This window comes from Mytilus trossulus, chromosome 2, assembly GCF_036588685.1.
Source record: "Mytilus trossulus isolate FHL-02 chromosome 2, PNRI_Mtr1.1.1.hap1, whole genome shotgun sequence".
Lineage (NCBI taxonomy): Eukaryota > Metazoa > Mollusca > Bivalvia > Mytilida > Mytilidae > Mytilus > Mytilus trossulus.
The window spans coordinates 39,944,734-40,062,524 of NC_086374.1; the positions used below are offsets into that span (position 1 = coordinate 39,944,734).

Consider the following 117,791-nt stretch of genomic DNA (forward strand, 5'->3'; position numbering starts at 1 on the left):
CAATAATGTTCAGCAAAGTAAGATTTACAAGTAAGTCAACATGACCAAAATGGTCAGTTGACCTCTTTAGGAGTTATTGCCCTTTATAGTCAATTTTTAACAATTTTCATTAAAATTTGTAAATTTTTACTAACATTTTCTACTGAAACTACTGGACCAAGTTCATTATAGATAAAAATAGTTGTAAGCAGCAAGAATGTTCAATAAAGTAAGATGAACAAACATATCACCATCACCAAAACACAATTTTGTCATGTAATGATTCCATCTGCGTCCTTTGTTTAATATTCACATAGACCAAGGTGAGCGACACAGGCTCTTTGGAGCCTCTAGTTTATTATGGGCCCAGTTTTGAAGTTGGTCCAAATCGGGGTCCATAATTAAATTTTGTTTGATTTCAACAAAATTGAATATATGGGGTTCTTCAATATGCTGAATCTAACCATGTATTTCGTTTTTTAATATTTAGGACCGGTTATCAAATTGGTCCAAATTGAGGTCTTAAGGGTCTAAAATTGAAAATTATTTGATTTCTGACATCAGAAAGTTGAATTCTTGGGGTTCTATGATATCCTGAATATAACCATGCATTTAGATTTTGGATATTGGACCATAATAGGTAAATGTTTAATTATTTTTTTTTTATTTTTTAAGTTTAAGTTCTTAGACCACACTCATTGTTTTGTGTCAACTATTTAATCCCAATCCAAATTCAGAGCTGTTTCAAGCTTAAATGTTCTGTCCATACTTACCCCAAATGTTCAGGGTTCAATCTCTGCGGTCGTATAAAGCTGCGCCCTGCGGAGTATCTGGTTATTACATGTGGTTATGAAATACATTTTATTGCAATTTGAAATATTTGTGTTTGTCTCAGCTGGTAGTAATAGGCTAACTATATTTTACATGTGTTATTCCCAAGCCTCAAATTGCTAGAGATTACATTCTAGGAGGAAACTTAACATTACTGTTATGTCCACTGTTCTCCCAAAATTGACATAGGGATAACTAACTGGTTCATGTCAGCCTCACAAAATTTCAGTTGCAGTTTTATCAGGAACTTCTAGGAGTAGTCTCTTTATATTTGGCATAAAGCTGTATCATAATATAAAAAATATAGCCCTTTTCTAGGTAAGAGGCACAATTCTATGAAATTCACAAAACTATTAAAGCTTCCTCTTTTCTGGAAATAGATTACATGAATGTACAAGGCTTTCATATTTATGAATCATTATCAAATACAACATGTTTTAAAAATTTAAGACTGAACTCAATTGTGGCCCCTTTGAATTTAGACAAAAAGCGTCTAAAAACTAGACTATTATAAAATGCTAAATTTGTGAAGAACTCATGGTGATATTACCTGATGAGTGTGCATAGTATTGTAAATAAAACAGCCCATTTTTAAGTTACTAAAGTTATTTTCTTTGGAATAGGTTAATATTTTAAACATATTGTAAAAATGATCAGTTAAGGGGCAAAAAAATGCAAAAAAGCGGTCTCCCTGGGTTTACTCCTTTAGTATATTTTCTAATTTAAACTTAGTTGAACTTGGTTTATTCAATTAATATAACCAGTTAACATTAGTTCAGTCATTATTTTTCTTATATTTTGACTATCACATACTTTTGAAAAGTTCTATTGAAACAGGTCAAAAAATCAAAAAATCGGCAAAATGGCCATCACGCCTATCTTTAATTGTTATTTTATCGGAATAAGGTATCATTTGCCGAGCACCATTTTCTAGCATTTTGTAGATGCATATATAAGCTTCATGAAATATTACATTTTATTGAAAATAAAACATGATCTTACAAGATTCAAGCCTTTAAAAATATACAAATTTTGCTGAATCTGCACTTTTTCAAAACCATGCAATTTCAACCTGTCAGTAGGGGTATTGAGAAATCTCACAACTTTTTGAATTATCATAATTTCCTTTCATTTCAAGTTGTTTGTTAAGATATGTGTTATCATTAAGCTAAACAATTTCTATAAAACAAAACAAAAATCAGGTCAAAATACCCTAAAATAGGCTTAAAATTGCCATTTGTCAGTACAGAAATGGACTATTTTCGAATGTTCGGCATACACAAATAATGGCTGAATATTTTTTCAAAATATTTTGCACAAATAGTTATTACATATAAGGTATCTAAAATACAAAATATCAGCCTGATTGGAATATTTGGGATTTGGACCATTTTGCATGATTTTATCACAGACTGGCTCTTAATATAAAGACATGTGTCAGATTTATGAAGAATAGAGAGTAAAATACAAAACCTCTACTGTGTGTACTTTAAAGTAATTAAGACTATTGGAAAATGTGTATATGCATTAAAGTTTACATGGATGTTTTGGTCACATCACAGTGAAACTTAGTAACCATAAATCAAATGATGTACACATTTTATGGTTGTGACTGAGTTCACTATATTTATTGACACATGTAAGCGTCGAGCGGGCATATTGGCATATCAAGTTTGCATCTTCTTGTTCCCACAATCGTTCAAAATATTCTTTGGAATGTTAGGAGAAGCATCTGAGGATGTTTTGCACAACACACTGGGTTTTATCAACAATAGTGTGTTATTGTACCACTCAGTCTATATCGCCCATATATTGTTTATATTTTGTTTGGTTTTAACTGTGCAACTTTTTATCTTTTTTTATTAGTCGCATGTTGGTTGTTGGTCCGGTATGACGTGCGGTCCATCATTTTTATCATACCAGTTAAATTGTTTTTTTTATATACACTTCAAGCTTTTTAACATTAAGCTTATCAATGTATTCTAAGAGCCACATATTTGGAAAACTGAAGATCGACAAAAAAGTATGAACTCTATTCACACTGAACTTGTATACATGTACATTTTTGTTTAAGGGCCAGCTAAAGCTCGCCACAGGGTGCGGGATGTTCTCGCTGTGTTGAAGGTCCATTTGTGGTCTTGTCTGTTTTCTGTTCTGTGGTCTGGTTGTTGCCTTTTTTACCAATTCCCCATTTTTATTCTCAATTGTATCTGTTCTTGAGGTTTTCTTCGAAGATAGAGTGCTTGGTTCTAGGCAAATAGTGCAATCTTAGATGATTAAGCCGCATAAGATAAGTTTCCACCATAAGGCTTGTCGTTTACCCATCTAGATTACGCCAAAAAGTCTAACACTGTATAAATTATATCTTATATGAAATTACGATAAGGTCGATGTTAACTGTTGTAATATTGATCAACAGAATTGTTATCAAACCTTATGACACACACATATTGTTTCCAAAAATAACATAAATTAAAGTGGCAAATACTGCACTTTTGCAATTTTAAAACATGTCAGAAAATTTTCACAACAATTTTAAGAAATGAAACAGGTTAAATAATCATTACCATCTTACGCTTTATAGTTGTATTTGTATTGATATTCGTAGTTTCGTAAAGTACAACAGAATGGTCATATCTGTAAGTTTGTTAAGAGATTCAGAATAAACCAAAGGCATAAAGCACAAGTCGAAAATGAATTGATAACCTCTTGGATATGGTCTGTAGGTATTTAGTAAAATCTCAATTATATACAAAATTTGGTCCTGGTATCTATGATGAGTTTATTTACAACCACTGGGTCGATGCCACTGCGGGTGGAGATTTATTTCCCCGAGGGTATCACCAGCCAAGTAGTCAGCACTTTTTTGTGCTGACATGAATTACATTGAATGGTTATATTTATAAATTAACTGTTTACAAAATTTGGATTTTTGAAAATCTAAGGCTTTGCTACCTCAGGCATAGCATACCTTAGCTGTATTTGGCAAAACGTTTAGGAATTTCGGTCCTTAATGCTTTTCAGCTTCGTACTTTATTTGGCCTTTGAACTTTTTGGATTCGAGTGTCACTGACGAGTCTTTTATAGCCGAAAGGCGCGTCTGACGTATATACAAAATTTGGTGCTGGTATCTATGATGTGTTTATTTACTGCATTTATACGATTATGTATTTCTGTTTTCATAGTCATTAACGGTCGGCAGAATCAAAACGAGGCATCGTTTCGGTACTAACACATCCCGTCAGTGTGTTTGTATTAGCTTTAATTTTTGCTGGTGTGTTTTGTACGTGTGACTTTTTGTGTTTTTTTGACGTGGCTATGTACTTTAAAAGATCTCGCTTTTATGTTATTGTTCTATTATAATTTTGAAAATACTTTTAACGACAAAATTATTTTACTCACGTAGTGGTATTAACCATATGTGGATTCTTAACAACTTTTGGATAATTTTAAATCTCGGTCTTTTTCTGAAATAAGTTCTAACAAAACTTTTGATTTTTTAACCTTGTATACCACCATTCCCCATATGAAATTATATATTTTTTCTAAAATACATTGATCCACAAAATTAATTTATATTTCTTCCTTTGTGACGTTTACACAGGTGGGGTTCGTGTTGTTTATTCTTTGGTTTTTTATGTTGTGTCATGTGTACTATTGTTTGTCCATTTTTAGCCATGGCGTTGTCGGATTGCTTTAGATATATGAGTTTGACCGTCCACTTGGTATCTTTCGTCCCTCTTTTACAGTTTCTGACGTCAAACTCGCGAAGCAATGAATGTGGTTGTTAAATTTGATGGATGCTTTTAGTTCTGTGTAAAATATTTGTTTGTTTTGAGATTGTTACACAGTGATGACTGCTGTACCCATATTTTGACAATTTTACCTATTTTGTCTGTTTTGTTCACGCATCGTTGTATATATAATGGAATTTGATGCGACTGTCATACATGTGAGAGGTTTAGCGCAAAAAACAAACCAGGTTCAATCCAACATGTTCTACAATTATTTATGACTGTATAAAGTCAGGAATATGACAGTTGTTGTCCATTCGTTTGATGTGTTTAATCATTTGAATTTGCCGTTTGATTAGGGATTTGTATTTTCCTTGGAGTTCAGTTTTTTTGTGATTTTTCTTTTTGCAATCATAAACAGGTTAATTTCATTTTGAACGACTATATTTTCCCCTAAAATAGATACAGCCTTTTGTTACAGTAAAAATATATTATTAATGAACTGAAATGTAAAGTCAAAATACCAACCATTTCAAAAAACGTAAGTATGGGGTGTTGAACTTCGTGGTAGACCATCTTGTGGACTAGCATCGGTTTCGATACAGTAGCTATAATATAATTATTATATACTTAGTAGTAAATACAGATAAATGGTATGTGTAATACAGTCATTGGCAAGCTTGCTGTATCAGCCACCCGTGATGATATCGATATCAGCACGGTTGCAAAAGCTTTATCACACCTTTATTCTGTATGACGTCACGTCATCGATTGCAGTCACTGTTGCAAAGGCTTTATCAAATCCCTAATTTGTATGACGTCATTTTAAACCTCCTTATCTGTATGACGACATGTTACATAAAAAAAACCCAATTACTTGAGGTTTATGTATATAATAAAGTGTATATGATATGGCTTTTTCAATATCACACACCATATCAACCCTCAACCAATATAATCCCTCGAGCAGAGCTCTTGGGATTATATTGGTGTCTCGGGTTGATACGGATGCGATATTGAAAAAGCCATATGATATTCTCTATGTATTATAATAATGGTTTTCTGCTTTGTATCGATCTGACAGATTTTAATTTTTTTCAACTAATTTATTTTTGGTTCTTAAGCTATGCTGTAAAACCACTGTCCGATGTTAAGGGGAAGATTCAGCACTCACAAACATGGCCTGTATGAATAAGAATTCAAATAAGTTAAAATAGTAACTTGCAAGCAAATAATGAATTATCAATGTTTTAGCGCCTTTTTGAAAACTTCGACCACCTTTGACTGCTTAAAGCCATACATTTTTTCACAATTCACCTTTATAACTGTGTAAGAAAACATAATCAAATTGTTTTGGACACCTTTGTTGCAAATGGGTTGATCCTCATATACAGCTTAAAATCAAGTAAAGTCTGCTGACGCCATTGGCATGTGTTCGGGCTTCATTGATTAAAGTAAATAACGTTAATTGTGTTATAATATTTCTTTATTTATAACATAATCAAAACATGTTACTTAAAGAAAAATAACAGAAGAAAAATAACAAATAATTATCAAATACGAATGAGTGATAAGATGTTAAACAACGTATATACAATTCATAAAATGAATTGAGTGTAACACTGCTGCATAAAAGACAAGAAAATACAAGAAACCTGAAATAAAATGAACATTTAAAAAACAAAAAAAGGGATTCTTATCGTTCTTTAATAAAATTTGCATGATTAATAGTGTAACTTTACAACTATTCATATATCCACATGTTTTATGTTTTATAACAGGATAAAAAAACACGGTATCAAATTAAATCAAACATAAAAAGACTAACAAAAACAACTAACAAGATATCAATATAATAACGCTCTCATAATTCATAATATCATAGACATATAATACAATTGTCTCTGATAATATGTATAAAAAAAAAATCAACAAAAAAAATCAGTAAAATGATGCCACCATTCAGCATATGTTTTGAAATGTGTAAGAAATGATAAAACAAATTTGAACAACGTGAAAGATAAGCCAATTTAAAGTATCATTCCATTTATAAATTAAATTGTTCCATAACAGTTGTTAAATGATTTAATTTATTCATGTTAAGAATCTGATATTAATTTTTACACTCAAGAGCACTTTGGTTGACATTCTTTAAATGTGGTCCCACCTATTGTGTTGGAAGGTGTTATAGCGAGAGGTCTCGAACTTTATATCTTTGCATACAGGAAAGTATCGTCGAATTAGTGTCTGAGAAGTCAATAATTAATATCCATACATTTATGAAGATTTTGATAATGTAACAGATTTTCGTCTAAACAAAAGTTCATGTTTATTTCTTTTCGAGTAAAGTTTTAAGAACGTAAAACATATTAAACTCCTTTTTTTTAATTTTGAAGTTTCATATGATTTAAAAATCGAAAAGAAATGTATATGGATTCGAATATTGTGCTTCATATAAGATTGGCCTCTTTCGCTAAGGAATAAAACACTCCTGCCTTGTTTTGTAGCAGGGTTTCGGGCGTATCAAATTCAGCTATAATACCATCATCCATAACCATTATTCTGAAACAAAATAACATGGTGATCAAGAAATGACTGCAATTTGTTGAACCTTAATATAAATTTTATCTTGAGTTAATTTCTGATTTTTGACAATTTAACTTAATCAGTTAATTACATCTAATAGTAAGGATACAACTCATAGCATTTAAGGTGTGTCCAAGGGTTTCCTTTGTCTCCCGAAATTGCAACAGCAACTTCTGGGAGAACGGTATAGCATGTACAGATAGTACAATGTGTACACAAATAGAAATTTATATCGTCTATGTAAGTTCAAATATCAACATCCTGAAACGATGAGGACTCTGGTTTGAAAACTGTAAAACAAGTTGTTGAACTGGAACGGGAACCAATCTTTGAGAATGTTGTATATTGTGTATTTAACATACACATTATTGTAATCATTTCGTTATAATCAAACTATAGATCTGTTACCACCCCTTTCAAATGTAGAACTTTCCTACATGCTCGCCAAACTGACTGATAATTATAAGAATATACTAGCTTATTTATCATTTCATATTATCAATATTAAATCAAATTTTGAAAAATATTTCTGGTACATGTGGCAAGTTTCCGTTACATCTCGGAACTTTCCATTGGCAATAGAAACCGATAATTTCTAATGATAAACAAATCAGCTCTCTTCTTGCGTTACACTCTATGATTCAACTATCGTTATAAACTAATTTTCAACTTTCGCATTCGATCACCACTGATGAATGTTTAGTAAACGAAACTAGCGTTTGGTGTATTAAATATTAATCCTGGTATCTATGATGAGTTTTTTTTTTATTACAACGGTAACTTAAGGAGAACTTTTTCGTAATCACATCAATTAATTTCAATGCAGAAACATTCTACTTTTATAAAAATAGTACTCTCTTATTATTCTAATAAAAACCTGTAACACGTAGTTTGCTGAATTCAGTTGTGGACACATAAAGTAGTGATTATAAGCTAGAGCAAAAATCCAAAAAGTTGACCATGACATTTTACTTTTACCTTCATCTTCAGTTTGAAATAATACTGTACTGTTATTTAATGTGTTAAGCTCGAGTTTTGGTAATGGGTCAACCAAAAGGTAAAAAGTTGTGCAAAGTTTCACCAACATATTCAAAGTTATAGAAATATTGTCTCTTTGGTTTTTATAATGTGGAACACTTACTAACATGCTGGATGAGTACGCTTATATAAATATCTTGATACTACCATACCTGTCATAATCTATCACTGTATTTATCCGATGAGCTATAGATAAAACCGTGCATTCAGAGAAATGCGATTTTATTGTTTGCTGAATAATCTTATCAGTGTCCATGTCCACTGCAGCAGTTGCCTCATCTAACAGCAGTATTTTTGTTTTATGCAGTAACGTCCTGGTCAAACATAGTAATTGACGTTGCCCAACGCTATAAATATCAGAAAAAAAAACATGATTGAAACTAGAATCAATGAAAGAAAAAACAGAATATGAATCAGCTGCTCCAACTAGTAAAGAAATTGAATGTAGCACGGTGTAACCCTTAGTTTAGTTAAAATACAAATGAAATGACAATATAACATATTCCTTTGAATTATGAATAACATATAATTTTACTGTCTCTACGCAAAACAAGATTTACACCCGAATTAGATTCCTTTTTGTGAGTATCGAGAAAAACAAAGTATAAGCTTTAGCAAATTTGGGGGGTCAGCAGCAGAAGGACAGCAACCAAACCGAAATAAAAAAATAAAATTTATAGATGTAATATAACAATGGACAAGATTTTCCGAGTCTGACAGGAACAATAAAATCTAACAGACTAGGAAGATCTTGCATTTTAACACAACAAAGTTCTGAAGTCCAAAACATTTTGTTGTATATATTGGGACAGGCATACAAAATAAAGGCGGGTTAAACTAGTACTTAGAACATTCTTCTTCAATTTAGATAATTGCAAAATAGTAAGAATATAGGAAAATGAAGATTCAAAACACTTCTTAATCCTATAAAAATGATATTATAGACATAACGAACACACAAAAAAACCCAACCAATAACATACTAAATAATACTGATTATTAATAGTTTGGTGTATATATACAAACCTTAGATCTCGTCCACTTTCACCTACTTCTGACATCAAATCGGCATATTGAGAAGTTATGAAACTTTTTAAATTTGAATACTCTAATGCTCTCCAAATTTGCGCATCTGTAAATTTGCTACTTGGATCAAGGTTTGTTCTCAATGACTCAGAAAATATCACTGGATCCTTTTAAAAAATACAGAAAATTCTATAATAACGCTTATTATGCGAGTTACCTTGTGAAACAATTTCCTAAAACACCATCTTAAATAAATGTGCTCTCCGGTTGATTATCTATTTATAGATTTTTAGTAATTGAATAAGTTTTCATCATCATTAAAAGAGGGGCGAAAGATACACGAGGGACAGTCAAACTCATAGAACGAAAATAAACTGACAACGCAATAGCTAAAAAAGAAAAAGACAAACAGACAAATAATAGAACACAATACACAACATAGATAATATAAAACCTGCCATGTATTTTCTCCCAAGAACCCAAAAAATTTTAGATGAGGAAAAAATTAAGACAATATAAGACCAAAATACTATAAATCCCCCCAAAAGAGATACAAAATATTCAAAGCAAAGAACAACCTGAAACACACAAACAAAAATGTGTTTATTCATAAACGTGATTATTTGCGTTTCTTTGAATTTCTATAACGTTTGGCTATTGCATAATCTTAACTCAACTTAACTAATCATCAATGTACTCACAAATACTTTATTTTAGCTAGAGAAATAAAGCTTTTTTGCATACATGTTGGTTAGTTTACCATACCTGAGGTAAAATAGAAATTTTCGACCTAAGATCATGCAATCCAATAGCAGCTATATCAAGTCCATCAATCTTGATACAACCATCAACTCTCTCTATTAGTCTGTAAAGTGACATTGTTAAAGACGACTTTCCTGCTCCTGTGCGTCCGACCACGCCTATCTACAAATTTATAAAATATTCAATATGTTAATTATGCAAGAAATATACGGAGAGAAAGCATTACAGGAACTCACAAAAAGTTAATAAACATTTAATAAACAAGGTTAATCCAGAAAAACGGTCGGGACACATGAAATATATATGTTTTCTTTCTTTTTTATATTGTCATTGCAAGTTAATGTTAACTCTCAATCAAATTATTTTAATGATCTTTAATCACCTAAGATAAAAAAAAAAAAAATGACCGGCAAAAATCTATATTCTGAAATGTACAGTTTGTTAATATGTTGGCGAGTTATAGCAGCCATTTTTCATTAACGCTACAATGAGTATAATGGCAATACCCCCAATGAAGCTATATCTCTAAGCGTGTCAACACTTCCGACAGTCCGGCCACATCATTGAAAATATTTTATCGCATGCAAGTTCAAGTGATTGCACAGTATCTTTACTAGAATGATGCCTAGTAGGAATATCAGGAAAAAGTTTAAATAAGGGAACCAAATGTATGTTATTCCACTGGCATCAATAAGAAGACGTATACTTCCAATTTCGTGAAGTAAAGTTTGGTTACAACAATGTAGCAATCAAAGGCAGCAATTGTATAAACGTTTACATTAAAAACACAAGGATTTTAGCATATGAATATCGTCAGGGATCAGTTAACTTGAACAAATATCTTACCTTTTCCCCAGGCTTTATGTTACAGCTAACACCCCTCAATACTAAGTCCAACCCTTCTCTATAACAGGTCTTATAGTTCAAAAACTCAATTTCTCCATTTGCTGGCCAGTCATCAACTGGCCTTTTGTTGCCTATCCATGTTGCCTATAAATATATTCAACATTTTCAACATTTCTGATTGACGTTTTTTTCCACACAAAGTGAATGTCACGGACAATCAAAATATCTAAATAAATAATTCAATCACTTATTTCAATAAATGAACATTTTCTAGAAACTCTGACGAGATCACTCCTGTTAAGTCATTGCAGTGGGACCATAAATGGCACCAGTGTTATTCGTGCCTATAACTCAGAGGAAAGATTTAGAAAACTCAACAAATGCAGTCGAGACAGCTTTCAGTAAATTAAGGAAAAATCAAATAATTAAAATTCAAATCTTGTACCAGCCTGCTTGTTAAGTTTACATGCTTTCTGTCTTATGTCTGATCAAGGCAGTCATACATCACGATCCAAAATAACTTTCACCAGTCATAAAGTCTGGTAATCAAGCTAACCAGCTGTAAATGTTTATAATGTATTTATCTGTGTATATGACAGTTAAGTTCATATTCAACAGTTCAACAGCTACTGTTATCGTATAGGGTTTTGCGCAAATACATCATTAAAGAAAAAAGAAAACGCAAACTTCCTCATATAAAATTTACCAACACGTACATGATTGATTAAGTTGGACAAGATAATATCTAAAATTCTTGTATCTGATTAAAAACTTCATTTCATCTATACAAAAAATCCATAAAAAGTACCTCTGGTTGTAATTTGCTGTATTCATCAACCCTTTCCATTGATATAATATCCATTTGTAAAATACTGACAGTCTGTACAACAGCATTCATGCTTACTATTATCTGCAGAAAAATATTACAATTTAAACAACTTGATAGTAACGGGTACATACAAACTAAAACAGAAAGCTGGTAACAGTCCTGCTCAAATTGCACATATATTGTGAAAAAATATTTATCATTACAGGGTTAACAAGAATGAGACCATATTACACGGATGCCCCACTCCCAATATCATTTTCTATGTTCAGTGGATCTTGAAATTTGGGCTCTAAACTGTAATTGGGCATAATATTAGAAAGATCATATAATAAGGTACATGTGTACTAAGTTTCAATTTGGGACAGACAGACGGACGAACGAATGGACGGAAGAACGGACACACAGACCAGAATACATAATGCCCCCCCCCCCTACTATCGTAGGTGGGCATACTACATGTGTGTGCTTAAAGTAAAAAATAGTTCGTGTACCTTTTACTGACTTTTTCATCTCAAATATTGGTAAATAATTTTTAAAACCAAAACCATTATTTATATGTTGAAAAATGTTGCTCACCTGTAATGCATATGTCAATGACAGGCCAGCATCTGCCCCAGAAAGAGATGTTGAGAGAACAGCAAAAAGTGCAGCAGCTAAAACTACCAAGTTTCCAAACGTCTGTATTCTCATTCCAATCCATCTAAAATTACAATTATCTATTTCGAAATGGCCTTTAACAATTAGGCTAATTATCTTTTAACACTTTCTCATCCATCAATAGAGAAGAGCTTACGAATTCTGAAAGGACAAGGCCGCCAGATGCAAATAATTAATAAATATAACTTATCTTTAATATTCATCACAAGGATTTAGTACGTTTTATAAAAATTTATTGGCTCTCATAGATTACAAGAAGTTTCTATTGAAAGCATGAAAACAGATCATTAGGCGTTATCTGCTCTGCAGGTGGACGGTTTCTTTCAATTAATGAAACTAAAATATTTTAAATTTTAAATTACAATTGATAGAGCAAATATATTCCAGTTAAGTTGACCCTTGATGCAAAAAGATAATGGCATTCGACCAAACAAAGTGAATTCAATTTCTCATTTCATATTATTTGTCTTATAACTACACGTAACTTTGGCGTTTGTCTTATACCTTACACGTAACTTTGGCGTTTGTCTTATACCTTTCACGTAACTTTGGCTTTTTTCTTATAACTACAAGTAGCTTTGGCGTTTTTCGTATAACTACAAGTAAATGCGACTATAAAACATAGGCAAGCAAGATCTGTCAACCCTTCCGGAGAACTGGAGATCTGTGGGGTTTGTACTGCTCAGTCTGCAGTTTCCTTATGTTGTGTTTTGTGTACAATTGTTTGTCTGTTGTTTATTTAGCCATTTAGATATCAGCTTTTTTTTTAATTTGAATGTCCCTCTGGTATCTTTGTACACTGTTGTATCCAATGTTTTTCTTTTATTTATATATTCATGCAATACTTATGATTGTCACAATGAAAAATAAATAAGCTAACACAGTTTGATCTTTATTAAAATGAGGTAATCGCGAGACGCTCATCAGTTATTGATGCACCACATATGTAGAAGTGATTTTAATCAGGTTTATGATGCCAATATTACAATTATTTTGAAATTCCACAAGATAAATTATACAAAGTACACAAAGCTAGTATTACAACTCTAGAAATATACTGACCCCATTCCAGTGTTTGCGGCAAAATAAAATGATGAGTTCAAGTCCAACCGTTTGTAGACTTCATCGATAAACCTTTCCTCTGAGTTATAGGCACGAATAACACTGGTGCCGTTTATAGTCTCACTGTAATGGCTTAACAGGAGTGATCTCGTCACCGCCTCTGTCCTTTTTAATTGTCTGGATGTAGGCAAATAGAATTTCTAAAAAGAAATACATATTGACAGAGTTAACCAGATACAACCGATAGTATTCATATTTCAATTTTCCTTTCATTCTCATATACTAGTGTGATTTACAAGTCTGTCGCACATATTTTAAACCTGTTTTTTTCCGACAAATTTACAGAACAGTTGGCCTATGTGTTCCATACTTCATGTCATAGTTGTTGTACTGTCTTACCCTTCTTTTTTTTTTTAGAGTACTCGTAGTAATTGACAGAAAGCTCACAAAGTCCACCGGACCACCCTTTTTATGTTTCTATTGATGTAAGACTATTATAAGTTTTTGTAACTGTATACTCATGTAGCAATATATAAGTTCTAGCTTGATTTATTACTCAAAAGTTTGTTTTCGATTTAAGTTCAAAAAGTAAAGTCTGCTGTCGACTCATTTAATGACAAATATAGAGAGGGAGTTAATAAACGGCGTAGGTTAATTCTTTATTTTGACTCGGTTTATTGACAAACGCATTTAACATGAGCTCTAGTAAACTTTTTATCGTGTCCGACGTTTTTAGACATTTCATAAATAAAACAATTAGTATGCCTTTGTTTTAATTCAAAATTGAGTAAACAAAAATATGAATAAATAAAACTAAAGTGGATAAGTAGGTACCAGGATTATAATTGATACACCAGACGCGCGTTACGTCTACATAAGACTCATCAGTGACATTCAGATCAAAAAAGTTATAAACCCCAACAAGTATAAAGTTGAAGAGCATTGAAGATACAAAATTCCAAAAAGATGTGCCAAATATGGCTTCGGTGATCTAATCCTAGGATTAGAAAATCCTTAGTTCGGGAAAAAAAATTGTATACAATAAAATTGAGAATGGAAATGGGGAATGTGTCAAAGAGACAACAACCCGACCAAAATAAAAAAACACAACAGCAGAAGGTCACCAACAGGTCTTCAATGTAGCGAGAAATTACGTTCGGATACTTCGAGTGAAATTTTTATTCTTATCTTTATTTCGCAACAAAGGCTGATTGTTTACTCACATATATATACAAAACATTTTACATATTGTTAAGTTAAAATCCTCATCCTTATTAAAAAGTACACTATTAAACAGAACATACAGAATCCCTTGCTCAAACAACCGGTGTCGCTGGGTTTATTGAGAAATGCAAAGCAGTATCATCGTTCTGTGAGCGGGAACTGGCGTTGTGTAGATGGCATTTAAAATTATTTTTATTAAAACTAACTTTGAAGTAAATCATATCAAAAGAACTGAACACCCGTACAGGTCATAGTGATGATAACTTTATAAGATAGGATATATAAATTCTTAAATTTATCGAACGGGTAACGTTTAATTACCAAGAATTGCTACTTTGATTTACTAATTGTTCGTCATTTATTTTGAATTTGTATTTTCAAGATCTTTTTATCTTCAATACATGATTTTTGGGGTGTTTTTTATTTATCTTCTTTTCGCATATTTTTATTGTAAAAGGGTGACAATGTTTAGAGACACCAATCCACTTCAAAACTATGGATGCTGGTAAAATACAGCTATAGATAGAGGTTTTGTCCATATAAATGAGCAATGATCATAGCGTTTACTCTCCAAAACAAGGTTTAACTTACTATAATTACAACGTATAAAACTGCTACAGGAGCGATAACAACCATCACCAATGGGGTCTTCATGACTATCACTATCATAGTAGCAATCAGAGTTGATAGGGAAATAATAAAAAAATTACAGATACGAGGAAATCTGTCATCTAATATATCGATATCACCGGAAAATCGATTTATGATTCGTCCTGTAGGTGTTGTATCGAAAAATGACATCGGTGATCGGAGAATGCTGCTCAAAACCTTTGAATGAAATCTATTTGTTCCATGTATGAAACCGTTTACAATGAAACCTTGAAAAAGTATAAAACAAATTCCTGAAAAAGATTAGAGAATAACATTAGACATATAGTTATTTAAAAACATACGCACGATATTCACAAATTGTTAATTTTATTCATTTTCAAAAACTTAGATATGACAATTGACTTCATAATATGCTAAATAAAAATGTTTTATAATAGAGAAATGTTTTCAAACAATAATGATTATTTCTCAAAGAGAGTTTGTCAAAATACGAAAAATGCAATGTGATAATGTCATACCTTGTAATATTCCAATCAAAGCATAAAATCCAAGATAGTAAGTTTTTTCTTCATAGTAAAAGTCGGTGTTCCAATTTGAAACATTCAATAAATACAAATTAGATGTCCAGTATGTAATCCAGATATTTGAATATATTCCTAAGCCTTGGTATACACACAAGAAAATAAATGCCATAATTGTAATTAATACACCCATTGACTTGATGTAAGTGAGAATGACTGCTAGCTTTACCTAAAACAAAATACAAGAATTGATAAATTTGCAAGTCATCAATTATGACAAGAGCATGTTTAGCACTTATATTTGTAAATATACGAAACTATCAAAGTGTTTTGGTCTTTTTATTATAATTGAAACAGACAGAGTTAACCAGAAATCTGAATTGGTATTATCGAAATATCTTTTCTCATAAGCTCGACAACAGTTTCCCTTTTATTTAAATATTAGATTCTTGTGATTTTTATCTTAAATGTTGAAAGCCATTTTAGATCAAGGCCTTAACTAAAAGTATCATGTTATCTTAATAACATTAACGGTATTAATTTTTATTCACCAGATGCGCATTTCGACAATACATGTATCTTCAGTGATGCTCGTGGCGAAAATATTTAAAATAACTTTCATTTAAAAAAAAAGTCCATGAAAATAAGGCTAAGATCAAATGAACCTTACCAGACGGACATATACACTGTGGTGGTTTTTTTTTTAAAGACACCTAATATGACAAAAGTTTAAATCGAAGAAATGAGGTCACATCGCATTGAAAAAGGTGGAATGGTAGGATGATTATATCTTCATTCATGAATAGTCCTAAGCATTTACTAAAAGAAACACATTTAATTAAGAAACATCTGAAAATTCATAACATAAACTTTTTTCAATAAGCAAACTTTAATGAATTGATAAATGTTTTGTCCCTTACTTATGACTTTTCTTTTTTGTACTATAGTTTTTTAAATCCGAATATTGAAAATTAAAAGCTAGTTAAAGAGCTTAAATATCGATGACTAATCTTGGATCAGATACAGTTTTGCTTATTTCAATATTAATTTTATCTTATCAATTAAAGGCAACAGTAGTATACCGCATTTCGAAATTCATAAATCGATTGAAAAAAGAGGGTTTTAAACAAAAATTGAGAGAACACATCAAATATAAGATGAGAAATACAACACATACGAAACACAACATTAAAATGTAACACACACAGAAACGAACAATACTATAACAATAGCCATTTTCCTTACTTGGTACAGGACATTTTAAGAAAACGGTGGGTTAAACCTTTTTTTTTTGGCTAGCCGAAATTAAAACGACGGAAACGATCAGCAAAAACTAGACCATCGAAAGCTGAAAAAAATAGTCCAGTCTTGGTGGCCGAGTGGTCTAGAGCGCTGTACACAGTGCAGGCGCAGTTGTCTCGATATCTCATTTGCACGAGTACGAAACCCAGTGAGGGGAGAACAAATATTTGCTTCTGCAAAGTTGCTAATTCAAGATAGCTATGCTGATATTGAGAGGAATTATATTACATGTTTAATGTATAATTTGATGCATACCGATCCTTTTTCAGATGTTTCATCTTGTACTAGCACGCCATCTTTTTTAGATGGTTTTGCTGTTTGACTTTCTAGTTTCTCTGGTGATCCACAATCTTTTGACAGTTGTCTTTTAAGCTTGCGACTGTTTTGTCTTGCTAAGGTCCTAATTTATCAAGAAATTAAAAATCATCAGATCATTTCTAAATGAATATGGCTTAGTTGTCACCAAAATTAACTACTAAATCAAAATAAACTGCTGAATCAAAATTAACTACTTAATCAAAATAAACTACTAAATAAATTAAATCAGGACTTCAGGTTCAAAAGCATCTCAAAACATTAACGTGTTCTAAGAAAATAGCATTCCAGTGAACCAAAATAGAGAGTTGCATAATATTATTTATAAAATAATGTAAGCTAGACTTCAGTTAGATATGCCCGTCCGATGCGTATTAAAATATTCACTAGGTTCCCCCGATTTAAACATTTCATACAATTTTCGTGAAGTTTTATGCAATGTTTGTTGTTTACTCAGTGTTCAAGGGTTCATGCCAATTCAGGACAAGTAATACGTTCAAATCACTGATGTTATTCCACAGTGTGTGGATAGATGGATGGAGAGAAGTTGTATACCATACTATATTACGTTTGTCACAGGTGTATACAATTTGTCGGATATTTTTTTCAATATCGAATGGGAGCCTACTTTCGACAATCTTAATACGAGTTTTTTGTAGACAATGTATCTAACTATAATCACGTAAATGTGTTTCGTGTGAACAAAATGTCGTTAACTTGACCGGTAAAGTCTCAAATCATGATTGACACATTTGAACAGTTTGAAATAAGTATTATTACATCAAACTAAGATGTAAATTTTAGAAGAATTGCTTGAATTGTTTTTTTATAACAATTCTTAAAACATATTCCATGAAATAAAAACCATCTACCTTCGTGACTTTGAACGCTGTGTTTTATTTTCGTCGTCTGACATAACACAGTCGGATGTTATATAATCAGACATCCCTCCATCAGAAGTAACAATTACTCTCTCGAACATTTCATCTTTAATTTGCTGAACTGTCAAATAAAGGAAAGTAAATTTGAATATGTTTTTAAATTGTACTTCTTACTTATTAATGTTACCTACTTGAAGATTGTTGTTACAGTCTGAACGATAAATAAATTAAACTTTTTTGAATTCACGGAAACATAAAAATAATTGAAAAATGTTGTTGAAGTATAATAGTATATGATATGAACTCTTAAATAGTCAGTCTTGAAGGCATTGATTTGTTTCTCTATTTTAACCCTGCAAGTGACCCAAAATACAAAGAAAATTGGCTCTATCTCTTCGTTTTTATTCAAACTCTAGACGTTAAATAACCAACAATCAATCAATCAATCAATCAATTTTCAAAACACAATCAACCTTATTCAGTTTAAATAAAAGGACTTCGGGCAAGACCGTATGTCGCATTTAAGAATAAAAAAACGAATATATATATATCCATAAGACACACTATCACATTTCATTTTCACTAAACCATGATATGTTGGGTAAACCCCTGATTGTGGCGTATTATTTTCAGTAAAAGGGTCTCTTTAACAGCATTATAATAATCGACGTGGGTACTATATGTCAAAGATTGTGTGAGCAAATTTACGATTATGTAAGGAAATATCGTAATACTATTGGGCAAAATATAAGCTTTATTTCGCGTATTCGTTCACTCACATTCAGTGTCGTCTCCGTCTTCTGATGTGTCTTCGTCTACAAGGTACTGCATCAAAAACCGGGAAAAAGGACCATTATTGCTGACTAAGCGTTCGTATGTTCCATGCTCAGAAATTTTACCATTGTCCATCACTATTATTTCATCAACCTTTGGAAGCCATTGCACACCATGTGTTACAAAAATTCTCGTCTAAAAAGAAATATCTTTCATTTTGAGTATTCAATCGTATTTCATACATACCACCTGTTTTTTTTTATAGAGCTTGTTTTAGTATTTATCTGACTAAATACACTTCACCGTACAATGCATCCATATTATAGATAAATATACTATTATTTGTCTATTGGTCTTTAATATTTACACATCTTTTGCAACAATAATTAAAATGATGACAAATTAACAGATCATTTTACATATGTACCACAATTCAACATTGAAATTATAGGTAGGAAAGGCTTCCCAATTTTTTTGACGCGATTGCTGGTTTCAAAAAACATTATTCATTATTCTGATTACGTTTTTTATGATATTCATATCGCTGATATCCTTCAAACTTAATCGTTTCGTCTTTGAAAGCGAAAACCCAATTGCACATTCAAGAATGAACTGAAGTCAAGACCGGTGTTTTAAAGTTCAGCTTGAATGATAATTGTTAAATAAATCAGTGTATGTGTTTCTTTTATATTCATTTTCAAAATTGGTGCATGAAAGAATAATAATGATTCAACGAATTTAAATTAAGTCGTGTGTAAACTTTAGTTGTTGAGACTCTCGCTTTTTGTGCAAATGTGGACAGTTGTCTCATTTGCAGTCATACCACATCTACTTATTTTAATTAGATATAATTACAAATAACATTACCTTATTTTTGAGCATTCCATGGGGACCAATAACTTTGTCGAATAAATCTTTACCAACATGGGAATCAACAGCACTAAGAGGGTCATCCATCAGGTATATGTCAGAATCACAATAAACTGCTCTAGCCAGATTTATGCGTTGTTTTTGGCCTCCACTGACATTTATTCCCTAAAAATACATACATTATCTTTATCAGAGTTACAAAATCTTTTATTCCTTGATTTTGATAAAAAAATAATATATATCTATACTTTTTATATTCTTAATTCATTTATCATAAAACATGAAAGACAATATTTGAAATCCTACAAAAACCGTACCAAAACATACATCAAAACCATACAACAAACAAAAAATTCAGATGGTCTGACTTGCACAATGCAATATTTTATTACTTATTTTTTTTTATTTCTTTCATTTAGTTCTCGCTGATGTCCCAACCCGTTGCCTTCTTCTTGTAGTTGATGTATTTCCCTAGGTTTTAGTTTGCAACCCGGATTTGTTTTCTCTAATTCGATTTGTGACTTTTGAACTGCAGTATACTACTATTGCCTTTATCTAAAACACATCTCGTTGTGCACAAAATAGTTATCAAATTGTAAGGAATACCGCAGAAAATATAAAAGTTTTCTGCTTAATTCAGCCTATACTTACTGTTATTTTGAAGAGTGAATAGAAATGAAAAAGTAGTTTGTAGAATATGTGCTAAAACGAAGAAAACAACACTCATATAAATATCATGCGTCCGAAGATCTTTTTTAATTTATGTTTAAGGACTTTCCAAGCCAAATAATTGCAAGCTAAGGACGTACAAGAACCAACCAGTTGAGATGTTACATGACCAAAAAGGACATAAAATTATAACCTAAAAAATCTAAGGTGGTCAACTTAATTTGAGGTAGTTCAATATCTTTAAAAGTTTTATATTTTTAAATATTTAAAAAAAGGTTTGTTGATAATCATGTTACTGCTAGTTCATCCGCAGTGTTATCGACCCAGTGCTGTAAAAAAATAATAAGACAACATGTAACAAATTGCATTTGTCAATCAAAATAGCTTTCATAAAACTCACCCTTTCCCCTAATTCAGTTTCATCTCCACCAGGGAGAATTTTAAAATCTGTTCTCAAGCAGCAGTTTTTAATCACTTTTCTATATTTACGATCAACAAATTCATGTCCATATAAGATATTATCTCTGATTGTAAGGTTTTGTATCCATGGTTCCTGTGAAACGTAAGATACTGAACCCTGAAAAGGAAACAAATAAACAGTAAGATATATAAACGACATGAGAAGGAAAGAAACGAACCTAATAAATGTAGCAATTGATTGCGACTTACATTTTTTGATATAACAAAAATCATAAATTATTTGTTTTGTTTTGCGTTGCTAAGCCTAAGGGAAAAAAATATCTACCATAGCAGCTTAAAAGAAAACAAAATCATACAAACTCTTTCACATTGATTACAGATATTGAAATCATATATTTTAAATACAAGTTAACATTGGTTTCCTGAGTTGGTGGTATTCTTTGGGAATATCAGTTAACTTGTAAAGTTCTAAAGGTATTACCTGTACATGAACTTCGCCTTCTAATTTCTCCATCTCACCAAGAATGCTGGATAACAACGAGGATTTCCCGGACCCAACAAGACCTACCACTGCTACAAGTTTTCCATGTCGGATTTTTGTATTCAAGCTAGATAAAGATATATTCTATTATTTTCAGAAATATTTTATACACAGTATTAATTTTATATCGTACAAAGCAATAACTTGACAAATAATATATATATTTAATTATATATGAAAGTTCATGATATGTACACAAATATCAACAGAAATTAATACTATTTCAATTAGATGAAGTCATATTGTATTGACAAATATTTTGAGAGGCCTTTGATAATGTTAACTTGTTTCAAATAGCAATATAACAACATAAAATCTGACACGTTTTTTTTTTATCAAATAATGTTCAAAATTAACAAGGTGAATAATAAAGAGTGACCACAACATCAAGTCTAATTAAAGTTTTAATAATTGAACAGAATTATCAATGGAATGATACCACCAGGAGGATCAGACATATTGTTTAGATATTCCATCGTCAAAATTTAATTTGTAGAAAGAAGCAACTTTTTTTGTAGACGGATCAGCGACAGACATAGAAAAAATATACCATTTTGTCAAAATAATGGAATTGTATGTGACTGTCGTACAAGTGGGAGATTCAGTTAGCTATAAAACCAAAATTAGTCCAATATATTCTACATAAGAAATGCCTGTCTATTCATTTGATGTGTTTGAGCTTTTCATTTTGAAATTTCTTTTTTTCCGTTTTGAATTTTTTCTCGGATTAGGTGTTTAGTAATATATTTTTTTGTATTGTTATTATCACGATTTGGTTGATCAATACGATGTCTCAACTCACAAGCGACACCAGTAAAATTGGTTGATCTGACATTTTATCGAGCTTGTTCTATTCACTCTGTTGACATGTGGACCGTGAACTCGTGTATTCATAGCAGGGGCACGTGCGTAGAAGGATACTTCACTGTCAATGTACCCAGTCTAGTTCCTTCACGAAATTATTGGATTCCCTCGTGTGATTTATTTTTATCGTGATTTGCATCTTCCTTATCAATTTACGAGGTTTCAACGTCGGCATTCATCTGTCGCTTTAATCTTTAAAGCTTTACATAAATATATTTAGTAATAATTATTGTATAAAACTCTCAGCGGAAGTATTGTGTTCTAACTATCCTTAATTTATTAAAGTGATAATTGTTCTGTTACCTACCCTGAAAGGGCTACTTGATTGCAACCTCTGTCCCATGTAAACTTCCCGTTACTAAAAGTGATAGCAAATTCTGAAACAAAAATGGGAACGTAAAATAGTTGGAGAAAAACAGCCCTGGTTATCATATATTATATAATATGATCTTCGACTGGTTATACGAAAAGTGTAGAATTATTAGCCTGGAAAATTATTGAAAATTTAGACTTGGAACTGCAACACTTCTACAGAAAAAAATGGTATTTTGATAATAATTTACTTTGTTGTTTTATTATTGCGGGATTATTATGTACTTCTATTCTGAAAATGAATGGTGTGACTATGTATACATTTAACTATAAATGGGAAGGGTCAACTTACTAATATATTAAAACGAATATTACTGATTACTGTGGTTACTAATGAATTGGTGGAATTTGTAATACTTTGACGGCAACACGTCGGAACTATGTGAAAACCGAAATAGCTGAAATTATTGTCATAACCTGCCACTTGCCTGAATTCGGAGGAGAGTCTCCATGACATTTATAGTTATCTATTTCGGGTGATTGGAGGAATTTCCCTATTCTTCTTATTGACACTGATGCCTAAAATACACATACACATTCATCAATATATTCATGTTATAAACTGTAATTAAAAGAATAAGACACACACATACACACATGCTAGTGATATCGAGCACTGTATATTGAATCTTTAGGCTAAACAATGAAGAAATATATCGCAGTTGTCGTAAGTAGAGGTGTGTATCATGGAAAATTGGAATTGGTTCACATAGGAAATCAAATTATGGTAAAACTAAAGGCTACACTATACACGGCCCTCAAGTTGGTAAAGGTATATGCACATCTAGGTTTTTTTTTTTTTTAATGTAAACTTTTAGGTTAAAGTATAACGATATATATTGGTTTACATGACATTTTATCATAACAGATTTGTTTTTGCTTTTCTAGGTAATAAGGAGTAGAGAATGACAACGTGCAATAAACCTTCTTAAATGCGACATAATGTAAAGAACTAAATTTCTTACTGGCTTTGTTGGATGGTGGTGTGTTTAAGTTGTTGACTTACGGTAACAAATAGTTATTCAGATATGCCAACTTTACTATACAAGCGATGCAATCAAATACCTGAGCATTTCCACCAAGGATAATCGATAACAATAACTTGATCGAGTCCACCAAGGATACGCGGAAGCACTTACCTGATCAATTTCACCACGGATTGTTTTTGGAGAAGACGTTACTAAGTTGTAAAACTTGTGTCTAATCCATTTGTAATTTTGAACAATAAAATATGTTTAAACTAAACCACGTATAAGCGGTAAATATTACCTGAGCAATTCCACAAAGGATAAGCGGTTAAAATTACCTGAACATTTTTACAAAGGTTAATCAGTAAAAATTACCAGAGGGATTCCATCAAGGATAAGCGGTAACACTTACATGAGCAATTTCCCCAAGGTTAAACGGTAACAATTGCCTCAGCGATTCCACCAAGGTTAAACGGTAACAATTACCTGAACAATTTCACCATGGATTAGCGGTTAAAATTACCTTAGCAATTCCATAAAGAATAAATGATAACAATTACCTGAGCGATTCCACCAAGTGTAAACGGTATCACGTTCAAAGGAAATTTCAAGATATTGATTATGGACAATGCAAGAAAGGCATTCTTTGCTGTATATGGTTGATGTGACACAAAGGTAAATATAAGCAACATGAACAAATTCATCTGAAATTAGAAATTTGTATTCCTTATGGATACAGTGTAATACGCACATATGAGAAATGGGTAAATATAAAAAATGAAAATAAATGATGGTTTTCAACCACTTAACATATTCAGTATTAACGTATTGTAATTAACATTCTACACATATTGCAATAAAGACTCGTGCATACAAAATAGCACATACCGAAGGAAAAAGAAATATTAAAAGGCAATATTCGAAGGCTTAAAAGATCATCAAACAATCATCGTAAGTGTTGCAATTGAAAAACGTTCTGAAACAAAATATTAACGATGAATGTATCTGTATTTGTTCATAGTTATTAAAAATATTATAAAGTATAGTAATTGTTAATAATATTCCATTTTAGAATTGTTTAGTGTTTTTTTTATGATCGTATGTGATTTTATTTTGTACTTTATTTGTCTTTGTATATGTTTAACTCTTGTTTCACATGTTAATTTGAAAGTGTTTTTTTTTAATATATCATCTAGTATTGTAATATATTGTATTGTGCTTTTAGGACGTTTGCTGGTCTATTCATGGTGTTGACGTAATCGATGGTTTTTTTTTAAATCCTCTTGAAATATATATTTTATCAACCCAGTAGTTTTATAAAATATCGAGAATATCGTCTTCTCCTATGATACTTTATCAATCAAAAGAATTAACACTATGGAAAAATATTTGATTTCGGATGAATTACCATTTCAAAAATGTAAACGATACTTACAAAAAATGGACTATGATCTACACATAGTAAGTTCGTGATTGTAACTTTCGATATCTTCTTAAGTACATCAATTTCTTTACGTCGAATATCTTTAATTTTTGTTAAGAAAAATGGCTCCCATGTATACATTTTAATCAGCTGAAAAACATGTGATTGCAGTTAGATATTTTCATTCTCGAACTATTATCTTCCAAATAAAAAAACCCGTCACAGTTCCATATCAAGATTGTCTATGATTTGTATCGTATCAACTAAATATCTATGTTAATGATCAAATACATTAAATATGTCAAGTTTACAGTAACGTTTTATGGCAAACAACTTATAAACATGTTTTTGAGTTTAATTCTTAAAGTCAATACGGTAATCAAATTTTCAATTTTTTTTTTATATGGATATATTCACTTAAAATCACTCCTAAACAAACAAAAAAATGACTCAAAATGAAACTCGGTCTTCCACTTTTGTACCAGAATTTTTAAAGGAATTTTGCACCAAACTGGAGGTCAATCTGTTTGTAACTTTTACTTAGTTACAGTTATACTTTTATTGACCTTCAACTAGAACATAAACAATGTCAAAAAGGGAAGCTAAATTATGAGTCAAATTATTATTGAACTTTTCATTTGATCTTTCAATTAAAACCACACATAAATAACGAATCTAAATCTGAACTTTAACTTATATGTGATCACAAACAGTATAACTTTGGCTTGAAAGGTTTCATTAGATATAGATTAGATTATAAGAATATGTAGTTATGGTGCCAATGAAACAATTCTTCGTCTAAGCCACCATTTGCATGTTTTAACATTTTTCAAGTTTTTTTCCCCTACATTTTCTCTTGTAGAAATTTAAAAAGTTTAATTCAAATATATAAAAAAACAACTTGACGCAATAGTTATCAAAGGTTCCAGGATTATAATTAAGTACGCCAGACGCGCGTTTCGTCTACATAAGACTCATCAGTGATGCTCAAATCAAATTATTTATAAAACCAAACAAGTGCAAAGTTAAAGAGCAATGTGGATCCAAAATTACAAATAAGTTGTGCCAAATACATCTAAGATAATCTATACCTGGGATAAGAAAATCCTTAGTTTTTCGAAAAATTCAAAGTTTTGTAAACAGGAAATTTATAAAAAAATAAAATGACCAAATTATTGATATTCATGTCAACACCGAAGTTTTGACTATTGGGCATGTTATATCCTCGGGGACGAAACGTCCACCAGCAGTGGCATCGACCCAGTTGTGTAAATAGATTTTTTTTTTATTTTTCAATTTTTTTCTTAGTATTTACTATTTAAAAAAAATCAGAGCTTTACATTACACCCCATGAATGTGTTATTTTATATTATTACAAGTAAGGGTTCACATACTTCACACACAATTTATTTACCTTGATTCCATTTATGACTTCGTTGAATATTTTTATTCTGCTACCTTTATACATGAATATGTCTTCAAAATAATCTTGCAGTAGTTTTCCAAAAATTGAATTCAAGAAGAAAATAAGAAGAATAACCACAAGACATCCAAGAAATGATATCCCCATTGGCTTCCACAACTCATAAAGACCAACTACAATCACAATACAAAACGAGGACAGTTGTTGAGTAAATTGGAAAGCATCTTGAATCCGCTGACAGTCCACGGAAACCAAAGTCATAATTTCACCAGCTGTATACGTTTTTTTCTCACTGCTTTTTATTCGAAAAGTCTGAAATAGTTGGAAATTAATTATTTAGTTAATAGAAACTACAGGTTGTGTTCCATCGTCACATAATGTTTTAAAATTTAAGGTAGACATGAATGTAATTAATTATAGCTATTCTCCTTTAAACTAACTATATTTGCAAACAAGAAATAATTTCTGCTAACGATTTGATATGGAAATAGATGACATTAATTTAGCGGAAGGTTCTCATTTATATTGCATATGCTTCTGAACGTTGGTGTGTGTGTGTCTGTGTGTGTTAATCAATCATACTTCTTCTATTACGTTACAGAGATTATAGTTATTTAGTATATATAACTCGTGTTTTTTTATTGTAAGATAACCTCTATAAACCAAATACGAATAGCAGTCTCTTTTGAATTACACCAAAACATTAAATTATTAATGTTAAGAGGACTCAGACTATTTATTCGATATAGCATAGTTCGAATTGATGAATTTGATGCAAACGTTTTTTGGGGGTGTTTCATACGAAACAAGTCTTTTTTTTAAATTTATCAAATAATTGAACTAATGCATGCATATATACTAAACCAAGTAATGCATTCTCTATTCTTAATATTTAAACAACAATGTTTATCTATTCCTAATTTTTTGGTTCATTTTTTGCAGTTATATAATTGTATACCTTTTTATAAATCATTCCCATTAAAGCAGTTTTGATTTTCAATGCAAGTCTAAGAGTAAGCTGTTCTGCGTGCAAATACAACACCAATTGTAGCTGGCAAAGAAGAAACAAAAGTATCGCAAGTACGACACTATACCAGGTATAATTATCTGTTATCTGGACTTCCTCTACTATTAATCTAAATATAAAACAAAGAACTCTTTAGATTAAGAATATATCACATGGACATGAATGTGTTTAACATAAATTGTTATGTTAAAAAAGAAAAAGCATAACAAAATTATTTTGTAATATTGGCTCTTTTAAGAATAAAATAAAGAAATTTGATTACTATCCTTCAGATGTAAATGAGCAAATTCCTTACCCAGTAGAGTCCAGAATAAAAAGCTTCGACAATACAAAAAGTAAAACAATTCAAACGAGACAATTTTTCAGCCTATCATATGATAAAACGATGGACAGCAAGTAACTGAAACTACTGCATTGTAGGCTCTTGACTTGGTGGATATGTATATACAGAGTATGGCGGGGTTATACATGTTTGCAAGAGGTCAACCCTCCACATTTCTGACACAGGAGTGTAACAGCACAACATAAGAACAATTAAGCTGTAAAATCATCTGAAAAGGCATAAGTGACACATCCCAAGAGTACTCGTAGTAATCGAAAGATAGCTGACAAAGTCCAGCGGAATCTTCCTTTCATGTTCCAATTGGTGTACGAATATTATAACTTTTCGTAACAGCAATAAGTTCTAGTTTATTTTGTTACTTACAAGTTTGTTTTTATTATTTCGATTAAAGTTCAACAAGTAAAGTCTGTTGTTGGGTGATTTTAGTAAAAATAAAAAAAAGTGGAGAGAGTTAATGAACGGCGTTAGTTAAAAACTTTATTTGGATTCGTCTTATTGACATACACATGTAACATGGGCTTAGACATTTCAGGAATAAAAAAAGTAATATGCCTTAAGTTTAATTCAAAAAATGAAAAAACAAAAATATGAATAAATACAAATAAAGGTTTACATAATTATATATCTCTATGCTCAGTACATTACATGGATATGAACAGTTTACAAAAAACCATCACATACCACTCAAGCGTGACTGCCTATCGTGTTAAATAAGTAAAGGAAGTTAACAAATATATACTTATTACTCACGCCAGAATAAGTGGCTGTAGTAGCATTGCAGTGTCTGACAGTATTTGAATAAAACAAGCACGCAACCATTCGTATCCATACAGTTTCACAACACATTTCAGAAACGAAGGTTCTTGTTTACAGTTTGTGCCATTCAATGATGGATTGCTTTCAATTACAGGTTTACTACTGTTCAAATGTCCATTGGTCATTTGACAATGGTCGTACTTCTGTAGATTAACCGAGTCTTTTCCGATTTCATAATAGCCTGTTTTAAAAAGTCCATTCATCGTAGGCTTTTCAGCAAATTGACGGCTGAAAATAGTTATGGTATAGGATGGATAATTTTTCGAATGTTAATGGTCAATTGCGTAATATTTTAACTTGCTTTACAAGAAATGAAGAATATTGAATTTTGATATCTAACAATAATTTGTCAACACAATTGAATTCCTATTTTATTATTCGTTTATGTATTTTTAAAATAGCCAGAAGTAACAAGGTCGAAAAATATAGTTCAATATGATGCTAACACTATAAATGTTAGATGTTTAGATGTTATTTTTGTTATTCTCGTGGGATTTTGTCTGATGCTTGGTCCGTTTCTGTGTGTGTTGTGTCGTTGTTCTCTTCTTATATTTAATGCGTTTCCCTCGGTTTAAGTTTGTAACCCCAATTTTGTTTTTTGTCCATGGATTTATGAGTTTTGAACAGCGGTATACTACTGTTGCCTTTATTTAAACCTTTTTCAGTGTTGAAAGTAAACGGTTTCGTCTGCAATTTTTAACTTTTTTAAAGTTTTTTATGCGTAGGCGATTTTAATTTAAGTTAAACGCGTTTGGAACTCATATTACCTATCCAGTGTTGAACGATTTTCTTGCCCTCTCCATGATGCCTGTATTTCAGCAACAACTGGTTCTGCCTTAAGGCATGGTAAATTGTCCCACAAATCTTCTTTTGTTATTTTTTTCTTGTAACATAATGTAACTACACTGTAATACAATTATATCATTGTTCAGTTGACTGGATTAAGATTATTATACTAACAATTATAGATGTTCTCAGAAGTAATAACCTGGGTGTAGAACTTTTCACGGGAAAATCATGCATGTTAAAAAGAGAGAGGAGAAACCAAGTGGGTAAACGGAAATCATAATTCAAATTAAAACAGACAACATATTCAACAATGATAACACTGTTAGGGGTATTTTAAAGTATGCTTATTTTTCTTTATTTTAACCAAGTATGTTTATCTTTGGGGATACGCAATTAAGATAAAGAATTCTGCTTTCAAAAGTGTGCAATTTTAACTTGTTAAAGGTGTAAGTCTTTATGATGATGAAATTAATAATATATTTTTTCTGCTTTGTATCGATAGCTGATTTTTATAGTTTGTTCCAATGTTGAACTTTTACAATACTTTCACAAATTTGGGGAAGGGTTGGTGCTTCTACCACCTAGTTTAACCCCTCCACTTGTACAGTATGTGCTTGTCCTAAGTCAGGAACCTGTAGTTTACTCGTTGTTGTTTATTGCTATATAACATATTTGTTTTTCGTTCCTTGTTTTATAAATGATTCAGGCTGTTAGTTTTCTCGTTTAAATTGTATCACATTTGTCATTTCGGGGCCTTTTATAGATGACTATATGAAGTATGGATTTTACGTATTGTCGAAGGCTGTACGGTAACCTATTGTGTTGTTAATTTATATGTATTTGGTTTCACCTGATGAGTTGTCCTATTGGCAATCATAGCACACCTGATTTTTTTAACATAAATCGTTATAACTTACGGATTATACCACCAGAACAAAATCTTTGACACAACAGAAGAGTAAGTTTCTGGACACTCCATCTAAAATAACACAGTAAATTTATTTGTTAAACTAAAATACTCTCTTTTTTCTCTAGAAAGAACACAATCATATCCGAAGAACATTGATGCGCTAATGGACTAAACGCTGCATAGAAAAACATTAGTATATCTACAGCCAACATTCGACGAGCTTATAGGCTGAACGTTCTATAAAAGATGGGGACATATGCATGCACAGAATTTTTGATGAGCTAATGAACTAAACGTTGGAAGAAGGGTTATATCCATTGTATAAGTAAAATGTATTTTTAACGGTCGTTTTGGACTTGAAAAGCTTAACATTTTCAATGTTAATTCTGAATATATTTACACGATTGTTTTGGGATAATAGGAAACAAGTAATACATTATGTTAGACACAACAGCAGTATAAATGCACATTCTAGATTTAACACTGCGCTTGCTACGCAGCCTTGTCTATTTAACTTGCTAGCATGAAAAAAACATATTCGTTTTATTACGCCACTATGGACTTTTCAATGAAAGTAAAATGGAAGGAACTTTATCTTTTCCTGTGCATTCTCGATTGTTTTTGTTGCAACATCAACACCCATTGATGGTTGACTTTACATGAGTGAAATTATCAGATTTATTTCGCATGTGAAATTTTCAGTTTTTATTACGCTTTGAAATAACGGCATTTCATTGCAACCGATGTAATAATAAAGTTTTATTCATTTTTGTCTTTTACAACAATAATAATAAAAAAAAATAAAAATAATAAGTCAACATAGTTTTTATTATTACGCTAATTTGAATGATTACTATGATACACCAATTCTTTTTTGTTTTTGCTTACCTTTCCGATATGCTCGTATTCATCTTTAAATAGGTTGTCTGTAAAACTGTATAATACCAGTTGGACAAGTATAACAGCAAAGAACACATAATGGAATATACTGTTAATACACTTTGGCTGAAACATATGTAAAGATTGAGCAAAGTCGAATTGTAAAAATTGAGCCTAATAACTAAAAATAAAATCTCAAATATTATATAAAATTAAAATGGTCCAACATTCACAACAAGAACTCATGAAATTAAAATATTATATCAGCTAACTCTCATAGTTGATAAACTTATACATTAATGTTTTAATTGAGGTATTTTTATTTATCAATCAAGACCAATTACGGTAAGCAATTGGTTGAGGTAACATGTTTACTGAAGCATACATGATGAAGTCGATTAACAAAACCATGTTCATTTTTTCTTGATGGACTCAAATTTATCTCGTACAGTGAGTGTTGTAGAAATTTTCAAATTATAGACAAACAGAAAGAAGCAAAATTCAAAAGAGGAAATCATTTTGTATACCTCTTTAGGTACGTTGCGTTTTAAAAGTTTGATTGATTGATTTATTTAGGTGTTCACCAAAACAATAATTTCAACACTATTGGCTATTTCATGGCAACCTGTTTGCATTGGTAGACGAAGCCGTAGTGACTGGAGGGAACTTCCGAACAACGACAAGAGATGGTGATCTTAGTCAATTAAGATTGGATTCAAACGGCGCACCTGTCAAGTACGGGTTCGAACTCAAATCTAAGTGTGAACAGACTAGTGAATTATATGACCTACTCATACCACACGTCCGCCGTGGCCCCTTTAACTTTAGCGCACACTTTTAGACTGTCTTTTGTTAAGTTATGTATATTAACCTCTGGATGTCTTTTTCTTTTGTCGGATTGCCGTCCCAGTTTATCTCAATCTCTGATGTTATTGATTAATATAATGTGCAGTCGATGATTTTCTTTTATGTACCGGTCTACCAATATGTTCGTTTAGTAAAGATAAGTATAAACTAACTGCATGTATAAAGACAAGTCCTAATATTTACCTGATTTGTGATATTCCACACAAGTGGTATAATATTTATAAAAAAAGACAGCAGCCAAAATATCCACAACATCCAGGAAGTTATTACGCCTCTGTGTCTGTTTACTTGGGTAACAGTGGCCACGTAAATCTGTCACAAAAATAAGTTAATTCATTACATTTCGCGCGCATTTCAGGATTAATATTTCTTTTAGGTTTAATTTGATACATTTGCACGCATTCATTTCACAGATAATAAAAGTATAAAAAAAAACATAATTATGAAATATGACTATTATAGTTATAAAAGTTACTATGAATTGTAAACCCACTTGTTAATTTTTCATATTCTAGTTAATAAAATATAAAGTAATTATGAGAAATCCCGTAATAGCTTAAAGTATACATGTAACTTTATTGCGAATATTTCAGAGTAAAGAGTATTCTGTTCCTAATTTTACCGAATAGCGATCAGTTTGTTAAGTTGCGTCATCGTACAAACATTGTAATTCGTTCTGTCAAAATATAAATTGGAGGAAAATATCATATTAGTGTACAATGGGTATTCTTTCAGTATCGACAGAACACATGATGATGTAGATCCCTTATTCCCCCTCTTCCCAAGTCTTTGGGCATCACCACCGTCAGAAGAATCCAGACGTTCTACAAACGTCCTTGAATGATTCCATGCTCACTCACTATAATGAAATATTTTATTCAGTATATCCCTTTATTAATAGTAGTTTTGGGTTTTGTGTCTCTTAAAGTTGTGGGCTTCATATATTCAGAACGTTACGACATTTAAAATCGGTTCTTTCAATCTTTCTATTTGCTATGTTTTTACATTTTCATATGTATTTTTTTCGAGGACTAAGTGCTTGGGCATAATGCAATGTTCTTAAATTATAAATGAATAGATATCTTATTATAAATGAATAGATATCTTATTATAAATGAATAGATATCTTATTATAAATGAATAGATATCTTATTATAAATGAATAGATATCTTATTATAAATGACTAGATATCTTATTATAAATGACTAGATATCTTATTATAAATGACTAGATATCTTATTATAAATAAATAGATATCTTATTATAAATGACTAGATATCAACCTATTTATCCGAGTTTACCTGTGAAAGGATGCGCGCAAATGTAATCAAAAGCTGTGCGCTTTTTCACGCAATTGAAATAGTAATACGCGCAAATGTAATGGTCCAAAAAAATTCTACATGTTTTACAATTTATGTAATTCTAAAAAATGTCCTTCCTATTAACATTTTTCTTTTCTTCTGAATTGAAATCCTGTAGAGAACAAGGAGAGAATAATGTTTGTCCCGCTAAGTCTGTTTATTCCATTCAGTTTATAATCAACTAGTGTTCTAGTCATCGTTCACACTACGGTTCCCAAAGGTCGAGTAGAGTATAGAAATTCTACAATTTTTCCCATCTAGCAGTAGACTCAATGCTAAAGAGGGATTTTTGAACTATTTGCCACTGACGTTAAGCTAATAAACGTACGTTAGGTTATTTTATGATCTAGATCTATAGTACCCATTAATATAAAGAATTGAAATAAACTAGATAAATTTCTAAACAATGGCTATGGTAAACATGATGTTGAAGGACAGCTTTAGCTGATTGTATCATTTTATTTCTTATTATAATCATATTAGCAAACAACAATCAACTAATCCAATTTTTATTTAATTAAAAACAACAATTATAGTTCTTGAAATTGCTTATTTCAAGGGGTACAATCAAAATCACGTGATGAATATACACACACCGGAAGTAACAGTCGAGCAGACCGCTTGAAAGGTAAGTAGTCGTATTTACTTGTTTATATCAATAAAATTTAATAAATAAGGTAGTGCACCGAATGTCGGATACTATCTAGTTTTGAAAAACACAATTATCCTTGCTGGAAAGCGTGCAGTTAATGCTAACACTTCGACACAGTTCCAAAATGTCACCAGAAAACTGTGTCGAAGTGTTTGCAATACCTGCACGCTTTCTAGCAAAAACAATTGTGTATTTTAAAACTACATACTATCCGACATTCGGTGTACCAACTTATTAATCAAAATTGAATTGATATAAACAAGAAAATGCAACTACTAACCTTTCAAGCGGCGAGTTCGACTGTAACTTCCGGTGTGTGTATATCCATCACGTGATTTTGATTGTACCCCTTGTATTTTGGTTCCCTTACATGGAGAGAATTATCTCAATTTAATACGGATATTTTGTTTGATGATTTTTAAATGTCTACATTTGAAAAGTTTAAACGTCATTGCCAGACAATTGATTACTACGATGGTGTCAAAATTTAAATGGTTTGTCATCCGTTCTGGTTATTGTCAACATCCTTAATCCTTTACACCGACATATTATATATTTTCTTCACCACTTTTTCTTATCAAAAGAAAAATAACACATAAATTATCTTCGATACGAATGCCTACGAAGTTTTGATAGAACTTGCATATTATGTCATGGTTCGACTCTTAAAACTGTTTCTTATTTTTTAACGAATTTTAAACGACTTTCATCCGCAAGAAATATATAACTGTTTTGTTCTAGCATAAAACAAAAGAAACAATTTCTTAAACAGCAACTGAAACTTTTAAGAAATCCAAGCACAAACGTAGTTTGATTATGCAAACTATATACTACCATTTGTTTTGTTTGTATCTTTATGACCGTATATAAATATATATATATATATATATACAACTCGTCTAAACATCAACCCAACAATGTTAGATCTGTAAATTTGCTTTCTTCCCTTGCCGGGATTCGAACCCATGCTACTGTGATATCGTGACACCAAATCGCCTGCACTGCAGCCGTCCCGCTAGACCACACGACCACCTGGGCTCTACTAAAATAGAGCTTTCGCTTGCAATGTGTTACCTTTCCACGTCAGTTTTAATCTAGCGACGTACTACAGTACATGATATATAAGGCATGAAGATGTTATTGTTACAGATCAGCTAAATTATCTATAGTAAAGGATCCTACAAATTAATGTAAGATACAGTCACAGAAAAAAATTATATTCATAAGTACGTCTGAGTCAGTGACAACCCTACAACAGATGTATCCATCGGAAGAACCAAAAATTTGCGAAAGCAAATTTACAGATCTAACATTGTTGGGTTGATGTTTAGACGAGTTGTATATTAGGACCAGAAATCCCACTGATATATAGCATATTGATACCGTTAACCTATTCGAAAAAAAATAGTTCAAGAAGTGAAAGTAGGGGTCAGGAAATGTGACAATCCCTTGAATATCATGGAATGCACTACATGAAAGCACGGAACATATTAAATGTATATGTCAACAGTGTCATTTACATGAAACATATGGTATTTTGTTAGTTAAAGCTTACCACAGTATATAAATAGAAAATTTCTTAATAAAATAACAGTTTGGTTATCCAAGATCCCAGTAGATAGTGTGCTTTTGCTCCATGTTGAAGGTCTTAATGTGACTGAGATGAAGAAAAGCAATTAAAGACCTGTTTATAGTTAAATGAAATTACCCCTGCTCCTATCTGGGGCTCCTATATATTAAAACACACATACAGTCAATCACATGACATTGGTTTACCCCTGGTCCCCCATAGAAACTTACATACAAATATAACATTGGGTTACCCTTGGTCCCTATATTAACTTACATATAGACATAACATTGGGTTACCAATAAAACTTACATATAGACATAATTTACATATAGGCATTGTATGGGTTACCATTTGGTCCCCTATCAAAACTTACATAAAGACATAACATTCGGTTATTGACCCCTTGTCCTCTATAGAACCTGCATATAGAAATAACGTTGGGCTATCCCTGGTCCTCTATAAAACATGCATACAGAAATAACTTTGGGTAACCCCTGGTCCCTCATTTAAACTTACATACAGTAATATTATTGGGTTACCCCTGGTCCACAATATAAACATACATACAGTAATAACATTCGGTTACCCCTGGTCCCCATATAAACTTACATACAGTAATAACATTCAGTTACCCCTGGTCCCCCATATAAACTTTACATACAGTAATAACATTCAGTTACCCCTGGTCCCCCATATAAACTTACATACAGCAATAACATTTGGTAACCCCTGGTCCCCCATTTAAACTTACATACAGTAATACCATTGGGTTACCCCTGGTTCCCCATATAAACATACATACAGTAATACCATTGGGTTACCCCTGGTCCCCCATATAAACATACATACAGTAATAACATTCGGTTACCCCTGGTCCCATATAAAATGATTACTACGCATTTGCCGGTACGCATTTGCCGGTACTATTTCTGCGGGATTTCTGGTCCTATCCTAGCGACAGAATTATCCTCGTGCTCACTTTTCCGCGAAAAAAAGATGACGTTTCCGGAAAAAAAAGTTTACGTTTCAGCAAAAAAATATTTTTCTTTTCCGGAAAAAAAATAACTATTCCGGAAAAAATAAATTATTCCTTTTCCGCAAATAATTAAGGAATACCTATTGATCGAAAGCAAAGCTATAATAAAAAAAAAATATGTATTAAGTTAAAGGTCATCATAACATGTAAGTAAAATACATTATTAAAATGTATGAAAACGTATGTTCAAAAAGATCTTGATATGAGGTCATAAGTCAGTTCTGGCAGAATATTTGTAGCCAACACATTCACCGTTTACAAATTTTGTATTTTGTTCAGGAAGGAAGGCCATCTTCACCTTTTCATATTTCCGAACGGGTGCTTTTACAGTTAGAGTTCTCATATTTATGTAAGATGTTGTCTTCAGTTTCAATAACACATCGACAAAGACAAATATGGTAGGATGGCTAGCGTAAAACTGCTCGTTCAGGTAGGCACGAAAAGACTCGACACCATTCGTTGTTCTCTTTTCCTCGGGGTCAGGGGTGATGCCCAAATGGTTGGTGGAAATCTCAATTGCCATTTATATAAAATTCCCATGTATAATCGCCAGACCTCATGCATTTATCGTCAGATTGAGCATCGGCAATTAATTCAACAAAGCATTCTTCAATCATGTCAGTTGGCAAGTAAGCAAAACCAAAGATTTCTCAATGAAGTTTAACTCATCCTTTCCCGAGTCAGTAGTTATATCTAGTAAATTGTAGCTATACTGAGATCAAAAAATTTTCTTTATTAGAAAGAAAAAATAAATAATTTATCACATGGACATTCAAATGTTTATAATTTACCAGGTAAATTTGCGGAAAAGTAATAAATACAAATTGCGGAAACGTATATTTCAAATTTGCGGAAACGTAGTATTGGGACTTTGAAAAAATAGCGGAAAAGCAATACGCCCCCTTCTTATTATTACATCCAATTTGTAAGAAATTCGTAATACATCCCGTTTCAACTTCGACTTTAACTGTATTTTGACATATTGTATATAAAGTCAAATACTCTTTTCTTTTTTTTATGTAAAAAAATACATTAAAATATATAATGATATTCGTCACCAATCTGTGACGGTTGATAGTTCTAAAGACTGCAAGTGCGGTTTTCTCTTTTTGTCATCTTTCTGTTTCAATTGGCAGTTTATTGTAAGTAGTTCGAAATAGTCATAGTCTTAAGAACAGAAGCATCTTTGATGGTCCAACATATTAAAATATTCTCGAATTTCAACTTAATATTTTTTTTAAATAACTGGTAGAATAGTTTCGTGTGGGTGACACCAGCTTAGTACTGAAAGTCGCCTGTAGTTATTATTATATTTGATGATTCGGTGAAAAATCAGAGTTTTCTTTTACTTTACTGTAATATCTATTTATTTAAAGTGGTGCAGTCACTTACAACAGCTAACAACTGGAAAACAGCACAAACATAATATACCAATGGAGGGTCTGTAAAACTGTCACAGCGATACCCAAGAGATCTGTTAACACCGATATCAGCCAACCACAGGAACGCACCAACAAAACATAAAACCTACATAATCAAATTATATTAAGATCATAGTCAAATCATAAGATCAGAGTTAAGTTATAAGATCATAGTTAAGTTATAACATCATAGTCAAATAATAAGATCACGGTTAAATTATAAGATCAATCATTATGATAGTCAAATTATATGATCAAAGTTAAATTATAAGATCATAGTTGAATTATATGATCATAGTTGAATTATATGATCATAGTTGAATTATATGATCATAGTTGAATTATATGATCATAGTTGAATTATATGATCATAGTTGAATTATATGATCATAGTTGAATTATATGATCATAGTTGAATTATATTATAAGATCATTATAGTTAAATTATAAAACATAGTTTTGTAAGATCATAGTATTACAAGACCATAGTTGAAGTTGAATTATATTATAAGATCATAGTAAAATTTAAAAAAAAGAAGAGATAAATCATATAAGATCATAGTTGAATAATTAGATCATAGCCAAATTATATGATCATAGTTTACTTATATCGCAATATCAACTCATGTAATATTAAAGTTTTTCACTTATTTTAACACTCCAACAATGTTTCTTTTCTCTAAATGATAATACAAAATAAGTATTGAGACATAAAAATGGAGTTCATATTTGTTTTTTACGTTATTTTTTTTTACTTAAATAAGGCTATTAGTTTTCTCGTTTGAATTGTTTTACATTGTCTTATCGGGGCCTTTTATAGCCGACTACGCGTTATGGGCTTTACTAATTTTTGAAGGTCGTACGGTGACCTATAGTTGTTAATGTCTGTGTCATTTTGGTCTTTTTTGGATAGTCGTCTCGTTGGCTATCATACCACATCTTCTATGTTATACACTCTTGATAAGCTTCATAGCAAATGGTCTTCAATATATGTTGTTAAATCCGTATTTTAGACTTTATTTTATGTGTCAAGACGCTGACATAGATTTGAAAATAAGCTTTATTCATTGAACGTTAAAATCCCATTAATTCTTAGTGTTACATCCAATTTGTAAGAAATTCGTAAACACATTCCGTTTCAAACCCTCGGGGTGTCAATTTACTTTTACAGTTGCAGAACGTAACACCTCTTTGTGCCCTAATACATAAAATATCTATTCACACGATAATAAACCAATTCTTTGAAATATAAGAGAATGATAATCCCCTTCTTTGTATGACGTACGAGCGTTCTAGACTTATTTAAACTGTAATGTTTAAAAAAAATTAGTCACAATTAAATTAAAAAATAAACAAAAAAAAACAGTGTGAAAGTTCATAAGCTTATTAATGTATGCTTAGTGAGTTTATAGACTGTTGAGAGTGAAATTTCAATTGATTTGTGTGTGTGTGGGGGGGGGGGGGGGGTAAATTATAGGATCATAGTCAAATTATGATCATAATCATAGTTTTATAAGATCATAGTTCAATTATATGATCATAGTTGAATTATTTTATAAAATCGTTATAGTTTAATTATAAAAACATAGTTTTATAAGATCATGTTTAGTATTATAAGATCATAGTTGAAGTTGAATTATAATATAAGATTATAGATAAATTAAATAAGATCATAGATAAATTAAATAATCATAGTTGAATTATGAGATCATAGCCAAATTATAAGATCAAAGTTATATCGCAATATCAACTCATGAAATATTAAAGTTTTTTCTCTTATTTTTTATCTATAAATGATATTACAAAATTAGTATTGAGACATAATAATGGAGTTTACTCATTCATTGAACGTTAAAATCCCAATAATTCTTTATTTTTACAATTTTTATTACATCCAATTTGTAAGAAATTCGTAACACATTCCGTTTCAAACCCTCGGGGCGTCAATTTATTTACAGTTGCAGAACGTAACACCTCTTTGTGCCCTAATACATAAAATATCTATTCACACGATAATAAACCAATTCTTTGTAATATATTAGAGAATGATAATCCCCTTCTTCGTAATAAATAAGGAGCGTTCTAAGTTGAACTGTAATGTTTAAAAAAAATTAGTCACAATTAAATTAAAAAAATAAACAAAAAAACACAGTGTGAAAGTTCATAAGCTAATCAATGTATGCTTAATGAGTTTATTTCAATTTTTTTTTTGGGGGGTGGAGGGTAAAACTCTGACAAGTTTGTCATCTATTGTTCCAAAACACAAGACAATAATTTCTGGTAGGAAAAATCTGTCTTCTCATGAAAAATATCATATTAATTTTTATTTCACATCCAACTTCCATTCTTCTTATTTTTTGTTAATAGAATAAGGAAATTTGTCAAATTTAGGATTTCCAATACCAAATGTAATGCACATTTTTTCTTCAAGACATAAAAAAAAAATATTATGTATATGTCGTTTTAAGAAAGGTCGGGCGGCCATAAATTCGGAACGTGAATAACATTATTTACGGATAAACAAAAGTTTGAAGATACACACAAGTTATGGAGAAATGAAAGTAGACTACACGACTAGTTTTAACTTACAGTTTTCACAATACTGAGTGGTGTCAGAGGAATTTGTTGTCTCTGCCGTTTAATAATATTGTTGATGTAGAAGGGCATGCCTAGAATCAGCCATACCACCGGTATGAACACGGGAACGATGTTCCGGAAACAATCCGTAAAATTAGGACCAGAAGCTGATAGCTCTTCGTCTGTCTATAAATTCATTAAAACAAAATGTTAAAAACAGTACTAATATTTGGATTAACATAGAATTGAGGAACTAAATTTATCCTTTATGTAAAATTATTATTATTGTTATTATTATTATTATTATTATTATTATTATTATTATTATTATTATTATTATTATTATTTTTATTGCATTGTAATATAATATTTCCCACAGAAAGTAACCAAGCCATAAATTACAATATTGCACTAGTGCAAAAAATCTTCAATATTCATGACGTCATCAAAATAATAAAATACGAAAGATAACTTCTTACTTTTAAAAGAAGGGAAAAAATGCATCGTTAGAAAATCATAAAAAAGACTATGTATTGTTAGAAAATTATAAAAAAGCTGATTTGAAATATATTGCATATAAAACTATGCGATTAAATTTATTGATATACAATAAAATTTATATAAATTGGGCATTTTTGTAAAATGAAGGAGACCATAAAACCATACAAATAAAGATAAGTTAGAAATTCAAAAATATTAAGTAAAAAAATCAAAATATTGTATTACCAACAGGTATTACTAAGCTCTTTTAATTTCATATGTCAAAATTTTTCTTCACTTTTCAAAAAATAAATTACAAACAAAATTTAAAAAGCAACATGTTATGGTTATTTAAAATCTGTAACTTACCCAGAGTGACGAATTCCCACAGAAAGATGACATGCTGTTCATCCGTCAGCATACAACAACTGAACTGAAAACCAACGGAGATTAAGATGGTTATTTAGTTTTAATTAACAAAAGTACAGTAAACCATTCCTCGAGGGCTAAATGGTGGTATTTAAGTTTTTGTTATAAACAGAATTAGAGAGATAATGTATTTGTATTCTATGTAATATCTATTTATGTATCATTATATCAATACACACGGAGTAATCTTAAGAAAATATATCTACATCTAAAGAAACAAATGGATATAAGGTATAAAAATAACATCTTTACAACACAAGATGTGGTATAAATGTCCTTTTATTACCGATTAACTATTTTGTCTTGCTTGGAAGTGTGATTTATAAACGACATCCATTTGGAGATGTAGAACGACTTATTAGGATACATGTTTCCATTTCCTTAAAATGCAATTAATTTTCATGGAATATTTTACCTTAAAATGATCATAAGAACTTTCTTCCCTCAAGATATTTTGTTTGCAAGTGATTTTTGCTTAATCCGCAATGTTTATAATTTTGTTTTGAAATAATTCCGATTTTCATTTTGCACTCATCGATTTAACAGAAATACGATACCAAGACGACAATCAAAAAGTATAACTGATAAAACTGACAAAGCAATGTATCCCCTCCGAAAAAAACCAGAAAATTAAGAGTTCACGAAACACTGTACACAGAAAACTAAAGATAAAACCAAGAAACCCCACATAATACCGGGTTGTTCTTGTTGGTTCAGAAGGGTAAGCAGCTCCTGCTTCACTTGGGACACTCAGATCGTTTTTTTCGATGCAAATAAATATTCGCGGATAAAAAAAATTACAAAATAATATTCCGTATTCAGTAATAATATCTATCCTCTTACTAGCTTAGAAATCTTTGAATCGCGCTGGTTAAAGCAATTTGAGACGCTTGCATGGCTCATACTCATGGTTGAAGAACTATGCATGTTGAGGCAAAATAAAATTACAGAACGGAAACTAATTGTGTGAACGTACGTACGTACTTACGGACGGACAAGAGTAGCACTTTATAATGCGCCCTCCGCGTCAGCGGGTCATATGAAAATATTTCAGACGTTTTTATACTGAAATTGTACATACCCGACCTATTCCCGATGAGGTTTGTCTGGTCTTGTCGAATTCAGGCTGAGATCGAGTATAGTTTATTTGGTTTAGCTAGTCGAGTAAAGATCGTGTAGCGATCGTGAATTGGTCGGAACTAACGAATATGTATTCAATTAGTGGTCGGGTTGGAGTCGTGATGGAGTCATTAATGAGTCGTGAATAGTCGGGTAAAGGTCGTGTTTAGTCGGATAGCAGTCGAGTTGAAATCATTAACAGTTTGGTTGTGGAATTTTGGTACGCTTGGTTATGGAATTTTGGACAATCGGGATCATCGAGTTGTTTTGATCGGTAGTGTGACCCTAGCTTTAAAAAACAATGCATGTATGATAATACACGAAACTGTAGTTCAAGATTTATTATATCACAAAAATATAAATTAAGGTGGTAAGGGTGTCTTTCGCCATCTTGGATTGTAAAAAACAGAGAATCTAAGGTCCATATTTTCTATCAAGTTAGCAAAATTTGATGCAGGAATGCAGATTTTTAATGTGAATTTTCATTTCAAAGAACCAATTTATAAGAATATAACTTATAAATATTAATATTTTTACAAGTTTAGATTACTTTTTTTTTTTTTTTTTTTTTTAATATTTTCAAATTGGCAATTTAAGGGGAGGTAACTCTAAAACAGTGCATTTTCTCAAGGACTCTACATGAAATTTCCTATTTTGTCTTTTAGCCGGAAAAAACGTACGGTGACCCTATCTTTTCTTTTGATATACTCAAAGCATTGTCTAAAAGCAATCTTTTCCTGATTTATTTTACAATTCTATCATTTTGTTTAGTTTCTATTCACAAAATGTTGTTTTTTCCTGTATAATCCATATAAAATTTGTCATTTTGTCACAACCTGTAGCTTGAGAAAATGCGCGGTGACCTATCATTTTTATAATATTTTTGAACATGTATCAATAGATACTACATTTTGACAAAGTATGAACAAATCCTATCATTTTTGTTTTAGACTCCCATACCACCTTAATTAAGCTATAAAATGACTCTATGACAGTATTATAACGTAACTTTTGGCACACGACTGTATAAGAAGCTAAACAAATGTATTCTTAACAATTTAGAAAATACACAATTCTAAACAATTAATCATAAAAAGGAACAATGACATCCCGTAATATTTTGATACATGAAAGAATGTTGATATGTTCAAAAAGATTAGAAAATACAATAAATACATTTAATGATACATTGAATAGAAAGAGCTAACAGACAGACTGATCACTATAAGGCGAGACGCATTCGGCGTTGCCCTGATAAACTTCTGTTTCTAGCTACATGTATGACATGCATGTACTGAGTTTATTACCTACTGTTTCCGGATAATTTTCCCATATAACTATAAATTCGTAAGAGCCCTCTAATATTTATTCTGTAAATACATATACAATAATAGTAAATAATAGTATAAAATTAATATAATATTAAACTAAAGTTTTAAAAGAATTTCATTATCGAGAATATTACCTTAAGGTTTATGACACCTTCTGTAACCATGTAAATTCATAAAAAAAATTCGTGCTGAGTCACTAAAGTCGAGCGCACCCTGAGAGGTGTACTTGATTTGGTTCATATCTATATTTGTTATAACCAATAACTAAATAAATAAAGTTTTTTTGAAGGAAATCAATGCAAGCACTGCATGAAATAATCCTTTAACCATCAGTCACTGAATTTCCAAATATGAGAGTACAAGGATAAAGGGTGTGGATTTTCTATAAATTTTCCATATGTTTAGCATTGAATCAACATTAGGTTACATCAAACTAAGAAATAGAATAGATGATGTGATTTTCCATGGATGGTACCAGCGGGATTTGAACCTGAGCTAAAGAAGATCTCCCCTAACTCAACTAGTTAGACTACCTTTATATCCCCAGGTCTACAACATAGACAAACCTATAAATATATAGCTAAAGGAAAAACACATCCATAGGTTTCAACGACTGAATAGAGGTGTACATTTTATTACGGTAACTAGAAAGCATACAGGTAAAAAGGTGTGTTTGATCTGCTTGATGTATCAGAGGACAAACATTTTTTTATATGAATTTTCTAGGTACTAGGATAAAATTTATGTGAAAAAGTCGGGAAAAACTCATAAAAAAGCAGGATCGATGTGAGTAAATGGTAGCTCCCTAACGCTGACATATTAATGCTAAAAGTTCCACAGAACATGATTTCCCTCCTGACTATACATGCTATTTAAAGCCCCCCCCCCCCCCAAAGCGCACAAAAACATGTTAACATTATTACAACCAATGAACCAACATCCGGTTATTTAATATATGTTTACAATATGTATTTTGGATCCGTATTTTAGAGTGTTACAATATGTAACAACTCATGTATTTTAGGTCCGTAGTTTAAGAGTATATCAATATGTATCAAGCCATGTATTTTGGATCCGTATTTTAGAGTGTTACAATATGAAACAACCCATGTATTTTGGGTCCATATTTTAGAGTGTTACAATGTGTAACAACCCATATATTTTGGGACCGTATTTTAGAGCGTTACAATATGTAAAAAATCATATATTTTGGGACTGTATTTTAGAAAGTTACAAAACGTACCAAGCCATGTATTTTGGGTCCGTATTTTAGAGCGTTACTATACGTCACAAGCCATGTATTTTAGGTCCGTATTTTCGAGCGTTACAATACGTTACAAGTCATGTATTTTTGATCCGTATTTTAGAGCTTTACAATATGTAACAAGGCATGTATTTTGGGTCCGTATTCTAGAGCGCTACAATATGTAACAACCCATGTATTTTGGGTCCGTATTTAAGAGCGTTACAATACGTAGCAAGCCATGTATTTTGGGTCCGTATTTTAGAGCGTTACAATACGTAACAAGCCATGTATTTTGGATCCGTATTTTAGAGCGTTACAATATGTAACAAGGCATGTATTTTGGGTCCGTATTTTAGAGCGCTACAATACGTAACAACCCATGTATTTTGGGTCCGTATTTAAGAGCGTTACAATACGTAACAAGCCATGTATTTTGGGTCCGTATTTTAGAGCGTTACAATACGTAACAAGCCATGTATTTGGGTCCGTATTTTAGAGCGCTACAATACGTAACAACCCATGTATTTTGGGTCCGTATTTAAGAGCGTTACAATACGTAACAAGCCATGTATTTTGGGTCCGTATTTTAGAGCGTTACAATACGTAACAAGCCATGTATTTGGGTCCGTATTTTAGAGCGTTACAATACGTAACAAGCCATGTATTTGGGTCCGTATTTTAGAGTGTTACAATATGTAACAATATGTAACAAGGCATGTATTTTAGGTCCGTAGTTTAAGAGTATATCAATATGTATCAAGCCATGTATTTTGGATCCGTATTTTAGAGTGTTACTATGTGTAACAACCTATATATTTTGAGACCGTATTTTAGAGTGTTACAATATGTAACAATTCATATATTTTGGAACTGAATTTTCGAGCGTTACAGTACGTTACAAGCCATGTATTTTTGGGTCCGTATTTTAGAGCGTTACAATACGTAACAAGCCATGTATTTTTTATCCGTATTTTAGAGCGTTACAATATGTAACAAGGCATGTATTTTGGGTCCGTATTCTAGAGCGCTACAATACGTAACAACCCATGTATTTTGGGTCCGTATTTAAGAGCGTTACAATACGTAGCAAGCCATGTATTTTGGGTCCGTATTTTAGAGCGTTACTATACGTTACAAGCCATGTATTTTGGGTCCGTATTTTAGAGCGTTACAATACGTAACAAGCCATGTATTTTTTATCCGTATTTTAGAGCGTTACAATATGTAACAACCCATGTATTTTGGGTCCGTATTATAGAGCGCTACAATATGTAACAACCCATGTATTTTGGGTCCGTATTTAAGAGCGTTACAATACGTAGCAAGCCATGTATTTTGGGTCCGTATTTTAGAGCGTTACAATACGTAACAAGCCATGTATTTTGGATCCGTATTTTAGAGCGTTACAATATGTAACAATTCATATATTTTGGAACTGAATTTTCGAGCGTTACAGTACTTTACAAGCCATGTATTTTTGGGTCCGTATTTTAGAGCGTTACAATACGTAACAAGCCATGTATTTTTTATCCGTATTTTAGAGCGTTACAATATGTAACAAGGCATGTATTTTGGGTCCGTATTCTAGAGCGCTACAATACGTAACAACCCATGTATTTTGGGTCCGTATTTAAGAGCGTTACAATACGTAGAAAGCCATGTATTTTGGGTCCGTATTTTAGAGCGTTACTATACGTTACAAGCCATGTATTTTGGGTCCGTATTTTAGAGCGTTACAATACATAACAAGCCATGTATTTTTTATCCGTATTTTAGAGCGTTACAATATGTAACAACCCATGTATTTTGGGTCCGTATTATAGAGCGCTACAATATGTAACAACCCATGTATTTTGGGTCCGTATTTAAGAGCGTTACAATACGTAGCAAGCCATGTATTTTGGGTCCGTATTTTAGAGCGTTACAATACGTAACAAGCCATGTATTTTGGATCCGTATTTTAGAGCGTTACAATATGTAACAAGGCATGTATTTTGGGTCCGTATTGTAGAGCGCTACAATACGTAACAACCCATGTATTTTGGGTCCGTATTTAAGAGCGTTACAATACGTAACAAGCCATGTATTTTGGGTCCGTATTTTAGAGCGTTACAATACGTAACAAGCCATGTATTTGGGTCCGTATTTTAGAGCGCTACAATACGTAACAACCCATGTATTTTGGGTCCGTATTTTAGAGCGTTACAATACGTAACAAGCCATGTATTTGGGTCCGTATTTTAGAGTGTTACAATATGTAACAATATGTAACAAGGCATGTATTTTAGGTCCGTAGTTTAAGAGTATATCAATATGTATCAAGCCATGTATTTTGGATCCGTATTTTAGAGTGTTACTATGTGTAACAACCTATATATTTTGAGACCGTATTTTAGAGTGTTACAATATGTAACAATTCATATATTTTGGAACTGAATTTTCGAGCGTTACAGTACGTTACAAGCCATGTATTTTTGGGTCCGTATTTTAGAGCGTTACAATACGTAACAAGCCATGTATTTTTTATCCGTATTTTAGAGCGTTACAATATGTAACAAGGCATGTATTTTGGGTCCGTATTCTAGAGCGCTACAATACGTAACAACCCATGTATTTTGGGTCCGTATTTAAGAGCGTTACAATACGTAGCAAGCCATGTATTTTGGGTCCGTATTTTAGAGCGTTACTATACGTTACAAGCCATGTATTTTGGGTCCGTATTTTAGAGCGTTACAATACGTAACAAGCCATGTATTTTTTATCCGTATTTTAGAGCGTTACAATATGTAACAACCCATGTATTTTGGGTCCGTATTATAGAGCGCTACAATACGTAACAACCCATGTATTTTGGGTCCGTATTCTAGAGCGCTACAATACGTAACAACCCATGTATTTTGGGTCCGTATTTAAGAGCGTTACAATACGTAGCAAGCCATGTATTTTAGGTCCGTATTTTCGAGCGTTACAATACGTTACAAGCCATGTATTTTGGGTCCGTATTTTAGAGCGTTACAATACGTAACAAGCCATGTATTTTGGATCCGTATTTTAGAGCGTTACAATATGTAACAAGGCATGTATTTTGGGTCCGTATTTTAGAGCGCTACAATACGTAACAACCCATGTATTTTGAGTCCGTATTTAAGAGCGTTACAATACGTAACAAGCCATTTATTTTGGGTCCGTATTTTAGAGCGTTACAATACGTAACAAGCCATGTATTTGGGTCCGTATTTTAGAGCGTTACAATATGTAACAAGCCATGTATTTTAGGTCCGTATTTTAGAGCATTACAATATGTAACAGGCCATGTATTTTGGGTCCGTATTTGAGGGCATTACAATATGTGAAACAGCCGTAAAATTGACAATGTTGTCCTTTTTTCTGGTATCTGGTGAAAAAAAATCTTGAACTACAAGGAAATTGTGCGTCAAATGTGATCAAAACCGTTATATAGCATTCAGAATAAGATGACAATTACGAATCCAAATAACTATAGCAGTAAATCGACCTGATCGCATGTCATATCACTTAAAAATCCTGATCTATACTCGAATAAAATAGACCGATTCACTCGAGAAAAAAAACCACGATCTCATCTAGACATGACTACCGTGAATATGCCGGGTCATTTATCGAGCTTACAAATGCGAAAAAAAGTTGGTACGGAAATGAAAATGCGTTTCAACTTTCTAATATTTCCTCTGTAAGCCTTGTAAACTGTATCGCCTCAAATTCTATATAAACACAGTGCATGATCAGTTTGTTGAAAATAATCTCAGGTACTAAAATAGTTGTCAGTAGGTAGTAAGGTATTTTTTTCAGTACTATAACAGCGTATTTGATTTCTGTTTGGCGTGTTTTCATTATATATTAAAAAAAAAAGTATGTGCATATGTGTATGTGTACTACAATGTATTTATCTGTCATGTAAACATGTGACAAGTGGACAATAATCTGAACTCAATCGCTGTTAGTATATTTCAATGTGGTCAGTTAGGCATTCTAAAAACAGGGACTTCTGATGTCACCCCAACTCAACGTAGAGTAACGTGCCCTTCGATTTCGGCGATACTTTCGACATTTCTCAACGCCCACAAGAATTTTGTTAAAAAGACATTAACAATCAATATTTAATGATTCTATGTGGTTATAAATACGTCAGTTAAGTTTAGCTCTAAATGTCAATTGTTCACGTCGACGCCTTATATGGGAGTTTTTAAAAATATAATTTTCTCATGATTTACTGTTTTTCCGCCCAAAATAAATATCGTCATGTACAGTCTTGTAACTATAAGTACGATCCACATATAAATCATTGTGGTTATCACATATGTAAATAATAGTTATGTAAAAGTGTCGCCCTGTATGATCACAACTAGAAAATAATTTGAACCTCCTGAACATGTTTATTGATTTCTGCAATTACAAGATTTGTCTAGTATCAGTTAACATAATTGCACGAATTTCTCTGTTTAGTCACGTGTTACCTCGATCTTCTTCCTTTATCAACAACCCAAAAAAGTTGGAAAAACTATTTGATAGAAATACTTGCAACCTTGCGCTGTGATCTTATGTTTTGTAGCTTTAATTAAAGCAATTTAGAGGCCAGATGAGGTTTTACAAAATTTGCATACAGCTGCACGTGCTCTTATTAAGGAAACACCCTTCCAAATAAAGAGCATTGCGACGCAATAAAAAAAACTTTTGTAGCCGGTTGGTTTTATCTTTTTTGAAATACGAAGGATTTTCTACCTCAGGCATAGATTACATTACCTTAGCTGTATTTGGCAAAACTTTTAGGAATTTTGGTCCTCAATGCTCTTCAACTTCGTATTTTATTTGGCCTTTTTAACTTTTTTGGATTCGAGCGTCACTAATGAGTCTTTTGTACGGTCCTGGTATCTATGATGAGTTCATTTCATATGCGCCGATTAATAAAACGTACAAATAATTGATGCCCCGAGCGATAGTGAGGGCTAAAATAACACGAATATAATGCCAACCCATGTTTAAACTACAATAAAGTATAGCTTTCATCAATTATTTTGATTATGATAAGGACAATTAAGGTAATTTCTATGCCCGATGTTTATAAGGGTAAAACGATTTTTGTAGACTCTTCCATAAACCTCCCTTTTTGTTTGCAAAGAAGCAAACAGCTGGCACTGTGATTTTTCAGAGGGAGGAGTTTTTGAACAGTCAGCATGAACGGTTGTCGTATCTAGGTCAAATATGTCAATTTCGGAATAAAACACATTACAGTCATAATAAATGAATTAGTAACAACAAGTGCATCATTTAAGAGTTTGGAAGTGTTATAAGTTAATGAACTATATTAAATGGGTTTATTCATAAAGCGAAAGAAGCGCGTCATACTACTAGTAGAATGTATTATGTATTATAATAGCTAATTGATAGTGTTGCTGTAAAATATACTTTGTACATCACAATTTTTGTATATTTTGTTTTCTCTCAAAATCATACACATGTATTAAGATTTTCATATGTCAAGTGTGCCTATTATTAATAACTTTGAATTTATTATATTTTTTTTTATGTTATAGTTCTGAAACAGCTGGTTAACACTATGATTTATCTACTCCGGTAACCAGTCTGATTAATTGTTGTGTTTATAGCAAACCTTTAGCATTATTATCTTATGTAAAACCTGCGTAATTAAAATCATACCTGCAAATAAATATTGGATTGCTTGAATGTTCACTAAAAACATGATTATTATTTACTTAATGATTTTATTTTATCGAAATCTGACAAAGAAATGACACAACATAGAAAACTAAAGACTAAGCAACACGAACCCCACCAAAAACTAGGGGTGATCTCAGGTGCTCTGGAAGAGCAAGATGATCCTGATCCTCATGTGGCTTCGTGTTGCTCATGTTATTACAAAAACGGTAAATAGTCTAATTCGGTAGGTCACATTCATGAAAAGGGAAGGGAATTGTAGATACGACGTAAGGAACATATCCAATATCAAACTGTGCGGCATTCTATTGAAATTCACAAAAAAAAAAAACAAGTTATGATTATTTGGTGGCCTTTTCAAACATTGACTCTTGAGTATTCCTGAAGGTTATTTTCGAAACCCACGTCGTGTGCAATGATATCATACCATTTGTTGATTTATACTTTCACGGATTGGATCGAAACCACTGCTGGTTGAAGATCAGATCCAGTGGTCCATTGTATGATTCAAAATGATGCACAGTATCCAGTTGATGATATTATTTTAAACCTTCCAATTCAAGGATGTATACATGTACATCTCACCTACAAAAACAAAGCTAGCATATACAGATTTACAAAAAGTAATATTTTCATGGGTTTTGCTCAATTTTGAAGTTTGTATATTGGTAATAAAAAAAAAATTGTCAAAATTTCATAACGTTCCATACAGGTTTGACAATATTATTGATGACATAAGACTAAATCTGACTGTGGACGACGCCGTCGACGGAAACTATAGGATCGCTTTATCTGGCATTTACAACACAAATGTCGTAAGCTCGATAAAAATATCTTGATTTGCAAATGAAAATAAAACTTTCTGACATTCTATCTTTCGATTTCATGAATTTATTATCAGTTTAAAAACTTTCAACCCCAAAAACATGTGAAATAAATCACCATACAAAAGTATGTAAAATAACTTGATTGTCATATTGAATCATTTTAAACAATTAATTTATCAAATAAATGCAACTTTCTTCTCTTGGTAAATTTTTGACATGGTCTTTTTGATCTGAGCGTCACTGATGAGTCTTGTATGTAGACGAAACGCGCGTCTGGCGTATTAAATTATTATAAGCCTGGTATCTTTGATAACTATTGGAGCTAACAATGTATCGTGTAGATACATTTTAAATGTAAGTCGAAGAGGTGGGAGAGGATTTTGTAGAAACAAAAAGGGCCTTTAGTTCCTTTGGTAGATGAAAAAAACTTTAAAAGTTTGTTTAGATACGTAATTGTTTATGGAAATAAATTTTTAATATATACAATACTAAGGGTGTTGGCGATAATAACCTATTTCATGTAAAGTAATGTACACAACAAGTTAATAGCACATTCACTTATTATAAAAACTTGGAACAACCTAAAAACAGTAACAGTCAAACGGGTTCTCAATTAATATAATCAGTGATTCATCTAGTTTCTATAAGATATTGACAGGGATTAAAACTTCAGGTAATTATCATCATTGATTGTATAAACGTAAAGGTAAGTCGACTGATCTTTTTTATCAAGTTATTTGATTTTCTCCTGTTTCATTTTTTCATCTCATGATAACAACAGTTTTACCTATCTTTATTAACAAAACCAAAATAAAATTACTTAAACAGAGCATTCATTGCAATTCTATAACAGGATTTTTATTAGAAGATGAGGGCAATCGGATAACCTTGCTTAACCCCCATTTACATTCGAATTATTTTATAGATAATTTATATTGTTGCATTTAACGGAAAAAACCATTTTACAATGTTACTGATACTTCTCTATGCATTAGAGTCTGTATCGTTATCCTGTAGTACACGGCAGTAACCAAAGATGGAAGACCCAGAAAAGATTGAAAATTTAATGAAATTCAAAAGTGGAATCTAAATGTAATATATAAATTTGAGAATTTATATATCTTTATGTGTGTAAGTGTTCTACGATTTCTGTTTCTAAACTAGAGGGTTTTACGCTATTACACTATCTACAGTTTTGTTGTTTGAATATTTGTAAACAGATGTATTTTGTTTAGTCTGAAACATTAAAATAGTTTCTTTGTAAATATCCTTAAAACACAGACATATTTATTGTAGACATAACATGATATCTCGAACTTTACTGCACACCTGGTTGAACTTTATGATAATTTTCTTCTTCATTCAACGTAAGTATAAAAAAAGAGTACTTATATTATTACAATTTTACAAGTGGAACGAAATCAATTGATATCAAACGATTTATGAGTAATAATTTTAAGTGTCATCATTTAATTGACAATTATTAATCAAACCTTCAGTCAAGTGAAGTAATTTCTGTGGTTTTGTTTTTTTGGTAATTTAGTAGAATATGAATATAACTTTTGAAATATAACATGTTATTGATTTGAAATGTACTTGTTTGAATTAATATTTGTTATATTATGTAATTTTTGTTCTAGTAACATTATTTCCTCGATTGTTTCATATCAATATTTACATCATATAAACTAATCGACTTATTCGTAATAAAAGCCTTAAATAAAAGCTTTAATAAAATTAAAAATGTAATTGATAACAATAATGCAATTTAAAGCACAATCACTGCTTCTTCATATTCTGCGCCATAAGATAATTAACCTTCGCTATAAGTGGCTTTCTAACACAACATAATTTATGCTTGTCAAGTAACGTTTAATTGTATTTTTAATGGGCGACGAAACAAGGTTTAAATTGGATGATAATCTCTCGTTTACAAGACAAAAATATCAATTACTAGTATAAATAACTGAGCATTACAAATGCATTATATGTAAGTATGTGAGAAAGGTCACATAATTACAAATGTATGTAAGTAAAAGTCATGTCGCAAGTTGATGGGTCTCTATTGAGTGCTAACCTTCACACAAATGCCAGCTCAATAATTAATATTACTATAAATTGTTATCAAGCGGTAAAAAGTGCAAGCATAGTACATTATTTCTACTATATTCCGTGTTTTTTTATTTATTAAATTGCCAAATATATTTAATAAAAACATCAGAAAAGCAATGAATTTATTGAATCCCATGTAATTCCGTACATTGTGGTTATATACATGACACTGTACCTCAAGGAGAGGCGGCGGCAAATTTGTAAATGAGTGTTTTGCAAATTAATCGTGTCATGTGTTTATACATATTTGATAAGAATTTATGAGGTATTGTCCGAAATCCAGAATAAGAATGAATTAGAAGTGTTTCCAACGAGTGTTTAGTCTAACAGTTAACAGCAATTCCTCGGAGGTATATGAGATAGCAATAAACGGAACTGATGAAAGTATCAGAAATGGAAAGCGAAGGACAATTTGAAACACACAGTGTCTTAAATGAGTAGAAATTAAATACTTGATTTTCAGTGAAAGCCTTGAAGAGAAAGAACAGAAGTTGGTTAAGAAAAGATGTTTATTAATGATGTGCTTTTACTTCTCCTTATACAATGAAAGATATCAAAAAATGAACATTGGTCTTTTTGGAAATTATCTAACGTTTGAAACCCCATTCTCGGAAAGCAATTGAACATTTTGGTACACATGAAACCATTAATTATATTTTATTCTACGTAATTTAGCAGTTTAGACTTGTTATATATTCTCAATGCGTACCTAATAACTAATATATCATGGATATTTAGTGCAAAAACGTACAACAAATAAATCTTTAATAGCAATAGAATGCAATAAAATGATGTTTTATTGTCATGTTAAAAATAAATAACTTTTCATTTAAAACTAACGAACCAAAACTTACAATGATATTTATAGAATATCGCAGAAGAGTAACTTTGCAAAACATATTTAACGCGAACCCGATCTGACATACATTTGTACACCAATATCCAATATAACCGGATCTCTTCTATGTTACATTAAATATATGATGGACAAGGGTAACATGTCATACTTTATTCCCCAGTCACTTATTAGCGGGGGCATAGAATAGTGCTGACATTTTTTGTCATTTCAAAGCTGCATGTGGGTGAATAATCTCCAGATTGTTCAAGAATATTTTCCCCCAAATTAACACTTATTAAATTATTATTTTCAGTTGGTAGAACCGACTTTCACTGTAGAAGGAAGGGATTTAACTGTAAAAGTGGTGGAATTTGCAATGCTGGTGATGGATCATGTTCTTGTCCGGCAACTCAAGCAGGATACGACTGTTCATTAGATACTGGTATCGCTTTTCATTTATTATCGAAAAAAATATATTTTAATGTTCAGAAGTATTAATGAATTTTCGGTACCTTAACATTGATATATGTGATAACATTTATGCATTACTGTTAATCTATTATTACTGGTGTGGCACTATGTTTTTGGTTTTTAGGAAACTTTACTTAAAAAGTAAGATCACAAAAATACTGAACTTAGAGGAAAATCAATTCGAAAAGTCATGTCACCTCTATATTTTGTTCCAACGTATTGTTCTTGGGTAGCAATCTAGACAGCGAAGAATGTATACGTGAATTGCTTTTTTTTCTGGTCCTCTCGTCAATTTAAAGATCGCAATAAAACTAATATCAGTTAATATACCAGTTAGAAGAATGATATTGAAAATTAGAGGATGACAACTCATAACTATAAAATTTAAGAGCATGAAAACCAAGCACAATAGAGCATTCTACTATAATTGCACACTTTGAGCGCCAAACCCTGTTACCAGAACAAAATAAGGAGATGTGGGATGATTGCATATAACTATCTTTAGACCTATGATTTGAGAAAAAATATATAGAACAAATATGATTATGAAAATACGATCTAGAGGAAACAGCTCTAACGGTAAAACCATTTTTTTTAAAATTACACAGTTATGCCGCTTTGTTCAAACATATAAATTGATCAACCCTAGTTGTGTCGTAGTACATCTTCTTTTATAGACAAAACGATATGTACAGTGTAGTTTACTAATTTTTGGAGAAATTATATCAAAATATTATATTTAATTGACTCGTTTAGGTAGCTTATATTAAAATTTATGATTTTACTTCTGAATGTCATATTTAACAGATAAAATGGAATGTGACAAAAATCCATGTGAAAGCGGAGGTACCTGTTACGAGCAAGACAAATGTTTCTGCTCACCTGATTATTACGGAGAAAGATGTCAGTATAAAACAGGTACATTGAATAAAAATGAATAAAAAATTGAAAATAAAAACAAATATTTCAATCAAACTTAAGGAATCAATAAGCCCATATTTTTTTTTAAAGAAAACACGTATGGCTTTACTGAAAGAGATAAGATTATTATAGTTTATATTGTTCAAATGTTTGCTGCATGTTTTATAATTTAAAAAAAAACAGAAATCTTGTGTGCGTGTGTTTGAAATTGCATTGTATTTATATCTTCTTTGCATGCCAAATTATCTTTTGACGCAAAACATTAATTCGAGATACATGGTCGATTCAATGACATCACATGACGTATTGACGTTGATTTGCCTGCAATTTTTACCTTTTCTGAATTTTGTATTCTGTGAAATTAATAATTACTTATAATAAACCCCAATTACTAAGTACGTGGGTTTTTTGTTAAACGTGGTTCCAATGTTACAAGAGTTCCCAGTCTGTTGGGATATTCAACTACGTGATATATAGAACGATTTGTTAAAACTCAAAAGAGGCGCTTTCAATTACCAAATTATTTTAAAGAATTCAGTTCCTACATATAATGTTACTGTTGTTTTGTAATGATTTCACAATAGTTCCTACAGTTTTCCAGTTTTTCTCATAGTGGTTTTTATTTAGTTATAAAGTCAATATAATCTGTTACACAGTACATTGATATAATCATTGAACTTTGTAATTCAAGTTCTGTTTCTATTTCCAAACATTTAACTTTATGTTCATGCTTGTTGTTAAAAATGTGTTTTTTTTTATTATATAAAGTCTTTATAATATGCACATTGTTATATAAATCTTTGATCTTCTGTATTTGTATCTTCTGTATTTGTATGTACAAACATTAAACTTGTTTACGTGCTTGCAGTTACTCAAGAATGTTTAGGTTCTGAAATTCAAATGAGGTTTGTGGTTCCTGACACATTTAGAGGAGAGGTTTACCTGAGTGAGGATGAAGACAACTGTAAATTTAATCAGATGAAAGCAGGTGTTCCAGGATTAAACAAGACTTTTTTTTTGTACTCGTTGACAATTCCGTTCAATTCCACTGATAATGTGTGTTCACAATCTATAAACAAAACAAAAGATGAACCGATGGTAAGAATTGGGCTATGTTGATCTCCAAATAATCACATCTTTAATTATTTGAATAGAATAATAAAGGTAAAAAGGGGGGAAAAGACAACAACTCGAGCAAAGAGACAATATAGACCAAGTCCACTAATAGGTCTTCGGCTCAGCGAGAAAATCCTCTACCGAGAAGATATGGCCCATAAACAATATTTTATAAAGCGAAATGAACGGCACAAATCCGAAACATTCAAATGAACTAAACAAAATTTCAAAAAACACCACACAATACTATCAAAGAATCGAAGATCCTGATTTGAGACAGGCGCTACAAAGAGTCGGGGTTAAACCTGTTTTATGTGATCTATATATCGCTAGCAGATGTTGAATACACAAACACCTAGCAAAATGCACAGGTTTGGGTAGCCTGTGAGGTGAATGGCGATAATTTTGGTGCTTTGTGTAGAATATTACAATATAAGATGGGATGTGAAGAATCTGGACGTATATTATGTTTGCACGTTAATTTATATTAAGACATTCTGTCATTGCCACACTGTTTTCTGTGTCCTTTCGGTTTTATTGTCGAATTGGATTTCTCATAATTTTAGTTCCAAGCGTACATAGTGACTTTCGTGATGGTCATCAGTTTAATAATGATAGTCAGACGCAATAAAGATTACAGAATTTTCATATACAAATAAAATGATACAGTGATTAATAAAATAGTTGCGTGTTTAAAGATTATAAATAAGTTTGAATCATTGAATCATCGGCGGTGCGGAGAATGACAACAAATACATAATTTAGATAATGAAAAATGAGAATGACATTAAAAGTCATCATGAATAACGAATGTTATTAGATAAATGCATGTTTTTACCTATATTGTTATGAAGCTATTTTGATGTTTATAAACAGACAATAATTAGATCAATTTGTAACAAGACGGTTTTGTCCAATAACATGGTTTATATAGCTTTTTCTTATATCAAAATATTTGTAACATACCAAAACTGCTTATTAAAGAATCTGTCATTTTGACTGCAAGACAACAATTGCTAGGCATTTTAAAAGTTATTTTATTTTCTCCATAAAATGCAACATGTGTACATTCATGTGTATATAACATTAACATGTTGTTATACGAATTAAATGCTCTTTTTTTACTTTTACAAGGCCGTATCAAATAAATGGGAAGCGTTTTGTACAAATTTAATGTGTTTCAGTCGACTTTTTTTGACACCACTTAAGGTTACAAAAATAATTATTCAAAATCAAGAAAAGGGAGAGAATAACGCTGTATGAATGGGCGTTCGATAGCTTTGCTGTAGACGGATAGATATGCAGCTATTCCTTTCGAACGTTTTGAAAATTTTATTTGGAAGGCCTATAGTATTAAAAATCCCTGGAACAATTCTTTATTACAATGAACTGTATTTTTATTATCTACAGGAGGGAGATGTAACCCGATTTGTTGATGTCGTGGTCAGTTATAACCCAATGTTTATATCCAGTACCGATAGTATCATCATATATAGTTGTATTCATAAAGGCTCCAATTTTACTATGTTTGCAGAACTTGATGATGTTGGTTTAAATGAAAGGTTAGTTTGAGAGATATGCGCGATTTCTTCTTTTAATATTTCATTGTCGTTGCCATATATTTGTATTTAAACCAGTGAAGTATGCATAAAAAAAGACTTATTTTTTGCTGTTTTCGAGCATTTTCAACTGTATAAAGATGGCGCCCCAAAACAGTTTAACATTTAAAACAACTTTGTGTGGTTATTTATATAACTAAGGTGCACCCAGGTGCCAAATATGAACTCATATGACAAAAGTGACATCAGGCGGTTTTGCATGGTTTTCTGGCAGATCATTGAGAAATGGTGATTCAGTAAAGAAATAGGATCACCACTTGGTCACTATCATCATCAGCACAAATAAAAAAAATCATTCTAAATGAAATATTCTGTTTTCTTTCTCGAAATTATAAAGCCCTTTTTAAATTTGGTTCACACATGTCACATTTTATTAAATTCATAAGATTTAAATAAAAAATATTCATCTTCAGTTATAGTTGCGTCTACATTTCTGTGAATTTGTTATCACTATATCAGGTTGTCCAAGGTGATTAAAAACTGTTCTGGGTTACCGTTAGTTGTCTCATTCTTCAGGTTCGTATCATGTGTATTTGGCTTGGTGTCAGTTATTCATAAAACTTTCCCTGTGTTTTGTCATCTTTTGTTTGCACGAGTGTTTGTCACTGGTAAAGGTTAAGTTAAGGTGAACTGGTGAACACCAAGCGTAGTGTAAATAACATTGCAACATTCAATCTAATGCTTATATATTTCGTACAATCGTTACTAGGTTATATAAGTTTGAAAGCCAAAAGGTATCTACGATATTTACAACCAACCATGTAGGTAAAACAAAACAATGCAAAATAAGAAGATGTGGTATGATTGACAATAAGAAAACTATTCACCACATTTTAAAGTTCACGTAAGCTATTATAGAAAACCGTTCGGCATTCAACAACAGGAAAACCCACACCGCATAATCTAATAAAGAAGGCCCGACATGAAAATTTAATAATTAGGAAAACTAATGGTTTAATTCATAATAAAAAAAAATCCGAAAACAAATATGAAAAGCATGAAACAACGACAACCAATAAAGCACAGGTCCCTGACTCGAAACAGGCTCATACAGGATGTGATGGGTTAAACATGCTTGAAGGTTTCAACCCCCTTCTTACCTGTGATATTGGTTTAACGTAAAATTAGAACAAATTATTAAAAAAAATGAATATAAAAAACAGCTATTTCAGTCACCCAAAGTAATATCCTTTACATACAAATGCACACAACACCAATATTGTTTTTACTTTTTTTTCTAGAACAAACTTAAAGAAAAACATCCTTTCTGGTACCTATTTGCCTGTCAAATTTGCAGTTCAGAATAAAGATGGCCAACCTTTAGATAAGCCTCTATTTGTAGGCGACATCTTTAAGTTATTATTCTTCCTCGCAGATACTGATGGTATGTAGTTTCTATAAGGTATAAAAAGTTTAAGAGTAAAAAACACATCAGGATTTAAATGAGCAAAATAAACTAATGAAAATTGTAATAACAAGCTTTTATATTGATCAAATTTTAACCACTGCATATGCTTATAAACTTTAAGATGAACTTCGCTTTTGATTGCAGTATTTTTATCTTTTATTTTTATTATTCATTCCATGTAAAAACAGTACAGAATTATTGAAAATGCATGTCAGAATTTACCGTTTGCCTTCGAGCGGAGTTTTAAAATATTCCATATTATTGTTATCAAAGGTACCTTGCTTATAATTTAGTACACAAGACGCGCATTTCGTTACATAAGACTCATCATTGATTTTTTGCTTTTTGCAGTGTATGAAAGTCTCAGAATTGACAACTGCATAGCCAATAACACGTTATCAGGAAAGCCATTACAATTTGAATTTGTTAAGGATGGGTATGTACATATATTATAAGAGTAAAATAAATAGTAAATCATTCATCAATTAATTACATAAAATATTCATAACAAATTGTAGTTTCAATAGATAAATGTTTCGAAAGATTCATATCTCATATTAAATTTAGTGGATATTTACAGAATCATATTTTTGTGTAAGAATTCCTACTCACCACGTCACGAATGCGTGATTATTTTGGTTTCGAGGAAACTCAATCATTTTCTAGTTAATTCCTTATTCCCAACTGATTCAGCGTTTAACTTCTCTTACCCAAATATGGAAGTGAAATATAAGATGAAAAAGGATCTTTTAGACGTACGTTTTACGTTTGTGAGTTTATTTTGCTCTTTACCGTTTCAGAATTTATCATTAAAATTACATGTATATAGGGAATATCTTTAAACAGATCATCAATGGTGACAGGAAAATGATATGTATGGTAAAATTTTGTAATTTTCCGACCGGCAGTGAAACCCATGCCAAAAAAGAGCGTCAGTTTTGGTATGCGGAATGTTTGAATCTGATACCTCTTGCATCTTTAAAATGTAGGCATTTTTTCTGTTTTCATCATCAAACTAAATATTTTAAAGTGTCCAATAAGTGTCCAATAAATGAATGTTTTGATTTTTATTGACGAGATTTAAGAACAAACAAATCCTTTGCTTTAACATTTCCGTTTACACACATCTCATTATGTATGTCCCTGTCCCGTAGGCTACACAAGGAAGCTATTAAACCAAGAGTTTCAAATGGTGAAGTTGAAATCATCCCTTCGTAAATTTGACGGACGCCATCATAAGTTGGTTGATCGTTATTGAATAACCGTTTCACAAATGATATCGGATATGTTCCTTACGTCTTAACTACAATCCCCTTCCCTTTCATGAATGTGACCTACCGAATTAGACCATTTACCGGATTTGATATCACATGAGCAACACGACGGGTGCCACATGTGGAGCAGGATCTTCTTACCCTTCCGGAGCACCTGAGATCACCCCTAGTTTTAGTGGGGTTCGTGTTGTTTATTATTTGGTTTTCTATGTTGTGTCATGTGTACTATTGTTTGTCTGTTTGTCTTTTTCATTTTTAGCCATGGAGTTGTCAATTTGTTTTGGATTTATGAGTTTGACTGTCCCTTTAGTATCTTTCGTCCCTCTTTTCTCTTCTACATCACCATGTACGTCATTATTTTATGTCGATAACTGTTCCATTAGAAATCATACACTATCTTCTTATCTTTATATATATATAAAAATATAATGTAGATGTCCCACTGAAGATGGAAAGAATATCATGGTGAATACAGACGGTCCACTTGCAGCCACGTACAGAAAACCTGGTTCAACAGAAGAACTACCAGCCTCAGAACTCTTCATGTACGCGTTCAAATTCAAAGGAACAACAAATGTTGGCTTTAACTGTGCTGTAAAAATATGTAAAAAAGGAGAAGGAAGCTTTTGTAAGCCTGTGAGTGTTAATTTTTATTGAATCATTTTGCTTAATATTATTTCAATAGATTGCAAGTGTTTCAGAACACACATGAAATGAAGAATAACAACACATATATAAAGGATATATAAAACAAAAACTATGATAAACAAAAAGATGTAATGTTATTCCCCTCAATGAAATATGTAATAGTCTTTGAAATATCAGTATAGATTTATTTCTCTGATTCTCTAGCGATTTCACCGTTTCTGGACCCATTGTATAACATTGTATAACAAAAAAAATAATCAGCGTGTGGTTGTCGATGATATCAGAAGTTGATGAATTGAAATGTGCTAATTGTGTTAGTGGAAGGCACTCGAATGGTCTTTCGGTTACAAATCCTTGATTAGATAAATCTGATAATCCACTGGTACCAATGTAAGAATCTATATTTATTAATAACCTAAAAATATAAATACATATTACAACTGTGTCTTTTGATCAATTTCAGTTTGTCAAGTTATATAAACTTTAAGATATTTCGTTTTGTTTGGCAATGAGGAGAAAAGTTTATAAAACAACACAATACTTTAAAATCGTGATGAGATTTATATTTTCTTCTGCAGCGTGATTGTTCTCTGCCCCTTGGAGCACCAACAACAGTTGGTACCTCGACTCCCGTAGTTGTCGACGTAACTTCTGCTCCAGCGTTAGTCCCTGAGCTGCAAGGTAATACAGAAACTGGAAACGAGACTTCAAGCAATAGTACACAACCATCCATCAGAAGGAAAAGAGATTCAAATGGAGATAGGCAATTTGTATCCGCAATACTGACCATTAAAGAGCCCTCATTAGATGAAGTACTCATTTTCCCTAATATTGGACAAGAAAATATCAAAAAAGGTAAAGTGCACTTAACATAACTAAATTTAAAAGTGTTGTTACAAAACAAATAATTTGCATTGAAATAGTCAATTCGTCTATTCAAGGATCTGCTTACCTTTCCGAAGCACCTGAGATCACCCCCAGGGTTTTTTTGGGGTTCGTGTTGTTTAGTCTTTAGTTTTCTATGTTGTGTCTTCTGTACTATTATTTGTCTTGTTTTGTTTTTTTTTAGCCATGGCGTTGTCAGTGTATTTTAGATCTATGAGTTTGATTGTTCCTGGTGGGGCTTGTTTTGCTTATTCTTTAGTTTTCTTTGTTATGTATTGTGTACTATTATTTGTTTGTTTGTCTTTTTGTGTTTTAGCATTGGCATTATCAGTTTATTTTCTATCTACAAGTTTAAATGTCACTCTGGCATCTTCCGCCCCTTTTTTGAAATCTTCATGTTTGCTATCATAGATTCTAGTTTGTAGTCGTCGATCTTAGTCAATATCGTAGTTAAGATCAAGATATCTTTATGAAACAGATCTTCCAGTTTCGGTACTATCCTTTATCTTAAGTTCAGTTGAATATATGAAATGCAATCTTTCACTAAAATGGGGTTATGTAGTGACAGGACATGATTGATATATCTAAAAGTGAAATTGAAGAACTACGTTTTAACCCGCTGCAATTGTGTTCACCTGTCCTTTATAGCTTGGTTTGGTGTTAGCAAAAGCCCCTTTTTGAAGACCGTTCTTTGACCTTGAATAGTTTACTTTTATAAATTGTGACTTTGATGGAGAGTAGTCTCATTGGCACTCAAATCTTCTGATATCTATAAGACTTTTTTTCTTTTTGTCGTTTAGGTGGGTTTTTATGAATTCTTCATACTAAAATAACAATAAGTCTGCCAGTTAGGATGCACATTTAGTACCCGTTGGAATATTAGGTAAAATAACAATGCATCAAACTAAACAAATATAAAGTCTATCAAAATGTCTAACATTTTGCATATATTTTCAACAGTATATTTGTTCTTTAAATTAGTGTGGTTCATTAAAAAAACTGATCACACATGACATAAAACAGAATATGTGTGTGTATTTTTTAACAATGTTGCGCCTATATTATTAAGACCATTTTTAATAGCGTATCTTCTCTGATCATTTGTGTGTTTGTTAGGTTGCATTCAATTACCCATTGTTTTTTTAAAAACCTATCATATAGTTTCCTTGTTTTAATGCTTAATACTGTTGTTATTATATTTTAGGGAACCTGAAAACAATGACAGCAGATAAAGAAATCACTAACTGTGTCATGTCACAAAACATTATTATTGTTATAGTTGTCCTAGCAACATGGGTGTTTGTACTCGTAGTAATTTCGTCCGTGTTAGCAGTATCAAAATGCAGGAGTCATAGAAGAATTCAGATTCTCAAAAGTAAACAAAGTTCATTTGATTTTAACTATACCATTCCCAGACCAAAATTGAATATCTAATGATTTACTTCTACCAATTATTCATAGGTTCGTTTTGAATTGATGAGTTCTAATATAATCAGTGTATAATATGTATAGAATTTATAAACTGTAAACGACTGTTGATACTTGAGTGTTTATTTGAAAACACTATGTTGTTTTCTTGACCATGAATGTAGAACTTTCTAGTTTTTGTCAACAACTTAAGTTGATAATATGAAGTCCCTGAATTTACAAAACTAAGTACTCGCCATGCTTTGTTTATCTGTCAAATGTTTGACTTGTTAAGCGAATCTCAGACCTCACATCGATGTTTTCCTTATTTATACCATTTGTCGTAAAAATCAACTCACAAAATTAAACCTGCAGTCAATCCGACATAATTATATAATATAGTTCTATAGTTATATTCCTTTAAATTTAAAATGACGGTTTCTCTTTGATTATTATAAAATGTGTCATCTTATCATCTTATACTTACAGATAACTATAAAGTGTGATAACATATCATCTATGAATTTTTGTTTTTACCGCACATTTGATCTTATTAATGTTTTAGGGTTGAACATCTTTAAATAATAAACATTTCTTCCTTAACAGAGATAAAACTTTTTGTTATATGGAATTGTGTCATGAATAGCTACAAGTTGAAATATTTATAGTATATGTTTAAAGAGAAACTTTTTTAGTTTTTCTCTGAATCGGATTTCAAAAGAGGTTTTAAATATATTTTTAAATGGATGACTAATAAATTCATGTTTCTTGTTTGTTTTTTAAGTAGAAAAGACAGATAGCAAACCACAATTGAAACTTTTTAGTCGAAAACAACAGTACAACGCTATTTCGTTTAAGAAATTTAACATGATACATTTCCTGTGATTAGTCTTTTTTTATTGATAAGAGAATTGTTGTTTGCTTAACATCTAGTGTCAAATATTTTTGGCAAATTCAAGATCCCAAAACATTAGCAATAAATCTAATTGACAAGCTTTATATAACTACTCTAATGGGGTTAACAGCTGACAATGTTGACTGCAACTTGAATTAAATCCTATGTTGGAGAGGGGCATACATTTTGACATTCAGCAGGAACCCCTCAAAGGATAGTTGCAAGGGTTCTTTGAGTTACATAGAGCGCATTACTTTTGCAATACTTAGATCTTAAATGAACTGTACGTGGCTGTACTCCCAATACAACCACACTAATGTCCCTTATAATAATGCAACCTACTGATGCCATTGTCATACTGTGTGTAAATGTTTTAGAATTTAACAATAATAAGCATGGGAAGCGGTAATCTGGTGTTATTTTCTAGGCTTTTTTCAAAACTATCTTTTTTGGTCTAAAATTACTAAGCAAACGCATCAATAATGATATTTTAATAAATTGCAGTGTAATGTGTAATACAAAGGTTGACCTTTTATGCACTAGATTACAGTCACAGATTTTGTAAAATTCATTATGATAGAAATATTGAATTGTAAAGACTCAAGTGTGTCAATTCATGTATTGGATTTATAATAATAAAAATGCTATCAAACTTTCAAATGTGATATATTTCTTTAATGTATAAGTACTGCACTTACCAAAACAAACAATAATTGATTGTCTAGAGTGTGCTTTGTAAGCGGAAAACTTTGATGAATCAATATTTAACTCATATTACAACAACGTCAATGAAAAATGAGTGTTTGATAAAAAGAAAGAGTATAAAAAAAGAAATCAAATGTCAGTAAAAATCTGCTAGTTATTTCATCTATACAAAAAAGTGGGACATGAGTTGTTCCATATACAATGAAAAGTAAAAAAGGCCACTTTGCAAAATGAACATAAGAAACCTTCAATAGATACAATCGAATTATAATATTACAGTAACATGAAAGTTATAAAAAAAAGTAGTTGCAATTAACCCCAAGTTCTTAAGTAGGTCACACATAACTGTAAATGATCACTATTTTTCTGTATAAATTTCGGTCACTTAATTTGTTAAATATTAGCTCAGTTGGAATTTGATGTCCGTCTTTCGTTTTCTTTTTCAAAAATCTTCTCGAAAACTAGTCAACTTATTAAAAAAAAAGCTTCAAAACATTAATGATTGAGATTGAGGTATCTATATAAATATCTATAAGTCTGTAAACAACTCCAAACAGTGTTAGAGTTAGATTTTCTACTGACAATTTTTTGTTCGTCCCTCAGCGGGATTCGAACTCACACCTTTGATACACTACAGCACCAATCGCTTAGCCTCATGTCCAGCGCTCTAGACCACTCCGCTATATAAAAATATAACTTCAATAGTCGTAGTGTTACCTTGTCACGGAAGGCTAATCTAGAGATAGAGATGGAACACATGTTTATTAAGCGTGTGTAGATGTTATATTATTATTTTCATACACAAAGTATTTTTTATTTGTCAGTTATCTAACTCAACAATTTTTTTATATATCATATGGGATCATGATACATTTCATTATACAGTCACTAGAAATAAGTATATCATACAAACAAGTCTAAACAAGTGACAAACCATACAATATATATGCCCACTGGATCTCAGAGTGATAGAGATACATGGTTAATACAAATATTTATATAAGTCTGACAACTACTCCAAACAGTGTTAGAGTTAGATTTTCTACTGACAATTTTTTGTTCGTCCCTCAGCGGGATTCGAACTCACACCTTTGATACACTACAGCACCAATCGCTATAGTTTATATATATATAAAACATTTGTCCGTTGATTAGTATATAATGAGAAGACGTGGGGTGATTGTCAATTAGACAGCTCTCCACCAGTGACCATCAGACATACAAGTCCCCCAACGGTAGAAATTAGCAAAACCCATATCACATTGTCAGATATTAAATGTACCAAAATGACAAATGTAAAACTATTCAAACGAGAAGACTAACGGCCTGATTTATGAACAAATAATGATCGAGCGAAAAAAATATGTAAATAAACACTTAAAACTACATGCTCCTCATTTGGGACAGGCACGTGCAGAATGTGGCGGGGCTAAACTTTTTAAACATAGGACAGTGGTGTGACATTACAAGATCAAACAAAACAAAAGTCAACTCATCAGATCGATACAAATAGTCCAGTCAATCTAGCATAAATTTGACCCTAACCCAAAAGTAATTGCAACAGAAGATTTTTAAGTTTTAATCTTTAGCACTATACAGCAAATATACACAGAAAAAAGTCCCATTAAATCTAACATGAGGAAGACTAAAAAAATCACCATTTAAAATTTCGTATGGGGATTTGCATTGAAAAGGGAGATAACTCTTGCAAAACAGGCAGAAATATCAATAAATTTTGATACAAAATTATAACTTTACCACTTCTATTCATCAGAATGTATTGATTGTTGATTTTTTAGCGGTCTTAGGAGTATGAAAAACAACTCTAAAGGTGTTTTCATATCTTTTATCAAGCTATAATCTAGATTTTGTAATTCATTAGTTGACCATTTATTGAATTTTTCAACATGTCAAGGTAAAGAATCTCAAATTTAATAAAAATGATTAAGCATGTATTCTTCATTTTGTGGTTTAAAGTTTCTTTAGATAAGTAAGTTGCTGAAAAAATATAATATACAGATATAAACAATACCAAATTTTCACATTACTTTTTCAAAATGGTCACAAAGCTTCAAATTTGCAATTTCTTTAATGAAAAATGCACGAAAAAAAATTAAACTGCCCATAACACTTCCGTTTTGTACATTTCATGATCAGAAAGATTATATGATTTAGCCAAATACAAACTTATAGCCCCATCAAAGTTTCATACATTACATAAATTTAAAAAAAATAACCAAAAACTGACGAAAAAAGACTAATCTTTGCAAGAGTTATCTCCCCGTCCAATATTAATTTCCATAGGAAATTAAAAATGCTTATTTTGAGTTTTCCTCAACTTAGATTTTATGGGACTTTTTTTCTGTGTATATAAAGAGCATAATGCTATAGATTAGAACTAAAACATTTTCTGTTGCAACTAGTTTGAGGTTAAATCTTAGTTTGACTGGACTAAAAGGGAGGGAAAGTCATCGTGGCAGGGTATTTTAAATAGACAAACCAACCGTGGTCGACAAGGCTACAAATAGAATATATGGGTTAAATGGAAGATCTGTCTGTCATCTTTAACTGTTATAGAAAGAAAATCTGACAGTGAGAGAAATGAAAGGAAAGTTATTTGTTTATCCTTACTGACAGTTTTAACCAAAACTGTCAAAACGACTCCTTGTGTGAGTCATTACCCTTGGGGGATCTTTTTTTTTTTTTTCTAATAATTTTGATCATTGTCTTGAAAATTGAAAACAAAACAAAGAGTAACTATAGCTTATGCTTACGAATAATAAATCTCCCAATTGCACCATGGGGTATCAACAGCTACCACTAGGTATATATCGAGTGTCTTAATTTTGCTGAGGTCACATCGTAGATATACTATGTCACCAAATTTTTAAATCTGGACACACGGTTAATTGCCTGATTGACACTATCCTATTCCTATCATGATTCCCTTGCTGGAGGATTGATGCTAACGATGAAGCTATGTAATCAAGAGTTCCAAGTGGTGAAATTGATATCATACCATCGTAAATTTTACGGACGGCATCAGAATTTGTTGACCGTTATGAAATATCCATTTCACAGATAATAGCTTATATTTTCCTAATGTCATACTACAATTCCGTCATCCACTTCACATATGTGACCTATTGAATTAGCTGGTTTGTATTTTAAATGGGATTCTAGTTGTTTATTCTTTGCTTTTCTGTGTTATATTGTGTGTACTACTGTTTGTCTTTTTTCCTATTTAGTCGTGGTGTTGTAAATGGGTTTTTTTAATGTATGAGTTTGAATGTCCCTCTGGTATCTTTCGCACCTCCTTTCTACAGATAAGTAAACATTGCCAAAATACTCTGTCAACTCCTTTTAAGGGTTACTACCATTGAATGAAAATTGAAATTAACAGCGGTAATAATAAAATTAACGGTACCAATTTTCTTGCACCAGATGCGCATTTCGACAATACATGTCTCTTCAGTGATGCTCGTGACCAAAATATTTGAAATCCAAAGATTATATAAAAAACGAAGAGCTGTAATCCGAAAGGTCCAAAAAGTATAGCCAAATCCGTGAAAGGAATCAGAGCTTTGCATGAGGGAGATACATTCCTAAATTTATAATAATTTCTAATATTTTGTAACAGCAAATTTTAATAACACAAAAAATCCGTATTTTCATGCCAGTACCGAAGTACTGGCTACTGGGCTGGTGATACCCTCGTAACTTACTTTTGCCTTTATTTATTAATTTTGTGTTTTTGCGGAAAACATAGTAGACATAGAACATGTAAAAAGCAAAAGCTACCAACAAAAGAGGCATCCGACCGATATCACCAATGGACTCCTTAAAAAGTCACTGACCTTGAATAATTCGGCCTTTAATTAATTTTGCATTATTTGCAAAACCAAAATGTAAAACAATAATGTTGAGATTGAGAACGGGTTGTGAACAGTTGGTATCTATTTTGTGTAACTTCTACTATAGTTTTTTTTTAACCAAAATCCTTCACAAATCAAAGACAGATTACACACATATTGAACTTTACACTTGCAATTATGGAATTGGTGTTATCAGACTATGTTATTCCTATTTTTTGTCAGCAAAAATAAACGACGGTACAGGCTTTGAGATAAAAGTTTTAAACCCAGACCTTTGAACATTCAAAGAATGTCTGCTACTCCGACTATAAAGTTGTTTGGAGTGTACACCATCCACAATAAAGTTGTTTAAAGATCGGTCTTTAATTTTTAGATTTTATGATTCAATATGTCTAAATGATAATTAATTCGCATTATCAATGATTGTTTAAAAAAAAAAAAAAATTTATGTGTAATTACAAAATGTAAGACATTTGAGTAGCTGATCATTTTTATGTTTTGTTTTTTTTAAATCCTGCATGTTTTCCTTTATTTTGCGACTAACATTTTCGCTAATAGATGCCATTTTCATAATGTAATAAAAACATAAAAATTTCAGTTTTAGTGTATTAAAAAACACATGGAGATAGTGAAACCATTATATACAATGTTAGGCTAAAGATGACACACCGTAAATTTTATGGACACCATCAGGAATTAGTTTTTCTACGATGTGTCTGTGTCTAAACTAACTAATGAATTTTTACAATGTCTTAGATTGTGGTTTAACATCTATGTTGTCTGCCTGCTCAGTACCGTGAACTATTTCCGAATTTGAATCTGGTATACAGAGAGTGATTTTACATTGTAATACGACGTATCTCGGTATTTCTACATCCAGCATTTATGCATTTGTTTTTACTGATTTTGTTATGATTTCGGTTGATTAATGTGTTATGTCGTATCATTTGTTGTCCGAATAATTATAAAATTGCCTTTGTTTCAATAACATCATTGTCAAATTCCCGAATACATCATTTCATATACTGAATGTGAATTTGCATTACTGTGCGACGAATCTCGGTGTTTTGTTCATCTAACATTCATGTATTTACTTTTGATTTTTCTGTACTGGTTTTGCATGTAATGTCGACTATTTTAATACAAAAATGTATATATTTATGTTTCTCTGTTATGAATGTTCTTGCGTGCGTTTGTGCTGTATTTCTGCTACGTAGTGTTTAGCGACCTTTTTTTAACATTGTTTAACGCTAAATGCCATTAAACCAGGTTCAACCCACCATTTTCTCTTAAAATATCCTGTATCAAGTAAGGATTATGACAGTTGTTATAAAATAGTTCATTTCAAAATCTGTTGGTGTTTGATTTGTTGCTCTTCCGGTTTTCTATTATTCCTTTGTTTTGTTCTTATATTTGCTGTGTTTCCGTCGGTTTTGGTTTGTTACCCGGATTCGTATTTTCTTAATCGATATATGACTTTTGAATACCTGTATACTACTGTTGCCTTTATTTGAACTTCTTTCCTATCTTAAAGCGAATAGACACAGGCTTTTCCCTTTCGGCTCAATGAAAACTGTAGTATACCAACATCATCCTTATGCATCAAATCTTATGTATCGATTTATCATTCATAGTATACATTGAAGCTTCCCAACTGTTACTTATGACATGTAATGTGCTGGAACTAATTTAAATCTTTCACAAGTCAGTAGTTTGAGCAGGATTTTATTCAGAAACATATGATGTAAACTGACATATATGAATAAAATACAAACATAAAAAGACAAATAATTATTGGAATTGTAAATGTATTATTTCAACGACGTTTTGACACGTTCATATCATCTTGTTTCAAAGAAAAGGTTCGAAATCATGGAAACAAGCTAAAATAGGATAAATCAAGAACGCAAATAATCATCCATTTCTGACTGAAATTCAGCGTTAAATATTTTCTTGATTAAAGTTTCGTCCGTCATAGGAGGCGAATGTAACGGTGCCTTTCCCAACGCTAAGTTAATATTGTAATTTGATACATCATTTAATTGTCTTAATGCCTTTCTCCTTTCTGCTGTTGACACTCGATTTTCATCTCTAGACGACATTCTTGATTCATTTTCATCAAATGTTGAAGGTGTATAACCATTGGATGAGTTACTCTGTCCATCAGGTGTTATCCTGGACGACTGCACGGGCTTATTTGCTTCAACTGTAGCTTTTGGCATTGAAAGTTTATGATTTTGATTTGAATTATCCTTATTAATTTGATTTTGTTTTCCTTTAACTGTCATATTTTGTTGATTCGTTGATAAATCAGTTTGTTCAACATTTTGACGGTACAAAAATTTCTGCTCTACGTTTTCCGAACTGATATTGTGTCGGTAATGATTAGTATGTTGATTATAATACTTTTGTTGCGCTGGTTGTCTGTACTCATCATATAACGGCTCTTGGCCGTACACAGAATCGTTATTATTTAAGTAATAAAGTTGTTGTTGGTTTCTACTATTTTGTATTGGCTGCGACATCTGAACGACTCGTCTTCCAACATCAGCGTCAAACAAACCATTGTCCTGACTATATTGACTGTTTGCTGTATGTTGAGATGCTGGTACTAAATAGAACAATTCTTTTTCTTGTTGGTTTTGTTGACTAGTACCAACAGTATGTACGTGTTGTATTGTTCTGGGAACGTCTAACGTATTGCGAGGAGCAACTATTACTTTATCGGGTTCATTGTATATAACCGCTCTTTGTCGATCGTTAGACTCTATATCTGAATAATACTCTTTTACCTTATGGCGCCTGCCTTTGCGTGGAACAGCATGTTGTGATTTTGATCGAACATAAAACGCCTGGTTAGAAGGCTGGTCCTCTTCAGAATCATCACTTTCATCAATCAAAATTATATTATATTTGTAAGAATGTTCAGAATCCGAAACAGACCCGCGTCTCACTTTTGACTTATTCTTTTTTATACGCGGCTTCGACAGCTTGATTTTTTGTTGAGGACGCACCAATCGCCTATGTGAAGCTTTTCTTGAAAGGTTGGATATTTCAATATCTGACTCACTCGTGCAAGAATCCGATTCATAAACAGGTGTTTTTGATTTTGAATGTTTCGATGTATGCTTCGAATTTCTTTTTTCTTTAGTGTAGTATTCGCTTGAAGATGGCCTTCTTGATTTTTCTTGACTGAAATCACGAGTTTTTGATCTTCTGTCAAGTGTATTGTCTGATAAAGATTTTTTTCTATGATCATTATAAACGCTGATCGTTTTAGTCTTACTTTTGTATTGTTCATCTTTGCGTTCTCTAGGAGGTGACCTGGAAGCACTCCGATAATATTCATCTTTGCGTTTTCTACGTTCATTACGCTCACGTGATTTACTTCTATAATTGTGATATTCACTATGTCTTGATTTAGAACGAGACTTTCCTCGTTTTCTATGTCTTGATGTTGACCTAGACTTATGACGTACTGTGCTATGACGGTCATGCGATCGAGAGCGTTTTCTTCTGTCATTACTACGAGAATTACGATCTCTCGAGTTGCTCCTTCGTCTGCTTCCATGATCACGTGGTTGACTGTGTGGAGTATATTTTCCGTCATTTGATTGACTTCTGTGTTTAGATTCACTCTTTCGAGAAGACTTTCTGGTTTTCTTATCATCTCTTGATTTACTCCTTTGTCTACTTTCACGATATTTTGATGAGCTGCTATGTCTGTATTCTGTCTCACCAGATTTACTGTGTCGATTTCTTTCACGGTCAGTCGATCGGCTTCGTTGTTTTTGTCGTTGCGACGATTCGTACCGATCTATATCAGAGTGGTTTGTTTTCTTTGATTTGTTATCCGTGGTTCCTTTATCTGCCCTCTTTGGTGATCTTGATCTAGACCTTCTTGATGAACGTTCTTGTGATTTGTCTGTTGGTCTATCATACCTTTCATTGTCCGTTTTTTTATCAGAATACCTTGCATTATTATTTTTATCGTAGTGATTATTGTCATCCTTATTTGCATATCCTCTTTTTTTAGGATAAGGGTCTTGTTGATTCTTCGAAGGCGTTTGTCTAGACAAATCAGCTGTATCTGAATTCCTATTCGTTACTTTATTATTGTTCTGAATGGGAGGTAGAGATACTCCATGGTTTGTTGTTCCCGTTTGTCTACTGTTAGAACCACCACTACTCCTATAACTAGCAGGAGGAAGAACCTGTCTACTACTGTCGTTGTTATGGCGAGACATATTCTACAAGAATAGAAATTAAGAAATTACACTACAAGTTGGTCGTGGCTATATCAAATAACATTCATGTAAAAGTCACCATTTTATTAGTTAGATCATACTGCTTATTAATGCACGAAAGTTAGATCAGGTCATATTCAATCGAAATGTAAGAAAAAGAATGTTTCCCTTCGTTAGCTTGTTAGAAAATGATAAAGCATTTACTTAGATTTTAAGAGATCGTTAAACATCAAGAGAATTTCATCATAAATTTTGTAACTAAAATTTCATCGAAAATATGAAAATCCAAGACACTGTAATAAGAAGTTATTCGACACTTAGTGTTGTTATATGTTACATTTGTTTGTACATATACACTAAATTCAACGACATTTTAAAAGATCGTTGTCTTTTTATACATCCTAAATAAACATGTTTTTTTTCTAGATTTCGTGTATAAAAAGCAAAATTGAGAAGGGAATCGGGAATGTGTCAAATAGACAACAACCCGACCAAATTGCAAAAAAAACAGAAGAAGGCCACCAATGGATCCCAAACACAGCGAGAAAATCCCGCACCCGGAGGCGGGCTTCAACTGGTCCCTAAACAAAATGCATTCAATTAAGGCTCATAGACATTTTTTGGTAGTTTGTGACATCGCCTCTGCTCTGTATGAGCTGATCTACCTGATATAATTTCAAAATGTATTTGTTCAACAATTGAACATAAATAAGACCACGCAAGGCATATAACTATACAATGGACGTAATGGAAATTTGATGCGCAATCGATAAAACACAGATTTTTTTTAAAGTTTCATTTAGCTAAAATTGAAAGTATTGAGTATGATTTGACATAGATGTCCTGCATGAATAACTTCAACAGAATTCATTGTACTTTTTTTTAATTTACAATATGCAAAGTCATATACTATTAAATTACAATAGTTAACTATCCGTAACGTTTTATTGCTTGCCTTCAATAATGAATATAAAATTTAGCAATTTCGGCTCAGTTTTAGACTTTATCTTTGATATTTTAATACTGAAATTTAATGAAATAACCCGGAACATAATAGAACGTCTGATCAATGAGTAGTACCATTAAAATGGTTCATAATACAGCACTAATTGCAAAAATAATCGTGACTTAGGTTTGAAAATCAATGAATAATGCAACTAAGACAAGGATATATCTGAAATCAATTATTTAATATCCTGGGTTTGTTTTGAAAGATTTCAAACGACACAGACCAATTCGTTCAATTTCTTAAAGTTCGGCTGAATCACTATATTGTATAATTCAAGTCCTGATACACTTGAAAATTATCTTTTTTTTCTCTCTTGGGATGTATCAATTGTTCATCATAGTGGCTTCTGTTCTCGGAAAAAAAGCTTATGTACACTTCATTTTTCTTAAGCTTTCGGTAGTAATATAAACATTGTGTTGTCTACCATAGTAACGATTTCAATAGTATTTCGGATGTAAAAAAAAAAGAATCGGGTTTTTAAAAGATTTTTTTTCTAAAACATTCCAGTACCTAGTTCAAATCCCAATTGTAACTAAAAAATATAAAATAAGGAAGTGTGGTATGATTGACGATTACAAAAAAATCATAAGAGTTCAAATGGCGAGGCTGCGTACATCTGTACGTCACTGCAAAACATCGTGAATGTGTAAATCCCAACCCGTAAAGTCTTCACATAATCTCACGACATGACAGAACATGTTCGTCCAGACTAAAATGTCAATGACCACGTGTACACTGCAGTACATTTGGCGTAAAAACGTCAATAACAGAAAAGTATGACCTTGTTCAATGCCAAAATATAGTATTGACACAATATACATGTAGGACATAAGTATTCGATAGTATTTCTTGTACGATTGTGTATTGAGCATTGTGAAAAACATAAACTGTTGAAACCCCACCACATGCATTGTTCGCCGTTGTATTTCATCTTTTTTTCCGGAAGAGTTACAACTTGGAGGTTGTTGTTTTGAGAGATAGCGATAGAGGGAGAGAGAGAGAATAGGATGAAGCATTAATTCAAAACCTCATCATACTTATACTAATTATACAAATAATGATATGATTTACCTGAGTATTGTTCCGTGGAAGAGATTGTTGTTGTTCCCCTTGTCTTTGGTTGATGTTTGGAGCATTTAAAGGTTGTCTTTCTGTCTCCCTGTTTTCTGTGTTTCTAGGATTTACAGTTGGCAGTGGTGTAGGCGTTCGTTTAGATTCGTCTAGCTTCGTAAGATGCGAAATATCAACACTGTCTAAATCACTCCCAGTTTTATTTGACTTTCCAGATCTCGCTGAATAATTTGTACTCTACAAAATTAAGTAAACTCTGAAAATTGTTGAAACCTAATTAAAACATTTAGATTTGAAAGCTTTTGAAATCGATGCCATGCCTACGGTCTGATTCAAGAGCCGTTATGTAAAACGTGATTCATAGATTTCTTTTAATTGGCTAAGTATATTGACATATCTTTTATATGCGTACGTGCTATTATACTGACAATTGATGTTGTTTGTTTTGTTTTCTAGGATATCAATCAGGACAATAAATTCAATGATCATTTTCAAGAACATAAAATTGAATGCATTTCCTCCGTGCATGTAAACTGACATGGTTTCCAGAAATCGTTGTCAAAATAAATAAAAATAAACACAACTATGACATCTTTTTTCATTCTTTTCATTCGCATTATTTTGTTTAACTCTAACTTTAAAAAAAATAATCATGAAACCAATTCGAATATGACCTTGTGAAGATTTGATTTAAATCAACGTTTAGTACAGGCATTACTGGCAATCGTTTACAGAAGTGTTACAGATATCATAAAAAAAATAAAAAAATATATCGTACATATAATTGTCTAGTTAGATTTCTAATTGCGATAATTTATTATAAAGTTTTATGGTTTTCTAGTTATTTGTTTTGATCCCAATGCCGCGATCCACTGAAAATGATAGTGCGAGTGGGACATCCGTGTACTATGCACACATTCTTGTTTCTTTTTACCCTTGTAAGCACAATGATTAAGTCTATACTTTGCCCTCTGGATGATTTTTTTTAATCTGTTGTGTTAAAGATTCATATATTTCATTCTGTGTAAAACTAACCGTATGATTCATGTACAAATCAATACACAAACAAAAACAAATATATGTGTTGTATATTGCAACAAACGGTATTTCGCTTAACATTAATATAGACATCAAAGGATCTTTTAACACACAACTTTTGGCAAGAATGATCATTTCAGTTGTGAGTAACATATTTGTTTTTCGTTCATATTTAGTATTTTAATGAGGCCGTTAGTTTTCTTGTTTGCATTGTTTTACATTGTTTTTTCGGGACCTTTTATATCTGACTATGCGGTATGGGCTTTATTCATTGTTGAAGATCGTACGGTGACCTATAGTTGTTAATATCTGTGTCATCTTGGTCTCTTGTGGAGAGTTGTCTCATTGGCAATCATACTACATCGTCTTTTTTTTTATATTATATATTTACTTCAATGAATAGTTTCGTATTTGCAACACATATATATATATATGCATATCACATGCATTGTACTTCCTCATTAATGATATGCATATCATTAGTGGTGCACTTCCTCACCATCTTCATCAGTCGAATAAAAAAAATATCTTTTAAAAACAAAACTTTCTTTAGTGTATAAGATATGAGTGATAAATATGGCATATTGATGTTGCGCAGTCACTGTTCTGAAAGAACTCAAGCTGTAGTGATTGTGTAACACGCCAAGAAATGTCAATATAACTTATCCGGTCGTTTACACGATAAAGAAAGAAAATTTTCAGTTTGAATAAACAAATCATCAATTATTCAAATTTGAATTGATCAGAACGTCTGTAGCACCAGCTTAACAATATATCAAACATCAATTAGAACACAGATTTATACAGGTATATATAAAAAATAATCATGACGTAATGAAACCATGAGAGTCTGAATGTTTCATGGTTTGAACAATATCAAATGAAATCAGAACTCCATAAGACTTCAAGAATTTAAATCACCACAAAAATCTTTTGACTGGTGGCAAAAATTAAAATTTGCATGAAACTCATTTCGCATTCATGATTGATGTTAAAATAAAACGTAAAGTTAATCGAATTTCATTTTCCTTTTGGCACGTAGTCTATATACATTTACCTTAGTTTCTTAGTCTATTTACATTTCATTAGTTACTTATTAATTGTCTATATGAACTACCTCAGTCATATATTACATTCCCTTAGTCATTGCTGGTCGACATTTCGTCCCCGAGGATATCACCAGGCCAGTAGTCAACACTTCGGTGTTGACATAAATATCAATAATGAGGTCATTTTTATTTTCCTGTTTACAAAACTTTGAATTTGAAAAAAATAAAAACTAAGGATTTTCTTATCCCAGGCATGGGTTACTTTAGCCGTATTTGGAACAACTTTTTGGAATTTTGGATCCTCAATGCTCTTCAACTTTGTACTTGTTTGGCTTTATAAACATTTTGATATGAGCGTCACTGATATGTAGACGAAACGCGCGTCTGGCGTGCTAAATTATAATCCTGATACTTTTGATAACTAGTTAGATACATTATCAACAAATTGATATCTTCCTCGTAAACAACAGTAATATTCTAGAGGGTATGGAAATATATTTTCTGTGGGTAAGGAAGTACGGTTTCCTAAGGGCAAATAAATATGATTCTTTGGGTTATAGAAATATGTTTTTGTACTTCCTATGTCTGCACGTTAAATCGTTTTAGCGGGATATCCGTTTAGCTTTGCATTATTGAATCAAATTGTTTATTCCAATACCAAACAAACGAAATTGCAAGCCATTGGTCCAGGTCGCGTCATTTTCCAGAACGTACCTGTGCAACGGGATTCACTATTAATTTGTTCTCGTCCTGAATACGTAAAAAATATATACAACTTGATGTTGACCAAATGAAAAACAAATCAATCAATATAGATGACAAATCAATCAATCAACCTAGATGGCTGGTAGAATGCAATCTAACATGTCTCACAAAAACTACACTAGATTTTTTTTCTTTTCTATATTAATGCAGTTTCATATGACTCGACGAAATAAAAAAGGCTCTTTTTTTATAAATTTTTAAATATCAAAACTCCATAGTATTTAAGAGATTTAATGTCTGATTCAGTGCATGGCAACTTTCTCCTGTTACATTGCTATCCATTTAATTTTTCCTTTATGTTTTTGGCTGAAAATTCCAAAGCACACAAAGCTCTCATGTCATAAATTTTTATTAACATGATGTTTTTACATTAGCGAAATAAATTAATATGATATTTTTGTTTTGTAACTTGATGATTACAATTATTGCATATGGTGCATTGTCATATAAAAGGGAAAAGACCCCCATTAAAAATATTAATGTTTAGAATTTATGTTAAATAAGAAACTTAATAGCTCGTTCCATAAAAATAATGAAATTTTAATGACAATTGATTTATATCTTTAGTAGGGCAAATATAATATGAGGCCACATGAATAAATTTTCTTGGAATATTTCTATTTCTTCGAAAATATAAAAACCGTAGTAAATATATACGTTGTAATTTCATAAAAAAAAACTATCTCATCTTACTTCCTATTAATCAAGACACTGGAATTCGAATCTGAGGGTATTGATGGCAGAGGTAATAAAGCAGCTATAACGTTCAGTAGGAGGAATTCAAAACGAAGAATATCAAAACCTTTGAACAAATGATGTGTAATACTTAGGACCATACCGTCGCTGGGCTTCTAAACTGTCGTATATGATTTCTTACGCTAAAACTACTTTTGACAAAACTCGTCTTGGCGGCAGAAAATCTTTGATATTCCAAGATAGCATACAGTTAGACCAATCAAAACGGTTGAAATAAGACATGTTACAAAATTGCAAATCTCAGCTGTTTGTAAAATTTGCCTCCAAAATATTGTATGTAAACTTGAAATTTGTTTTATGATGCCTTTTGGAATCAAATACTTGTTCATTTCTTTACTTCCGTGAAAATAAATAAAGTTAATGAGTAATCCAGGGATTTCTAAGTTTTATTTCACCGCCATTTACAAAAAAGTTCAAGTTCACATACGAATTTTAGAAACCTGCATTTCGACCGAATTTTCAAAGCCAGTTGGTGAGATTTTTTTTGTTTAAAAAAAAATGTAATTTACAACATTTTGGAAGCCCGGCGACGATACGCATGTTCATAGCCCAATCGCTCATTTAACAAAAAGTTTACGGACCGAAACCTAAGATGTAATCACAAAAAATATTGTTTACAAAATGAACAACAAAAATAACACTAATTTGAAAGAATAGTATTCAGTTTTGCTATTATACCAAATTTTTCTTTGATCTTGGTGACTAATAATTTCCTTTCTCAGCGGAGTCGAGTGATATTATTGTTGATCATGTCAATGATATTGATATATTCTCGCTTGAGTTGGTACGGCGAAAGTGAGAAAACCAATCGAGGTGAGATGACCAGTGATTATCCGTTTTTCGCTATTTTACATATGCCGACGTTGTCAATTTCATTAGCAACGCCACGTACCCCCTTAGTTTCTAGAGATACTTTTCATATCACTCGACTCCGCTGAGAAAGTAATCAAGATCAAAGCAAATTTTCGTAAACTAGTGATAAGAATTATTATTGCTAGAAACTTATGTAGCACCTGCCCGTTGTCAGCGAAATTAACAACGTCGTCATATGTAAAATAGCGATTTACAAATTATAATTGGTCATCTCAACTAGATTGCTTTACTCACTTTTGCGGTTCCGGCTCAAGCAAAAAAAGACCAACACAATCTCGTTGAGACGATCAAATAATACTGTGATAGTTATCAGTGAAAAATTCGAATAACAAATATATATATTTACAACTTAAGATGAGGACAAAAGTGTATAACAAATCGCTTATAATCAGTAATGTCATTCAAACAAAACAACGAACATTTTGCGTTCCCAGGTTTTGTACTTCTAAAAATGTGAGATGTTTAAATGTACAATTATGGCATACTACATTGTATCAATTGGAAAACAACACAGTCATTGCAAGTCTAAGTAATATACACTTTTCAAAGCAACATTAGCACCCGGAAATCAGTAAGATATTAAGTATCACATGGCTGTAACCAGGAAATAGTCAATACAAAGACCTTGGACTAAATTAATTACTTATAATTTTGTTTAAAAAGAAATGCATTATAATTGTTTAATGTTCTAATCTTTCAGTTTTTAAGGAAATTAAGGATGTGAATTTTTCACATTCCGAGGATTCGATTCTCGGCATATAGCAATCAGCAAGTGAAGAGTTTACATCCACAATAATAATTAAGTTACCTACACAGTTATCATTTAATAGCATTTTGAAATATCTGACAGTTATCTTGAAATCACAGTGAAACCATAAAACAAAGTCAGAACCAATCACTTTGGATTCTCTCAAATTTGAGCATAGGGGTACATGTAACTATCATCAAATAGGAAATTAACCATACAGATCTACTTAACTCATTTGCAGCCCATCGATTCAACCAAAAAATCAAGATCAAGAAATCAGGTTTTACTTACTTTAGTAGGGGGAAAAAAATTGTCGACCGGTGAAACTTTTATTTGTTTTATGGGAGAACAGAACATACAAGGGAGTTAACTCTTTAAAATTTAACTGTACGTTTAATTACATTTTAGTAATTAAGAGGAATCAAGGTGTTCCTTGGTCACCATTAGTCTTTGACTTCTATATGTATTCAATGAAATTATACCCATACATTTATGTGGTTCAAATGTCTTGACATTTTACAATGGTGCGAACAGGTCAAGGTAAAAAAGTTGTCAAAATTATATGAGAGTTGAAAGAGCAAAATCTATTTTAGTCAAAATTTTAGGTACCCCCTTAATCTGTTCATCATAAGCATGCCACAGTGAAAGTTTCGTATAAAAATTCCATTAGATCTAGAACAATTGAAGATAATGTCCATAAAGACGCTAAAGAGCTGATGTAACCCAAAATTAATAGCCAACACAGTGTACAGAATCAGATCCTATCTCAGGGGAAACTCATCTTTTCAATTAAGTTCATAAGTGTTTTCGTTGCTATTTTCAATAAAAACACAGTATCCTTTGTTCCCAAGGAAGTACTAGACTACCCTAGTGACATTATAAATACTAACATATGTTTGTGAGGTAACAGATGCCATATCTGCATTTGTTTCAAGACTTGACCATTCAATTTTATTTTTTGATTGTATCTCTAGATGACTTGTTTTTATTGCTTAGTTCACGTATAGTTTGACTAATTACCAAATCTGATAAACTATACTTACAGGTAAACCACTAGCTCTTTTCTGTGCAATTTGCTGTGCCAACGATAGTTTCGAAGATTTCCTCTGGAGATTCTTTTTCCCCGATCTATAGACAATTCCTTCACTGGGCATTGTTGCATGTATGTCACTAATTCGAATATACTGCTGAAGCGCCTATTATGTTTGTAAAATTACAGCACTAATTTTTTCACGCATAGTCATGTTTATTTTTAACAGAAATATCTCCATCTTGTGGCACTTCCTTATAAGGTGTTGAAATTATCACACAAAATTATAAAAATGTATCTTTCATCGTTCAAGTTAGTTTGTATATAAAATTATCATAAATCCCATCAAATATCATTTTGTTAACATATATTTTTATCTACTGTCAAAATAATTTGGAACACTATTTGAATAATGATGTATTGATACAGTCGTTTAATTTGTAGAGTAAATTCAAACCATTCTGTTCATAAACGAACTAATCTGTTAAAATTATATCATATACAGTATGTACTCTTTATTCCACTGTGAATTTTCTGAATCAATCTGATTTCAAACTTACTAAGCATGTCATTTTAAAGTCCAGGAGAATTTTCAAACTATTCCCACTGATTGTTAGATCACCAAGGATGTTGATAAATCAATTTTAACATTGCTCATTATACATGGGAAGATTGTAGCAATATACATACGTTCCAATATCGAATCAAAAGCTTTTGTTAATCTCTCAAGTATCTGGGGGTATTTGATTGAAGTCGTGTGTGTACGTGTGTTCACGTTAGTCTTTTGATAAATCCAATAGTAATATAAAAACAGCTACTTTATTTTAAAAATATATACATATTTCATAGCATATATTAAGTCGTTTTAAGTGGTTAGTTTTCAATATCGTATTTGCTTTTCTCTTCAAACTTGTTCGGTTCTGAGCGTTCTGAATAAAAGGACTAATGGTTAATAGAATTCGTCCAAATTATAATTGAATATTGTTATTCTAGATTGTTTCCCAAAATTGATCACACTGAAGATCACAAAAACACATTTTAAACGGAATCTCCATAGGGAACAAAAATGTTATCTAGTAAAAATTTAATGGCAGTTATATATAGTATGCCCAATTATCATAGATCTTTTGTTTGTTGTTACTAAAAAATTACATAAAAGGGTTTGAACATATTATTCACATTCTGACTTTTTAAATGCCCATTTTATCCGATGTGCGCATTTGTTCTCAACAACAGTATGATGGTTTTCTTTGTAACTAGTGTGAAGCTTGTCGTCTGTAACAGCCGGCGTTAATATTCAGGAGGCCAGCCTTCAATAATATTCATGAGCCGTCAATGATATTCATGAGGTGACTTGTGTTCGATGAAATGTTTTAAGAAACTATGAACGATAATTATGATTAAATAATGTTTTTTAGTTATTTGATATTGTTTCAAACAGACAAATCAGTGAGTGTCTTCTTCGAGGACTGCGTTTACTTAATCAATTATAGGTGACCTATTAGTTTCTTCGTACTATGGTGTTAGTCGTACTATAAAAGACTTACACATCATCACAGTTGAGGAGAAAAATGTCATCTGCAATAGAAAGGAGTATTCTGTCTATAGTCAAATAAACATCACTAAAAAAACATTGGCATAAATAAATTTTAGGTTTGTGAAATTTTTGTTCGTTATTCTGTATTGAAGACTGAAATGTATCATTGAGGATGTAGTCATTTCAGGATTAGAAATGCTTGACAGATGTTCGGACTTTTTGGTTTTTTTTCTACGATACAGGGTCAGATATAGTGCACCTAGTTTAAGCAGAATCTAGAATTTCGTTCTTACGATTTGACAAGAAAATAATGCCAATGCTAAATATATGTTAAAAGTCCGAGTTTCTGTTAGATTAATAAAATATTTCGAAAAGGATTTTTATTGTTTTTTCAATGATTATGCACCTGCTATGTGTATTTCAGTAACAATATAATTTGTGCTGTCTTAGTTGATTTACATGAACCATGTCACATCTCTTTTCCTCAAATATATATAAATGTATATATGTTTTACAGATGTCTATAATAAAATTGCAAATGCAAATGGTGAATGTGTCAAAAAGACAACAACCAGACCAAAGAGCGGAAAACAGCTGAAGGCCACCAACGGGTCTTCAATACAGTGAGGAAATCCTGCACCCAGTGGCGTGTTTTAGATGGCCCATAAACAAAACTGTGTACTAGTTGGGTGATTATGGACGTCATACTAAACTCCGAAAGGAGTAGGTCCAGTAAGACCCCTTTTTGGCCCCAAAATATAGCAGTTTTACAAAATTGTTAAAATGTAAACTTTTAGTAATTCATTGGACAGTAAAATGCTTCTGCTACATAAATTTGGGCTGATGTTGACAATACAATGCACATATATCGGGTACTAACACCATACAGTCATGCTTTATTACTGAAATCTTCACAATTCTAGCATTTTTGTTAAATTATAGACGGTTTTCATGTAAAACAAAAGTGGCCGCATTCGTGTTCATCCTCAATATTGAAATTTAAGTTGTATTTTATGATAATACATAACATATATAAAGGTTGAGGATGAACACGGATGCGGCCACTTTCATTTTTGACCAAAACCATCTGAAAAAATGACATTTTTCGGCATATTTGGTAGATTTTTCATATTTCAGCTTGAATCGGTGCGTTTTTTATGACTTAATCAGTTAAATCTTTCACAGAAACTAATTGATTCAAATAAAATAAACACTTAAGTGTATAAAAAATAGCTAAAATTACAAATCATACAAGACTAACAAAGGTCAGAGGCTCATGACTTGGGGCAGGCGCAAAAATGTGGCGGGATAAACATGTTTTTTTGAAATGTCACCCCTTTATACATCTAGCCAATGTAGAAAAAACACAAGGCAATATGCACAGTAAAACTCAGTTTAAAAAGAAGTCCGAGTCCGATATCAGAATAGTTAACAAAAGAAACTAAATAAAATGACAATAATACATAATTTCACAAAGGACTACTAGCAGTTACTGACATGCCAGCCCCAGACCTTAATTGAGTGATTGGAAGATTATGTCTTCATCATATGAATATCAATCACAATCCCACCCGTTAGGGGTTTAGCATCATACCATTATAAAATATATGAGAAGAACATAACCCGTATAATGCCAAAAACTGGTTTTATATGCCGACATGTTTGTGCTTTGTAAAGAATGTTACCTTAAAATATTATATGTATAATACCTAAACGTTTGTCTGCATGTTGATTTATATTTCCGAAGGATGTCCTTGTAGTGATGATCAAATTTAGTAAATTTTTTTACTAGTTTTTGATATCGAAAACCCTGGTGAAAGAATTTTTCAGTAAAACATTAGTTTTCTTTCGCTAAAATCTAATGCGAATTGTTATATACACGAGTAAATCAGACTAGTTCAGATATATAAAAACCATAAAAGGTGAAAAGGGGACGTCACAATCTAAAAATGAATAATTAATAATAGGAAATGAAAAAATCATCTTCATTATCATAAATTTTGTTATTAAGCTTTTTGTTAATGATATAGATATCAAGATAAAGGAAAGTGCATAAGTATAAGCTTTATTTAAAGAAAGTTCAACAGGACGAATCTCAGTGTACATACTGAAGTCGTCATTATTGAGAGTCAATATATCCTCCAAATATCTAAAATATTAATATTTGTGGTATCAGATGTTGTTTTGATGGTCTTTACTGATTCTAGTCATAGATGTAACTCGTCACAATACAGAAACAGGTCTGAGATAAGAGGTGTTTATTTAGTCTCCATTAGAATTACGACAATTTGACGATATACGGAATCTCTAAAGCGAACACAATTTTATTTAGTGAAAACTGAAAGGCAGTTTTAGTATCAAATCATGTCCAATTGACGGAGTTCTTATTGTGTGTTGTTACTAAAAATTAACATGAAAGAGTTTGAAGACTTATATTCGCATTCTGACTTTTTCAATGCCCATTTAATAAGGTGTGTGTTTTTTTCGTAATAAGAATGTGAGGCAAAGTGCTATAGGGAAGACAAAAAAAATGTGATCAGATTCAAAATAATCAATGTAAGCATGCAATTTATCAAGTACTTCCAACCATTTTTTACACTCCAACAGTAATTAATTCCACTAGTTTGAAATACCTGTTTTGAACAATCATTATGTATTAACAGCTTTTGGGTTGTATCAAGTGTGATAGTAAGTAAAACAGGCAGTTTGTAATGGAACAATCATTTATGGCTTAAAGACATTTCCTTTTGCAGAACCTCAATATAAAATTTACGTCAAACAACAATCATTATGATAGTATAAGCAGCTTTATCAGCCGGGACAAAAACAAATTACTTTTAGTTTATATTTGATACAAAATGGGGTTAATACGGTTGTTGTTAGGAGTAAACTGTTCTTTAAAATGTTGTATACGTTTATCAACTATGAAGATACGGAACAAAAAGAACAACACTACATTATGGATATTCAAGACTCGATTTATAGTTATATCCCAGCTCCTTTGTTCTACAGGGGTGATCTGCGCAGGATCATCCCTACAAGATCACCCGTTTGAGTTTCGTTGTTATGCATGATTTCCTTTGTTCTGTGACATTTTGGCGGGAATGTCAAATCCACTATAAAACTTATAATTAATTATACGGAAAAGACTATCCATCAAAGTCACGTAGAAAAGAATCAGTGTATTTGCAGAGATTCGAACTCAAGACCTCAAACATATCAAGCCCCAAAGTGGGTGAGTTGGCAGATCTTTATTCTGTGGGGTTTAAATCCTTTTCGTTATTAATAAGTGAGATGTCAGACTGATTGTTCAATTTGATTCTACACTTTTTTTTTTAAATGGGGCGAGTCGATAGACAAGAGTGGGCCGATTTTTTTATAAAGTGGTAATATAGTGTGGGCCGATTGGCTAGTGGGGCGAGTTGACATTTTTGATATCTACTCATCGTGTTCGGGGTCATAAAGGGTATACATCATAAAGTAATATATAAAGTATATTATAATGGTTGCGTGGCGTTCTAAACTAGATTTTATGAATAGTAAATGGTTTTTCGTCTAATCTAAAATAATCTAATATAACGAAATTTGATGAGACTGTTATTAAAGTGAGAGGGTTAGCGCTATAGAACCAGGTTTTATCCACCATTTCCTACATTTGAAAATGCCTGTACCAAGTCAGGAATATGACAGTTCTTGTCCATTCGTTTTTGATGCTTTTTGTTATTTGAGTTTGCCATGTGATTATGGACTTTCCTTATTGAGTTTCCTCTGAGTTCAGTGTTTTTGTAATTTTACTTTTTTTTATAGCTGGGAAGTAAAATAGGTATCCCACTCGGAATTGGTGTGTCAGTGTTAAATCATCCTCTGGCCTCCGGTCATCGGGTAGATCTTACACTGACACATCGCTACATCGTTGGATAACTATTAATTATTGCCTGATGTTGACGTAAATGATATTGCGAATCACTGCGTACACATTTGAAAAGGTAAGCCTGGTCTAAATTTACACACATTTAAACCGGACTGAGGCTGAAGTTAAGAAATAAAAAGAAGTATTGGACGGGGAGCCAAAAGTGTCAGGACAACTATACCTAAAAAAGTTTCAATAATCGCTTAGAATAAAAGGCAACAAATCATCAGCAGATAATAAAAGAATATGCGGTATGATTGCTATTTAAACAACTCTTCAAAAGAGACCAAAATGACACAGCAATTTACAACAAGTATAATAGGTCACCGTGTGGCCTTTAACAATGAATAGGGTCAATACCGCGCAGTCAGCTATACAAGGTCTCAAAATAACAAATATATTACAATTGAAATGAGAAAAAAATAACGGCCTAATTTATGTACAAAATAATGAACAAAAACAAGTCATGTAACATAGCAAAATTACAACTACCACTGAAAAAAGGGCTCCTGGTTTGGGCCTGGCACATACAGAATCTGGCGGTGTTAAAACAACTTTGAAAGCGCCATCCCTACCCTGATTATGTGACAGTGGTGCAACCACTTACAGGAACTGTATACGGCAACAAACAAACAACGCTTATGATCAACAGAAACAAGCTGATCACGTTTTTAAATATACAAATCAAATCACGTGAGGTGATGAAACATCAACATGTTTTTCATTTTATAATTTAAGCAGTCAAATTGATTCTATTAATTGGCTTTCTATTTACATATAACAAGGCTAATAAACGAACCATTGAATGAACAGATTTTATAGATAAGATCAATTGTAAGCTTCTGTATTTGCTCATGCTAGATAATAAAGGTTTGTTTTGTTTATTCTTCGACAAAAATCAATCCCCTGATACATCAAACTCTAGCTATATTTACACAATTAGCAATATTTCGATAAAAAAATACAAAAGCAAACATCAATCGGGTACAAGGTCGCTTCTATAAGTTAAACGCATTTGATACCAATTAAAATTAAAGTAGAAATCATATATAAACATAAATTAAAATGTAATACCAAAACTATTTTACAAGTCAGAGCATGTGTTAATATCTTTTTTTTTTAGACCGAAAATATCATGCTGCAGCCTGCAAATTTATCTTATTTCTGAAATGTTGTTTTAACTTTTTTCCTGACCCATGACGATATAAAGCACGATAAATTTAATAGACACATGTCTATGGTTTTAGACTATATATGTTAAGTTGTCCATTTAAATTGTATTTCTTTTGAATGCTGTCTAATTGTAATATAACCGATGTTTTCTTTCAGATGTACTGCTACAAACAGGAAGTTCAAACACATATTTCCGTAAATGCTCCCCACCTTCGTCCTTAATACATGTATGACTGTGTTTGTATTTGAGCTTTACTAATGTGTCTTTTGTAGAGCGTCTGGCGAACAAAATTTAAAGCCTGGTATCTATGATGAGCTTATACCCGTATTTCTAGATTCAGATTGCCACAACAAATGTACATACATAATTATCGAGCACGAAAGTTTAGACAGTTTTCTTATCCTATGTTTCTTAACAAGAGAAAGCACAATTTACTAGTTGACCAAGTCATACAACAGCAGACCACGAATGGTTAAGATATAAAAAAAACAGAGCGAGAATGGTAAGAAGGCACATAGCAGACCGAGAATTGTCAGTATCCAGAATCCGATAAAGCTTACCGTAAAACTATGCCGTGATCACTTTAGAATTGACAATTACAATGGGCTACAATGATTAACATATAACTTGATTAATACAATGCGCTTTTACCTTTATTGAAACAGAGGATCAGAAAACTGTCTCGAATTGCGTGCTTGACAGTCAAATATGTTCATGTGTTGTAACTATCTGAATCTAAGATTCAGATTCATTTTGCAATGTATCTTTGCCATTTTTTGTCTGCTATATTATAACTTGACCATTTTTGTCTGCTATATTATAACTTGACCATTCTTTGTCTGCTGTGTTATAACTCGACCATTTTTGTCCACTATATTATAACTTGACCATTCTTTGTTTGCTATTTTAAAACCTGACCATTCTTTATCTGCTTTGTGACACTTGCAAATGCCTGTACCAAGTCAGGAATATGATAGTTGTTGCCCATTCGTTTGATGTGTTTTATCCTCAAATTTTGTCGTTTGATTGGGAACCTTCTGTTTTGAATTTTCCTCGGAGTTCAGTATTTTTGTGATTTTATTTTTACCATTTATGGTCTGCAATACTTTATCTTTGTCATTCTCTGTCTGATATTAACCTGCATGGTCTGCTATAGCATATTTTGACTATTTTACACAAGGTTAATATAACTTTGAAAAAATGAACACACGCTTTACATAATGCAGCTATTGATTTTTGTTAAACAGATTATATATACAGCAATATAGTTTGAACTTAAGGTTCACGAGTAACTAAGTTGTGTTCCTGTTTATTTAAATCTAGTTTTAATGTAGTCGAAGCAATTGAATGATCCTTTCACTTTTCGTAATTAGAAGTAGAAAAAGCACAAATAACATTTATGGATGGAAAATCTGTTTTGAATATATACCTTAAATATAACACGAAATTCCAATTTAGAATTGATTGTCATACAAAAGATGTTAGCCAAGTCACGATTGATGCACGTAAAGAAAGGAAACTATTAAGTTGATCGACAAGTTTGACATAAAATATAAATAGAAACACGAAACTACTACAATGTACAGACTTCCATAATGAGTTCAGTAGCACCAAGTTAAGATTTGTGTATCTCCGGAATGAACTCATAGCAATTGTATGCTTGATATTATCTGAATTATAACTATTTATATAAAAAAAATATATCTCGCACTGATACGAGAACAACATCTATGCTTGTGCAGTACATGTACATACAAAACAAATGGGAAAACAATTCATTACATAAGAAATATAAATAAACTCGAATCTTGGTTATGCATCAATGAGACAAAATTCAAAACGACACCCAACAGACAGATTCGTGTTGCAATATGCTAAACTCTAAACCACAAGATTTAAAAAATATGAACTATCGATATCATACCACATTTCTAAACGGAAAAAGTGTTTGAGGCTTAAACTATAAATAACATTTGATCTTTTTTTTAAAACTATATTTAAGCACTCAATCGCCCTACTATTTTTCTTTATCAAAGATAGACCAATGATACCAGAGGAACAGTCAAACTCATAAATCGAAAATAAACTGACAACGCCATAGCAAAAAAGAAAAAAGAAAAAAAAACAACCAATAGTACACATGACATAACATTTAAAACTAATGAATAAGCAACACGAATCCCACCAAAAACTGCTCCGGAAGGGTAAGCAGATCCTGATCCACATGTGGCATCCGTCGTGATGCTCATGTTATAACAAATCCGGTAAATAGTCTTATCCGGTAGGTCAAATGCATGAAAGGGAGGTTTTTGTAGTTATGACGTAAAGAAAATATCCGATACCATCTGTGAAACAGTTATTCAATTACGGTCGACCAACTCGAATTTACGAAGGGATGATTTCAACATCACCATTTGGAACTCTTAGTTTAATAACTTCCTTGTTAGCAGAATCATGATTGGAAATACAAGCACGGGATTATCGTTTTAATTGGGAGATATATACCCCGTATGCATGTGCTGCGGGAATATTTCTACTTAGATATGGAAATACGATAGGTGAATGTTCAAATAACTTTGCTTCCAGTGAAAAGATTACAAAAATACAGATTAAAGTTGAACAATACCAAACATATAATTCAAAAGAATGCCTGCTGTTATTACCTTGATTTCAAAGTACTTGGCACACGATGGGTTACTTATCATAAACTCCTAAATCTACGACTGTCGTTAATAGAAGAGATTTCTACCAGTGACACTCACACCATGGATACAACAAAAAAACAGGTTATAATTCATTGTCCAAAGTTGATTATTAAAGAGGAGACAGAGACGGTGATAGCGGTCTTTCACCATTGTATGTCTTGTTTTCCTTCTTGTTTTCATCATTACGATAAAGGTGCAAATTTAATTGAGTTACAAGTTATAGTGATTTACTAATGACAATGAAACCTATTCTAAATGGTTGAGAAACCTGAATCTGGACCTCTAAATATCATGATGTCGACAAATAAGAATTTCGACACGACAATTATAAACCTTCTTTTTTCTCATATTATTTGTACATCAACGCAAGTCTTTACATAACATATACATAAAATTGAGAATGAAAATGGGGAATGTGTCAAAGAGACAACAACCCGAACATAGAACAGACAACAGCAATAGGTCTTCAATGTCTTCAATAGGTCTTCAGTACACTATTTAAGTGACCTTCGTTAATGGAATATCAATGTTGAAGACAACCAAATGGAATCAACCTTAAAAACTTTTGTTTGATCTGTTTTTTTTCACATATCTTGCTTTTTATTCTCGAACACATTGTTACAAACGTTATGTGTCATCTACTTCATTCTTCAATATTTATAAAGATGAGCCCCGGTTGCAAAAGATTAGAAGGGGTCCTTTAAACTTAATCTAAATGGATGCATTCTTTTTATATATTGTTGATTGCCTTTATCCGTTTTCTTCTTTTGTATTTGTCTGCATTGATGCTTGTCCTTCTTGCATTGCTTAATCTTAAAAACAATATCTGTTCTGGAAACTACTTTTTATCATGATTTGGCACCTTTGTTTTCAAAGTTTCTACTCTCGGACAGAAATCTCACATCAGGAAAGGAATTTAAAGTAGCATGTGATTGAACAGTCTCTGACGAATAGAATTTAGTCTGATGTCCTTTTAATTCTTAAGTTTCCGTGAGCTTAAGTAAATATGCATTCTTTAACACTCTTTGTATTTACTCTACATGAATATCAAAATGTTGTACTTCCGTATAAACAAACATGAGCTTTTACAAATACCAATCATACTGAATTTCTTCAGATATTCTATATTTTTCATTGGTTATCAAATTTCAACTACAACATGTTTTGATAATGTGTGTGCTTTTAACTTAAAGAATTTATTCATTCAAATATTTCATTCATGATTTATTGTTCTTATACTACAACCATGCTATATGCGCAGTCGATCAAATTGAATTGACTTTATAGACATAAGTTTAGCCTTATTTTTTCACGTGATCAGCATGTTTCCGTATAATTTAAGATATACACATTGTCGGGGAGCATCGCTGTGAAGGAATTCATGTTTGCGGTTTTCATCGTCCGCTTTATCTCAGACACTACTATGTACAATTTGATCCATCATAAATGTTAAGTTTTCACCAATGCAGTTTACAAGGGAATAACCATACGTTGTCTTAGATTTACAAATTTGTATTAGAAAAGAAAGAAGATATAATAGATTATCAACAAGCATCACGTGTCTAAATGTTTTAAAATATACACCTCGTACAAATACGATTTTCTACATTTTGATAAAATGTATATCAAAATCATTTTTCATCTGTTAAATTTGAATTAGGCCTAACCCCTTTATTTGTCATAATCTGTTCATCTAGTTGGTACAGAACAACACTAACGTGTTCTTATGGACATAAAATGGTTATAATGTCAGAATAAGAAAAGGCGGAAACGATTCTGACTTCATTTGGAATGTATCCGTGGTCATCTGATACACAGATGAATCAAACGACCTTCAAAAGCATTATGTTGCCCACTTTACGAACTGATTACTTCAATTTTACAATCAAAATCCCTTAGACTCAACAATTCTAGGATAAAACGTATTTTTCATTTGAAACAAGGGTTAATTCTGCACATTTTTTTTTTAAACAATGTAAAAACGATTAATGGGTGAAAAACAATAGTGATAACACTCACATGCACTATTTGAACAGATGTGTACTCTCATGTTTTGAAATTTCATTCCATTTCAATACAATTTTAAAATATAGAATATTTTAAGTGGAATATACCTCAATGACACATTTTAGGGGGAAAGGCCTTTACTGTGAATTAAGTGCCGTATAAGTATGCAGAGCAAGCTATATTTAGTGTTTTGGGGCGAACGTTTTTACCCTTTCTACCTATTTTCTACAAAAATATAAAAGAAACATTTCCTGAGTAGTTCTTTGAAAAATATACAATAGTAAGTTTTTAACGACCTAGCAACCAGATATCCAGATATTGTCTGTGAAACGGTTGTTCCATAACGGTCAACCAACTAGTGAAGGCGTCCGTAAAATGTACGAAGGGATGATTTCAACTTCACCATTTGGAACTTTGGTTTAATAACTGTTTTGTGAGCAACTCTCTATCACGGAAATCATGATAGGAAATACAAGCGCGGGAATATCGCATCAATTTGGAAATATACTCCGTACGCAGGTGCTGCTGGAATGTTGCTACATGAAAATGGAAAATTCACAATAAGTCATTTTACTATCACATTTATATATATGATAGTCATCCCTGAATGTTTGTTACATATTTACAACTTTAGCTGTACAGCAGACAAGATGAATATTAAATAATTATTGGTCTACATCGTTTTCAATCTTGATGCGGCGTGATATGGATTTTTTTCTCATAAATTCTACTGAAAATGCAATATCAACTACATATTTTAATATATGAAAGTAAAAGTGTTTTTTGCAAGAGAGAGCATCTGATTCACATTTTGTAAACAGTAATGCCTTCTTTATTTGTAATGCCATCGAACCTCACATTCGTTTCTAAGTAAGAAAACAATGATTGAATTTGCCGCTTTTAGGGACAAAACCTGAGCAAAGATCTTTGTTTTGTACAACAGACGCAAAAGCTTCGTCTATGAAAAATTCATCACTGCCACTTAAAAACTGCTGAAAGGCCAAAATTAGGTACAATGTTTAAATGCAGCAGTGGCACAACAGGAGGACGAATATTTAGCTATTTATAAACCCAGGTTTAAGCCATCATTGTCTTCGAAAATGCATGAACCAAGTCAGTAGTATGACAGTTTTTTTTTAAAACTTTTATCCAAAGGTTCCGTTGGTTGATAACATCTTACGTTTAGTTTTGTCAGTTTTTTTGGCCTTTGTTTTAATTAAATTGGCGTTTGGTATTTTTATAATACTTTTATTTCCATAAATGGTTTTGCGTAAGTAATCATTTACTGGGTAATTACTAATTATAATTCAAAGTTTGGCAAACAGTTACTTTATAAATATTCCCATATCAAAGGTATTTCATGTCAACATAGAAGGGATGACTACTGGGGTGTTGATATCCTGTGAACCTTTCATCCCTGTTCTATGACTGTCTGCAAAGCTCGGTTTGGTATAGAAGTTAGTCTAATACATATACTGTGGATTCATTTATTTTCGTGGGTATCAATTTTCATGGATTGCTGAAAACTTGCATATTCGTAGATATTGGATTTCTTGGTTTTGTCAATATCTGTATTCAAAGCCTATTGAACAGATGATATTCGTTGAACATTTGAATTCGTGGTTCCATTGTTCCCACGAATCCACGAAAATTGGTATCCAACGAATAATAATGAATCCACAGTACTAAAAAAAATTGAAACAGTCAGAACTAACCTTACCGCTTATTCTTCTTAAAAGAAATTGATATGATAGTTGAATTAATACTTAGCAATCCTAACGTTTCAATATAAACATTATACGATAATACCTTTTATACTGAAGTGTTTGAACAATTTTATAATTGCTATTGTGTTCTAGGTCTTAAGATTGTTCATTGATTTCTACTAGTTGATACTTTGAAGTTGTAACAATTGAGAAATAAAAGGTTACAAATCTAAAATTGAATGATTATTGGGATTGTTTAAATAAGTACGATTTTTAATTCTTACCATATATCATTATGCATAAAAACTGTTGTATTTAAAAAAAACCAATTGAATGAAAATAATACTGAAAAGTGGTTGAGGGTACAATAGGAATCGTGAGAAGATGGTTTACTTGAACTGAAAAAAGAACATATTTTTTCAACAACAAACGATTTTGTTAGTGCAGCGAAAAAAGAGGATTAACATGCACGAGAGATGTTTGTATAGGAAAGTGATATATACCATGTGTATATAACCAAGGTTTCAATGTATAAAAGATCGCAGTATAATGATAAATCTAAAAATTAGTGTGACAATCCTTGTAAAAGAGAAAAAATAAAAAATAAACACGACATTTAACTTTTAAAATACTTCTCTAGCATGATCAAAACAAACAAAAAACATCTTTATGAATGTTAAACATAAGCGAGAACGGAAAAACTTCAAAATACAACTTAGAGGTTGACAGAATATCGACAGTCTAGATTTACTCTAACAACTATTGTCTTCCTTTATTTTTTTTACTCTTTTTTAAATTTTGAGTTTTAAAAACTCTGATCACATATAAGAAATAAAAAAGAGAGGCTACAGATAGAAAAATTCAAAGGCACAAGTTACGAATTTAGGGACACATCTGCTTTCATCTGTGAAACGGATATTCCATGACGGTCAACGAAAGATACAGACTCATTTTGTAAAAAAAAACCTGACAACGTCATTGTTAAAAAAGACAAACAAGACTCAGCATGAGGTATCCGCCGTGTTGCTCAAGTAAGTACACATGGTGATTTTAATTCGGTAAACAAATTCAAGGGAAAGATGTCGGAATTGTGGTGCCGACAATTAGAACATTTTCGCCGTCATTTGTGAAGCAAATATTCCAAAACGTTCAACCAACTCGTTAAGGCGTCGTAAACTTTATGAAGAATTGTTTTCAACTGTAGAACCTAGAAATCTTGGTGCAATAGCTTCCTTATGAGCATAAAACCATATATCAAGAAAATCATAACAGGAAATACAAGCCAACTCCATATGCAGGCGCTGATGGAATTTTACTACATAGAAATTACAAGTTTAAAATTTGAAAGCTGGAATCATCATCTGTTGTCGTGAAGTTTTGTTTACTACCGACCTTCATTGACAATTTGTAGGTGTAAGTCAACATAGAAGGTAAACCTAACTGTATCCGGTGTATCCATTATCTAAAGTTCGATGGGATAGATGAGGCATCAAACTTTGAATTATTTAGTGAGAGAACATTATTTGTATATCATTTTACATCAGTTTCATATGAATAAAAGAACAGGTCGGCAAACTGACGAGGACATTTAGTTCTTATTAGATTGTTTTTTTGAAATATACGTCTTCGAAATTTGATAAATATGTTTTCAATCAAGTCATAAAGAATCTTAAAAATATATATATATGTTAATCTCTTCCTAAAACAAGATATTTGTAATGTTGTGACATGATTACCAGATGAGACTATAGTAATTACGAAGGGTTAGTTCGCTGTTAGGCATTCTTATTTATTACCAAATTATAGCTTAATCTTTTAACCTGTCTTTCAGTTTCAAAGCGTCAGTGTTTCTTATTAATTTTTTGAAATAGTAAACAAATAAAGAAAAAATTGTCCTTCAGATTTTTCTGTTTGTAATAGTAAAAGTTCAATGATAAGTTAATATTGATTGTAAAAGACCTCCGAATATAAAGAGGTGTTCAGATCCCCGAGCCCGAAGGGCGAGGGGATTTAAACAGCCCTTTTTGTGAGGAGGTCTTTTAAGGTCAATATTAATTTAATCATTGTACTTTTACTGACTTACAAACCGTCAAAAATATAAGAAAAGTACATAAAAAGCACTTGCAGAACAGGTTCGGGACAGGATATTATTTCCATAAAATACCGCCTGATTATTGATCGGAGAAATTTAAGCAACCAAAAGCACTTTGAATCAAACAAATTCTTAAATTGTAAATAAAGGTATTTTTCTTGGTGTTTTTGCCCCGATCCTATTTCGGACCCCCTGATTTTAAGAGGGCGTATCTAATTAGTCATGCCCGATTAACTTTAAGTAAATTGAACCTCATCTTAAAGACCTACATCGGGTAAATAAGTTTGAGGTACAATAAGTAGAAAATAGAAATCCTTTGTGAAATGAGATCGTCCCAGGTTTCTTAGATATTTTTTTTGCGTTGAATAACAATGAAAAATGCACGAGCAGGTTTGTAATACTTAATTAAATTATTGATGAAGGCTATACATAAAACAATGTCTGTTCAAAGACAGGTAAACGACAGTTGTTATTCATTTGTTTGATGTAATTGAGATTTTTTATTTTTTCATTTGATTACGGACATTCGGTTTTGAATTTTCCTTAGAGTTCGTAATTTTTTTTATTTTACTTTTTATATCCAACCCTTTAATTTGAAAAAGACGACTTACGATTGGCCCAATTAAACTGTGACGTAAGCAGTAATTTGAACATCACCGTTCACTCGCAACAGAAACAGGTTACCAGGAGACTGGTAACGTTTACTGGATACGTACAACTGTATTTGTATAGCAAAAAAGATCGATTATAGAATAATGTTGTGTTATTTAGAAATTTAATGTTAGCAATGCATTATTTGAATCGATTAAAACTGCTTGTAATACAAAGTTCAGAAAACTTGCCTCTTTCATAATGGGATTTAATTTCCAAAATTATTGTATGTTCAATCAAATAAGCTGAAAATACATTTTACCTGCCAATACATTTCTAATAATAATGTAAAAACAATAGGGTTTCACATCAAAAGACAATAAACATGATATTTAATATTTTATCTGCAAACATTTTATCACAATGCACAATTGAATTTAGTAACATTGACGATACTAATATTACTACATCAGATGTAGGAGATCACAATGCAGGTCTTGGACTTTGTCAATAATTGAAAAAATGTGGGAACATATAACATGTTAGGCCTACCTTCCTGACAATGTATATGACCATTACGTATATACACATCCAAATATTGAAATGAGATACCTTTTCTCTTTATTGATAAATATCAAGCTATTTTCTACGCTTTCAATATAAGACGTGTGATTGACTTAGAAGGCGCGATTTGTAAAACATTTAATATTTTTTTTGTAAACAATTGAATGAGGTCAACATGGTCAACCTCTTTCTTGGCTAACAAGTATATGTTAGTTTTTAATTGTTTTTTTTCTGTTTTGTGTTGAGTACTGATATAATAAGTCAAGCCCTTTCCAACTAAATAAAATAAATGTTCTCAGATTGTTTTTACACCGTGAACTGTGTCAAGATTGTAGAATGTAGATCTCAAAACATGCTTTAACTCACCACATTATTAAGATGTTGTCCCAATCCCAATTCAGAGCATATATGCTGGCTGTCATAAGTATGCATGTAAGTTATAATGGCAAGTAATAACTAAAACAGATTTGACTTGAACATTTTAAATTATTACTATGCATGTTAAAGCTAATGACGTTCAGCGTGGTGAATATAATTTTTTTCCAGATGAATATGCTGTTTTAACTAAACTCAAATTCGTGAAGAATAAACTACTAAATAATACAAATAAGCTAGGAATAATACGGTTTATCTTGAACTCTTTCTGTCTCTACATGCATGATGTTATCCTATTTATCAAATGTTTTTAAAATAGTTGTATGCTTTGGTTGAACAACGCATCACTATGTGTGCAGTGGACCTTTTGAATAAAAAAAAACAACAAGAGTTTCCAAGTGCAAACATGAATGAACAGCCTTAGTTCTTCATATTCCTTCCACAAGAATTTCTATCATAATTGAAACGCTGAAAGTCAACATGTAAGCAGTAATATGAAGAAAAGAATAATTAATATAAGGTTGATGCTCTAAAAACTCCTAGTGACTTTTGATAAGATAATATTCAATATTCTTACCTTCAGAATAAATTAAAAAAAGAATTTATGACTGAATTTGCATAAAACTTTTTTCTCCATTATATTACATTCGTATAGCTTTTTATTTATAAAATTGATTGTCGTGTTTATGCTTTACAATAGGAAAATGTCGGGTAAATGTTACATTAGAGGATTGTCGGGTAAAGTAGGACTCAATAACGTACAAAACCATTAACTAAAAGTGTTATAGCAAAATAATGACATTAAATTCTTGATTCTCAACGGGAAACAGATTGTTATCATATCTCAAATTGTTCTATTTCTAAATGTTTTTTTAGCTCACCTGACCAAAGGGCCAAGTGAGCTTTTCCCATCACTTGGCGTCCGGCGTCCGTCGTCGTTAGCTTTTACAAAAATCTTCTCCTCTGAAACTACTGGGCCAAACTAATACAAACTTGGCAACAATCATCATTGGGGTATCAAGTTTAAAAAATGTGTGGCGTGACCCGGTCAACCAACCAAAATGGCCGCCACGGCTAAAAATAGAACATAGGGGTAAAATGCAGTTTTTGGCTTATAACTCAAAAACCAAAGCAATAGAGCAAATCTGACATGGGGTAAATTTGTTAATCAGATCAATATCTATCTGCCCTGAAATTTTCAGATGAATCGGACAACCCGTTGTTGGGTTGCAGCCCCTAAATAAGTAATTTTAAGGAAATTTTGCTGTTTTTCGTTATTATCTTGAATATTATTATAGATAGAGATAAACTGTAAACAGCAATAATGTTCAGCAAAGTAAGATTTACAAATAAGTCAACATGACCAAAATGGTCAGTTGACCCCTATAGGAGTTATTGTCCTTTATAGTAAATTTTTATCCATTTTTCGTGAATCTCCATGATCTTTTACAAACATCTTCTCCTCTGAAACTACTGGACCAAATTAATACAAACTTGGCAACAATCATCTTTGATGTATATAGTTTAAAAAAATGTGTGGCGTGACTCGGTCAACAAACCAAGATGGACACCACGGCTAAAAATAGAACATAGGGGTAAAATGCAGTTTTTGGCTTATAACTCAAAAACCAAAGCAATTAGAGCAAATCTGACATGGGGTAAATTTGTTAATCAGATCAATATCTATCTGCCCTGTAATTTTCAGATGAATATGACAACCAGTTGTTCGGTTGCTGCCCGTGAATTGGTAATTTTAAGGAAATTTTGCTGTTTTTGGTTATTATCTTGAATATTATTATAGATAGAGATAAACTGTAAACCTAAGGAGTTATTGACCTTTATAGTCAATTTTTAACAATTTTTATAAAATTTGTAAATTTTTATTAACATTTCCACTGATACTACTGGGCCAAGTTCATTATAGATAGAGATAATTGTAAGCAGCAAGACTGTTTAGTAAAGTATTATCCCACGTTAAATTCATGGAGAAAGAATAATTTTAACAAGATTAAATAATAAGAACTCAGAATAACTATCAAATAAATCTCAGATTTAAGGGATACTTGAGCGTTTCCAAACAAGTTTAATCGCACCACATTCTTTATGTATCTGTCTTAATTAAGTCAGAAGCCGGTAATTAAGTGATTGTTATTGGTTCATATCTGTCATATATATTTTTTTCGTAAATTATAGTGTCATAAATGAGGCCGTTAATTTTCTCGTTCGAATAGTTAACATTTATATTATGAAACCTTTATGTAAACGAGTTTAAGCTTTCTAAAACGCTATAGACTGCCTTGTTTTATCGTTATTTAAGGTAATCTGTGTGCAGGTTGTTGTCGATGAAGTGTTAGAAATGTGGTATATTCAGATATTAATTGATATAAAATGGATAAACTTTAAGAGTGTGCGTTACACCCATGCTTTTAAATTATGTGTGACCCTCTGGAGGTGTGTCATGATTGTCAGAAGTTATAAAATACAGATAATGCATTTTTGTAAACATTGTGCTAGTATAGGAACATTGTTTAGCAAAGGAAATCGTGCATATTGCAGAATAACAAAGCAAATAAGCACGTATTATTAATTGATATTTCAATACTGAATTTATATGTAAAATATATGCATTATAAAAACGAACGAGCATGAATTTATGAAGGGCAAAGCTTTTTTCATCGCAAGCTTGATACCAGTCTACATCTTATTTTGTCTAATTGTTTCATGTATGATCTTAAAATGTCTAAAACTTGAGATCAAAGCTATTGATAAAGATTTTATGGTTATAACGAAACTAATGTAAAAATTATATGCCATTTTGTTTTATATCACATCAAAATATGCATATACTTGAAAGGGCAATGTATAATGAAATGAGCGATTATCTTTGGTGTTCGGCGGGTTCTAATTACATCTTCCCAAATTCTGTTGTCCGGATATGGCACATATGAATATGTTATTCCAACATGGTTGCCAAAATCTGCTTTGCTATTTTAAGTAGAAGAAATACCTTTTTATATTCTTAAAATGAAATTATTTTAATAATCGTATGTATTTTAACTAGTTTTATATAGAAATTATTTTATAGTCTCTCATAATTCTTAATAGAATGGTACTTGTAATTTATATTTGTGTTTTGTCTGTTTTATAGTGTGTTTATACTCTGTATGTACTGTTTATTTATGTATTGCAAGTAGTGAGACTTTAATAAAATATTGAATCTGTGATATGACTTTCGCATCATGTATGATTCTTCAATTAAGCAAACTCTGATGAGAAATTCTTACTTTTAGAGAGAATCAAACTTTTTGCATCTTTATTTGTTGATTCTAATCACTCTAAATCAGCACTTATTCTTAACGTTTTAGATACTGTGTTGTTAGCTTGATTTCCCTTTGACAACCCATATTGTCCTTTATTCATGAAGTTGGGATGATTTAATTAAAACGTTGTTTAGTTGTTCATTGAATTTCTTGAATCAATAAACATCAATAAAGCTTTCAATAAATTCTGAATAAATCGGCCAACATTCTTACATCTGATCGACTTATTTCATTCTACAATGCATGTAATAGCACAATGTTACCTGGCATCTAAAAGTACGAAAACCGTCAACCCATTACACAAGTATGAAGTAAAGTAGATGAATTGTATACGGTCACAAGACAAGCAGCATCAAAATTTAAGAAAACACTAAAACAAGAAAAAACATCCTATAGATGTCAACATCTGGACTTCAATAAATGACAAGTGTCAATAACCAATTTCAAGCTCTAAATCGCCCAAATTGCAAAAAAAAGTTAGTAAATGCGAGTACTCTTCGAATAACGACATTTTATGATTTCCAACATGAAATTAAAGCCCACTATTAAATTTATTTATAAGAGGACACAGAACGTTGGCCAGTTCCCATTATCTATATTTCAAGAACATCATATATTATTTGTGATGATGATACAGAATAATAATCAACTAGGACTTAGTATCTTCCGATGCCTTTTTTTAACGGAAAAGGACAATACGTTGTTTGACATGACACTGGTTCATCAAATTTCTGTTTAGACACTGGTGACGTTATGTAAAGTCTGCGTAGCATGAGTTGCGAAATGTATATCCCATATGCAGTTGATATATTGTAACTAAGGGGGAAATTAGTCATTTCAAAACTAAAATCGTTTTGTTTGTGAAAGATTAGATTACTGCGATGACTGTGTATGTCAAATTCGAGGTATAATTCTAAAAATTAGGCAGAATTCTGATGTTTTTGATGTGTCTTCAATGTTTAGTTTCAGAGAATACATTCATGCAACCCAATCAAAAAGGTTTGTATTGTTTATGATGAGAACATCATCAATATATCTCAATGTGAATTAAATGATAAGGCTATTCAATCATCTTGTTTTTGACAAGTGTCTAAAAAAGACTCATATGAAAAAATAAAGAGGATGCAAGGAGAGGCGCATCATAGGACAGCCGAAAAGGAGTAGGTTCAGTAAGACCCCTTTTTGGCCCCAAAATATAGCAGTTTTAAAAAATTGTAAAAATGTAATCTTTTAGCTATTTACTGGAAAGTAGAATGGTGCTGCTACATAAATATGGGCTGTTTTTGACAATACAATGCACATATATCGGGTACTACATGTAGCATCATTAAGTCATGCTAAATTACTGAAATCTTCACAATTTTAGCATTTCAGTTAAATTTTAGAAGGTTTCCGTCTTAAATGAAAGTGGCCGCATTCGTGTTTATTCATAATATTGAAATGCAAGTTGTACTTGATAATAAAAAGCATATATAAAGGTTGAGGATGAACACGGATGCGACCACTTTCATTTTTGACAAAAAAAATCTATAAAGTGACGTTTTTGGCATATTTGATAGATTTTTCATATTTAAGCTTGAATCGGGCCGTTTTTAATGACTAAATCAGTTAAAAAATCCGGACCTACTCCTTTGTTTGATAAAGTCTTCCACTAAATACATGTATGTTGTCAATAACACTTCACCGTCTCATTAACATACCTTTTTCTATAAACATTGGACACGTTAATATAAATAAATGTTTTTGGTTATAATAGTTCTTATTTAGCGAAGAACCACGTGCACACTGATTGAATCAGAAAATACATTTAAGATGATTTATCAGAATGCTGGCCTTTTGATTTACAATATATTTGTTGAGTTTGGAGGATTGACTTTTCAGCAAACAGTCCGTATTTGAATGGTTTCTAATTTTGTACCCTCTACTAACCGTTTTATTTTTCTCGTATGAACCAGCATTCATTCAAAACCTTCTAAACGACAAAAAGAAAAGGCACGTGGCGAAATTTTTAATTTCAATTTCATATATTTTGATGATGCCTAATCCTGAATAACCAAAATTTCACCCAGTACTTGCAGAGAATATTAAAAATAAAGACACTCCTTTAAATGTATGGACACCATCACCAATTTGTTGATTTATATGATGTGTTTATACTAACTAACGACATTTTTACCACGCTTTAGATTGTGGTTAACCATCTACGTTGTCTGGTCTGCTAAGTACCGAACGTGACCTATTCCTAAATATGACTGTTTTGTCCAGTATGAATCCGCATTGCTACACGACGTTTTTCCGAAATGTATACATCCAACATTTAAGTATTTGGTTATGATCTTTCTTTTTTAAGTCTGGTTAGGTACTGTGTGATATCGTATCGTTTGTGGTTTGAATTCATTATTGGCGGTACATTTCACATAGTTGTATGCCTTATTTGATACATTCGTGTGTCGCAACATTTAAAATTCGTGAGTGGTTTTCTGGTGTATTGTCGTAAATTCACGGGTCGTGTTCCTTGTTATTATATGATTTATGTTGTAGTATACTATCTATTTATGTATTTTTCTGTCCTGAATGTTCTTTTGGTTGTTTGTGCTGTATTCCTGTCACGCAGTGTTGACATTGGTATTTTCAGCATTGTCATATAAACCATATTGGCTACCAAATAGTCCATTTCTATGCATTTTGCCGTTTGTTTTTGTTGATGTTCTGTGTTTCTGTTATTGTGTTCTTATAATTGATGTGTGTCTCTCGGTTTCGTTGTGACCCAGATTTGTTTTAGTTTAGCCGATTTGTTACTATTGTATAAGGGTAAACTACTGCTGCCTGTTTATAAAACATGCAGATTACCCGGTATATTACCGTCGTTCGAGGTGAATTTTGTTAGGCTTAGGTATCAAACAAGGTAGGTGATAATATTTGCTGTTTAATAAAGAGACCATTAAAGCAATAAAGGACTTGTGATTCGCCAAAATATCACCCTTGTCAAAAAATAAGTTTTTGTATGTGGGTTTAACTGAGGTCTATTTATGTTTATTCTAAATTATTTTACAAGACACTTGTAGTAGTACAGTTTACATACAAAGACAATATTTTTTAGGCTTTACTCGAAAGAATACATTATATGTAACGTCGAGAGATGAGAGACAATTCACAGCTTCTTTGTTTCTAAAAACAGACTTGAGTCGATTATTCAAATAAAGGCAACAGTAGTATACCGCTGTTCAAAACTCATTAATCCATGGACAAAAAACAAAATCGGAGTAACAAACTAAAACTGAGGGAAACGCAGTAAATATAAGAGGAGAATAACGACACAACATTAAAAAGTAACACACACAGAAACGGACTCAGCATTAGACAAAATCCTATGAGAATAACAAATTTAACATCAAACATTTTTTCAACTTGTAAATTCGACGTTTGATACTTTTCCCCTTAAGTGCGAAGAACAATACCTAGTTATTAATCAGTTATCTTTGGCTGAAATGAGGCAACACGAAATATTCTCGAATAGTAACTATACAGATGTTATTTATTCGTTTTTTTAGCTTTTGACTTTGCCATTTGATTAAGGACTTTCCTTATGGAATTTCTTGGAATCGAACATACATCTATTATGTAGCCGAACGATTTAGTGGAAAACACATCTTTAAAAATCATGCATTTATTTTACAAAAAAAGGTATTTGTATTACTAAAAATGTATATAACGACAACGATTCCTTAAAAAAAATGATACATGATAATAATAATTATCGCTATTTTGTGCATTTTTGGTTTGATCTTTTTTTGTGATAATTTTCATATCACGCTACTCGCTTGAGATGAAATAATTATCACTAGAAACTAAGGAGCCACGTGGCGTTGCTAACGAAATTGACATGAACATGATGAAATTGACAACGTCGTCATAAGTAAAATAGCGATAAATAGATTATCATTGGTCATCTCAACTCGATTGCTTTTCTCACTTTCGCTGTTCCAGCTCAAGCGAGAAAATCAATCTCGTTGAGATGATCAACGATAATCTATAATTACATCTGTTAGTTGTTAAGTTTTGCCGATTATGTCGAATACCCGAGTTGATCTCGTGACTTCTCCCGATAAGTCATGTTCAGTAATATATGCATATCAGAAAAAAAATACCATATCAACGCACGATGTCTGGCACGTTTAAGACTTCATGCGATTCACTCAGCTTTGGTTTCGTACCTTGATGTATCTTTTCTCTCGATTTAAGAGACAAAAACCTAGGTAAACTACTGTCGCCATAACTAGGCATTCAGTTCAAACTCATGGGCCGATTGCAGTAATTATGGTTCGTAGTTATGTAGTTGTCGGCGATCCTCACTGGTTGGACATTCATTTATCATTCTATTTATAAACTATGTATCATTTAGAGAGGGAATAAGTGTTCGGAAGGAAAAAAAAACAAAAGTATGCTAAGGAATGATATCTACAGAAGTGATCAAAATCAAATTGTATATATTTTACATAATTCAGTTAGAATAATACTGTTGATCATTTGTAAACAGGCAAATAAAATAAAGAAACTACAGGTTTTTCGACAACAGGGTGACATATATGATACAAGGATTTGTATAGTCTTATTTTTTTGGAGGTTTTTTTAGGTACAATTATTAAAATATTCTTCCAAAGGGGTGAAATGTAGATATCTCGAACTATTGTGCAGTAAAATGATCAAGAAATTAAAGTTTCAAGCTGAAACCGCCTTAATCCACACCTGACAACAATTTACAGATAGACGGACGCAAAGTGAGACGAGACAGTTCACAATTGACCTGACCAATATATTTTGCAAACGAAAATTTCTTATTCCTACCAGCGATTTTTAATTTTTTAAATTGTCCTTTCATAATATCTGGTTTTTTTTACTCTTTTGAATTTCGGAGGTTGTGCCAGACTTTACTGTGTTCGCCACATAACAACTAAAATCAGAATGAGATGCATTCACGCAGGTATCTTTATTTTCTTGGGACGCCAAGCATGTTATACGGTACAGAATTCGGCTAAATATTTAGGTTTGCAAGTGAGAAACAAATATAGACAAAGAGATACAAATTAATAAACTAACCTTTCGCTAGAAACAGTATTTCTATCTTTCATTACGGATATTATGAAAGAATCTCACCTGCCGACTGTTTTCTTGGTCGTGTCAAATGAAATTGTGAAAGTGAGTATAAAGAGATGTTTTGGAACTACGATTATGAGGGGGGGTAGGACCTTCTTCTTCTTCTTCTCTTCTTCTTTCAGTACAGAGTCGGACTCTTCTTGAGTGTAAAAATGACTCTTGCTCGTTAAATCATGAGGCCTTCCTTCCTTCCTCACTTAATAAAAACTATTTACAAGAAAATTTACAAATAAAACTATGTACATCTGGGGTCAAAGGAGTTCTAGGTGTGTGAAGCTCCTGTCAAGGCCTCTGGCAGGATGGTAAGGCTGGCCTTGAACTCTTCTAGTGTAGCTGCTGTTGTGGCTTTTTCCGGTAGAGTGTTCCATTCCCTGGTTGATCTTGGGAAGAAGGAGTACCTGTATTGATCTTTTAGAGTGCGCTGTTGGTGTATGCGGTGGCCTCCTCTGGTCCTTGAATCTCCGGGTTTGTAATAATTAGAGGGGTCAATATCCACCAATCTATTGCGGATCTTGTATGCCATGGTGAGTCGGTCTTTGCAGCGGCGATCTTTTAAGTATCCTTACCTTACCTCTATATCTTTAACCCCCTTTGTAGAGGAACCATACGCTAGTATGTATAACTTGTGGCTTTCTAATATACAGTGATGCCTCCACCAAATGCTTTGCAGTGCTGAGACTATATACACAGTGAGATCCTATCCACACACAATTATATTACAATTCCGTTATCCTGTATTTACAATGTTTCTGTGTTGATATCGGGACTCCGCGATCGGGTGTTTTTAAGCTCGGGATTTCGGGAATGACCCTTTCGGGATCCGGGAATCCTTTTTTTCGGATTTCCGGACGTCGGGATTTACAGTATTAAAATTCGGGACCTCGGGATTTCGTTTTTTTAAGTTCGGGATTTCGGGATCAGGACCCCTCCTATCCCCCCTCGATTATCAAAGAACTTGATTATAAAAACCGGAAATACAATGTAACATTTGTATTTACTTTAACTGATAAAACCTATTATATTTGTCATCGAATGCAGCTACGCGTGTGACACCTTCCTTGGAAATAATTTATAGAACTTTAATAAAGCGTAGGTCAGTTGATTACAGTTGATTAGTAATCATGTTGATTCTGTTAAACTGACTGTTTATATACTTTGAATGTTAAAAAAGATGGAATGGTCTCTTCTGATACTTAAATATGTTGAAGTCAACCCATGCTTTGCAAATTTTAGGGGGGGGCGCACGCCCGCCACGCCCCCGCCTAAATCCGCCCCTGGAGCCTATAACGAATAAAAAAAAGAAGTTGGAATATACTATCTCATGTATATTTACCTATGATAATATACGTTTCACTATCTTTATCACATGCTGTAGATTTTTAAAAATCTATATATAAATTGCAATGTGACTGTTCCAAAAAATTTAAATTGCGATAGTTTTCCTGGTTGTATAACATTAGGTGTCATTATTATAAATGTGGTTATATAATACACCAAATAAATACACACAACATTGCTTAAGGTTTAGATAATTAATCCCCTGTCTTATGTACAAATTTCGTTGTTTCCTTAACATAAATATTTGCACGATAAGTGTGAAACATAACTAATTAATGAAAAAAACTGTTCTCAAATGTTATATATCTTACTAAAGGCTCTAAAGAGCATGTGTCGCTCACCTTGGTATATGTGAATATTAAACAAAAGAAGCACATAGATTCATGACAAAATTGTGTTTTGGAGATGGTGATGTGTTTGTACATCTTACTTTACTGAACATTCTTGCTGCTTACAATTATCTCTATCTATAATGAACTTGTCCCAGTAGTTTCAGTGGAAAATGTTAGTAAATATTTACAAATCTTATGAAAATTGTTTAAAATTGACTATAAAGGACAATAACTCCTTAGGTGGTCAATTGACCATTTCAGTCATGTTGACTTATTTGAATATCTTACTTTTCTCACCATTATTGCTGCTTACAGTTGATATCTATCTATAAAAGTATTCAAGATAAAAACTAAAAACAGAAAATTTCCTTAAAATTGCCAATTTAGGGGTAGCAACCCAACAATGGGTTGTCCGATTCATCTGAAAATTTAAGGGGCAGATAGACCTTGACGTGATAAACAATTTTATTCCAATCAGATTTGCTCTAAATGCTTTGTTTTTTTAGTTATAGGCCAAAAACTCCATTTTACCCCTATGTTCTATTTTTAGCTGTGGCGGCCATCTTGATTGGATGGCCAGGTCACCGGACACATGTTTTAAACTAAATACCCCAAAAATGATTGTGGCCAAGTTTAGATTAATTTGGCCCAGTAGTTTCAGAGGAGATTTTTTGTAAAAGATTACTAAGATTTGCGAAAAATTGTTAAAAATTGACTATAAAGGGCAATTACTCTTACAGGGGTCAACTGACCATTTCAGTCGTTTGACTTATTTGTTAATCTTACTTTGCTGAACATTATTGCTGTTTACAGTTTATCTCTATCTATAATAATATTCAAGATAAAAAACAAAAACAGTAAAATTTCTATAAAATTACCAAAGCAACCCAACATCTAAAAATTTCAGGGGCAGATAGATCTTGACCTGATAACATTTCACCCGTGTCAGATTTGCTCTAAATGCTTTGGTTTTTGAGTTATAAGCCAAAAACCACAATTTACCCCTATGTTCTATTTTTAGCCATGGAGGCCATCTTGCTTGGTTGACCGGGTCAATGGACTCATTTTTAAACTAGATACCCCAATGATGCTTGTGGCCAAGTTTGGTAAAATTTGGCTCAGTAGTTTTAGAGGAGAAGATTTTTGTAAAAGTTAACGACGACGGACGACGGACGCAAAGTGATGGGAAAAGCTCACTTGGCTCTTCGGGTCAGGTGAGCTAATTACTTGTTCCTCTTTAAATACGCCTTACCTTTAAATCAAATGAATATCTAACTAAGAAAATTTGAGAGAAATATTGTCTTATTATTATTCATGTGCTTATCTCCATTTCCAGGGGAAAATATTTTTCGTTTTTTTTCTGATTGTTTTTTATTCCTTTTATCTGAAATCGATTATGACATTTTGTAAACCAAAGTTAACAAGTTACTTTATTCGCAAACGTACATGGGAACCAAAATTATATACTAGTGACTTAGTGTAAAATTACCTATACTTCCTTTATTTTAAGCAAAATTATACAAAAAAAATATACATATTTGACATAGTATTATAAACGTTGTCATAGGAGACCCGAAGTGGTCTGTTGTTCACCGGAAATTATTATAGCCAATTATTTTTTTTATATTTCTAAAGAAAATACATTAGGAATCAGTAAAACTTGAAGATGCCAGTTTACACCGTCAGTGACTATTTCAAACTTGATGTAGCTGGTTATCCCTAGAATTTCGTACAGTAGAACAATCGACTATATATTTGTGGAATTAGTTCAATATTAAATATCTTTTGATACCGTTTTTGTTACTAATGTTTTTTTTAGTTTGAAAGTTTATTCAAACCTTGATTATCAGAATGTGAAGTGGAAATACCTTCAATAGTTATATGGATAGTTGGTTTTTATTTATATCAAAGTGTATTTCCTTCGAAAATATAAATACTGCTGAAATTAAGGATTTGTAGAAAGTTTCCACTTTTTTCCCTATGCTAGGTAGGCACTCCAGAACAAGATTCATGTATACGAAATTATTATGTGATACACATGCCTTAAAGTTTTGTTTTTGTGGGAAGACTATGCTTATCCGACATCCAAATTAAATGTATTAAATGCGTAACAATGTTTGATAGAAAAAAACATTCTATTGAATGGACAATTCTTGTACACGGGAGATGAGAGTAAACGCGGACAAGTATTGTACTTGAGAGGGAAAATAATTAAAGGCATACACCAATCAAAGCATTAATTTATGTGTAATCATTCTAAATGTAGATTTATAAATACATGTATGTTAAAAATCTCCACTTGGTGATGGGAAGGCTGTAAAATCGACATCAAAGCTTTCATTTGAATACTCCACATTTAAAAACGAATCATTCCTACTTGTTTCAGATTGAGTAATGTTTCCTATTGATGGATGATAACCAATAATACTACAAGCTTGGCTGTATGTCGGCGGAATTGTTTCTATTGATAGTAGAGAATAAGTTGGTGGTGGACCATTGTGTAAGGTTAATGCGCTTCCTCTTCTATCTAAAAACAAATTTATACACTTAGTAATTATGGTGTCTAATGAGGGAAAGCATGTAAATCATACTTAGGAATACATGTATTAATGGACCATGTGAAAAAAATGAATTATTAATTCTTACGGTTGTAAATTTTACCTTTTATATGTCTGTTTGTTTTGTCCACACATTAATGTCAATATACTTTCCTTTAATGTGACTGCCATACAAGTGATCAGTATAGCTAGCTAACAAAAAAACAGGTTTAATCCACCGTATTCTTCATAAGAAAATGCCTGTAGCAAGTCAGGAAAATGACAGTTGATATCCATTCGCTGATGTGTTTGATCTTCTGATTTTGCCATTTGCTTTAAGGCTTCCCGTTTTGAATTTTTCTCGGGTTACGGTATTTTTGTTATTTTACTTCATGATAAAATATCCACATATTCTCAAACACGTCTTACTTCACATCTGATCATACTCATCCATTAGTTTATGTTCACATGTACATGTGTACATGACTAAGGAACACTTCTCTTTTTACATCTAGAGTTGGTTAGTTTTAGAATTAAGACTTTCTGGTGTTGATCATAATTATTTTCCTTTTCTGTTTAAAATAGCAATGTATGATTGATATTTCAAAAACATCAAACAAATTCTAAATCGGTGTGGCATTTCTTCACTGTATCCACTACAACTACGCATTTTAATTATTGTCAGAATTTTAGGCTGTTCCTTATACAACATATTGTGTACGAAGACTAAATGTATCATACTCACATTCAGAGCCTGTGCGACAACCTCTCACACGTCGTTTGATGACACCATAAAGAATCCTAATGAGCATAATAGAAATAGCTACTCCAAAAACTCCAAAAACAGCATTGGTTATAAGGCCTTGTATATTTACTTCTTTATAATGTTCTGGAACAGATTTGAATTACTCAATGACTTAAGAGTAATGCACACAAATCCTTTCATATAAAATACAAGAAAAGTACATCAAACCTCAATTAGACGGCCTCCATACAACACAAAAAGTCAAAAATAAATATCTCTTATTGTAAAATGTTGTATAAGAGTGAAGCATAATTAACCATGCAGATGCAGTTGCCGTGTAGAGTTTTAAAAACGGGCAAGATTGCCTTTCTTCATAATTATACTGTAATTCGTCAAATCCTCATTCTAGTTTCAAATCGAATGTAAAACTGTGGTATAATCTATTCAAATGAGCATAATAGAAATAATCTATCCTAATGAGCATAATAGAAATAGCTACTCCAAAAACTCCAAAAACAGCATTGGTTATAAGGCCTTGTATATTTACTTCTTTATAATGTTCTGGAACAGATTTGAATTACTCAATGACTTAAGAGTAATGCACACAAATCCTTTCATATAAAATACAAGAAAAGTACATCAAACCTCAATTAGACGGCCTCCATACAACAAAAAAGTCAAAAATAAATATCTCTTATTGTAAAATGTTGTATAAGAGTGAAGCATAATTAACCATGCAGATGCAGTTGCCGTGTAGAGTTTTAAACACGGTCAAGATTGCCTTTCTTCATAATTATACTGTAATGCGTCAAATCCTCATTCTAGTTTCAAATCGAATGTAAAACTGTGGTATAATCTATTCAAATGTGAATGTCATTGAAATTGAACTTCAAATGAAAAATTTTGTAATGTTTTCGTTTGCTACACCGTTTGTAAAATGCTTTCATTGTGAAATTGTGTAATATACACGAGACAGTGTTAAAATAATTAGACAGTAGATTGTGATCCCTTAACTGGAGGAAGACAACTATCAATGAGCGTCCAAATGACGTGGATTTATGCAAGAATAGGTCACAGTACGGCATTTTAAACTAAAACTGTATAGTCAAGGTCTTTATCCATCTGGCTGTTTTGCAACTTTTAAAAGCTTTAGTTATTCGGTACTGATTTTCGCAAACTCGTATACCAATATAATGGAAAATTGAGGCGACTGTCATACAAGTGAGAGATTTATCAAGTTTTAAAACCAGGTTCAAACCCCGATTTTGTAAATAAGAAATGCCTTTACCAATTGCAAGTCAGGAATATGACAGTTGTTATCCATTCGTTTTAATTTTTGATTTAGCCATTTAATTGGAGACCTTTCTTTTTTAATTTTCCTCGGAGTTCAGTATTTTTGTGATATTACTTTACACTATCATTATACTGACACTAATGTGACTTTTGTCCGTTTTAGATTTCCTGTTTTACCTGAAGCTGTCACTGTTATGATATTTGTTCTGTTTGTCATTATCGACCATTGTTCTACTTTCTTGTAGATAACTGTTAGATACTCCTGACTGATAACCTGTACAATGTAACACTATTCATAAATTAAAGTATAATAAGGAATTAAACACATAAATCTGAGAGTAGATATTTTGCATAGACTAAGGAACTTTTCTTGAGAATAATATACTTTAATAATTTAAAAAATTCTAAGCAGATCAGTTATACTCGTGTAAATACCTCAGCACTGAATATTAGGAAAATATTAAAACTATGGATAAATCATCGACGACCAACAATACATCATAGTGTTGGTATTGGTCCAGTTATATTATCATTACAAGATTCTGCTTTTTTGGTACCATTCAAATTTAAAAAATTGGCGTCAACAAACAAAAACGCAAGGGAAATATAACTATTATTATAAATTTGGGGTAAATGCTTGAATAATAAATTTATAAAAATGAGACATACATTTTAGTCAAATAAATACTTTCAACCTGCCTTCTTATGCTTTCGATTGAGATGGTACCACCAGCAAATAAAAATCAACCGATATCGAAGTGGTGGAAGTTATCTATTATATATCATCTTCTTATTTCTAAACATAAAGCAACACATCTATATTAAGTTTTTACTAAACACCTTGATTAAAATTAATTTGGCTCTTTTAATTCTTCATAAATTTTTGACAAAATATGTATCTATAGTTGTTAATTTCTTTGTCATTTTGTCTCTTGTAGAGTGTTGTCTCATTGGCAATCATTCCATATCTTTCTTTTTTTTTTATATATGACCCTTTGACCAAAATATAAATATTTCAAAAAATGTACCACGCTTTTTGGGGAAAAAATTACTTGGATTTATAGCAGTTTGACAGACACTAACTTTGAGTGTGAGAAGCTGAAAAGAAGGTAATAAAAATGTTCTGCTGATATTTACAGTGGAATCTCCATGTAGACATAGTGGTGTGTACCACCTTAACCAGCTCGAATGTACTGGTGCTTATTCACAACTTGGCAATTTTCCAAGAGTCTTTCAATTTCTATTTCAATTTTCATTTTTCTAATTTCGGGCTTAAGGGTTTGATCTTGCGAGTAAAATTAATACCACGGAAATCCGCCTACCATAGAGGTTAAAGCTATGCATTATTTAATTTATTTATGTTATCCTTTCTCTTTTTTTCATACCGATATTATTATGTTTTTGTTGGTGGGGCCGGCGGGAATGTCAGATGTTCTTATATTAAACGAAAAGTCAACGATAAAGATACACAAACTAATCTGTGATTTAAGCATTTGTGAACTACTGTTGCCTAGGTTTATTGGCATACATATACGCAAATCTCCTTTTATTCATTATACCTTTAATAACCGGCTTTACCCTGAATGTAAATAAAAAGGCCGTTAAGGTTTAACTAAAAATAAGTTTATTTTCAACAACCATGCATTTGACCATTTAAAAAATCTCTTCAGGTATGACATGTACAGCATACATAAACTTATAAAAAACGTAAATAAAATTGTTAACTGTGTATCGAAAAAAAAACATGGCCGCTGGTGAGTTTAGTTTTTTCGTTGTTTTGGGTTTGTTTGGAATAGCATTATTTTATATGAACACTTTAAAAAATAATGATAAATCCATCATACAAATGAAAACGTCTTTGCTCTATAGCAGCTGTTTGCAAATTACGGGGGAAATAGCGATTTAAATTTCTTTTTCTGTATAATGCATTCAATCTTTCTTAAGCAGATTCACCATTAAGGGAGAAATAGTCTAAGCAATATATATATATAATATTGGTTAAATGAGTTTTTGATTTTGACTTTTCAAAAGCGATCGTGGAAATTATCCTCGGTCGTTCTTACAATCTTTGGCAAATTATCACAGTGCACTTAAGTTCAATATTTTTTTATCATGCATTGCACCATGCACAAATTAATCTTTACAAAGTAGCTCAACTCAACAGTTCAATGTTTATAATAACACATGCACACGTAGGACTTATAAGAAAAGTAAGCTTTCAAATTGACTTTTAAGCAATAATGAATAGGTGACAAGTTCGCGAGATATACAATAACATGTGCATGTTGTGGACAATGGGAGGTAACTCATTAATTTTACATCCTGAATGTCCTCAATTTTTTATTTTATGAAGAATCTAATTCCAAATATTTTCATTGCTAAATGTTCGTAATAATACGTTACTTCGTTTTAAGTTACTAAGCTATTGTTTACTATGACAATTGATTTCGACCCAATTCCAACAATGTTATAGTTTTATTACTGTAAAACGAACTCTTCAGTTGTAATTTTGTATAAAGTTTTGGGTTTTTTTTTGTGTCTGAAAATAAACAATAACATGAATCATTAACCATGAAAGTTTACAAATGGAAGAAAATGTCTCCTGAATAAACTAAGTCCTCGAATTTTTTCAGTAGCAAATGCAACCCTTTTCTCCGAGTAAGTTACTAAGTTGACTAAAAAAGAGGCGCTGTGATGCGAAACTAGGGGATAAAAAGAAGTCAATGAAAAACAGAAAACACTATTTCCAAATGAAAACAACAAAAACAACAAATAGTAATGCCAAATTATAGTTTTTACCCCAATATCACAATCCAATGAACAAGATAGTGCGAGTCGGTCATCCTTGTACCATGGACACAATCATTCTAGTTTATTCCTAAAAATTCGGATAAATTAAATACTTCTTTTCGAAAACCCGTCAATTCTAATATTTCTTCTATGCAAATCATACTCATCTTCTGACAGAAAAAAAACCAGAATGTGGGTTAACGCCCATAGAACTTCTAAATAAAACCAAACAAGTATGTATAAAGACCTAACGGTCTTCGGTGAAATGAACATATTTCGTTGCTATTATAGGAGAATGTCTGGTAAGAATATAAAAAATAAGGAGTTGTGGTATGATTGCCAATAAGACAAATATCCACCACAGTGCAAATGATGTGGGTGTAAGCCGTTTTAGGCAACCGTAAGGCCGTCAACAAGAAAAACACACCCCGTGTGGTTGGCTATAAGAGGTCCCCGACGCACAAAAATTAAACAACTCAATATAAAACTAACTGCCTAAATGATAACCAAACAGTTTACGAAATATTCTTTTATGACAGACTTGACCCAACAACCAAGAAAAAAATTGGCTCCTGACACTTGGGAAATGCAAATACAGAATGAGGTGTGGTTAAGCATGTTTGTGAGAGCCTAACCTTCTCCTTAACCTGGGAAAGTGGTGTAAAAGTACAACATAAGAAAAAAACTATAAAAATCAGTTGAAAAAGGCTTAATTTTTCAGATGGATACAAATCGAAATATATGTAACGGAAACACAAAGTGGGCGTGTACCGTTTCTTGTACATCCCAAAAACAAAAAAGACACTAGGAATAGATATTTGTGTACTCGCAGTTTCTAACAGCTAGTTCAAAGCCATTAACAAATAAAAAATCATGTATCTGAGACTAAAATTTCAATCATCATACATATTCTACGTCCAACGGATTTAGTGTAAA

General features: G+C 31.8%; 3 protein-coding genes across 4 annotated transcripts; 1 reads left to right on the forward strand and 2 right to left on the reverse strand.

The window, feature by feature from the left end:
* Positions 1–6,131: 6,131 nt before the first annotated feature.
* Positions 6,132–44,812, reverse strand: LOC134707205 (ATP-binding cassette sub-family C member 3-like). Its single transcript, XM_063566787.1, has 31 exons — positions 44,707–44,812; positions 41,631–41,694; positions 40,794–40,967; positions 38,176–38,310; positions 32,344–32,472; positions 31,303–31,419; positions 30,422–30,483; positions 29,483–29,620; positions 28,650–28,943; positions 27,488–27,665; positions 26,521–26,841; positions 25,119–25,256; positions 24,244–24,387; positions 23,144–23,234; positions 22,651–22,720; positions 21,420–21,546; positions 20,919–21,095; positions 19,847–20,014; positions 18,985–19,174; positions 18,197–18,326; positions 17,265–17,409; positions 15,705–15,936; positions 15,166–15,476; positions 13,351–13,550; positions 12,208–12,331; positions 11,611–11,712; positions 10,803–10,946; positions 9,960–10,118; positions 9,195–9,361; positions 8,321–8,515; positions 6,132–7,106 (listed from the first exon to the last, which is right to left on the reverse strand). Exons 2-31 carry the CDS (start codon positions 41,670–41,672, stop codon positions 6,995–6,997), a joined length of 4,716 nt encoding a protein of 1,571 aa, XP_063422857.1. The 5' UTR covers positions 41,673–41,694; positions 44,707–44,812; the 3' UTR covers positions 6,132–6,994.
* Positions 44,813–52,440: 7,628 nt separating this feature from the next.
* Positions 52,441–66,172, forward strand: LOC134707206 (EGF-like domain-containing protein 2). 2 transcript variants are annotated; one of them, XM_063566789.1, is made up of 11 exons: positions 52,441–52,631; positions 53,222–53,292; positions 55,189–55,317; positions 56,154–56,264; positions 57,136–57,365; positions 58,794–58,945; positions 60,244–60,386; positions 60,762–60,846; positions 62,119–62,320; positions 62,911–63,187; positions 64,422–66,172. In XM_063566789.1, the coding sequence occupies exons 2-11, from the start codon at positions 53,229–53,231 to the stop codon at positions 64,649–64,651; spliced, it is 1,623 nt and encodes a 540-aa protein (XP_063422859.1). In that variant the 5' UTR covers positions 52,441–52,631; positions 53,222–53,228; the 3' UTR covers positions 64,652–66,172. The 2 variants fall into 2 exon arrangements, with proteins under 2 accessions (XP_063422859.1, XP_063422858.1); XM_063566788.1 differs by having other exon boundaries at positions 52,441–52,598.
* A 5,636-nt stretch (positions 66,173–71,808) lies between these two features.
* Positions 71,809–83,385, reverse strand: LOC134707208 (peptidyl-prolyl cis-trans isomerase G-like). Its single transcript, XM_063566790.1, has 3 exons — positions 82,699–83,385; positions 76,427–76,663; positions 71,809–74,349 (listed from the first exon to the last, which is right to left on the reverse strand). Exons 1-3 carry the CDS (start codon positions 82,807–82,809, stop codon positions 71,998–72,000), a joined length of 2,700 nt encoding a protein of 899 aa, XP_063422860.1. The 5' UTR covers positions 82,810–83,385; the 3' UTR covers positions 71,809–71,997.
* Positions 83,386–117,791: the final 34,406 nt, after the last annotated feature.

Coding starts and splice junctions, on each gene's coding strand:
- LOC134707206 (XM_063566789.1), top strand. CDS start 53,229: ATGATATCTCGAACTTTACTGCACACCTGGTTGAACTTTATGATAATT. Junction 60,387..60,761: donor CTTCCTCGCAGATACTGATG/GTATGTAGTTTC, acceptor TGCTTTTTGCAG/TGTATGAAAGTCTCAGAATT. Junction 62,321..62,910: donor AAGGAAGCTTTTGTAAGCCT/GTGAGTGTTAAT, acceptor TTTCTTCTGCAG/CGTGATTGTTCTCTGCCCCT.
- LOC134707208 (XM_063566790.1), bottom strand. CDS start 82,809: ATGCCCAGTGAAGGAATTGTCTATAGATCGGGGAAAAAGAATCTCCAG. Junction 76,664..82,698: donor AAAGAGCTAGTGGTTTACCT/GTAAGTATAGTT, acceptor TTAATTTTGTAG/AGTACAAATTATTCAGCGAG. Junction 74,350..76,426: donor TTCCACGGAACAATACTCAG/GTAAATCATATC, acceptor CTATTCTTGTAG/AATATGTCTCGCCATAACAA.
- LOC134707205 (XM_063566787.1), bottom strand. CDS start 41,672: ATGAACAGCATGTCATCTTTCTGTGGGAATTCGTCACTCTGG. Junction 27,666..28,649: donor CTACAGCCACTTATTCTGGC/GTGAGTAATAAG, acceptor TTTTATATTTAG/ATTAATAGTAGAGGAAGTCC. Junction 21,096..21,419: donor AAGGCGAAGTTCATGTACAG/GTAATACCTTTA, acceptor TTTCCTTTTCAG/GGTTCAGTATCTTACGTTTC.